Source organism: Colossoma macropomum, unplaced genomic scaffold (assembly GCF_904425465.1).
Source record: "Colossoma macropomum unplaced genomic scaffold, Colossoma_macropomum, whole genome shotgun sequence".
Classification (NCBI taxonomy): domain Eukaryota; kingdom Metazoa; phylum Chordata; class Actinopteri; order Characiformes; family Serrasalmidae; genus Colossoma; species Colossoma macropomum.
In genome coordinates, this window is record NW_023494788.1 from 24,432,509 (window position 1) to 24,576,687 (window position 144,179).

General features: G+C 40.7%; 5 protein-coding genes and 1 long non-coding RNA gene across 12 annotated transcripts; 3 read left to right on the forward strand and 3 right to left on the reverse strand.

Moving 5' to 3' along the window:
• Positions 1-4,746: 4,746 nt before the first annotated feature.
• On the forward strand, positions 4,747-14,865 carry rnf4 (ring finger protein 4). 3 transcript variants are annotated; one of them, XM_036568874.1, is made up of 9 exons: positions 4,747-4,810; positions 6,557-6,689; positions 8,009-8,197; positions 8,482-8,605; positions 10,076-10,152; positions 10,359-10,371; positions 11,161-11,284; positions 13,738-13,789; positions 13,896-14,865. In XM_036568874.1, exons 4-9 carry the CDS (start codon positions 8,551-8,553, stop codon positions 14,043-14,045), a joined length of 471 nt encoding a protein of 156 aa, XP_036424767.1. In that variant the 5' UTR covers positions 4,747-4,810; positions 6,557-6,689; positions 8,009-8,197; positions 8,482-8,550; the 3' UTR covers positions 14,046-14,865. The 3 variants fall into 3 exon arrangements, with proteins under 3 accessions (XP_036424767.1, XP_036424766.1, XP_036424765.1); XM_036568873.1 differs by lacking the exon at positions 8,009-8,197 and having other exon boundaries at positions 4,753-4,810; XM_036568872.1 differs by lacking the exon at positions 8,009-8,197 and having other exon boundaries at positions 4,753-4,810; positions 6,560-6,689; positions 13,896-14,071.
• A 1,035-nt stretch (positions 14,866-15,900) lies between these two features.
• Positions 15,901-17,359, forward strand: LOC118807076. Its single transcript, XR_005007162.1, has 2 exons — positions 15,901-16,283; positions 16,390-17,359. It is a non-coding gene; the product is annotated as an uncharacterized LOC118807076 (long non-coding RNA).
• A 3,442-nt stretch (positions 17,360-20,801) lies between these two features.
• fgfrl1a (fibroblast growth factor receptor like 1a) lies at positions 20,802-92,245 on the forward strand. 2 transcript variants are annotated; one of them, XM_036568875.1, is made up of 6 exons: positions 20,802-20,887; positions 52,719-52,991; positions 81,882-81,959; positions 86,002-86,286; positions 88,691-89,044; positions 90,787-92,245. In XM_036568875.1, exons 1-6 carry the CDS (start codon positions 20,824-20,826, stop codon positions 91,194-91,196), a joined length of 1,464 nt encoding a protein of 487 aa, XP_036424768.1. In that variant the 5' UTR covers positions 20,802-20,823; the 3' UTR covers positions 91,197-92,245. The 2 variants fall into 2 exon arrangements, with proteins under 2 accessions (XP_036424768.1, XP_036424769.1); XM_036568876.1 differs by lacking the exon at positions 86,002-86,286.
• Positions 92,246-111,192: 18,947 nt separating this feature from the next.
• LOC118806444 (probable E3 SUMO-protein ligase RNF212) lies at positions 111,193-121,539 on the reverse strand. Its single transcript, XM_036567867.1, has 13 exons — positions 121,431-121,539; positions 119,322-119,383; positions 118,321-118,395; positions 118,144-118,200; positions 117,959-118,017; positions 117,802-117,861; positions 117,518-117,576; positions 116,377-116,379; positions 114,412-114,481; positions 113,461-113,503; positions 113,176-113,239; positions 111,556-111,625; positions 111,193-111,458 (listed from the first exon to the last, which is right to left on the reverse strand). The coding sequence occupies exons 1-13, from the start codon at positions 121,537-121,539 to the stop codon at positions 111,308-111,310; spliced, it is 882 nt and encodes a 293-aa protein (XP_036423760.1). The 3' UTR covers positions 111,193-111,307.
• A 2,377-nt stretch (positions 121,540-123,916) lies between these two features.
• si:ch211-255i20.3 (transmembrane emp24 domain-containing protein 11) lies at positions 123,917-128,254 on the reverse strand. Of its 3 annotated transcripts, none has more exons than XM_036567871.1 (6): positions 128,128-128,254; positions 126,911-127,063; positions 126,596-126,687; positions 126,363-126,488; positions 124,989-125,135; positions 123,917-124,217 (listed from the first exon to the last, which is right to left on the reverse strand). In XM_036567871.1, the coding sequence occupies exons 2-6, from the start codon at positions 127,041-127,043 to the stop codon at positions 124,068-124,070; spliced, it is 648 nt and encodes a 215-aa protein (XP_036423764.1). In that variant the 5' UTR covers positions 127,044-127,063; positions 128,128-128,254; the 3' UTR covers positions 123,917-124,067. The 3 variants fall into 3 exon arrangements, with proteins under 3 accessions (XP_036423764.1, XP_036423765.1, XP_036423763.1); XM_036567872.1 differs by lacking the exon at positions 128,128-128,254 and adding an exon at positions 127,159-127,181; XM_036567870.1 differs by lacking the exon at positions 128,128-128,254 and having other exon boundaries at positions 126,911-127,151.
• A 2,255-nt stretch (positions 128,255-130,509) lies between these two features.
• Positions 130,510-137,897, reverse strand: spon2b (spondin 2b, extracellular matrix protein). 2 transcript variants are annotated; one of them, XM_036568879.1, is made up of 6 exons: positions 137,590-137,897; positions 136,185-136,415; positions 135,637-135,860; positions 134,374-134,565; positions 134,070-134,253; positions 130,510-131,351 (listed from the first exon to the last, which is right to left on the reverse strand). In XM_036568879.1, the coding sequence occupies exons 2-6, from the start codon at positions 136,408-136,410 to the stop codon at positions 131,173-131,175; spliced, it is 1,005 nt and encodes a 334-aa protein (XP_036424772.1). In that variant the 5' UTR covers positions 136,411-136,415; positions 137,590-137,897; the 3' UTR covers positions 130,510-131,172. The 2 variants fall into 2 exon arrangements, with proteins under 2 accessions (XP_036424772.1, XP_036424771.1); XM_036568878.1 differs by having other exon boundaries at positions 136,185-136,419; positions 137,590-137,881.
• Positions 137,898-144,179: the final 6,282 nt, after the last annotated feature.

Sequence of the window (144,179 nt, forward strand, 5' to 3'; positions counted from 1 at the left end):
AAGACGTGACGTAAATGTAACAAAAAACTTAACGCTTTTTTTTTTAAACATTGCGCCACTTTACCTGAAAATATGAACATACATCATCTAGAAGATGAAGAATATTTAAATCCTTCATTTCGTGTTTGGTTTCAACGCTGCTCCAGCAGTGTTTGGGTGCATCTCGTGACATCAATCATTTGATCTCACGCAGATTGAGAAATCCGATAGAAATCAGAGTACGAGTTTACATGCACTGAGAAATCTGATTACTGAGCTAAAATCCAGCTCTCTTTATCAGATGTCTTAATCGGATTTCTAGATCGGAGTGTGGTGATTTCATGATCATTTGAATAACGGGATAACTGCAGAAATCGATTATGATCTGATTATCGAGTGCATGTAAACACACTCACTGATTAAAGAATAAGGTATCAGATGTAGAATGCCACTCCACAGCCAGATGTATATGGACACCCCTTGTAATTAGAGGATTTGGCTAATCAGCCACACCCGTTTCTAATGTGTTGAAGTCAAGCAAAGAGCCATGCACTCTGTTCAAATGTCTAATCTAAATCGGTCTTCTCTGGACTTTAAGACAAGCAGACCTAACATTCACAGGGAAAGCAGTCTTCAGCAGACTTTGCAGAATCACTCTAAATTCATAGTGCAAGTCATTGTGAGAGTCTTCTTTCTTATTAGCACTCTTTAGAGGCCAGGAGACCCAACTATAAAGTTTAATGGAGGAGGAATAGTGATCTGAGGCTGTTCATCATGGTTTAGGCTCTTGGTTCCATTGAAGGGAAATCTTTATATTATACAGTGACATTCTAGAGAACCGTCACGGATGTAGATTCGGGTGTCCATATACTTCAGGCAGGCTTGTCCAGTTTTTCGAAAAAGCCCAGTCTGCGGGCTTTCTGTCCAACAAAGCATGAGCCCACCCTGATCGACTGTTTAATCATGTACAGTCAGGTGGATTGAAATGAAAATCTGCAGCCATACGGATACTTTGTGGATAAGATTGGACCGGAGGCCTGGCCACCCCACAGTTATACAAAGTGAGATAGTCAGCCTCAATCAGTAAAGCTGTCACAGGAAAAATGTTCCTTTCCTACTTATTCGGTGTAAATGTCTATACTGCGTTCAGACGAGTGAATGCTGGTCAAAACCATTAGTCTTGTTCATTTAGCTTAAAGAGGCAGCTATTGGACTTCTACATTATGGAAACACTTGATGTAGTTCAGTTATAACAGAAGTTTCGGGGGCACGAGCATGGCCGAAAGCCCTCCTTCCTCCAATCTAACGCCCTGTAAATTCACATCCTCACCTTCTGTTCCCATGATGAAGTGTTCACAATCCCCAAAGCCACCCCATCTCCCTGGCCTGGCCTGGCCTTCTAGCTACAGGCAGAAGCTGCCCAGAACTCCAGCCCAAGTTCTCAGAGTTCTCCCCCTCCCTCAATCAGTCTGCCTTCATACTACCACCACATGTTGAAGGCATGGTCTGACTCACAAAAAAGCACCTAAATAAATTTCCACATCAATATAGTGGAGTATTTATGTTTTGTTATACATCGTGCTGTGGATCACATGATTTTAACACACACACAGACACAATTTAGCAGTAGAAATAATGCAACGATCAATTTTAGCTGTTTTATTGTGATTAACCAGTTGATTAAAAAGTTGTTGTAGTAATCAAGGGCTAATATAAGCACAGCAGATCATAATTAACTGCTGTTTCATTTTGTTTTTTCCAAGTAATTTGCCACCCCACCAAAAATACTGGGTGTAACCTGGCCACCCCATTATAAACGTTCTGGCTACACCTCTGGATTGGACCTCACTGCTTTAGGTCATGTAGTGTGCATGCAAATGATTGAATAAGGGCTAAACTGGATTAGGGCATTTCCAATCCAGAAAGGAGTTACATGACAGTAATATTACTACAATCAAAGATTTCTCAAAGTACAGAAAATGGTGTTTCCTTTATAGCTGGTCAGCAATACTTAGATAAGTATAAGATCATATAAGATACTCAGCAATAGTTAGATAAACAAAACTGAATTTGCATTTTTTTTATTCTATTTCTCCACTAGCTGGCGCTCCTTCTATCACACAGTCTCATCTGGCATATCCTCCTCTTGGGCTTCTGGATATGGACAGCTGTGGTGTTGCTGGAATTCAAACTCACAACCTCCTGATGTTGGGATGAATTATCAGACAGCTGCACCACATGAGACGACGCCAGCCTTTATAGTTAAAACAACAAATATTCTCTCCAGTGTATTAAACATTTGTGGAAACAAAATCTGAGCTGTGTTCCTGAGTGGTGCAGTGGACTAAGCCGTCACCCCCACAGGAGGTTGTGAGTTTGAGCCCCAGCAGTGCCACAGCCATCCATAAGTACATACCCAAGAGGAAAAGATGTCAAGCAGGATTGTGTGAAAGAGTCCTGGCTGGTGGGGAAGTTGAGCATAAAAAAACAAGTTTATTTTATTTACTGACCTGAGATGCAGAACTTAAAAATTAAGAAAATTTTTGACTAAGAAGTTTGAGTTGTGTGAACTCTGGTGTCCTGAAGTTGAGTCAACTCAAGAAAAGCAATGTAATCAGTTACTGTATCATTTTGAGTTGAGCTGACCTCATTTTTAAATGTTTTTATGAAAATATTCATAGTCTGTAAATATTTCCAAGATACCAAGATACAGACAAAGAAGGTCTGAAGGTGAGACATCAAGATGAGGTTGTTAAGTCCTGTTGTGTCACAATCACTTGGCTATGGACCAACCAAAGTTCTGCATGTTCACATTAAGCATTAAGCAGCAGGAGTTCTGGAAAGTTCTTGATTACAGTGGGAGTGCACAGTGATTTCAGAGGACAGGCATGGCTCAAGTGGAGATGCATTTCCGTTCTGACAACTGAGATGAGAATATAGCAGTAGTCATTGTCTCTGTTGGACTGGAAGCAATATTTCTTGTTCCTCCCATGTTCATTGGACTGTGCAGTTATTTTCACTGGGGAGGAAGCCACCAGACTTTGCAAGATACAGCGCTGTATGAACAATCGCTGTTCTCTGTTCACTGAATCTAAGCAACAAGGTGGAAATCTGGGAGCGGGCCTTGGGGTGGAGTTCCCGCAGGCTGCCTTCACCGCACAGCAACCGTGAACTTCCAGGACTGGGGATGTCAGGTAAATGGCACATCTATGGAATATTAGTCCTTCCATCAGAGTCTTTTAATGAACCCTCTAGGCTAGTTTTTTTCATTTATACTAAGAATTAAAAACTATTAACATTTGACACAAATATAAACTTCATGTTCTTATATAAAGTACATTTTATTCCTCCCCTTCAATCTCTCTTCATTTCTAAGAGGCCTGCTGGAAGCTTTTGCAGTGCAGCTGCGTGGGAGGATAGATGATGAAGCCCAGTTGGGTGGAGTAAGCCGTATCTCATCCCGAGCATGGTGGAACATCACACTGCTGTTTCGCCATCAGGACATTCTGCATGAATGAGTCCTCCACAGGTTCCTCAGGGTTTATCACAGAGACATTCTACATTGTATTGTTTACCACAGGGACACAATACGTTGCAGTCCTGATCACTGGTCTTTTGCTCCACTGTGGGCCTTGTTTACTTCACCTCTCGGGGGGTGGACAGCCCCTAAAGGAAGGGACTAATGTTGAAAGAGGTCAGCTGAATAGGACAGATAAAGATAATGGAACTGAGGTTATAGTTGCTCATGGTGTTCCTGTAACAGTGATTGCATTCCAGCTCTGCAGAGACCCTAAAGAATCATGACTGGCAAGATTATTACTGTATATTGTTGTGAGACTTCACATGGCCAAAGAGGGAGAAAGGGAGAGGGTCTAGTCAATTTTGAACCTGATTTTTTGGAGAGTGGAATGACCTGATCTATTCTGGCATGTCCTCTGGTTTGCGGTTCAGGTTTAAGGGGTCTTGAGGGGACACGGCTAAGCCACTGACAAGTACATTATTAGCCCAATTACAATATAGGCCTACTGTAATTCTGCAGTCTCTGAATAGCATTCTAGTTGAGGAACAGGAGTGGCCAAAAATCACACAATGACCATACTCACCATCAACCTTATCATTTAGGCAGCTATTATTTATGCACTTGGAGCTTTTGCGAGAAGTTTGCATATAACAGTAGTGACACTGAAGTGGTGGTGGTGTGTTAGTGTGTGTTGTGCTGGTCTGAGTGGATCAGACACAGCAGTGCTGCTGGAGTTTTTGAACACCTCAGTGTCACTGCTGGACTGAGAACAGTCCACCAACCAAAAATATCCAGTCAGCAGTGTCCTGTGGGCAGCGTCCTGTGACCACTGATGAAGGACTAGAGGATGACCAACACAAACTGTGCAGCAGCAGATGAGCTATCGTCTCTGACTTTACATCTACAAGGTGGACTGACAAGGCAGGAGTGTCTAATAGAGTGGACAGTGAGTGGACACAGTGTTAAAAAACTCCAGCAGCACTGCTGTGTCTGATCCACTCAGACCAGCACAACACACACTAACACACCACCACGTCAGTGTTACTGCAGTGCCGAGAATGACCCACCACCCAAGTAATACCTGCTCTGTGAGGGTCCATGGGGGTCCTGACCGCTGAAGAACAGGGTAAAAGAGCGTAGGAACAAGGAGGTGGTCATAATGTTATGCCTGATCGGTGTAAATCCACTTATTCCTCCACAACAGTAAATGTCGCTGCTGAGTCGTTTATGCTCTCCTCTTAGTTCATGTTTTCCTTTGAAAAAGAGGCTCAGAGCTCTGGCTGGACTGACTTGGCTGGTCGAATTTCGAGAGTATGTAGACAAGCCTGTGTTATTATTTAACACTGTGGTGTTCAACGCTTTTTTCTGCCGTACTGTCTCGCTTGACCATATCGTCTGACCAACAGTATGTCAAAGGAAAAGTGGTACAAATGGTAAAAAACGGTGGAAAATAAAAAGATGCTAGGTTAGCTTGCTGGCTAGCTAGGTTAACTCCTTAGCTGAGTGCCCTGCTTTGTTCTGGATGTATTCGGCAGGCTAAGTTAGCCGAACTCGGCTTGAAAATAGCGTCTTAACGTGGTAACTACTTAGCACGACGTGTCATTAGTTCTCCGGCTGTACATTGCGGGTTAGTAGTAAGTTGAAGTCGATTATTTTCTAAATTTACCGAGGACCGAGTGTACTTAGCTGGGTTAGCTCAGCTAAGGTTACTTAACGTTGGTTAGCTCCGGGACCTGCTAGCTAAACAGCTAGCTAACGTCATTTAGTTGAGTTAGCTGGTTCCGCTATGATATCTCGCGACATGATACGAGTTATAAGTGTCATTTTTCAGCTTTGACTAATATCTACATCAGTGTGACAATACAGAAAGCTTGGCTAGCTGTTCTTTCGTTTACAGAACAGGAACCAGTCGCTAGCTGTCATTAGCTACAGGTTAGATCTGGACGTTTAGCTGTTGCGTTAGCTGGACGTTGAAGAAGTTCCTCCCTTTAGACTTCCACTTGAGTAAAAGTACAAAAGTGTGCCTTCAAATGGACTTAAGTATCGAAAGTGAAAGTACTAAAAGATTAATTATGGCTTTAATGTCCTGTTATCATTTTTGTAACAAGACTCTGCTTCTTTAACTCATTTTAGTTGTAAATACTCCAGTGTCTCTCTTGGTAAACAAATCTTTTTAATAGAATGTCATTATTTAGTCTGACGCTGATGTCCATTAACATTATCATAAGCACAAAACACTGAAGGCAATCAATTTCCATTAGGTAGAACTGAGTGGCTCTGAAATCACTTTTTTTGCAAAGATTTATTTGCAACTTAGTTACAAGTTTGTTGAATGAAAACTTTAAACTCAGGTAGTGGAGTAAAAAGTAAGATATTTGACTTTGAAATGTTGTGGAATGAAAGAGAAAAGTCGCCCAAAATGGAAATACTTCTGTAAAGTACAGATACACGAAAAAACTACTTAAGTACAGAAACGAATTACATTTACTTAGTTACTGTCCACCACTGGTGACGTCTGAGGAGTTTAATGTCTCTAAGTGCTCCCTCGCATAAAGTTATTACAGGACATGGTTATGAATGCACAGCCTGATGTCTGAAACACTGTTTTACGGTGATTTTTGGTCTTAAATGTATTCTACTTAATTTAAGACATTCATAGTGGAAGGATACAGGAAAGGTGTACTAAGGCAAGACGGTCCCCAAAGAAAGCTTTTTTTTTCTCAGATTGACAACTATTTTACTATCCGCACCATTAAAGGTAAAAATGACATGTAGGTTCACTGGTGGGTTTTGATAAAGAATAAACTGGCTATATTTCTGATGATGTAGACATTGGGACCCTTTGTTCCCATCATCACCACCACTGTAAAGATTTTATAAGAAATCTGAATTGGTACATTTGTCTACTTCACATCAAACCACTCTGAATGACTTTACTTACATCTTAAAAGCACTGAACTATCCAGAATTTTTGAAAAATGAATGGAATTACTTTAAGTCTGTGCCATGATGAATAGGGCTAGCTAAATATAAAGTCATTTCTTCTTGTGCTTCCAGCAGCTGTTGTTCGCACCCTGGGTTTGTTGGAGACGGTGAGAAGCTTGATCGGTGTGCTTGCCATCAATGTGTGCTTTCCATCCTACATGAGAGCTTCATTTTTCTAACCGCAGCACACAATATGAGTAACTTGGTGAGTAGTTTTATGCATTTATGCTCTGGAGCATAAAATGAGTGTCATTGATTTCGCATAAGAGCCCAAGTCTTTAGGCCAGAGTCCTGTACAGTTAGGTGTAACACACCTGCTAAACTGTATCATTAACACCAATAGGGTTCTTTTGCTGATCTTGAATAGTATGGAGTTTATACATGCTCACAGATCTCATAAACTGTGGAAAATCTGAATATAGTTCTCATTTTTTGAGAAATGAAGTCCTGTTCATCAAGTAATATCAATTTATAAAGGTTTTAAACCAGTGGTCAAGAGCCCTCCTCCTGGAGATCTACTTTCAAGCAGAGTTCAGTTTCAATCTGAGTCTAAAATGATGCCTCCTCCTTATCTAGCACTAATGTATCTGATGCTGCCCTCTAGTCCTGTCGGAAATATCGTATTTACGACATGAGCGCACATGAACGCCACCACAATGTAGTATTTATTAGTGGGAAACTGGGATTTTTCAGTGAGCCCTGAGTTTCCGAGTTGGGCACGTGTCAACGAAAGAGTAATCATAGCTGCTGATAAACTGGCTATATTTCAGTTACTAACCTCTTATTCTCCAGGGTATATTTTGGTTTTTCCATCTGAATTTACATGACCAAATCGGAAGGCAAATTATTCAGTAACTGCATGAAATAAATGTAAATTTTTTTTTTATTTTTAGTAAAAGCTCCCCTCAAATTAACAGAGTATTTTATGATCATGCACATAATGATTTATGCTTACAATTTACTGCTGAAAGCCAAAAATCTTAGACGCTCTGTGTATTATTTTATAAAAATAATTTTTACAGAGCAGATCACTGAAGAGACGCCATCTGTTTATAGTTTATAGCCCAGATTTGTGGAAAAATGGATCGACTTTCAGTAGAAAAAAAAATTGTGAGTTCAGCTTCTTTTATTATAAGGGTTTAGAATTACATCACCCATCTATTTGACTGGAAAGAAGACAGTTACAGCTCTCATACGACCCCCACCTTTCTGAATGTAGCTTATAAAATATGAAAGTTATGAAGAATATGACGAAGTGCGTTTTGGAACCACCGGTGGTCTCAAGGAGTTGAGGCGGTTAATCAGCCACATCCTTCACACTGCAGGCTGAAACCATCCACACATAGAAGTACAGATATAAGCACATGTTATGTGATAATCTAACTGCATAAAAACATTACTCTTCTCGTCAGCCTCTGTTCTTCACTCTGTTGCAGTAACACAAAATACACAGACTCTTTTTAATGACAGAAAAACAAAAGTAAACCAAAAATATTATCTCCAGTATATCTGTCTCATTTCCAGCCAAAACCACATGAACACAAATCAAGTCATACTTACGAGCTCCGAAGTCGTAAGTAGGAACATCCGAGGTGGACGTGAAGGCAGCATGATTCAGCCAATCAAGATCGACTGAAGTTGTTAATTACGTGGAGCAGGTGTGGCGGATTGGTTGGGATTACACCCTGCTGGAGGGCAGATCTGTAGGACCAGGTTTGGTGACCACTGTTCTAAACTTTAGAACTGAAAAATAATAATAATAATAATAAAAAACAGTCTGTAGATGTTTTCTTATGCTCTGTTCTCCCTAAAGCATATTGTCCTTTTTCGTGGTACACTTAATCACCAGCAGTGAACCAGGAGTGGTGGGTTCAGGAAAAACACAAGAAGGTGCAGTGAGATACTTGAGGACCAGCACCGGGAAATGCTACTCTCTCTCTCTCTCAGCTCACTTGAAATAAGACTAATGTTGTTTTTTTTATGGATCCTTTTCGTAGACGCAGAGGAAAAGACGGTCCAGTTCCACTTCGTGTTCCCGACGCAATAACAAAAGGACTAGGACTCAGATGTCTCAGACGATCATGGAAACCATTGATGTGATAGAAAGCGACAGACTAAGCAGTGAGTGGGTCTTGACCAGTTATGTTAAATCAACGTATGGCCGCTTTTCCACTATCGAGCTGAACGGTTCTCAGACTCTGGTTTCCATCTATTGTACTGCTAAATCAGAACCAGGAAATACTCAAGAAAACTACAAACGAATGGCTAACTGGTAACAGGCTAGGAGCAACATACATGCCACCCACCACAAACACGTTTGGTTCCGTCTGTCACTCCAGCTCCAGTCTCTCTCAGCTTTGTTCTCATCTTGTTTATCCTTTAAATAGGTGTTATTTGAGCACCTGCTAATGAAACGGCCTGTATTGCGGTGGGTATGACCCGTAGCCAGATAACTACATTAGCATCGCCTGGCAGGGTACAAATCAAAGCACCACAGAGCAATTCTGTTTATCTTTCTGCCACGTCAACACCAGTCATTCAAATTTGTGCTCTCAGATATGAGTCTTTATCCTCTAAACGGGTGTTTTTAAGCATCGGTTCCCTATAACCGAGCCCGTACTGCAGTGGGAGGAACCTTGCACGCGCGTTAGCTTAGCCTAGCAGGCTACAGCTTAAAACACTAACAGAACAGGTCTAATTTCAGCTTTCTGTCTCTCCAACACCGATCAGTCGACTTTGCTCTCGCTATTATAAGTTTTTATCATCTATACTTGTGATAGCAGAGCAGTTAGTCGAATCAAACCTGCACTGTGGTGTTCGGATCTCTTTAGCTAAGTTAGCTAAGAGAGAAAAGCTGGCTAGCATTAGTTTAGCTAAGAGGCTCCAGCTTCACCAGAGAAGAGGTTCATTTCAGCTTTCTGTCCCTCTAACATCAGCCACTCGACTTGGCTTCCTCAGATTTGAGTCATTCATCTAAATGTGTGTCAGTAAAGTTTTTGTTAGTCAGAATCAAATCTGTTCTGTGGTGAACAGCGCTGGCAGCATGTTAGCTAAGCTAACGCTAACCCTCTTCTCTCTTAGCTGGTTAGGCGGCGCATTTAACATTTAGAAATTGGTTTTAGATTGAAGCTTTGATGTTTATTGAATGATGAATTTAAAATCGTACAATGCTTTTATTTATTTGATCAAACTGAACTTATTTGAATGCTTTCGGGGTTGAAATAGCACAGAAGGATATTGTGGCTCAATACCAATATAAACGTAGAACCAATCAGCGAACAGCTGTGTCGTTCCATCATCCCACCAAACGGTTCTGTGGCCCCGTGTACGGTTAGCTAAATGTGCCAAACACTGTTTTAAGCGTTCCGCATCAAACTGTGTCCATGTGGAAATGCCACTGGAACAGTTACCCTCTGTACTCAGAACCGTTCTGCCCTGAAGTGGAAAAGAGGCCTATGAGTTCCCTGACATTTCAAATTTCATACTCACAAACTTCAGAGAGAAGAGCAAAATAAAGCATTAGGCATTTTGTCAATGTTCACTTTCCTTTTCCCTGTCGTTTTTTGCCTTTTCTGTCTTTCTTTTATGAAGGTGAAGAGGTAGTAGACTTAACCTGTGAAGGATCAGAGCCAGCTGTGGTTGACCTCACCAATAATGACTCTGTTGTGGTTAGTTCTTACTGTTTTTTTTAATCTCTACCAATTGAAAATAATTATGCTGACAGTTATTTTCTCTGACAAGAGAAGCCCCCTTTTCCTTCAGCACCCTTGGTTGTGTTGTACTTGATATTTTGGAAATTGTTTCATGTGTTTTACCCCCTTCTTTCTTTCTTATTTCCGGGCTAATTAATGTCTCATCGCTTTGTGGAAATCAGCTTGTGGAGGAAGGTAATTAATCACCTTGTCACTGTTTTAATGGCACGATATGTAGGACTTTTGTCACTCGCTGCTTTTTACCCTTTGCTAGTATAGGAAAAAGCCAGCATTAAACGGTAGTAGATGTCCAGTTGCTTTTAACATCAAAACCACCTCCTTGTTGCTACACTTACTGTCCATTTTATCAGCTCCACTGACCATATAGGTGCACTTTGTAGTTCTGCAATTACAGACTGTAGTCCATCTGTTTCTCTGTATACTTTGTTAGCCCCCTTTTACCCCCCTAAAGAGCAGGTATTATTTGGGACACTGAGGTGGTGGTGGTGTGTAAGTGTTTGTTGTGCTGGTGCAAGTGGATCAGACACAGCAGTGCTGCTTGAGATTTTAACACTCACTATCTACTCTGACACTGCTACCTTGTCAGTCCACCTTGTAGATGTAAGTCAGAGATGGTAGCTCATCTGCTGCACAGTTTGTTAGTCATTCTCCAGTCCTTCATCAGTGGTCAGAGGACGCTGCCCACAGGGTGACGGGGGGGCTAACAAAGTATGCAGAGAAACAGATGGACTACAGTCTGTAACTGTAGAACTACAAAGTGCTGGATTGTAAGTGAAGCTATTAAAATGGACAATGGGCCTCATTCACTAACTGTTCTTAAGAAAACACTTAGGAAGATATCAGTGAATGAGGCCCAATGAGTATAGAAAAGGAGGTGGTTTTAATGTGATGGTTGATCTGTATGTGCGTGTTTTTCCCATCTTTTGTAGAAATATTTAAAAGCTCTTTCATTGTTTTTCCTAGGTACACAGAGCAGACGTGCACAGGGCACAGAGAGTTACGTTTTGAGCAGTGATGAGGAGGAAGAGCCGAGTCTAAGTCTCAGTCCTGCTTTACTGTCGTCGCTACGTGCTAGTAGCAGAGCCAGGTAAACCTCTTGCGATATCGGGATGAAGTTACAAAGGTGTCTTCTGCTTCAGAATCACCTCTAATGCCTCAATAACATGATTTAGTAATAGATGTTTCTCCTCCTATGTACAGTGTCTGCCCAAAAGTTTGTAGACACTTGCTCGTCCAGCATTTCTTCTGAAATTAACGATAATAATGGCGAGTTTGTCCCCTTTTTGCTACGATAATGACTACTTGGGAGGCTTTGCACTAGCTGTTTGAACAGGGCTGTGAAGAGCATTACTAAAGTCAGGTACTGATGTTGGATGATCAGTTCTGGAACACCACTTCAGCTTCTCACAAAGCCGTTAAGTGGAGCTTCATGGAGAGTCTACAAGCTCTAGTCGAACCCCTGTGTCAGTAGTTCAGTGTGTCCCAATTCAGGGGCCGGATCCTATGAAGGCGTGTCCTTCGAAGGCTGCTTAGCCCGCGAAGGCTGAACCGAAATGAGACGGTCTGCTCTACAACATTAGATTTTCTGCTTGCGTCACAGCACTGCTGTTCCCACCCTCACTGTTGCGCCACAAAACACCGTTCTTGTCAAGTTCTTTAAAGATGGAGCTAGAAATTTGATTTTAATTGTTTATTTTTTTCATTTATTAGAGCTGGATATGCTTTACCGCCGGCTACTGATGAGATTTTTTTTTTTTTTTAACGTGTCATTAGCCATTCCCCTCAGTTTAAACCATGTTCTCGAATCCTCACCGGTACACAGTGAACCTCAGGATATGTTGGCTGGCGAAGGATGCACCTGTTGTTCCTTCGTTGCCATGGAAACGGACACATTTCTCTGCCGCATATGAAGCAGCCTTCAAAATGGGACAGTCTAGTCGCGCCACTGTGACGCAATCGGCCTTCAAACGCAGCCTCTGAAGGAGGCAGCCCCTGAACTGAGACACACGGACTGTGTTCACTGATAAGAGGTGTCTACCAACTTTGGGACACACAGCATAGCTTCTTGCCTTAACACTCATTGTAGTGGAGTTTGAGTATGCTGCATATAATTAGAGAAATCTAATTTAACTGATTGTCCAGTTACCCCATGCAGTCGAGAGTCCAAGTCTAGATTTTGCTTCGTACCCTTAGAACTGGAGTTGCTAAGCTAATGTTGCTAACAAACAGTTGAAGTCAATAGTCTCCCAAACTGTTTGCCTGAATAAATGCCCAAAACTTTGCTCGACCTGCTCAAACTGTGTCCCTGTCTTAATACAGGTCACAGAGACAAGTTGATGTAGTTTAGGACACAGTATGCCTCACTATGAACTATGGCAAAGGACATTTTAATGAAAGCCATCTTCATCCTTGTCTTCCTAAAGCTACATAAACCGATCAGGCATAACTTTATGACCACCTCCTTGTTTCTACGCTCATTGTCCATTTTATCAGCTCCACTTACTATATAGGTGCACTTTGTAGTTCTACAGTTACAGACTGTAGTCCATCTGTTTCTCTGCATGTTAGCCCCCTTTTACCCTGTTCTTCAGTGGTCAGGACCCCCATGGACCCTCACAGAGCAGGTAGTATTTTGGGGATCATCTCAGCACTGCGTGCACTGTACGTGTGTGTTGTGCTGGCACGAATGGATCAGACACAGCAGTGCTGCTGGAGTTTTTAAACACGTGTCCACTCACTGTCCACTCTATTAGACACTCCTATCTTGTCAGTCCACCTTGTAGATGTAAAGTCAGAGACGATAGCTCATCTGCTGCTGCACAGTTTGTGTTGGTCATCCTCTAGTCCCTCATCAGTGGTCACAGGACGCTGCCCACAGGACGCTGTTGGCTGGATATTTTTGGTTGGTGGACTATTCTCAGTCCAGCAGTGACACGGAGGTGTTTAAAAACTCCAGCAGCACTGCTGTGTCTGATCCACTCAGACCAGCGCAACACACACTAACACCACCACCACCACGTCAGTGTTACTGCAGTGCTGAGAATGACCCACCACCCAAATAGTACCTGCTCTGTGAGGGTCCATGGGGGTCCTGACCACTGAAGAACAGGGTAAAAGGGGGCTAACATGCAGAGAAACAGATGGACTACAGTCTGTAACTGTAGAACTACAAAGTGCACCTATATAGTAAGTGGAGCTGATAAAATGGACAATGAGCGTAGAAACAAGGAGGTGGTCATGTCATGCCTGATCGGTGTATATCATGAGAGGTTTTTATAAGTAAGTAAGCCCAACAAAAAATGGAGAAAAAATAACAATGCTTACTTTGAATTAATTTCTTTGAGGTATCGTCTGTAAATTGGACTTCGTACAGCTGTAGTTTCACAACACACCTCTGCACTCCAGCCTCCCACAGTTTGCATCCCACACTTGCATTGTTTTTCTTTTTTTGCCATTGCTTTTGTATTGTTCAGTTGACTCATGGTCAAAATGAAACCAGAACCCATGCCATGTCAATGATTGGTGTGCTGTCATTTACAGGTCTACACCAGGAGCTGTTAGCTGCCCTGTGTGCATGGATGCTTATGCAGAGGTAAAACTTATATATACTGCCTATGTGAGCTATATATTGTGTGAAGCTGCATTAGCCATATACAATGGTTGTCTATGCGCTGAACTCTTCACCAATCTTCCCATAGATCATCGAGAGTGGCCGACTCATGGTGTCCACCAAATGTGGCCACCTCTTCTGCAGTCAGTGCATCCGCGACTCCCTGGCCCGAGCTCACTCGTGTCCCACCTGCAGAAAGAAACTCACTCACAGGCAATATCACCCTATTTACATCTGACATGTCGAGGGAAGATGTACTTTAACTGACCTATGTGATCTGACCAGCGCACTTTCAGAACCCGTTTGTATGTCTCTGCCAAACTGCTTATTTAAAGGCTCTTGTGAAGCATCACCTGGACCTTGTAGTTTCATTGACTGTATTAGTGGTTTAATAGCTCAATGCCAACAAAAAAAAAATCCACCTTTTCAAGAAGAATAAGACTCCAGGAGCAAAAGGAGGCCATGTCCTTGCTGAAGGATTGTTTTTCACACAGTCCATATTTAAGCTGCACTTACATTTAGGCATTTGGTTATTCTGTTTAGAAATGGGTTCCTAATACGCTATCAAGAATTTTCTTCAGGAATCAAGAGACTATACTGAATTAGTTTTGGGAGGAAAGCAGGATACTGCTGAGTCTGCCCATGTCAGTTTACTACTCATGTCTAGCTGTCACATTTAGGGCTGGTTTTCCAGACATGGATTAGCCATGGTCTCGGGCTCAGATGCAGTGTCAGTGGTGAATCATTATTGAAAATTCTGGCTTAGGCTTAATCTGAGTCTGGGAAACTGGCCCAAAAGGGTTTAAAATTGGCCATAGATTGTGTGGTTTGGGGCTACATTCCTTTTTAGCTGTCTGAAAAAAACAATTGTGAGCTTTGTTATCCGCTTTTGTAATTGCAAAATGTAATAAATGCGGGTGCAGTTTGGTTTGTTCTTCCCTTTATCCATTAATTGTAAATATGTGTATGTATTTAATGTACAAAGGTTGAGTAAGTTAAGGTCTGTTCCAGTATAATGGTAAACTGAGCTTGTTTCAATAAAATTATGCTATGCTTAGTTGTTGTTGTTGATTAATTGTTGTGGAAAGCCATACAGGATCCTATCAAAGAAAAAGAAAGGCCAAATTAATTTGGAAGGCAGTCTAGTATTCTTGTAGCATTCATAAAACAGTTTTATAATTATTCTCTTGATAATTTGAAAGCAAAATATTGAATGCTGTCCAGCCCCTTTTAGGAAAATATGAAGTAAAAGAAATGTCAGGGTACCTATAGGGTGCTACAATGAATATACTGTGGTTAGTAAACACTGATCAGACATAACATTCTGACCACCTCCTTGTTTCTATACTCATTGTCCATTTTATCAGCTCCACTTACTATATAGGTGCACTTTGTAGTTCTACAGTTACAGACTGTAGTCCATCTGTTTCTCTGCATGTTAGCCCCCTTTTACCCTGTTCTTCAGTGGTCAGGACCCCCATGGACCCTCACAGAGCAGGTAGTATTTGGGTGGTGGATCATTCTCAGCACTGCAGTAACACTGACGTGTGTGTTGTGCTGGCACGAATGGATCAGACACAGCAGTGCTGCTGGAGTTTTTAAACACCCTCCACTCACTGTCCACTCTATTAGACACTCCTATCTTGTCAGTCCACCTTGTAGATGTAAAGTCAGAGACGATAGCTCATCTGCTGCTGCACAGTTTGTGTTGGTCATCCTCTAGTCCCTCATCAGTGGTCACAGGACGCTGCCCACAGGACGCTGTTGGCTGGATATTTTTGGTTGGTGGACTATTCTCAGTCCAGCAGTGACACGGAGGTGTTTAAAAACTCCAGCAGCACTGCTGTGTCTGATCCACTCAGACCAGCGCAACACACACTAACACCACCACCACCACGTCAGTGTTACTGCAGTGCTGAGAATGACCCACCACCCAAATAGTACCTGCTCTGTGAGGGTCCATGGGGGTCCTGACCACTGAAGAACAGGGTAAAAGGGGGCTAACAAAGTATGCAGAGAAACAGATGGACTACAGTCTGTAACTGTAGAACTACAAAGTGCACCTATATAGTAAGTGGAGCTGATAAAATGGACAATGAGCGTAGAAACAAGGAGGTGGTCATGTCATGCCTGATCGGTGTATATCATGAGAGGTTTTTATAAGTAAGTAAGCCCAACAAAAAATGGAGAAAAAATAACAATGCTTACTTTGAATTAATTTCTTTGAGGTATCGTCTGTAAATTGGACTTCGTACAGCTGTAGTTTCACAACACACCTCTGCACTCCAGCCTCCCACAGTTTGCATCCCACACTTGCATTGTTTTTCTTTTTTTGCCATTGCTTTTGTATTGTTCAGTTGACTCATGGTCAAAATGAAACCAGAACCCATGCCATGTCAATGATTGGTGTGCTGTCATTTCCAGGTCTACACCAGGAGCTGTTAGCTGCCCTGTGTGCATGGATGCTTATGCAGAGGTAAAACTTATATATACTGCCTATGTGAGCTATATATTGTGTGAAGCTGCATTAGCCATATACAATGGTTGTCTATGCGCTGAACTCTTCACCAATCTTCCCATAGATCATCGAGAGTGGCCGACTCATGGTGTCCACCAAATGTGGCCACCTCTTCTGCAGTCAGTGCATCCGCGACTCCCTGGCCCGAGCTCACTCGTGTCCCACCTGCAGAAAGAAACTCACTCACAGGCAATATCACCCTATTTACATCTGACATGTCGAGGGAAGATGTACTTTAACTGACCTATGTGATCTGACCAGCGCACTTTCAGAACCCGTTTGTATGTCTCTGCCAAACTGCTTATTTAAAGGCTCTTGTGAAGCATCACCTGGACCTTGTAGTTTCATTGACTGTATTAGTGGTTTAATAGCTCAATGCCAACAAAAAAAAAATCCACCTTTTCAAGAAGAATAAGACTCCAGGAGCAAAAGGAGGCCATGTCCTTGCTGAAGGATTGTTTTTCACACAGTCCATATTTAAGCTGCACTTACATTTAGGCATTTGGTTATTCTGTTTAGAAATGGGTTCCTAATACGCTATCAAGAATTTTCTTCAGGAATCAAGAGACTATACTGAATTAGTTTTGGGAGGAAAGCAGGATACTGCTGAGTCTGCCCATGTCAGTTTACTACTCATGTCTAGCTGTCACATTTAGGGCTGGTTTTCCAGACATGGATTAGCCATGGTCTCGGGCTCAGATGCAGTGTCAGTGGTGAATCACTATTGAAAATTCTTGCTTAGGCTTAATCTAAGTCTGGGAAACTGGCCCAAAAGGGTTTAAAATTGGCCATAGATTGTGTGGTTTGGGGCTACATTCCTTTTTAGCTGTCTGAAAAAAACAATTGTGAGCTTTGTTATCCGCTTTTGTAATTGCAAAATGTAATAAATGCGGGTGCAGTTTGGTTTGTTCTTCCCTTTATCCATTAATTGTAAATATGTGTATGTATTTAATGTACAAAGGTTGAGTAAGTTAAGGTCTGTTCCAGTATAATGGTAAACTGAGCTTGTTTCAATAAAATTATGCTATGCTTAGTTGTTGTTGTTGATTAATTGTTGTGGAAAGCCATACAGGATCCTATCAAAGAAAAAGAAAGGCCAAATTAATTTGGAAGGCAGTCTAGTATTCTTGTAGCATTCATAAAACAGTTTTATAATTATTCTTTTGATAATTTGAAAGCAAAATATTGAATGCTATCCAGCCCCTTTTAGGAAAATATGAAGTAAAAGAAATGTCAGGGTACCTATAGGGTGCTACAATGAATATACTGTGGTTAGTAAACACTGATCAGACATAACATTCTGACCACCTCCTTGTTTCTATACTCATTGTCCATTTTATCAGCTCCACTTACTATATAGGTGCACTTTGTAATTCTACAGTTACAGACTGTAGTCCATCTGTTTCTCTGCATACTTTGTTAGCCCCCTTTTACCCTGTTCTTCAGTGGTCAGGACCCCCATGGACCCTCACAGAGCAGGTATTGTTTGGGTGGTGGGTCATTCTCAGCACTGCAGTAAGACTGACGTGGTGGTGGTGTGTTAGTGTGTGTTGTGCTGGTCTGAGTGGATCAGACACAGCAGTGCTGCTGGAGTTTTTAAACACCTCAGTGTCACTGCTGGACTGAGAATAGTCCACCAACCAAAAATATCCAGCCAACAGCGTCCTTTGGGCAGCGTCCTGTGACCACTGATGAAGGACTAGAGGATGACCAACACAAACTGTGCAGCAGCAGATGAGCTATCGTCTCTGACTTTACATCTACAAGGTGGACTGACAAGGTAGGAGTGTCTAATAGAGTGGACAGTGAGTGGACACAGTGTTTTAAAACTCCAGCAGCACTGCTGTGTCTGATCCACTCAGACCAGCACAACACACACTAACACACCACCACCACGTCAGTCTTACTGCAGTGCCGAGAATGACCCACCACCCAAGTAATACCTGCTCTGTGACGGTCCATGGGGGTCCTGACCACTGAAGAACAGGGTAAAAGGGGGCTAACAAAGTATGCAGAGAAACAGATGGACTACAGTCTGTAACTGTAGAATTACAAAGTGCACCTATATAGTAAGTGGAGCTGATAAAATGGACAATGAGCGTAGAAACAAGGAGGTGGTCATAATGTTATGGCTGATCGGTGTAAATTCAAGCATGTTATGGATGTTTGTGTCGTTATTTAGGAGAACCGCTAGATGGCAGTATGTGTAAAAATAAGCACTGAGAAGTTGAGTCTTCAGTCATTGGTTGTCATGAGCGGAGCTGAACATGCTTCATCTTTTTTAGTGGATTTACTCAAATATCTTCTCGTTTTATGTAACTTTATCTAACTTTGAAGTACAGAGTTTAAAAAAGCAATGCATGTTTATTCAGACCGAATGTTTACATTAATGCTCTGCAGTTTAAGGGGAATTACAGCGACTTCTCAAAATTTCATTTAAATGTTGAGATATAAACGAAGTCATTCAGAGTGGTTTAATGTGAAACGGTTCATTGAGGAGATGCGCACTCGAATGTCTTTACAGTGGTGATGGGAACCAGACGTCGCAATGTTTATGATATACATACAGCCGCTTTATGGACTATCGAAATGGCCAGTGACCAGCATGCGTGACTTCTGAGTTATATATATAATGTGTGTGTGTGTGTGTGTGTGTGTGTGTATATATATATATATATATATATATCCTGAGGACCTCTCTGCCTTGAATGGATCCAGAAAACACAATGGCCTGTAAGCAATGTCTTTGTCTTTTTAAAGCAATGTACCTTCCTGTAAGGGGAGCTATTAGAGGCATTCGATTCAGACGTCTGGTTCCCATCACCACCACTGTGAACGATTCTTACCAGTTTCTCACATCAAAGCACTGTGAATTACTTTGTTTACATCGAAACCGTTTAATTAAGTAGAATAACTACTATAAAACAAATGGACGGTGTTCCCCTTTAATGTAACTGTGTAAAATTCTACAGAATATTAATTTGATTTTAATTAAAATGAATGTATGACCTCAGTGCTCATTCTGTGTACGTAGAATGGATGTTTTCTACATGTGAAGTAATAAAATGCACCCAGTTCTGATCATTTTTGGTGGGTAATGAGGAAGATAACCTGCAAATATTATTTTGTGTTAATGAACATCGACTTTTTGGACAATATTGCTTTATTTATTTACTTACTTACTTGACAAAGCATTTATGGCTCACTCAGCAGCTGTGCTTCACTGCTTCAGCCCAACAACCAAAACATCTGGCTTCATACATCGTCCTACTATTTCTAGCTGCCGCTGGTCATTTCCACGCACAAAGAAATGTGTATTATATGCAATACAGTGTATATACAGTGGACGCAATGCGGGCCGCAGCAGCGCGTATTTATGGCTGTTCTTATTGGCGATGCATCTGGATATCAACACAGTCTACTACTGAGGGGAACGCGTTTGTAAGAAAGCTGCGCTCTGATTGGTCAGAAGTTGGCCGAGGGGCGGGGCTGGTGTAGCGGAGTGTGCGGCGCTGCTGTTCGGCTAAATCCCGAGCTAACGGCGCGGCGCGGTGCGGGCGGCGAGTTTGAACAAACACCGCTAATTTCTACAGTCCTCCAGGTTGGGCGGAGTGCAGGCGCGATACCGAAGCTCTTACGAAGCCGTCCGAGGGAGGAATATCGACGAGTATTGCGCTGCGAGTGAACTGCGGGAGTCCGCAGGCTGCGGTCCGGTCCGGGGTGGACTGTCATCCACAGACTGGTTCATTTACTGTACCTCGATAACGTCCTCCGGAGAGCGAGCTGCACTGGGGGAAAGGGGCTGTTTACCACTCGACTAACACTGAAGGAGACCGTCCCGGTTCGTGTTGTGTGGATTATTATTATCATTTTTAGTCATTGGTCGGATTCCGGAGGCTGCTGTCAGTGTAAATAGGCTGAAGTTCACTCGTCTGGGGCTTTGGAGGATGTAAGCATGGTCGTTCTGTCAGTGGAGAAGAAATTCAGGATTTTTCTCAACTGTTGGTAAGTTAAGCCTGTGCTTTGTGGTCTTCTGCACAGTATTATTTCAGTATGATTTCACTTTATTGCTTTTATTTATTTAGAATAAGGAGCAATAATGAAGTTATACAGTGTTATACGGGCATATTTAGTGTATACAGGTAGACCAAATATGCTTATTAGGCTGTTTTTGTTGACTGAAAGGAAGAACCCCTTCCAGGCTGCTGAAACAGTGGAGAAACTGTTTTCATCCTCTCAGATGTTCAATATGTTGAATGATTAACAGCTTGTTTTATTGTTACTGGTTACAAGACTGTAATTTTGTTACAGATTTCCTCAGTGCCTTGACCTTCCTCCAAGGGAAAAGTGTGTTAGAAATTATGAAATTGAGCTATAACTGGTCTTATGTTTACCCTCTATTAACAAGAGTTCAAGCTTTCTTTACTTACCGAGGACTTGTTTCTGGTTTCCCCTACAGATTCGAGCAGCAGAGGCCTTTTCTGTATTTTAAAGAATCATGGAACTTATATGGATTGTTTTTGTCCTTTTTGACATCATTTTCGTGACGGACTGTGCTCGGGGTGAGTAGAAGAGCTGTTTTTGTGTTAAGTGTCTGGGCTAATAAATGGTGAATAGAGTAGCTGGAGACAAAACAGGCCAAGGCGTCGCTGCCAAAATCTATTACACAACATATCGTAACTTAACACACAGTCTTTTTTAAAATTCATAAAACATGACTGCATTTAATTTAACCCTTTGGCCAAATTTTAGCACATGTCTGTCTGCATAGTGGGACTTTCAACCTCAGATCTCAATGCTTATTGTGCGGCTTTTCAGGTGGAGTTGTTGTAGGACGACTTGGGTCAAATTAGTTCGGATTACCACAATGCAATGAGAATTTCTTCAAATTCACTTCACATAAATGTCATTGTTGTGTGCCTGTGGACAGAAAATAGGCCAGGACTCAAACGTGAGCAGTTAGTTTTGCATTGAAGTGAATACCTGCAGCGTTTTGTGCAATGTTTAGTCTGTTTTTTAAGTCTGAAATTGCCTCATTTTAGCAACATATAAGTCACTTTTCTGTTACCAACCACTTAAATTGGTTCTGGGGGCTTGAAAAGGACCCTTAGACCTCAAAGGATAAACATATACAGCAGAGAGACGTTTTGTTTCCCGAGTCTCCTTCATCCCAGCCAGTGTGCTGCATTTGAAATTCAACCGGCCCACAACCCTTGAACCTTTCTCTTGAGTTCAGGACCAGGTTTGGAGCGTGAGACCTCTAAAAGCCTGTCCTCTGGCTTTGTTTCGCTGAATGCGATCCTCTCGCATTAGCCGCTCTCCGGCCTTCCTCTTTCTCGGCCCCCCGAAATGAGCCGCTGTTTTCCATTGAATGCAGCGGCTGAATGCAGGCCCAGGCCGCTGATGGGGGAGCAGATAGCACAGCTCACTGACTCCACTCCATCAGGGCTGCAGGTGAAGCGTGAGCTAGTGGAGTCTCCCTTTTGCCCTTAGCATACGCCTCAGACTCAACAGCCTGTCGCCGAGACTAGCAGAGGAAGGATGGTTGGTGGGTGGGAGGGTGGAGGGGTTGGTTTTGGGGAGGGGAGGTGGGGGAGGGAGTCACAGGAAAGGGCGGAAGAGAAGAGAGCGGCATCCGAGCAGAAGATTGCATCTGCCAGGGGGGCCCCGGAACAATGTGGCATTCACGGTCACATAGCCGCGGCCTTCACCGAGACGCTTAGCCTAAAGTAAACAAAAATGCCGCAAGCAATGCGATTAGATTAAGCAATTATGTTTGTTTGCGGCCATGCGGGGCTGCAGGTTTCCAGGCTTGTAAATCAGTGGCGGCGACTTGCTGCCTCGATTGTATCAGGACACGTACCCGTGGGCCAGTTTGATATGTTACACTTGATAGGGAGAAAGAAAAAAAAAGGGGGGAAACGAGACAAAAGTCTGTCTGTTTATCACTCCAAAGCCTGGCCAAATGGCGGTCATGTTACCCTGGGAATCAGATATTAAGAGAGCGCAGTCTCTTGCGTTCCGGAGTCGAGAGATTCAGCGAGCGAGTAGCTTGGCTCCCCTTCGCCCTTTCATTGGATGCTGCAGTTTCATAATGGACCTTGTTGCTTGGTAGCACCAATGTTGTCAGCTGTTTACTTGCATTTGTCAAAGTCTCAAACAAGGGATCTTAGAAGGAGATATTTATGGATCCACTGCTGTCTCCCTAAAAAGGCTACGACTCTGATTAAGCATGACTGTTTGAAGATAAGCTGAACTTAGAAGATCGTGGAGTAAAAAAGGTGCCACAACAGGTTCTTTTAGTGAAGCCGTAGAACAGTGGGTGTCCAAAGTCCGGCCCCAGGGCCAAATGCAGCCCACAGACAGATTTTAACCTGCCCCTGTTTCTGAAAACTGACGATTTAGGTGAGATGGATAATGTCTGATCACAGCAAATTCAGTAGTTCAGTAAATATTAACCCTTTAAGGTTGAACAAAAACACGGCTACACTGTGTTTATTTGATATGTGAAGAACATTAACTGACAAAGCCAAAAATGTATAGTTTTTTGTTTAGTTTGTCTCACCAATTATATTTTTCAACAAGTAAACATGTGAATAGGAATATGATTAATACATTAGACATGTTGTATTAATTTGTTACTTTTAGACGATTTAATTATTTGTTACAAGCGCTTCTTGATCCTAACTGTTCTCACTGAACAATCCAACAATAAAAGAAGCCTCATGCATCTTTTATGCAGTGATAGGAAACACGGCAGCTCACAGAAAGCTCAGATTCTATGCGCTGATATTTTGAAAACTTAATATTTTGAATCACTTTGTCAATAACATGTTGGCCCTCAGGACTTTTAACACAGTACAATCTGGCCCTCTTTGAAAAAGGTTTGGACACCCCCGCCATAGAAGAAGCACTTTCGGTTCCCTAAAGAACTACGCTTAAGAAGGAGATGTGTGAAAGGGACGGACCTTTAAAAGGTTTAAAGAACCTTCGCATGCACTCTTAAAAGTGAAAGGGGTTCTCCAAGGGTTGTTTAGTAAAGCCATTGTTTATATTCAGTGGTTCTTTTAGTCACAGAACCATGACAACACAAAGATTTGAAGGTTTAAATGGTTCTTCTCCACGATAGACAACCTGTGCTTTCAAGAAACCTTTAAGAAAGTCTTATTGGTTGCACTAAAAATGGTTCTGTTATTGTTACAAGTCGCAGAACCTTTCTTTGGTACTACATAGACTCTTTTGAAATTACTAAGAGTGTGATCTAAAGGTTCTATATCAATTTAAGTACTCTTCCCAGAACCATTATCGTGTGCAGGTTCTTCAAACTTCAGAAAGGCTCTTTATGCTCATACATTTCTCATTTACATAAATAGTTCTCCAAAGAATCATCCATTGAATTTTTTTTCCTCTTTTTAAGGAACCAAAAGTGGTTCTTCTATAGCATTATGCACCACAGTGTCACATTAATGAGTTACAAAGTTACAAAGAGTATGTTTTATGTAAATACAATTAGGAGAACTTTCTAAGAATTACTGATGTAAATATGCTGATGTAAGCCATTGCTTGGAAGAAGACATTAAAATTAGTCACTACTGTATATGCATGATGTTTTGTGTGTATTACATTATCCATCACTTACTGTACTTGCACCTGAACTGGCCAGCAGTTAATCAGAAAATTCCTCCATCACGTCTGTAGCAGTTTTGGCTTAAATCATTCACCAGACTTGGCAGCCCGGCGAGTCGGGACTGCAAATAGCCATCATCAGCCCAAATAGGTGACTTTATTGCAAAGTGCTGTACTGAGGATTGATTGAGTCGTTACTCTTCGGTCTCCGCTACATAGGGACTGCAGATGACTAATATTTTCCGTTTGCTTGCGGAAGTGTGGTTAGCATGCGGCTGCCAGAGAGGCACACGGAATCGTTCGGCTTACGCAACGCTTCCGGGCCTGAGCATCTTCAAGCGGACGATTTAGAGTCTGACTCCATCCACTGGCCGTTCCAGCTCGTGTGATTGCCGTGTTTTCCTGTGTGCTGTGTTTATGAAAAGCCAAGTAAGTCACTTCTGGCCCTGTAGCCAAAGTTTAACAGTCCCACATGGAATTTGAGCAATTTGTTCACATAATAATAAACTGAGTGTGTTTTTTTTAAGAAGCAAAGTTTGCAGAGCATGAATGGATGTCATTGTTTGTAAGATGCTGAAAAAATGTGCTGGGAAAAAAGAGCGCTCTAAGCATATACATGGACAGAGATTTGGGACAGTATTGGTTATTTATTCACAATAACTTCAGCTTTAGAAAGTTTAATTGACTTCAGAAAGTTTCATGTAAAACAATTTGTGCCAGTTGTTCACTGTTAAAATCGATGTTCAGTGGGATTTCAAAAAAGAGCGATTGTTGTAAATAAGATGAGTGAAGAATCGTTTTGAAGTTAAAAGGACCTTGAAAAAAGATGATTCTTCAAGGGTTCTTTGGTAAAGGCAATGGTTCTGTCTAAAACCATGAGGTCTGTGTAGAACCACTTCGTCCTTAATGGTTCTTTGGTGAAATGGTTCTTCTGATTGTTGGAGAATGTGTTGTATTTCGCTGCTGTATTTCGCTCCATTTTTGTCAATTTAACGTTTTTCAGTTTTTGACATCTGAAAATGCCTGTTGCTCTTTACATTGTGTGTAAATTTCATGAAGAATGGACCTAAAGAAACGGCCCAAAATCACTTGGAGAGACGTCTGGTTCCTTTGACTTACATTAAAAGTGAAGCATGTTTTTTCCTTCTCCTGTAAAGTTACCATTTTGGAGATACGAGGTTTTGCTCCGACAGCAGCGATATGGTTTTACATATAATCTTATTGAAAATGGTTCTGTATAGCACCTGAAAGGGTTCTGCTATTGTGACGATGTCAGGCGTTTAACAATAGAAAACCCCTTTTTGGTGCTATATAGAACCATTTTTAACAGGGTTCTTTACAGAACCATGTACAACACATTCTAAATCAAATCTGAAGAGCCATTTCACATTCGGTGCATTCAGTGATGTAGAGGTCTGGACTCTGGGGTTCTGAGGTCACCAGGCTGGTCCTCTCAGTAATGGCTTTTCAGCAGCTACACATCCTTTCAGACCTATAGAGTTTCAGATCTGAAGCAAGTGAGGAGCTTGATTTTCTCCTCTTCTTTGAAGATGAAAGTACTGTTTATTTGATGGTGACTGACCGTTTTGGTGGTCTGCCAGGTCTTGCACAGTTGTTTTCCAGTTGCAGAGTATTTTTCTTTAATGTTTAATCATTTTTTTGAGCTCCAGTTTTGGAACCTCCTGTTTTTTTTCCCTTTCACTTCCGCCTTCCTTACGCAAGGGGATTATCTTACATCTAATCTCCTCAGAAATGTCTCCTGAAAAATAAACGGCTTCTACTTAATGGCTGTTATGACTGAAAATTCAGCAAGCGGAGGGCGGTCTCTCTCTTCTGCACCGTATTCTAGAACACGCTGTGTGTCCGTGGGACATTGGAGCACAAGCTAAAGTGTTTGGAGGCGCCTGCTGTTTTGTTTATACTGACGTCGACCACCCTTGCAGCGCGAGATATTCCTGGAGATGTGGATCACAGGCTCAGCAGATCACACAATCAGAAGTGTCCTCCTAAAATAAATAACCGCCTTTTACAACACGCTCAAATATGACGAACGGAATGACCAGGAATGTAAATGAAATTCCAGGATTTGAAAGCGCAAACGAGTAAAAGTTTAACAGAGATGTAGACATTTGTTCACCCCAACCCCCCCACCCCACCCCACCCCCAACTTTCTCACTTTCTCCTCCCTCGTCCTCTCTCCTCCCCCTCTCCCTCTTTCTTTCACGGTTTATCACCGGGGGAAGTTAATTTACCATGTTTAAGAAACATGGTGTCACAGTCGGTAGCCCCCATTTATCCCCGGAGCTTTACTTTAAGGAGCCGAGGAGTGTCAAAACATCCTTTACCTTTTAGCTTCTTCCACTACTGGCCAGTTACAGTAAGGAGAGGAGGCGCCTCAGCTGTTAATGTTATAAACCATTGAGGCTCGCCAGTAATGATTAAAGAGAGATTTGTAGCTATGAACTCTGGAGCGCAACTCACTAGTAATGATTAAATAGACGTTTTAGAATATTTAACATATCCCAATTTGCATTTTAGTTGAATGTGTTGGTGTAAAAGAGGGAAAAAAGTTTAAAAAGAAACAGATTAGTTGAGAAAAAGTGGCTTTTAAGGGCCTTTACCAACATTTTCATTCATCACTTTATTTATATGAGTCATTTATATGATTCATTTCCCAACCTTTGTTTATCTCTTTGAATTAAACAGGCTGTTCTTACTGTGCCTTTAAGACTGATATATGTAAATAAGCTCTGCTCTGATTGGCTGTCTGTGTTCTGATTGGCAGTCAATGCTGAAACACTCCTTATAACTTCACTGCGAATGGGAGGAGCTAAACTGCTTTAAGATGAGTAGGCAGATATATGTAAATGTGTTGACATCACAAAAAGCCAAGTTGCAGTTTTTGCAAACTCGTTTTCTTATATAGCTGTAGGCAAAAGTTTACGCGCCCCTTGTCAAATTACGTCTGTAGAGTCTCTACATGAAAATAAGTACAGATCCTGTATAAAGAACACTTTTAATGCACATGTATTTGCTGATTTTAACATATTTTAACTTATTTTAAAATAAGCGAAATAGGTCATTTAACCAGGAGTGTTCCAGTTTTTGGAGAGTAAATAGTACATTTTGAAAGTTCAAAATTGGGAAAATTCAGTTTTCCATGATGTAGAACTTTCCAAATAAGTTTTGGTGTTAATTCATGAAATATAATCAAAGAAACATTTAGTTACATTTCAAAGTATGTCGAAGAAATGTGGCTGTTAATTGGAGGAAAGCACTGAGAAAATCACCACCTTATAATTTAAATGACCGCTATGAAGCATCAAGATCCCTCCGGGTGGATGGGAAGCTGTGACACAGCTGTGAAACTTTGGCTGCAGCGAGGAAGGTAATTGGAGGAATTGTTAACGTGGACCCAAATAAGAAGTTATTGTGAAGGCAAATGGTGTTTACACAGGGGCCGTGTTTGTGTCACCTACTCTCATTAGCAGTAGACTGCGAGTGGCATTCTTCTGTAATGAGGTGGAAAAGGGCTTGCAGATGTAAATCTCACTCGCCACACTAAGGTATGAATGTCCCTATGAAGTCCTATGTGAGCGAGTGACTGCAGATGACCCAGAAAGGACTGTGGATATAATAATAACCCCTTAAATCCTGCTGACTCTTCAGCAGGTCCAGACTTTGGCCCAATCCCATTTTTTCTTTTTACCCCTACCCCTGTTTCTGAGTGTCACCCTAACTCCTTGGAGCTGAGTTACAAAGGGTTGTGGTTGAAATCTTGCCCTGCAAAATGGGACCCTCAAATAAAAAAAATAAAAAAAAACATTACTTCATTAACAGCTACTAGCGCTGCTCTGTAGGCCACCCTGCCAGTCTGCAGTGACAGCAGAGGAGGGTAAAGTTCAGCTCCTCACTGCTGGGCTTTAGTTACATTTAGGGAATCATATGATCTTCAAAGAGGGGGGCAATTATTTATTATCACCCACCCCTAATTCTTCAGTGATGTGAAGCTGAAGTCAGATATTCACCAGCTTCTTGTTCGAATTTTCCCGTTCCACCTTAAATGGAGCAGCAGTTACATTCTGGCGCTTCAGGCGTCAGCACTGCTGGACTATTTAAGGTGGAACGGGAAAGTTAGAAAACTAGCTACCGAGACATTAGCATGCTATTAATGCTATTAACGAAAAAAACGACCATAATACACTGAAACGACGTTAAACTAAGATAATACAGTGGTTATCGTAATTTTTTAACGGAGACAATTCTTACATTTGTGGGTTTCTTTGGTCTCTTGTTCAGCCGTCTTGCCGGTTTTTCTTTTTTTTCCTCATATCACTGTTTGGAGTCCCTGAAAAGCCTCCTTTTGGAGGGCCATGTAACCCCAACACTTCGCCCTCCCCCTCTATCTCAACAAAAATTGGGACACCCTACCCCTAGACGTGAACGTACAAAACAGAGGGCTAAGGGCTGAGTGGTGGGGGCGAGGGGTGAAATGGGATTGGGCCTTTCATTCTTATAACTCTTATAACATAAACAACAACACTTTTATTCCATCATTTCCAGGAAATGAACCCTTGAATAAGAGTGTCGTAACTGAAAAACAAGCCTTAGGATGCACGCGAGAGGAACTTTAGAGTTAATTAGCCATTAAAAGTAAACCTGAGATCTGAGGCGATAGAAGGAGAGCCATATGGTGGCTCTTTTGATGGTTGATGGTGGTCTCACAATCCCTCGATTCTTTGTAAGGATGAAGAGTTCCTCTGCTGGCCTTGGTGCCTTGTGGTGCCTAGATGCTGGTACAGGATCGTGTTGCTCTGTGGGGGAGGTGTCCTCTCCACTGGGAGTGTAAAAGGAAGGAAAACAGGCTGATTCGAATTGGGGGTGGTTGTAAAAATATTTAGCTGAAAGTGTGACGGGGAGCTTGGGTGCAATGCTCCAATAGTGGAGAGCATGTGAACTGCTAAGATGGTGATTTCTTGCAGGTTGAAACCCAAAAAGTAATCCATCACATGCTGGCTCAACAGTTTTTAACACTCGGAAGTCTGGAGTCATTTTCGCTGATGTACTGTTTATATGCTATTACACAGTAACAGGACTAATTATGTAGTTAATTACATAAGCAGTCACATTTACATTTGATTTTCATTCTGTTTTGATGGGTTAGTGTCTGTATTTCTCACATGTTTCCTTTTATTTCCATGTCAGCAAATGATAAACAGAAGGAAAATAAGACTGTAGGCACTAAATTAGCATATCAGCATATTAAAGCGGTACTAAAACCGCTCATCTTCTGCTTGCATCAGTTGCAAATGATTAAAAAGTTTAGATTCAACCATTTCGAACAGATTTCTCCACCTGTCTCAGTGAGCTATGAGTAAAAAATACTAATTGGGACTATTACTAATGACAGCATTTGGGGCATAACAACTGCCTGCTTAGACAGTATTCTGAGTAGGGCTGCAACTAACGATTATTTTTATTGTCGATTAATCTGTTGATTATTTTCTCGATTAATCGATTAGTTGTTTGGTCTATAAAATGGTGAAAAGTGTTGATCAGTGTTTTCCAAAGCCCAAGATACTGTCCTCAAATATCTTTCATTTTGTCCACTCCCCAAAGATATTCAGTTTGGTTCCCCAAAGAGTGAAGAATCCACAAAATATTCAAATTAAGAAGCAGGAATCAGAGAATATTTTTCTTTTTTTTTGTCTCTTAAATAAATAACTTGAACCGATTAATCAATCACCAAATTAGTCGGCGATTCATTTGATAGTCGACAACTAATCGATTAATCGTTGCAGCTCTAATTCTGAGGCAGGAAGGCACCCAGTCATGTCCCAGTCGAGTGCTTATATAAAACTCTGCCTCCTGCGGTTTCTCCTTTTGCCTGTTTTTGAAGACTTCATCCTTCGCTGCCTTACATTTCCCATAATCCTGTATACCAGTGCTTTGCAGTGAGGAGAAAAGAGGCAGAAGATACAAGCACTGGCACCAATATATGTCCCCAAATAAGTTACTTATGGCCGTTCTAACGAAAGATCAGTTTACCTTTCATCTTGTATACAAAACTTGCTTTAAAAAAGTGTGCCTGTGTTTGGTTGTGTAAACTGTACTTTTAATATAATAGTAATATAATAATCACTGCCATTTTTCTTTTACTTCAGTTTATGTCTAATAAAATATTCAACTTTGTGGTTTTTGATAACTGTTGCAGAGGGAATTAGTTATTCACACCTCAGCCTGAGCTGGTTGTCTAGACTTACTTAACTAGAACTAGGCTGGTCAGCTAGCTAACAGGCTAAAAGATAGCAAACATGCTAAACAACTCCATCATTAATATCACAGGCTTGAATTAAAGTACTCAATATGATTCACTGAAAAACAGCAGTATAAAAGTCTAAAGAATGTCACCTGAGTGGCTCACGCGCTTCAAATGTCCGTCAAAAGGGTCAAATCCAGGCTGAATCCCAAACGGCTCTGTACTCTGTAGCAGTGCGCTGTGTAATATTAAGTTTAGAAGTTCTAGCTTCTGCTGTCAGATGCACTGCTTGTCGATTATGAATGTGGATGAATCCCAAATGACCATTTTTTAGCGATATTTTGCTCTGTTGGGCTGCAGGAGTCAGTATTTAAACTCATACGTAGTGCACTATGTAGGGAGCAGGGAGCCGTTTGAGATTCAGCTCCAGCGTGAGAAAAGTGGCGTGGTGACCAAAAATACTTATAAACTGAAATTATTTGCATTAAACATATCATATGTTCACTGTTATATGAAAAAAGTTGTAAAAAAATCATGAAATGTCTGCAGTTTACAGTGATTGGCGACCGAACGTTCTTCTCCTCATTCAGCGGTCAGTGGCTGCTTATGATGCCGTACTCTAAAGGAACTACATTTCTTGGCTGAATACTTCTTTATGTTGATTATTATTAATAACAACTTAAATAATTATCTAGAACGTTGTGTATTTTAATATATTTTATGTTGGCCGCTGTTTTATAAAAGCAATAAGCCACTCAAGGCAGTGCGTTACTGCGATTTGGGAAGGGTGTTCTTTGCCTAAAACTCCCTTAAACGTGATAAAACCACAGTAACGCACTCCCTCGAGTGGCTTACTGCTTTATTCTAAGGGTCAGACTCGAGGTTGGGTTTCCTAAACAAGCCTAGTCCTGGACTGCACGACGTTCTGAATGAAGATTCTCTATGCTTAAGTCCTGTCTGGGAAACTGACCCTATATCCCATCTGACCATCCCTCAGCGAGCGTAGAATACACACAGTCCTCCAGCTCTAAGTCACATGATGTCTTTTCTTCCCATCTATAGCTGTCGAGAATCGTACAGCAGTCTCTCAGCACATTGACTCTTAGTCACAAATATTCCCCTCCCTCACTCATTCACCCAGTCACTCACTCTCCCTCTCTGGTGTACAGCAATGCCTGTTGAGCCCTGATGCGTCAAAGGCTCATTGTTGTGGCCTGGTGGTCTGTGTTTGGCCAGTTCTCTGCCGAAAAGGGCAGAGGTCAGAGGAGAGAACCAGAGAGTGGGCCAGGTTAGGTCACATGCCTGACCCCTCACCAGTGGTCTTACAATAACATGTCAGTCCTCCCCTGGTGTGCCCGCTTGTGCATCCAGTCTCAGAGCACTTTTCTTTCTCTTTCTTTCGTTCAATATCCCCTGTTCAGGTTTGCCGTTCTCTCGCTCCTCCCGCGCCCCCGCTTCCCCAGCTGTTCTTTTGGGCGCGTTACAAATGAGATGTTGAAAAGCAATCCTCTGACTGGAGACAGCCTCTCTTGTTTTCTTTGGGATTTGGCATGTCAGTTTGTGTTGGGGCCTGCTCCCTTCCAGCAGCTGTGTATATGTCATGTGTTGGGGGGGGGGTGCTCGGCGGCTCCCTCGACGGGAAAGAGAGAGAGAGGGAGAAAGAATGCCACGCCAGCCTCAAACAAAACAAGGCATGCACATGATTGATAGCCCGCACCTCTTACGCTCGCTTCCCCCTCGTCGCCCTCTCCGCTGACACGCAGATGCGGTCTGTTCATGAAAGGTTTTTTTTCTCCCTTCGGATGGACCTTCGACCGTTTTGACTCCCAGGCTTTTGAGCTATGTGACACAGCCTAGATATCTGCTAGTGCCTCCTTTAGCATCTGCTGTATGTGATCTGTCAGTCCCAAATTATGAGGACCTCAGCATGTGTCAGAGATGGCAGCGTTCAGAGCGCCGCAACACTCAGGGCTGCATTTCTTTGCACAGCAGAGTTTGGACTGTTTTGTACTGGACAGTTTCAGGTCCCCCCACGCAGAGGTTTGTCTGTACTAAGGTCTGTTCACATCAAGGCTGAATAGGTGTGTGAAATAGAACACACATATCGCTGCTTTCGGAACAAAACCTGTATGTCCATTTTTCAGTTTTTGACACAATGTGAAAATGCCTGTTGCCCTTTACATTATATGTAAGTTTAATGATGAATGGACCAAAAGAAACGGCCCAAAATGACACGGGAGAAAAGTCTGGTTCCATTGACTTACATTAAAAGTAAAGCATGTTTTTTCCTTCTCCTGTAAAGTTACCATTTTGGAGATACAAGGTTTTGTTCCGACAGCAGCGATATATTAATGCCATCTTTCACATCGAGTCAGAAACTGAACTGCAACACTGCATAATGCTGTGTTCACAAGGACACTTGAGCATTTGTGAAAAGCACGTCTTGCCATTGATTTCAACGAGTGCAGTGCGCTATCCAACAACATTTACCAGCCAGATAGTACCAACCAGAAATTACGCTCTGTTGGTTATGTACTCTGACGTTCTCGTGCATCAGCCAGTGGGAGATGTGTGGGGTGGGGCTTCAGTCAGTCATGTTGATTTTAAACTAAACATTTTAAACAATCAAGAGCTGTAAAATCCAGCTGTAAAGGTTCAGTACAACAGCAACCAGTTTGAATAAAACTAACACCCTTTATTTTTTTGCTTTATTCTAAGAAAAAAAACAGTAGATTTTCCCAAAAAAGCTTTCACATTGTTCCTGCCTACATTGATTTGTCCCCACAACAAACCAGTAAAGTGTATCAATGCATTTTTTGACAGATATCAAAAAGTTAACACAGCCTAATGATTGCAGCGCTGTACGGATGCGTTAAAAATCAGACTGACATCAGATGTCTGATGTCATGTTTGCGGTCCAAGCAGATGATGCTGACAGAACAGCTCATCTTGCTTTGTGGCAGAGCACATAAGCTTCTAACATGCTGAATATAAAAATGCGGCAGTTAAAGAAACTATCTTAGTACAACAAACAGCTGATTGATGCCTTTTTTTGTTTACCTAGGTATCCTAGGCTTCACATTACAAGCCTCATTGCTCAAATCAGATTTTTTGCTCAAATCCGATCTCTCTGACATGATGGTTCACACTCGTTTAGGTAAGTGATTCAAATCTGTCATTAATGTGACGAACCGGCGTCCTGAAATGACCCTCATGAGCGCATCCTACTCAGTAACGTCACGTGAATGAATCACGTTCATCATCAGCACAAACTAACGAGCAGAACGAGCTTCGCTGAGAAGATAATTAACTCTGATCAGCTCTCAGCTTCATTATTAGAGCGAGACGAAGGAGAAAAAGGTGAGATGAGCTGCTTTTCCACCGTTTACAGGCTTTAACTTCTGTTCGGCACCACATATGAAAGTGGCTCAGGTCGGATTTGAAAAGATCAGATTTGCGTGTCCACACAGCCCTGAAAACATCAGATCCGATTCACATTAGGGCACGTCAACCTGGTAATGTGAACGTAGCCATAGTCTGTTCATAGTCTGTCTGGTATTTTTGCAGAAGGGGGTGTACTTAGTGTACAACTACGTTCACATTACCAGGTTTGAAGCTGCACAAATCCGATTTTTTGCCCTAATGTTATTCAGATCTGATGTTTTCAGGCTGTGTGGACACACAAACCTGAGCCACTTTCATATGCGGTCATAGATCGGATACGTATCTGATTCGCATGCGGGTCATACTTACCTAAACAAGTATGAACCATCGTGCCAGAGAGATCGGATCTGAGCCAAAAATCGGATTTGAGCAACGATGTAATGTGTAGCCTTTCATTTGCAGTGGAATCCAGTTTTCCGTCCCTCTCCATCTTCTCAGAGCGTTTGAAAAAAAATGCATTTGGACTTGATGTGAAGGTTCCACTATGTTAAAAACTACTATGTTAAAAAAGAAAAAAACCTGTACTTCCTTTAAATAGGCCTCTACACTGACATCGCCAGAAAGAGCTTGTGCAAAAATTCTCGAACAGTATTTGAGACAGCTTTGCCCCTTTTACATACATCATAGTTTCCATCTCAATAAAACGTTTTGTGGTTGCACAGGCATGCGCTGCACCTCTTTAAGAGGTGTTGCAGCTCCTCGTAGAATGTAATGATGCTGTGTAACGGGCTGGATACTCATTTAAGGTTAGATGCTCGTGCCTGTCTGTGGGAAACAGAAACCAAAGCTGTCGGTTCCAAAGTTTTACACCATGCAAACAGAACCCGTGCGATGGAGTTTGCCCTCTCGGCTATTTGCAAATGTGTTTTTAGGTCCTTTGGGAATGTAACCTACTGCCCCTGATAATACTGAGCTGTCTTTTTGTCCCTTGAACATCATGATGTATCTGTCCTCTGCTGGCATATCCTTTTCAAGGTTAAAGGATCTCCATGCCTCCCCAGACGACGTGCATAGCATGTTGTTGATGGACACTAAGTGTCTGGTGGAGGGTTCCACTTCGTTGCAAAACAGCGGTTTGGGGCAGCTTTGCTCGGCGGTCAGTGTTGTTTTTTTGATTGTTAACATCAAACCACCTGTTAGTGATTGTTTTCATGTGTTCGCTGCTTTAATCCCATTCATCATCAACTCTGTTCTTGTTTTCTTTTTTTATTCCGGACTTGGGAATTGAATTTATTTTATTATTATTCAGTAATGGTAATGTTGTGGTGTGGCGTGGTAAGCTAAAGCTTGACTGTCAGTGGCTTTTCAGTTTTTCATCTGTCGTAGAATTGAAAAGCATAGCCAGCTGTTGAGGTCGGAACCCAGCAGTTGGAATGTGTAAAGCGTGTGAGAGTTGTGGGAGTGGTTTGGGCCCTTGGGAATCTGAAACGATGGCAAGTACGACTGTGAGAGCTGCAGAGTTCTGGCACTCGGACAGCTTTACCACTCCTCGAACACGGAGCTTAGACTTTGGCCATGGGAAACGCACACTACACAAATGGTATCCGCGAAAAAAAAAGCTGTAGGGTCCCCCATACCAGCCAGCGTTATGGTGGGCTGTTCTACAATGAACATGCTTGCACCTGTGTGAGTCTTCATCTGCTGCTGGCTGTAATGTGTCTCTCATCCCCATGAACGATTGAGCCCGATAAAATTACTTGCATGGGGATGTGAGGTGGGCTCTCTGCGAACACGTGTGGGTGTCATTTACCGGCCTCACATCCATTGTCCACTGGAGGTCCGACGGCTCTTTACTGTTTGTTTGCAAAGCTCGACTGCTCTGCTTCACTCTCAGCAACTCCAAAGCATTTGTTTTGCATTCTCTGACCTTAAACCCCCTTTTTTTCCTTCTTATACTTGTCTCACTCTCACTGAGCAGCTTCTTTGAATACCAAGAATATTTTGAATGTGACTAAAATGATATTTTTATGGCACAACAATTCCATTCTCTTATGAGGCTGCTTCTAAATATACGTGGGGCTTGGAAAGCTGATTCCTGCCCTGCTCCCGCGGGCTTGATCATTTTATTTTGAGAGGGAAGGGAGGTGAGAAAAAAGTGGCTGGCGGGGGCGGAACAGCTAGTGAAAGAGTGACCCTCACGTGACGGCCACAGAGAGGAAAATAACTGTGAGGCAGACGACAGATCAGCGCCGTGCGAGGGGCAAAATTCGGCGTGCACTGACAGGTACAAGTGCCACGACGACGGATTCATTTGAGACTATCTTCCAGGATTGCAGGCCACGTGAGTGGCGCGACCGTCAATGGACACTTTGTAGGGTCTGGCCCGGCTTTCAGGTCAGGGGTATTCTTCTGCTGTGGCGCCACAATGAATGCGGGACCAAACCACTTTACGGGGACAAGTTGAGGGGGGGGTGGGAGTAGGGAGGAGGGGTGGGGTGGCACAGTCAAGCTCTGTGGAAGTGCTACGTTTGTAATTTAATACGGGTACCTCATGTGGAAACCTAGGGCCGTGAATCGTTACCGTAGAAACATACACTGTGTAATCGCACCACTTTGGAATATTTGGTTTCCTTTTTTTATTTGCAAAATAAAACTTGTACAGTTTGCGTTAAGGACATATGTAAGCCTGTGGCTGGCAGGCAGCCCAAGGGTCAAACCAGCATTGCTTTACCCACAGCTGCCATTTTTTGATTGCAGGAGCTTACGGTATTATTCCCAGCACCTTTTCTTTGACTAGCCCAATACATACGGCTATAGGTCTCTCTTCTCACGTCACGATCAATGTTATATCTCGGTATTGGGTGTCTGTTTCTTTTCACATACTCATGTTAGATGGATGTCTGGAGAGGCTTTAGTCTCCGGCAGTTGCCGGCCAGGCATGTGGACTAAACCTTTTCTGACAGAGACCTGCGCAGAGCAAATTGAGTTAGTCATGGCTGAGGCACGGTGTGGAATGTGGGAGGTTGATGGAACGTTGGAGGAGTGGGGTAAAGCCAGGAGAAGGAGAGAAGTGAGACTTCAGCAGAGGGCAGGTGCCAGCCGAAGGTTGTAAGAGAGTGGAGCTGCAAATCATTTCTCCAGCCTAGCCAATAGGCCCTTTTCACAAGAAAGCGGAAGTGCGTGAACGCTGGCTAAAACGACTTCCGCTATTCGGATAGTTACAAACCTCAAAAATGCAGGCGTTTGTATCACTTCAGCCAAGACAGAAAGGTGTGTCACTTTATCTTTGTCCTAGCTGCAAAGATTGAAATTTGAGGATGTGTCCAGAACTGCTGGAGAACACCAAACACACAACAATGCGGGAGTCCAGACTAAAGGATATAAATGATGTGTGGAAAGATTCCTTCGCAGCTATCAGAGCACAATAACGTCAGCTAAGTTATCATTTATAGAGTGATAAATTAATAGTTAGGTCAAAATAACTATAACCAGAGCGCTAAATAAGCAAAATTAGCTGGTGATATTGAAACAGCTCGCTAACAAAAAGTTAGTTAAAGCGGCGAAAAACTGTGCTGTGGTCCGTAGTGCCACTGTAGACATTTTTCATTTTTGCATTTATAATCACTCCAGCTGGTTTCCTGATACATTAAATCTGCAACGAGAAACTGTCAAACACTAAAATGATGCGAGGCTGAAGTCAGCTTCTTGTTCGAATTTTCCCGTTCCACCTTAAATGGTGCAGCAGTTTACGCTCTGGCGGCTCAGACACCATTTAAGGTGGAACCTCCGGCACCGGTGAACGAACATCTACTCTCCGGCGAGCACTCGCTCTCTCAGTCGCTGGTCATTTTTGTAAGAAAGGGAGAAAACTGTTCCTCTGAAAGCGGCTGCAGCAGCAACTTTACAGCTCAAACTGCATTCAGTGTGGCGTTGGTCAGCAGTGGTGAAGCGCAGACACAGAGGTTTATTCCTTTATTAACTGCACAAACTCGTTTTCCTCTGCTCATCGTCAGCTGACAAACCACTGAAACTGAGATCCTCTTCTCATCTGTTTTTGCTTCAAGCTCTAGCATTTGAGTGAGCTGTACACACTCAACTCATCACTGTTGCTATTGTAATTGCTTTAGCGGAAGCAGCGTCACCCTGCAACGACTACTTCCGGCAGAAAAAATGCAGAAATGTGGAAAGGGCCTATCGTGTAGGCCTGTGACAGTCATGAAATTTTCACTGACATTCGAGTAATTGTGATTAACAGTTTATTTATTATTGTATAAAACTATTAACCTCTTATCCTCCAGGGTGTATTTCGGTTTGTCCGTCTGAATTTACATGACCAAAACGTAAGGCAGATTATTCAGTAACTGCATGAAATAAATGTACATTTTTACTTTATTTATTTCTTTATTTTTTGTAAAATCTCCCCTCAAATACCAGCACAACAAAAAACCCGCTTATATAACACGTATAACAAGTGGTTGCTTCCTCACTGTAGTTTTAATATTACAAACTCTGTATACACAGTAATCTTCATCATTACCGTAATAGCCTCTCTGTTTTCCTTGACTTGTAAAAATACCAGCTTTTTTCCACTGTGACCTTGAATAACACAAACTCTGTTGTATCTCCTCAAGAAATCGTGCCAAACACAAACTGTGTTTATCTCAAGGTTGTTAGTAAAGAGCAGATAAACCACTGCTGTATAAGCTGCCCAGGCCTTCCACTTAACCTGTGTTTGAGTTCTGCAGGACAAATGTAGCGAGCCTGGTAATCAAATATTGACAGTTGATTACAAGACAGAGCTATTGCAGGTGCTGGCCACCTATCAGGAGTGGAGGTACTGCCCTGTGTGTGCCAGATAGGGCCAAAGAGGAGCGTGGTCGGTCAAACCTGCCCTAGGGTTTATCAGTGCACTGGAGGCAGCTGCGGTTAAACATTAGCTATAGAGATATGACCTGTAATAGGCGCTGCAAGCTGTTTCCTCTTCCTCAGAGTTTTTTGTTTTTTATACAGATTTCATCTGCAGTTGTCCGTCTCTTGCCCACTTGAATTGCAGTGATTTTGGAATTTGTGTGCAATAACATACACCGATCAGGCATAACATTCTGACCACCTCCTTGTTTCTGCGCTCATTGTCCATTTTATCAGCTCCACTTACTATATAGGTGCACTTTGTAGTTCTACAGTTACAGACTGTAGTCCATCTGTTTCTCTGCATACTATGTTAGCCCCCTTTTACCCTGTTCTTCAGTGGTCAGGACCCCCATGGACCCTCACTATTTGGGTGGTGGATCATTCTCAGCACTGCAGTAACACTGACGTGGTGGTGGTGTGTAAGTGTGTGTTGTGCTGGTACGAGTGGATCAGACACAGCAGTGCTCCTGGAGTTTTTAAACACTGTGTCCACTCACTGTCCACTCTATTAGACACTCCTACCTTGTCAGTCCACCTTGTAGATGTAAAGTCAGAGACAATAGCTCATCTGCTGCTGCACAGTTTGTGTTGATCATCCTCTAGTCCTTCATCAGTGGTCACAGGACGCTGCCCACAGGACGCTGTTGCCTGGATATTTTTGGTTGGTGGACTATTCTCAGTCCAGCAGTGAGACTGAGGTGTTTAAAAACTCCAGCAGCACTGCTGTGTCTGATCCACTCAGACCAGCACAACACACACTAACACACCACCACCACGTCAGTGTTACTGCAGTGCTGAGAATGATCCACCACCCAAATAGTGAGGGTCCATGGGGGTCCTGACCACTGAAGAACAGGGTAAAAGGGGGCTAACATAGTATGCAGAGAAACAGATGGACTACAGTCTGTAACTGTAGAACTACAAACTGCACCTATATAGTAAGTGGAGCTGATAAAATGGACAATGAGCGTAGAAACAAGGAGGTGGTCATAATGTTATGCCTGATCGATGTATAACGTCAACTTTTTACTCTTTTTGAACTCTTGAAACTCTTGTCACCAGTTGTTTTTTTTGCCGTTTACCCCAGTCCTCACCTTGCCCCTTTGTCAAAACCTCAAGCCTTAATTTTAGACCAAAGCCACATGTTTCGCAACCATAGAATGTTGTTTTTGGATGCGCCATGCTGTACCGATAAACTCATGTAATTCATCATCTTGCTGACATTAACGCTGATGTTTTTTTCCCATCAAGTTGTCAGCCTGATATTATGAGGTCCCGACCATCTCATACCAGCGAGAGTTTAGGAAGCCGCCAGTGGTCTTGCGGAAAGGCCCCAAGCGTAAATGCTGAGGAACAGTGTGTCGTCTGTGGTACAGTGGGCGACCATTTATAGCCCTCTGTTTTCCCCTGCTTTGTCATACGCTGAGGATGAAGGGGGGGCCGTGGAGGTCTTATATACTCATGCCCCACATTCTCTGCCTGTGCGAGCTGTTTGTCTGAGCTGCAGAGTCGAATTAGCCCCTCTGGCCTGCCAAAGAGCACACATGCGCACATGTTTTACTGACTGGGTATATTTGCATGATACAGAACTGTGTTTCCTTTGCAATGGGATACGGTCCGCATACTGCCCAAACAAAGTCCCTTTGTCAGTTTGCTTTCATTTTTTTTTTTCTTGGGCGAGTAGCTGAGGACTTAATGGTTTTAGACACTGGCCAGACAGGCTAGAACACCGGAATTTCTACTACCCGGTCAAAAACGTTACTAACCCAGTTACACCACTCTTCATCTCTGACAACATTATCATTGAGTCAGCCCAGGGCTAACATGGCTCCTGGTCTAGGTCATTTTTATCTCACCCCTGTGAAACATAAAGCCCCCACAGCAGCCACGTGTAATTGAAGTTGTGGCCTTTAACACAGTTCGCCAGTGTGCAATAAGAAGCTCGCCTTTCCGTCGGGTTTCCATCGCTGGTCGCAGCCTTGGGAATTCTCTGCTCCCACTGTATTTTTTCAAGCTCTCCTTTCACTTCCAATACATCTGGATAATTGTCATCCAGGCCCAAGTTTTCATCCATTGAGTTCCCATAAAAGTCTTTATAACCTCTGCAAGTATGTTGTCCATTAAAAACTCCTCCAGGTTCTTGGCTTGCCGGCTAAAAAAAACAACGCCTTTGAAACTTGTCTCTTTCATTGCTTTATGGCACTCTGTTTTCCAGACTTTATTGCTGCGTTTCGTTTTTTAATTCACGCTCATGCTGAACAGACAGGTGCTACTCAAGACGGCTGTGGTCAGGGTTAATTTGGAAGGACAGACCATTCTTTGTTTCCAGTGAACCTACAGGTTTATGTATTTCAGAATGGCGACTGTCTGGACTAAGTCAGGTCACTTGGCTTAAATGATGTTAGGCCTAGTCTTTCATTTTCTGACGTGTCTCATTACTCGAACACATAGCAGAGCCTTTTTCCCTCTCAGATCTGTTCAGTCTACAGTGGATACTGGGCTGTTCGCTTCTTTGAATCGGTGCTATTGATTCAGTAAAATATATGAATATAAATTCTCACAAATAATTGGGCTTTAACATCAGCTAAACATCTCCCATCAGGGTTAAAACCAACCCCGGCTCTGATAAAGATTCATTGAAATTTGACAAAATGTCCACTGTTCTCATGTATCAGTACTCAAAGATAACAGGTTAAGATTTTTTTGTTCTCTGCAGGCTTTGTGTTGAATGTTTTATCAACCACAAAAGATGAATGTATTTAACTTTGTCATCCTATCCATAACATTTATGCCTGCGGCTCAATAAGCATGAGGATATCGTCCATGGTAATGTCTAAATGTAAACAACAATTGGCTTGGGATATACCAGTTATAGGAAAGATCTTTTATTGATAGAGAACCTTTGTGTTGTATTAAAGGTTTTAACTTTTTGTTAATAAAGTTCTTTAGACTCTCATGATTCATTTACCAAATGGTTCTTTACAGAATCATCCACTAAAAGGTTCTTTAGGGGATTAAAAAGGGTTCGTCTGTGGTTTTCAAGGCTGGTCCTGGAGTAAAAGTTGTTGATCCTGCAGCCAAATCTTTTTCAGTAGGGTGGCCAGTTTGGACCTAGTGATTATATTGAGGTGGCAAACTACTAAGGAAGAAATAAAGGAGCAGTTAATATCATATATCTGTCCATAGACTCTCAGGAAAAAAGATACAAAAGCATCACTGGGGTGGTACCAAAAAGTACTTTTAGTACTGTATTCCATTGAAATTATATTTGCATTGACCCCACCAACCCTGTCTTGTCTGCAGCCTTTTCGTTGTATTGTTCTGTTTTAAAACATTAGTTTAAACTGTATAAGTATGTATTTTTTTACACTGATTTACTTGATGAACAAAAAAAAATCTGCATGTACTTTTTTTCAGAGAGCGTATTGCTGCTGTCGGAAAAAAAAACCTTGTATCTCCTTTTTTGTCATTTTTCAGTTTTTCAGATAATTTGAAAAGCCTGTTGCTCTTTACATTGTGTGTAAACTTCATGAATAATGGACCAAAAGAAACAGCCCAGAATGACTTGGAAAAAAGTCTGGTTCCATTGACTTGCATTAAAAGTGAAGTATGTTTTTTCCTCCTCCTGTAAAGTTACCATTTTGGAGATACGAGGTTTTCCTTCAATGATAGCAATATTAGCATATAAGCCTGCATAATTGAAATAACTTAAAAGTGACATATTGAAATTACTGCACATAGGAGAATCTGTATGTTATTTTTCAGATGATTAAATGTTACATCAAAACAATCATTGCATAAAAAAGTAAACTGATAGACAAACATCTGTTGATGTACTATTTTTTTTATGTGGAAAGCAAATTCAGTGCATCCCTGTTTTCAGGACACTACATTAAAAAACTTTACATTAAAAAAATTAATGGCTACTTAATTAGTCTGCCCTGTTGGGTCTTATTACAGGGAAGCTAGCCAGACAGCGTAGCTTCATGGTGTAAAGTTATGAGAGCATTATCTTTGGCTGGGTGACAGGCTAACTTAGTGTAGCATTAGCATGAAATTATACTCAGCAATGGATTGACCTCAGATGGAATCTGGCCCGGATCCTTGAACACACATATGTATTCAACTGTAAAAATTAAGCCTACTTGACAAACAACTATTTCTTATTATATTTTGATAGTTAAAGGACCTATATCATGGAAAATCATGTATTTTTTTAATAAAAGGGTTTGATTTAGTATGTAAACACAATTAGAGTTTCTCTCTCCCAGTTCATACTGTCCATATATAGAAAGTATGCTGCAAAAACAGCTTGTTTTGAATTACTGAGTTGCATTTTTGAAAATCACAGAATTTACGACTTTTTTTTTCGACTTCTCTACATCATAAACACGGTGGCTGTTCTTTACATTACGTCAAAATTTAATGATGAATGGACCAACAGAAATGCTTCAAATTCACTGTAAACTTTACCTCTTTGCACTAATTCGCAATAAAACTAAAGAACATTTACAAGAACGATGCATGTTTTTCTTCGGGCAACGATGATACATTTTTGGCCCAACAAATAAAAACTTAAGATCCCAATCAACAACTAAATTGTTCTCTCCTGAATCGAGTCCAGTTTCCCACAAGAGTGGGCCTCTAAATACAGCACGAGTGGGTGACTCCAGCATGCCAGGGTAAAAAAATGTTTAAGGTAATGGAAAAAGGAGAAATGACAGGTAAAATCTGATGAAAATGGAAGGTGAGAATGTGGGAGAACCTGAACATGAAATTTGAACCTGACCCAAACCCAACACAAACTGACCAGTGGTGAATGGGGTAGAGCAGGGCTGACCGAAGTGCGGCCGACGGGCCAAACGCATCCGTTACATTTTTGCTGTGTTTGCTTTAATTCCTCACATTTAAACAAACAAAAAGTCAGGAGTGCAGATGTGAATCTGTCGGCAGAGAATATGCAAATGTAATTCATTACATACTTATATAATTCATTTTGTAATTATATTAAAAAAAACAGTAGCAAAAAATGTAAGTAATAACTCAGAAATCTGAGTGTTAATTCTGTTGTTCCATGTTTATCTGTCACTTTTAAACGACTCCACCAAACAATTTGAAAAGACCATGAAATTTGGACCAGAAGCTAGGTCCGCCTATTCTGCCACATTAGCTCCACCCACTCACATTAAAAGTTATAGGTAGCGTTTTAGCCCAGACTGCTTTTTGAATGAGGCACAGCCAATCAGAATGGAGCTTATTTAGCTTTTAAGTCTGAAAGGCAACAAAAATAGCCTGTTTAATTGTAAGGGGTAAAGAGAGGTTGGAAAACAGTCATATAAAAAGTCATTATGACTGTTTTCGACACATAATATCACACAGATATCATAAGTAAACCAACCCCAGTGTAAAAAAAAAAAAGTACAAGAAAAATGTAGACCTTTTAACTCATCTTGCCAGGGTTTTTCTTTGGAGTCACTCAAAAGAACCTATTTTGGCACCTTTTTTTTTTTTTTACTGACCTTTGGCTTTGGAATTGGATTGGAATTGGTGTAGTGAATGAATTAGCATTGCTCTTCCAGGGAGCACAGAAGTTATTGCAAATAAAAGATCCCATAATGAGTCCAGGTGTGACTTAGAATTGGAAACGTAGGGCTGTCGATTAGGTGTCTCTTGCCTTTGTGTGCTGCCTTAAACCCGATTCCACTCAGCTCAGCCCCACAGTGAAAGTGCACTCATGATGCTGGAATCAGTATTAGCATGCTTTCTGCATGGCATGCGCTGCTTGTGGTTCGGAAAAGATTTGACCTTCCACTTTTTAAGGTATGCACACTCTGCGATTTTGGAATAACAAAGCAGTGACTCTGCTGCTCGGTTTCCTGCAAAGCTGTAGGAAGATGTGAAGATATGTTCACTTCCAAAGAACAACAAACTCTTGCAACAGCCACTAGCTAGTATTTGTTTTCACAGAGGTCTTTGCCGCATTTAGAGACCCGAGCATGTGCCACATTTGCAGCCAGACGCATGTTTGAGAAGCTGCTCGAAGGCAAATATGGAACAGAATTCAATGCAGCACAATAGTGTCTGCATACTTTACCAATCACCACCTCTAGTAAGAGCTGTACGTTCTTTAGCTTTAACATAAATACAAACAGAATTGGTTTCGAAAATCAGAGTCAGAGTGCAGGTTAACGCTCCCGATCGCTCCCAATTCGGTGCACACCAACCCCACCCAATCCCCCCGCCACTCGGGGAGGTGAAGCAACGGGAACTTTAAAGACTTTGTGGAATCTGCTGACTGGTCGGCGTGGCAACATGATCCGCTCAGCGCCCAACACCCTACTGGCTTCAGCTCCTGAGATTCCCAGAAGAGTGTGCCTCCATGGAGGCCATGGCAAGAGCAGTGGCAGCGAGAGCCACGAGCCAAACCTCACTTTTCCCACCACTCAGCCCCCTTCATTACACAAACCACCCTCTCAATCACTGCCAGCCTGTGCGCGTTCGCTCCGCAGAACGCTGCAGTTTGTCCGTCAGCTCCTCGCATGTCATGAGTGCTTCTGTTTGTTGATTCTAAATGTGCAGTTTGTGCAGCAAAATGAAAAGTTCTATTTATAAAACTGCTGTTCTGCTGTCAGATTGTATTACTTTTATTTTCTATTTTGTAAGCAAACACACTGGGTTGTGAAACTATGACACTGGTTCATTTTAGAGTCCACACACTGAGAAATAAAGGTAGTAAACTGTCTCTGGGTCAGTTCCCTTCTTATCACTTGGGTGGTTCCCTCAAGGGTACATCTCAGTACCTTTAGTCAGGGAACATAACTGAACCATAATCCATTAAAATGATATGTTCTAAGCTGTACCGACTCCACACACCCCGTCTCGTCTCCAGGCCTTTTATTTTATTGCTCTGTTTTAAAACGTTCGGTTATGAAAAGGTACAAATACAAACTTTTCACCTGGACAAACTTATGTAAGGTGCACAATTGGACCTTAAAACCACTGTTGTACCTTTGAGGGAACATTTGCATTGTCTGTACCTTGATTTACCTGCACAGAACCTTTATTTCTAAGTGATTCTCCCAGAATGTCATGCTGAAACAAAAAGAAGTTTCTGAAAACAAGCAACTCATTAATTCCACGGAGGAGTCAAGGACCATGCCTGAATTTCAGCTTCTAATGTAAACAAAGCCGGCCCCCAGCCGCAGGGTAGTGTTAACTGTCATGCTTTAGCAATTGGTAGCAATTGACCTATTGACAGCAGGGGAAATGAGTGCTCTTTACCTGTCTGGATGAATGGAGTGCGGTCTGTGTACATGGAATGTAGTCATCACTCTGACCTGTCACCCCAGGCAATGACAGAAACACCGGGAAGAGGAGAGTAAGCGAGAGAGAGAGTGGCACTCGAGTATTGCTTTGCTAGATAGAGCTGGAGAGAGAGCACCTTCCATGCCACACTGTTGGATATTGTGATGAGCTTACAGTTGTCAGAAGTACTCAAGACGCCTATATCATCATTTGGTTTTTTAGAATGACTACAATTTTTATGTATTACGGAAATTGTGCTTTACTATATTCTAAGGTAGAAACTTTCATTATACACTTTCATTATTTCATTGCATTATGACTTATAATTGAATACTCCTACTGAATGAGTCCAATGGAACAGTAGTAAACTAGAAATCTTTCACCTAATCCCCCATTTTACTGAGACACTAATCAAAATGCTTACATGTTCAGGCCAGATATCTGCAAAGCTACGTCTGGAAGGCCACGACCCAACATACCTGTCTCAAAATTTCATTATCATTCTGAGTGATATTGTTTGGAAAACTTAAATATTGAGTTGAATTAATCAAAATGTCAATGAGAAAGATTGTGGATAAACTCCTGAGCCAAAAAAAAGGGCCAAGCCAAAAATATAATGGTTTTTACTGATGGTTTTGGGCTGAGCAGAGTCCAGATTCCAACCCTATAGAGAATATTTGGTTTTCCAACTACTCTTCTTTCTGTAAAATATCGTCTGCAAATTTACACACAAAACTTCAAGATTTGAGGAAATCCAAGGGAAAAGCTCTCTCATATTAAGTTGCTTTATATATTTGTTTCATGGTTTGTTGTTACAAACTTTTAAGACCACTAAAAACTTGGTCTTGGTCCATTTTTCAGGAGTGAACATGAAAACTACAGTAAAACATCATGTCCACGCAATACTGCAAGTCATATTGTAAAGCCTAAGATATCATTTACGTATACATCTTTATGCATTAATATTACACACACAGGCTAAAAAAGGTCTGGCTTGATGTTTAGATGTTGACTTCAAAATCAACGTAATACAATATATGATAACATGAAGATATGATGATATAGTAGATTATTCACCTACATCCTCTGAAGCCACGTCCTTCACTTCACAGAGGTCTCTTTGAATACTTTTCAGGGAAATGGTTTGAAGTACGTAACGCACCCTCCTTCTGTGTCTTGTGTGCAATTACACATTTCCACCAGAGAGGTCTCCAAATTGAGGAAAAAGTGGCCCAAATCTGATTTTCTCACCAAATCTGATTTTTTTTTGTTTGGCTGTTCACGATATCTTTTAAATGTGATCTGTATACAACATCAGTCTGAACAGACCAGCTCCTAAACCCGCATGTGCAAAAGAACAGAGCTTCACGCTGCTTCACGCAGCTCATCCAGAGGTAAACAATCACGACCGCCAACGAACGCCAGTCACTCCCGGAGGGTTCAGCGTCATCTTCGCCAGCCTCACAGGAGCCATCATGAAGTTCCAATGGTTGACAGCTGGGCTCATCACCCAGAATGTGTTGGAGCTCGCCGTAAAAAGGGCTCGGTCACTTCGCGTCCTCAGATTCTTTAAACTTTGCCCTCAGACTTGTAACTAGCTCCGTTCTCCTACGGCCGCGTTCGGACATTTCTCTCTAAATCTCTCCGAACGTGGAGGGGTTTTGGAAACGTCAGCCTAAATGTTTATGAGTCTCAGCAGCGTGAAATTATGACGAATGTCGAGTTGGATTGATGTAAAAGTCTCATGAATTCCGATCTGGCTGTTCAGACTGAGTCGCATTGCTGCAGATCGGATACGTATCGGATTTCAGTGCCACATAAGAAAGCGTCTCAAATCGGAATTGAAAATGTGAGATTCAGTGTGTTTTTGCCGTTCACACTGACACACAGATTTGGGCCACTTTTCCCTGCTGTGTGAAAAAAGCCTTACATTGAAGCTTTAAGCTATTATATAGAAGAATATGGAACAAACAACATAAAAGATGTCCAACAAAATACGAACCTGAATGAAAGAAAGGAATGAGACACTAATGTTTTTCCCACTTTATCATACCAAATGCATCACTTTGAGTGTCGTTTATTTACCCAAGTCATTCCTGCTGTTTGTTTTAACTTTCCTGATGGATGCAAATGAATGTTTAGGTTGGAAAGTAATAAATAAACAAGACATAAATTACATTCATAGTGTCCCAAGACTTCTTTTGTGTATTGTGTATTGACCAAAAACGTCGATTGCGGAAAGGCAGAATAATGATCATTTTGACAATAATAATACCTTATTCTTTATACATAATAATACATGGGCTGCGAATTCTGAACTCCACAGACAAAATGGTTACGGTTCACTGTGCTGAAGCAATCATTTTCATGTTTCAGAAGTGCTGTATGGGTTCATTTTTGTGTGGCAGATTCATAGATGTCTCAATTCCTCCATAAACAATAACTGGTCCCCCTCATTGTAATGACCAGTTTTGTTCTCCAGTGCAGTGTATTTATTTGAAATAGAGTCTTTGCGGTTGTATTAAACACACATTACATCCTCTAGAACTGTTGCAGCATTGACCCTGTCCGACACCGTCTGTACGAAAGGCTCCATTCTCGAGAGGGAAAGCTCCACGCTTGCCTTGGTGGTCTGTTTGGGATGCGGCATGTAGCTGTTGGCCCAGGGCATCTCACGGTGGCAACATGAGCCATCCCACAAAACCTCTCTTTCCAGCACTTCCCGAGGGAGACCCACACTCAGTCTTGTATATTTTTTAGGAGACTTTTTGTTTTTCGTCCGCCTCACGTTGGCATCTCTCCATCTTTGGCCCACTTCGGTAAACAATTTGGAGTATCCGGAGCTCGAGGAACAGGGTGTTTCTGATGCAGCTAGTTGCTCGAACCTGCCAGGGCCTGAAGTGCGCCTGTATTTATGGCTTGTGGAAATTCTCAGGACAAAGCAATTGGATGGGCATTAAGGAAACAATCATACTGGGAAACGGGAAGGTGATTCGCCCCCGCTGACTTGCGCATTTCAACTTTCAGTTTGTACAGGGCTGTAGATGCAAGCGAGTGCATGTAATTCCAGCCCCATTGTGTCAGCCTGGGAAATCATAGCTGGGATTCAAGGCCAAGCCAGCTGGTCGGACATGGTATCATAAATCATAAAAACTGGAATTCGTTTACACTTCTTGTTTACATTTTTGCCTGGCTGCATACCATCCCTCAAAACGGGATTAATCCAGCTTAATTGCTTCTACTTGAACATGATACTTCAAGCGTGTAACCTCAGCCATACGCGCTGTGATGTTTTGGCATGTCATGTCAAAAAGAGTTGAGTAGTTGTGGATTAATCTCGTTCACCAAAAACAGTGAGTTGCCCTGCGTCTATTAAGTTACGTGCCTAAAACAAAGTATAAATAAGAAGCTGTTGTTATTACTCTTTCTTTTGCGTATTTGGGCCCAGTCAGGTTTGCGTTGGCACTGGCGTTGCGACCGTGCCAAGCAGCACAAGTTTTCCCGAACGGATGACTGCGAGACTGAGGAAGTTGAAGCAGGGTGAAGGTTATCCTTCTTCGTCACCGGCCTCTTCCTGGAGGTGGAAAAAACTGGCACTTTCTCAGCTCAGACCAGCTTAAAGAAAAGTATAATCAAAGGCATTCGTGCGTTCCGGAATCTCTCCTGCTCTCCCGATTTCGCCAACGAAAATATTTTTCGCTGGCCTTCCTTAAGACCAAAGGGCCCTATCTCGCTGGCTCAAGGCTAGATACTGACTCTTAAGGGAAAACTCTCGTTACAGCAATCACAGATATTGCTCTTAAGGGCTTCAGAGAAGGTTGCTGGCAGAGAGCGCTCCATTTTGGTCCCTGGTCAAGAGTTAAAAGGGTGCCTTTGGTGGAATGCTACTTGCATTGGCCTCATGCTGAATCCTGGCCTTTCTTTTTTCCTGTCATTAGTGGACATTCCAGGCATGCATGTTTGGCTACCTTAAGCCAGCAGGCCGTAAAAGGCAAAGGGAGATATGGGAGGCTGCAGCTTTAAGGCAGATCCCCAGTGTGCAGGGCCGAATGGAAAGGGCCACCTGCTTATGGTATTGCGCTGTGGCGCAGTCATCTGCAGCAGAGGGGAATGTGTTTAGGTTAAATGGACAAAACAGACCGCCTTTAAAAGAGTCAGCCCCCTCCCTGCTTAACCTTAATTCCTTCTCCACATTTGCGCTCTCACAGACACTCCTGCACGTTTATAAGGACGCACAGCGTTTCTGTGGTTTCGGGGTTTGAATCTTATTTGTCTGGTCCCCCTCTACACCCATTGTTTCACTTGATTTACCTTGGCACTGTAAAAATCCTCATCCTGTCTCAAACACTTTGTCATTTCTGTCTCACATTCCATTTGTGGAGAAAGAAAAGATATTTAGCCAGCTCTCCAGCACACTCAGCTCCAAAATGTTGCGCACTGGTTTGTCCATTAACTGCCAAACAGAACCGAGAGCAGCTCGTGAAAGTGTGGGGCCTTTGTTTTCGCCTGTGAACCTCTGATCTGTGAAACGCACCATGCTGTCAGCCCCCAGGCCCCAGCACGGAGGAGAAGCCTTTGGGCCTGACCCACAGGCCTCTCCCGAACAGAAGGCCGGGAGCAGGACGCTCGTAAATCTGCCCAAAGAGTGGGCGTATGGCCTTCCAGGGAAAATGAGATTTCAATCTGTGAGAGCAGCTCACCGGGAAGGTTTTACTTGAGGTTTACGTCTGATGAGAAAGCCATTTGCAGAGAGAGAGAAGGAGAGAGAGAGAGAGAGAGAGAGAGAGAGAGGAAAGGAGAGGGACTGTGGCCGATTCCTGCCTGTGACTAATTTCTTTTTCACACTTGGAGCCGCCATCTGTCAAAATGTCAGCTACCCACTTCCTCCTGTGAGAAACGGTAGTGGGGTGTTGTCAGGCTTGATACCTGTAGCAGCACCTTCCTTATGTCACCACAAGTCCCGCAGTCTTTTCTCCTTGTTGGCAGTGGTTGTGTTTAGGTTCTGGAGGTTGATGTCAGTAATTTTGAGCGCCGTTGATGGCACGTTGCTTGAGATGACAGTATTTATGCCCTTTTGCAGTTTAGATTCAGGGCCAGATGTACATACAAGTGCACTCGCAGCCCAAATCGTGCCTCGGTGCGACTCGTGCCCTCGTCTAACCACTGTGTCTGCTGCTGTTGTTAAAGCAAGTCTCTCAGCAACACATCTTTTGAGATCCTAGCTTAAATTTAAATGTAGGTCTGGTTTAACCCCTTTCACAGTAGCCGTAAATAGTCATTTCTGCCTGTTTTGGACGTTGCTTAGCTGAACTATGCACTGTTTTCTTTAATGTTAATGAAATACATTTTGATAAACATATGTATTATTTATGAAACCGAATTAACTGGATTTTCACCATTATATACTTACAATATTATTTATTGGTGTTACACAATTTTTTATATCAACAAAGCTGCAGTAATGCTATCCATTTTATTTCTGCTCACCTTTCTTCGTAGAGTGGAGTGTGTTGTTTTCACAGCATGAGGTTTTCACTCCTCTCGTTCGTCCCTCGTTGCTCACTAGCAGCTCAACACAGAGAGAAATGTTTTATTTGCTCATATTATTTAAAAATATGCAAGCCGATTTCCATTCCTCTGGCGAAATGACCACTAATAGGCCTGCAGAAAGAGATTAAAGGTGGAGAGAAAAATACTATGCTAAACAAGCCACAGCAATTTGCTAAAACTGTATTAATTCAAGCATAATATCTACTGAACGTGTAGTACCTTCACCTATTTTTCGCTTGATCCTCCCACGTTTTATGCAGCCGTCCTTCAAATGCATATGCATGAACTGTTTAGGCAACAACGGTGCATTTAGGCTTTATACAGCTGATGTGCACATGATGGATGGGGAAGAATGGGTCTGATTGAAATTGCGCTTGAAATTGGCACAGAAGGTTTAGTACATTGGGCCCTCAGTGTTGACAACTATCATTAAAATAAAATCAGCATTGTTTTGCTTTTTCTCACATTTGATGGTTTCCTAAGTTTTCAAGTCAATATCATCCTGTGTTTTCCAGTTCTTTATATTCTCTGTTTAATTTGTTGAAATAGATTTGGGAACTATTACGTGTGTGATATGGGTCTGGCGAAAAGATCAAACATTCTTCCTAGCCCATTAATCCCAGTGATGTCTGCAATTATGCACCGAAGGCGCATAACAAAATCTTCCAAATGAAGGCTTGCATGCAAATCACGGCCTCAGTCAAAATCTTGCCCTGCGAGGCTTTCCAGACCCTTTTCGTGGCAGTGAGATGGATCCAATCTGACTTGCGTAAGCAGCCTTTAAAAGCGAGCGCGGACAGTATTCACAGGTTTTGACCTTTGGAACTTTGGAGGAGCCACCAGCCGGGGAGTGCCGAAACAATGCCGCCAGGGCCGACGCGGTAGCGCAGCAAGCCAGGCAGACATGGCTGGCTGACAAGGGACTGTGGTTACAATTTCCCTGCAGACATAAACAGTGACACTATCAATTTCCTGCCTCCAGTCTCTTAACAGGGAGTGAGCAAGGCTGTGCGTGGGCTGGGGGAAGCCTCTCTCCGCTGAGCTGGGCCAAGGCTGCTTAAAGCTAAGCTTAGCCTGAAACCTTGAAGTGCTGCTGCCTCAGTTCGCTGTGTGCATAAGGCTAAATTTCATGTGTTCAAATAGGAAAACAAGCAGGGACTTTGAAACTGTAGACCTGGATCTTTATGTTAAACCGCATCATTGACATTCTCACTTTAGTCATCTGTCAAAAATGACATAAAAGGGCTTTTATAGGCCGCATTGTTTTCAGAACAGAAACAAATCAGCTGGTGCCATTTATCAGAAACGGTCAATGTAGAGAATAATAAACGTTTGAAATAACTTCAATATTTCCACAGGTCCTCCACGTGTTTCGGCGAAGGTAGCCCACCGGCAGGCGGTGCGGATTGGACGCACCATGAAGCTCCAGTGTCCTGTCGAAGGTGACCCACCACCCCTCATCATGTGGACCAAAGATGGACGCAACATCCACAGCGGCTGGATGCGCTTCAGGGTCCTCCAGAACGCTCTACGCATCAAAGAGGTGGAGGCTGATGATGCCGGTACTTTTATCTGCAAAGCCACTAATGGCTTTGGCAGCGTCAACATCAACTACACCCTCATTGTAATCGGTGAGTCTTCTTATAGCATATATGCGTGAGTAGTTAGTGACGTTCTTTAGATGCATCTGCATAAACAGTGCATTGAAGTTGCACAACCCTTATCTGCTGTGTTAAATAATGAATTATACAATTATTAAACACCACTGAACATGACGATACAATACAGCATAGGTTCTTGAGCAGTGGGATCAGCGTAGTACGTGCTCTCCTGCTTTTATTCATGCCAAAATCTGACTTCTAGTATAAATGCATGAGTGTGAAGTGCTATTTTTTTGGGTGATTTTATTGTCCTTACCTAAAACAAAGCTTTCACTTATGGAAGTTTGTTGTCACTCATTAGAGAGTAGAGAAGAAAAACCTGGCAGTTTCTGGCAATAAAATGTAAACAACAAATATTGAGCTGAAAGTATGACTTTTTAAATCACAGTAATGACTTTCTCAAAATTGTTATGTTGAAATAATTATGTCAAAATAATTATTTTCTCAAAATTTCTGCAAATAATGACAAAATAAGAGCTTATTTTTTTATGATTTTGGGTTAGTGCCTCAAAATAAAGGCTTAGTTGCTCAAATATTTGACTTATTATCTTAAGATTTCAAATTATTCAGACAAAATTTAGAGATGCTGGGTCAAAATAATACATTTAAGAAAATAAGTAAATAAATTTGGTAGTTTCTGGCAACAAAATGTCAACATTTCTATGTATTATGTTTAGAGTATGACTTTAAATCAGTAATGACTGTCAAAATATGTCAAAATATTTATTTTCTCAACATCTCTGCATAATAGCTTATTTTGTAAAGGTTTTGGGTTAGTGCCTCCAAATAAAGCCTTATTTTCTCAAATATTTGACTTATTATGTCAAGATTTTGAATTATTCAGACGAAATTTAGACATGCTGTGTTGAAATAATACGTTTAAGAAAAGAAGTAAATAAATTTCAAGAATGCAAGTCCAAATTTTGGGAAAATAACTTACTATTATTTAAGAAGTCAAGTTAAAAGGGTGTTTTTCTTCTTCTCTGTCTGGTAGAAGTGGTCTTCCCTTGTCTGCAACTAATTTTGAACTAAAATTTAAGTAAACTGTCACCCCCCAAGCCCCCCCTCCCCCCCTTTCACTCACAGTCAGGCACCAGTGCACTAGAGTAGCCCACTGTATTTCATAATCTAAACAACATTTTGATCTCAAGCATAAGCGCATATTTATAGATGCGGGCAAATAAATTTATTTCAAAAACCAAACGTCCTGAAGACGCTTCAGGAAGACGATTCCTCATGAAGCAGCTTGAGAGAGTGCCACGAGTGTTCAAACCTGCACCAAGGCTTTATTTTAAAGTTGTAAAGTGGTTTTCACTGTTAGTATAACATGTGGTGACCAGTAAAAATAAGGAAAGCCTTTTTATAAGTGAGTCCAAATGTTTCTTTACTTTGCTTTTACACCCCGAACGTCTCAGCTGATTGTGCTTGTATGTAAGACTTGCTTTTAGGAAAAAAATTAAATATGCTTATTCAGCAGATCTGAAGGCCTGTAGTTTCTCACATAAAGCGTCTTTTCATCCTTCAAAATGGGATCGATTAACATTAGAAACCCTCATCCGCTTCTCTCTAATCATTATGGGTGGTTTGAGGGGCTTTGCTCAGGTGTGACATCCACTGGACGTGGCTTTCTCCGCTGTGGGCAGAAGCGAAGAGTGCCGCATGAGCACGTTGGCTGACTGCCCAATTAATCAGGGCCTAATTTGGCTAGGTTCCCTGCAGAGATCTGACCGCTCGCGCCGGGGGAGGGGTGCTGGGCAAGTCTTGTGATCCCATGAGCCCCCTCTCACAAATCTTGAGGACGTGAACCCTGATCCCTGATCAGAGGGCTTTGAATTAGACTGCAGGTTTTAAAGCCTTGAGCCTTTGTGTTGTAGCCGAGGCCGTTTTTCAGACCTCTTTAATAGCCGGCAAATTAAAAACAAATAAACAAAGGATAGAGTCAAAGTGTAATAATTCGGAACTGTGTTGTGATTACTGATATCTCCTGGCCTGACCCGTCTCTAATTTGAGGGCTGAAAATGAAAAAAAGGGATAAATTGGGACAAAGAAATGTCCGCCGAAAACTGTGCCAAGTCTAAATGGATACCCGCACTGTGCCTCTTTCAGGGTCAGTTTTATATTAGCCGGACTGAGTTAATTATCCTTTTATTTTCTTCTCAAATGAGCCCCGTGTAATACAAGACAAAGAGACTGAATTAAGAGGATTGAGCACATCCTCAGTAGTGAATAGACTGTTTGTGTTGTGCCGTACAGTAGGTCATTAGCAGTCTTGGCCTCCGTATGTGTGCGTTCCTTTGCACAGAGCAGAGTGCTGACCATTTAAAAGTACCCTCTGTGGAAATATGTATTGTACAGTCCCCCCAGAGAAGCTTTTAGCCTCAGTTTAGAAACTTTTTTCCGCCACATTCTGCATTATGTCCATTCCACTGCACTTTTTACATGTGGCAGAACAAGAGGCATTTTCGGGTAATGAGTCAATTCAATTGCAGTTCTGTTCCCAACGACCATCTATTAAGGCACAAAGCTTTTTTTTTTATTTTGACAGGAACCGATTCAAAGGAAGGAAGCCAAAAGAAGATAACAATCACGAACACTCTGGAATCAAAGCGTGCAATGTATGAGACCATTTAAATTAGCTGAGAAAATTCTGTAGGCTATAGCTGAAACCAGCAGTTTTAAAGAATCTAGCGTGGCTCAGTCACTTCCACCAAACTGTGGAATCCACAACCAAATAGAGGTGGAATCTGCAGCAGAATAGAGGTGCAAATTGGTAGCTGTTAACATCTTTACAGAGCGAGGTATCCTATCATCTTGCAACCCCTGTATCAAAAAAAAAGAACCAAAAAAAAAAATTCATATATATATATATATATATATATATATATATCGATCAGGCATAACATTATGACCACCTCCTGTAGTCCATCTGTTTCTCTGCATACTTTGTCAGCCCCCTTTTACCCTGTTCTTCAGTGGTCAGGACCCCCAAGGATCCTCACAGAGCAGGTACTATTTGCGTGGTAGATCATTCTCAGCACTGCAGTAACACTGACGTGGTGGTGGTGTGTTAGTGTGTGTTGTGCTGGTCTGAGTGGATCAGACACAGCAGTGCTGCTGGAGTTTTTAAACACTGTGTCCACTCACTGTCCACTCTATTAGACACTTCTACCTGGTCAGTCCACCTTGTAGATGTAAATTCAGAGACGATAGCTCATCTGCTGCCGCACAGTTTGTGTTGGTCATCCTCTAGTCCTTCATCAGTGGTTATATGACGCTGCCCACAGGACGCTGTTGGCTGGATATTTTTGGTTGGTGGACTATTCTCAGTCCAGCAGCGACACTGAGGTGTTTAAAAACTCCAGCAGCACTGCTGTGTCTGATATATATCATGCATATCGTGAAACCCTCAATGTATATTCAGCTTAAAAAATCAAGATTAATGGTCATTTTTAAAAAGAAGCAACAGAAATTGTGTCCATGATCTGTAGTCACCATATGCCCATGTGCTGTGTGCACACAAACCATATTTCAGCGCAACACTTGTTGTCTAAATGACTGCTTGCTGCGTTGTTAATTTTTATAGTAGGTCATACTATGTCCTAAACTACTTTCACAAGTCTTTCTGACCTTAATGAAAACCAGAATGTGGTTTGAGGGGACGTTTGTATCTACAGAAAAAAGTTTGACTTCTGACTTCTAGTGTTTGTTAGCTGTTTTAGCGCAGTAGCTCCAGTTTGAAATTAAAGAAGCAAATTTTGGACAGTAAACATGTCTTGCCTAATCGACTATCTGGAGGAGTGGAAATTGTATAGGTTTAATTTTTTTCAAAGCATAACCTTAAGAAATTCTTTATCAGCCTCTTTGACCACCATGTCCAAAGCATTATAAGAACATTTTTAGACGCTTACATTGTCAACTCTCAGACAAGCGCGAGGTGAAGAAAAACAGGAGATGAAGAAAAACAGGAACAGCACTCATTCTTAGAATTGTTCTTGGGGGAAATGGTAAGAAAGTAATTAAGAAAATCCTGAAGGGGTTTTCAAAGGAATAGCAAGTCTTGGGGTAAAAAAAAAGACTTTTTTTTATTATTATTCTGGCCTCAAGTTACTGAAGCTTGTAACATTGAATCAGGTGCATTTGTGCAGGGAATTCACTAAACTTTACTAGACTAAAGCCCTCCAAGACACTCCTGCCTTAAACTTGGATAAGGCTGCAAGAATGTAGAGAGGCATGCATCATTTGAGGCTTTTAATCGGCCCCCTGAACGCCCCTAATGGATCTGAGATTTTGGGGGGCAGCTGCCATGATGACCTCAGTCCAAGCAGCTGCACCCGCTGGGTTGGGGCGCCCAAGTTGTGCCAGCGAGGCTTTGATGAGCCGCCACTGTCTTTGCCATGCCGGTTAGTCAGGGTCCTTGAACTCTGTCTTGTTCCCTAATCTCTTTGTTGGCTCGTTTTCTTTGTGCGTAACTCAAGCCTGTCCAGATGAGCCGCAGTGGACTGTGGGTATGTGTTTGTGGGAAGCTGTTGTTGTAGAATCAGGATTGTTTTGTAAATCGCTGCTGTCGGAGCAAAACCTCGCATCTCCAAAATGGTAACTTTACAGGAGAAGGAAAAAACATACTTCACTTTTAATGTAAGTCAGTGGAACCAGACGTCTTTCCAAGTCATTTTGGGCCGTTTCTTTTGGTCCATTCTTCATGAAATTTACACACAATGCAAAGAGATACAAGCATTTTCAAATTATGTCAAAAACTGAAAAATGACAAAAAATGGAGATGCAAGGTTTTCTTCCGACAGCAGTGATATATAAAGGAAAAACTGCCAATTGATAATGTTGCTGCCATAATGGTGCATCCAGAACATATGTGTGTGTGTGTGTGTGTGTGTGTGTGTGTGTGTGTGTGTGTGTGTGTGTGTGGCTGAGGGGGATCAGTTTTTGAAAATAATGAAAGTTATTTCATAACTACAAAAGTTAAAGGGTTTGTTTATGTTTTATTATTATTTTTGTATGACACGCCCACCGTGGCATTTCTGAAAGCTGTATATAGAAACACAACAAGTAATCAAAAGTAAAGTGTTTCCACATTTTCTGCTATTGACTCACTTGTGAGTGATTGCGAGTGATGAACCGTGAACAGTGGAAATTGATCCGTGCCTTCCTCCCGGTCTGTGTGTGGTCTCAATAATTAGTTCAGAGCCCACCTGAACCTCTGCCTTTTGTTGTTTAATATTTGCAGGTTCTCGCTCGCCTAAGAACATCAACACCTTTTTCTTATTACGCACGCGTCTCCCTGCCAGTGCCTCTCTCCCAAAACCACACTTTCATTCGGATAAATATTTTCACAGTTTTCCTTTTCCACTTTATTATATTTGATCGCACAAAAGCCCCTCTGTTCGCGTCTGCACAGAAGCCAGGCCCGGCGATGCACAATGACACTCCTTCGTACGAGGAAGAAAACTGAAGCAGTCCTGCATTCCTGGGAGTGTTTTCATTTGTTGTTATTGAGCTGGTTAGTTTGCTTTACCGCCTCTCGTCTTCCTCACCTCTTTTGAAAGCACCAGCGGGAGAACGATGACTTTTAATGCAACGTCCAGAACCAGAAAATTCACTTTTGCCACCAGCTTCAAATATTTTGGACTCTAATTTGTCACAATCATCCTATTATAAAGCCGAGGTCAGCTTTTTTTATTTATTTATTTTTGTAAACAATTTTTTATTTTCAATCTAAACAGAAACAAAATGTACAATGACAACACAGATACAAACAAAAGCTTTCCCCCCTGAACTCCTTCCCTCCACCCCCACCCTCCCATCCACCCACCCCCACTTGGAAAACCGACACAACACAATTAACACAGAAACAAAAGATAAACACCATAAATCTACAATATAAGTCTACAATAGCTTAGTATATGCGTCCATGTACGTAGACACATGCACTTGTATGCATGCATACCCTTGCTAACACATTTAAAAAAATAATAATAATAATAATAATTTGTGCTGAACTTAAGAGTGAAAACAAAGAGATTAATCTGCTGTCCTGTCTTTGCATGCATTACAGTATGAGTACTCTACATCCCTAATTTACCATTTTCAAACCCTTGCATTAAGTAATTCACTAATATTACTAGCCAGATTTTCCCATATTTGGATTGTTGAAGCCTTAGCATTGTGAATTCTAGCAGCAGAAAGCTCCATCATAACTTTATTATGAAAATAAAATAACCACTTTCTACTACACAACATATGAGGGGGCATCCAACGCTGAACTGTCAGTTTTTTTGCTGCGGTCAAACCAGCAAACATCATTTTCCGCTGTTTCTCGTTGAGCTGTAGCTGTGAATCGTCATTAAGAAGCTAAAAAACTGGGAACGTCCGAGTTCAGCTTTTTAAATATTGGCAGCCCGCTGATCGAGAGCCTAATCCAGGCATAATCCCCAGCTTCCGAACATTTTGAGGGCCACTCATCACTTAGATTAACCTCAGTCCAACCTCCCCCCCACTTGGACACAAAACCTGCGTCTCAATGCTGGAACTGCCTGTGTAGTCCATCCTGTGTTCTGTGGCTATGTGATCGGTGGCCCCAGGGAGGACTGGAGACTTGTGTTGATAGGACTCATTAGTAGCTTTGCCCTTCCTCGATCCAGATGGGAAAGACATTAGCATCCATCCATCAGTGGCAGCCCTGGCTCTGGGAACCACTGGTTCCCCTTATAGGTCTTAAACTATACCCCTGCTCGCTGTCTTCCAAGCCTGCTCTGTTTCTTTTCCCTCCCTCGCTCCCTACAGTTACTCATTGACTGCTATCGCCGCATCCGTTGACAGATTTATTTTCCCCCGTTCTGCCAAAGTATCCTTATTTGTTTACTGATGCCTGTATCCGGCATTCATATATTTTTACGGCCTGGTTATTCAGGCTGACTGGTGAACTGGTGGGGGGGGCTAAGGTTTGTTAAGGAAACTCTGCGTCAGTGGCGAAACTAATGAGAGGAAAGGTAGCCTTGAGAGGGGCCAGCGGAAGCAGTGGGTCATTATACAATGTGTGCTGAAAAAAAAGGAAAGAAGGGAGATTGTATTCTGCGCAGCAGTAACGATTCAGGCTGCGTTCGTCGGTCCTCGCCAGCACAAACTGACTACCGAGAGAAAAAAAAACAAAACAACGCAAACGAGATAAGATTTACTGTTCACTTGTGAAGGCGGCGCAGACGTGAGTTGAAGTGATTGCGGAATTGAGACATGTAGGAAGCTACAGGGAAGTGCCTGGTGATTTATAGTGATTTGTGGAGCTTGCTCGGGCCTTAGAAGCTGCTTCTCGGCCAACATCTGGTAGTGATCTTGAACCAGGAACATTGGAGCTTGAAATATCTAGTGATCTGTATGCAGGGTTTCCCTTTGGACTTTGAGGCCCTTAGGTGGTCAGGCTGGCAGTTTTTAAGCTGCATTTGCCTTAGAAAAGAACAGTATTGCAGAGCAACCTCTTGTTTTTTGTTCTATTTTGTCCATCGATTATCACAGAAAATGTTTGGGTCACCTTTGTGTAGATCTGTATATGTATATTAGGTTAAAAATATGGTTCTTGTCTGTCTTCGCAAGATTCTTTTTAGGCTAGACACTTGATAAAGAATGATAAGGGGTGATAGCCTTGGATGCTCTGAATTCTGATCTTGTCAGCTCCGTGGCTGTGGGCTTTATCAGTGGTTCCTTTCCTCAGTGGATATCTCTTTCTGCTTTCTTGGCTGTGGTGAAGCCTACATGATTAGCAGGCCGCGGCCGGGGCGAGGGTGAGGGTGTACAGTGCACCCGCTTTCCTGTTCTTTCTTCTGCATTCAAACTCAAATACATAGCTGTTTACTGAAGGCCCTGTAAGATGTAAACATGAAAAAAAAGGGCTCGTGTGTCTGCAGGAATAGTTTACAACGAATTTGTTTTGATCCTGGAGATGTCCATCTCATATCCACCTGATACTTCCGTTCAGATGCTCTTGAATGATTGATGAACTCTTAGGAGTTTGTGAATATTAGAAACTGGTCAGTGTGATGGACTGTTATCAAGAAAGACTGTGAAGGTTTTTCTCCAAATAAGATGTTCGACGATGTCATTGCAAATTAGTGGAGTTTTTGGGGAAAATGATTAGTTAAACTATAGGTCAGTAAACATGTTTTGCTTGCTTATACAGGGAGATTCACTCGAAAGAGGCCCTGAATATTCTGTAATAACTCTTGCTAGGATGAAGCAATCTGAACGAAACAACGTGCAATGTGCTCCTCAGCTTCGACCAAGCCGGGACGCCCCTGCGTCAGAGCGCTGAGGTAGGCGACGGACAGCTGTCGCGACGTTTAACCTCCGTTTGCTACTTCTGGGTGCATACCCCCGTACCCCTTCATGTGTCTGGCAGAAAACGGAGATCACTTTCTGCATCGCATGTAATGCAATCGATTACACATACGTCAAGGTATGTAGCGTATTTTTTGGTTTTGATTGCTTCATCCTAACGGGAGCTACAACAGAATATTCGGGGCCTCTTTCAAGTGAATCTCCCTGTACTTTTGACTTACATTGTATGGCCTGTAAGAACGTACAGTGAATGCACAGCTTTTTAAGGTTGCCAGTTCCGCCCTGACCGCTCAACAGGGTTCATCCACGCAGAAGGATCGTGTTTTGCAGTGTCCATCGGTGGAATCGCTCGAGAGGAGAACTTAAAAGAAAGCTGTCTTTCTGCACCGCTGGGTAGGTGAACGTGATGAGAATGAGAAAGTGGGCCTGCACTTTGCCTAATCTCTCCTCTTCATGCACTCCATGACACAAGTGTCAGATTCCACAGCTGTCTTGAGGCAGGACCTAAGAAAACAGATCGCATGGCTGGCCCAATCTCGTGACCTTCGCAGGCTCCCTCTGAAATTTCCTATTAGATATTAAATGAGATTCAAAGACCCCGGCAGGAACTCGGGTTTCTGCCGTTTAATTGAGAAATCTGGGGTCTCATCCCCAAGGCGAACCCGGAGGACAGTTCATGGATATGGAACAGCAGGACCGATCAGATCAGAGGGATTAAATTCCAGGGACACTGCAATGAGATCGCAAGCTCGAGTTACGCACAGCTTGTCTTAATTGCTGAAAAATTTGAGTGACTCGTTTTTTACGCCACTCTTTTTTTTTACGCTGCTCTTTCTTAAGTGTTATACATCTGCAGCGGGAAACAAAACACTACCTTTATTTCAGGAAAAAAAAGGCTAATACTGTTGGTATAAGGGTTGAATAACTATACAGGAGGTCGATAGCGAGGGAATTGGGAAGAACAGAGGAAATGGGCGTAAAGACGAATGCAGAGCCCCCCCGCCTGCCTCCCTTTCATGTGCTAACCAGCCTATTGTGGCGGGCTCCTCGGTAGATTTGTCTTCACTTGTACTTCGCTCAGCTTCAATAGTCATGTGTCCACTGGCCTGCCAGGCATCACGGCCTGTCAGGGGCTGAGTGACACGCTTGGTGAAGCAAGGCCAAGATGGATCAGGCCCTTAGAATAGGAACCAGGAAAGGGACAGAACGGAGAATACCCTTTTTACTTTTCGTCTTTGTTGCTGCTTTCTTTACCAGCTCTGTTCTTTCTGGATGTAAGGACGTTTTGAGCTTTCCTGAAAGGCCCGGCTTTGCTCAGCTCTGGCTGAGGGCAGAGGGAGGGAAAGAGAAAGAAAAAGAAAGAGAGGCTTATGATAGAAAAGCAGGAAGAATCCGATTGACCTTCAAAATTTATAAGAGTATGAATTTACGATAAAGGCTGCTATTGAGTTACGAGTTGAGCGTTTTTACAGCGCAGTACTGAATCTCCTTTTCTTTGATACTGGCTCACCGGGCGGATCTTATCATAAATAAACACGTATAACCTTTCAAACTTCCGAAATACGCTGCACACAAACATCGGGGGAAGAGATTAACACTCATTTGTGCCCAAAAGCGCTTCGTCCAGAGCACTCGTGTATCCTGTTCCTTGTATTCATCACCACTGAATCAACATTTCATTCGTCATTTGTGAGTCAGGATAAACTTGGGACTTGGGTACGAACCAGACTTTTCTTTTTTCCCCATCAAACAACCACCACCTCAAACCAAACAGATCCTCCCTCGCTTGCATTGTTAGTGACCGGCCTCCTCCGGAAACGGGCCGAGGAAATGAAGATGCCATTTTAAACACACAATAATGTAAACATGGCGCTCGTTCCTCTTACAGGTGGGGGTAAGCTTGGGTTTCAAAGGCTCTGGCAGAGGGAGCCACTCAAAGATCCGGAAAAGGGGGGAAAAACTCAAACAAAGCGCCGAAGCAGCTAGGCCGGGGTGAAGGCATAAGGACGGGGATTACGTTTCACGCCTGCCTGTTTATGGAGGCTGTGTGGAGTGGGGGGGTGATGTGAGGAGGGGGGGCTCAAGGCCCCAACAGAACCCATATCGCAGTTCTGCATCGTTTCACCCTCGGAGAAAGACAGCGGCTAGAAGGAGAAGAGAAAGGAGGCACATTCCGATCCCCGGAGCCGGGAATTCGCAAAACGCGCCTTGACTAGGTGTGTCAGATATGATTCATGTAGGAGAGGGAGAGGAGAGGTGAAGAGATAGTGCTGAAAATGAACAGGAATGAGTTTCCTTTGAGTGGAAATGAAGGGACTGGATGGAGATGATTCATCTTTAGCGCAAAGATGGAAAGAACCATGACGTGCAAAGCAGGACAAGCCAAGAGATTTCAAAATTAGATCATTCATTCTATTTTATGTGCCCTACACAAATATGCTAAATATTTATTTTTTCTCTTTTATGGAACACAAACAGAAAAGCAATCTTAACAGGCATGCTTGACAAGATTGCTTTTGGAAAAAGCTTTAAGTGTTTTGCTAATGCATCTTCAAACAATGATGTCTGTTTGGCTTTTATAGTCGCCCTGCTGTTTGCAGAAAATCTTCCCCGCTGGTCAAAAGCCTTTATTAATTTGTAATGCTTGTAAGGCTTAACCCTTTCCTTACATTGAAGTGTCTGGCCATTTGTACAGTCCACACAGAGATCTGGACTTACCAGTAGGAGCATGACTGTAACATGGAGTTCGGGTTCCAACATTTTATAAGTTGTTATGCCACGGAAATGTTTTTCTTGAGTCGATTAGTGGATTTATGTCCTGCCTAGTTCAGACGAATGAGGAAAAAATGCCTGATAGGCGCACGGCGTTCTCCTCATTTCACGGGTTCTATCAGTGGCTTTAGGGCTCTTTGTTGTTTTTCCCCAGGCTGTCTTTAAGTTTTGCTGCAGCCTGTGGAGGTATTTGGGCACTGAAATGGGCATGCTGGAGTCTTAGGCACACTCAAGTGAAGTTTGTGGTGGTGAACATGCCTTTTTTGACCAGTGCAGCCCTCAAAGTCCGGTTTTCAGGCATTTGATTTTCAGGAGTTGGGATAGTAATAGCGGGCAATGGCAATATGGCCAAAACTGTGTATCGTGGTTTAATTAAAATTGATCAAGTAAACCCATTAAATCCTTAAGTACATCTGTTTTTGTAGGTTAACGCTGGTTATTATTCTTTCCCTTCAATTTTTAATAAGAAAAAAAATCTAAAATAGAAAATCTAAAATATTTTTATATTAAAAAACAGTAAAAACAAAACTGAACAATATATAGATCAACATATGGCAGTATTGCTCTCTAACACTACCCCACGTGGGCCGAGTGAAAACAGTTTCCAGGCACCTGAATGTAAGTGCTGCACCATTTAAGGTGGAATGGGAAATTCGAAAAAAAAGACAGCGTTAGCTTTGTCGAATTCCTCAAGTCGTTTCTTATGTGCGTTCCACTCACTCGTGCCTCGGCCCGTCAGTCACAGCTTGACTTTGGAAAATATTACAGTCATTCACGCTTCAGTACCGACTGGTCTGTGGCTTGTTTTGATGCAGCTGACCAAGTTAGGCTGCTTCTTATGCGGTACAAGAGGAAACGGAAGCACAGCAGTCTGTCTAGTGTCCATGTTACGTTAAGGCTAACCCCAAACAACCGGCCTTTTTTTTATGTCCGCTGCCTCAAAAACAAAGTGGACTCGGACGCAACGGACCAGACAGCAGGAGCCGATCTGTGGTCTGATGCATTTTTCATTTCCAGTCAAAACATGACGGAAACTGACTGAACCACTCAGCTAAACAGGATAACGTTAAGGTGGTTTGCACTGTTTCTAAGTCACGTTATCTGCACTTAATCGTGGCTTTGCGGTTTAACGGTTATGGCAAAACTCATACTTGAGGAAGAATTTCAACCAGTGTACTGAATTAATTGTAATACCTCTCACTACTTATGAACAGTATAATTTGTTGTTGCATGAAAGGGACAAGAAGAAGCTTTGAAGCCTCCCTCTTCATCTCTTTCTTCATTGTCCCAAATGCATGGTTGCAACAACATCTGCATCTCCATGAGACAAGAACTCAAAAGGCCCTCTTCAGCCTAAAGCTTCCATGCATTAAAACTAGGACTTGACCATTCTCATAGACCTTAGGCCGCTCTCTCCCCCCCAGCCTTGGACACTTAAACAACGTGGGACAAGAGATGAGGGGACTGGCAAAGGAATGAGGATTTTGCCGAGGCTGAAAAGCATAGGGGTATTTGTCCCTGATTAGTGGCCAAAGAAGGGAGAACATTTTTGCGCTGAAAAGAAAGCTTATAGCTCATTATAAGCTGGCCGGGATTAAGCTTGTTCCTCCATTGTTCCCTGAGGAGGTACTAGGGGCCAGCACAGAGGGAGGCGCCTCTCTCTCTTTTGAGTCCCGCATCTCCACACCTACCCTGAATTTCCACCCTTTTAAAGATGTATAATGGCTTTCTCTTGGCTTGCAGTGGGTGACCAGCACAGCGGAGGAATCCTCTCTCATTAGAACCACTTTTTGTTCGGCTCTCCTTCGCCGTCCTTTGTGAGGCTGGTTGCTGATTATCAGGCCCTGCCCGCACAGCGGAGCGACCTCTAAGAAAGCAAACAAGTGGAGTGTGGTCGGAGAGAAAAGATGCGCCAATTAGTTCAGATGTGTTTGAGGAGAGGGTGCAGCCTCGGCGCAGGGCGGCTTTGAAGTCTCGCAGTGCTTTGTTCCGCAGGCCTCTCTGCTACAAGGAGTGCACTGCTTTTTTTTTTTCCGTTGCTGGTTTGTTGCAGTGTTTGTTCCTTTAGAAAGGTCTTGAATGATGCGGGAGCTTTGATCATAAATTAGAGTAAAGGAAGAACTGTTTGCATTTTGTTAGCTACTCACACTGTTACTGGAAATCACTGAAGCAGTCTCTTTCACTACTATTCATACTTCGAAAAGTTGTAAAAGTTAGACGCTCTTGAAGTCACTTCACAGCACAGCAGTCATAGATTTAGATATTAGAGTTTTAAGCCTCAGATTGAAGTGCTGTGCAGTAGAAAATGTTTCTCATGGCCTTTAAACCAAGTCACTGATTTGTCTTTGTTCCTAAAAATGATAAAAAAGAAAGAAAACTGAAATTACATTTTCAGTACAACCTAAGTACCTTAATACTCTGCTTTGAATTGAGTGGGATCCCCAGCTTTTTCACTCAGAATGGTAAAAGTGTTTATTTTTTCAAGGCATATTATTGACTTTCTGCTGGACTCATGGCTCAGATTGAAGCTTACGGACATTACCCTAAGTGCTGTCCCAACCAATGTAAAAAAAAAGACAGTTTTCCAGCAAACGTAGTAGTTTCTCATCTCTAAGGCTGGGTTTTGTTAAATACTTTTCAATATCAGTACCAAAACAGATACCTTGATTTTGATACTGATACCCGTATGATACTTTTTTCGATACAACCACCAACTAGCCTGCTCCATGGTAGCTACTATAACTGTAGAGAAAAAATAAAAATAAACACAGGTCTCTCATTTAACTGCTTAGTTGCTACAACAACTGACAGCAAACTATTAAAGTGCCAGAGTAAAAGTACCTCTTACATACCAGAATACCGTCTGTTACAGCATGAGGCGTAGGGTGAATGTCTGAAGGTTGCCATTTGTTTTGCATTTATTCTGCATTATTCAGCTTTGTTTTCTTTACTATGGTTCATTGCTTACCGAGCTCGCTATAGATAGGTCGTCGTAGCCTATAGGAACAAGCATAGCTCAGCTCTAAGCTTCCACAAACAGTCAAGCAGGGAAATGCTGTATTTACATATTAACATAAAAAAACGATGTCATGTCTTTGTAGAGTTGGTTTAAAAGTGACTGCAGCTGTTTAAATGTTGCAATGGTGAAAGCAGTCGCCAAAACCTGTTACATCTGTAAACTGGAATAATTAGGCTGTCATTTTGATAAAAGTTGGTCAGTGTTCTTTAAGTATGGATGACCGCCATGACATGCTAAGAAAAGCATATTCTCGGCTTCCGAGTGGCTTAAACGTATCTAAGCATTGATTGAGTTGGATGCCCAGAGATGGCACAGCCATCCGTGGCCAGGAGTGTGAGATCAACATGATATGATGGGGAGAACTCGCTAGTATGGAGGAGCTTTTCTGCAAAATTCAGATCACGCCCTCTCATTATCATATGAACGAAGAAATACAGAATTAAATAAATGAAGTAATGAAAATATAAATAAATAAATGAATTAGTGAAAAAAAGAAAATATGATTAAATAAATAAATAAATAAAAATATAGATACGGAAAAAATATAAAAATGAACAAAGGCATTATTAAAATAATAATAATAATACAGAAATAAATAAATTGAGAAATATATAATTGCAGAAAAAGGAAATGTATGTATAATTACAATCAAAGTAAGCAATATATGTTTTATTTGGTTATTTTTGAACTATTATTTATTGATTAATTTTACTTGATTTAATTTTTTAATTTTATTTATTTTTCATTTTGGCAGATCGGGTCCTCATAGCTAGTGAGTGGGACAATTAGGGGACTAATAAGGGGGGAAATTGGGTAAAAATAGTAATTAAAAAAAAAGAAACAAACAAATTGAATATCATAACAAAATCATAATAACAGTTAAGTATCATCATGTTGCCCATCTCTATGCAGCACATTGGGGATCACCCTGTATTATTAGAACATGGTTCCTGCTCGGTACCATTAAGGTACTGAATTTTGATACTCAGCCCAACTCATCACCGTGTAAGTTGTGTAACATCATATGTGCATCATTCTGTACCAGATTTCTAACAGTATTTTTTCTGAATAATGTGTGAAATGTGAAAAGGATGTATGTCTCTCGTTTCTAAATGTATTGTAAAACTTGACTTGGGGCCAATTTTAGGCCAAGTTTCAGTTTTAAAAAGTTAATTTGATTTAATTGATACTGTCATAAAATCATCAACATTCAAGAACAGTAGTTCCCTTCCTTTATCCACCAATGAAACTGTTAACACATTTAAAAAATTAAGCTATGCGTTTGAATAATCGTTGGGTAGAAAATAGTTTTCCACACACTTTCTGATTGCGGTAAGTCCATAACTAACACGATGACATGGTTTATTTACAGAATTCCTGAAGTGTGTTTTTAACAAAAAGAGGCTTGTAAGTTAAGATTTACTGCTATGTGGATTGAAGCCAGTGTAGCCGACATTTCCCCTTTTTTTCCAAGGTGTGCTTTGATGTGGTCTTAAAACCTCCCACTTTGTATTCTGTTCGATGTAAGTAAGTGTGACTTCTGAAGAACTTACAGTAGAAGTGTGCCAGCAGCGAGGTGGAGGTGGTGTTGGGTGGGTGCGTGATTCAGGAGTGTGAGTAAGACTTTGGACATGTGTTGTTGATTGTCAGGCATAAGGTGAGTTGCTTTGAATTGGCACTAGCTCTCAACTCTTCTCTCAACTGGGTCTGTCATCCTCAGCGGGGAAGAGGTGCCTTAGCAGAGCAATGATGAAAATATGTGTTGATGGACTGTCGCTGGACAACACCAGCTGCAAAAGCTGCTCTAAATGTTCCCCTGAACATTTCAAACCATTCTGCGTTTTCATGGTTGTGACCTGGATACGCAAATTACATTTTTAGTGTTTTTACCGTCGATTAATTTTTGGAGTAGCTCATGCTCCTAGCAGAGTACTCAAAAATAGTCCCTAGGCCACAACCTATGAATCACGAACTTGTGCTTGCCAAAATCTGTAATTGGTTTCCAGCAGTGTAAATGAGCAGAAATCAGAAGATTTAGTAAAGGATCTCTACATTGTGACCATAAAACATTGCGACATAGCTCATTTTTCAAATTGACACAACAAGTTCCTTAAAAAATGAACAACCTGCTGCTAGAAACAGAGTTGCATAACCATAAGGTAATAAAAATAAGATGTGTTATGTTAATTTATTAATGTTCCACAGTTTAATGGAGCATTTAACAGTGCAAAAGTACAATATCTTAGTAAAAGATATCATCGCCGTCCAAAGAAGACCATGCATCTCCATTTTTGTCATTTCAACACACCAGCTGTCCTTTACATTGTGTGAAAATTTTGTGATGAATGGACCAATAGAAATGCTCTAAACTCACTTGGACTAAAACCTCTTTACATTAACTTGCATTGAAAGGTGAGAGTGTTTTTGCGCTCTCCTGTAAAGTTACTATTTTGGAGATTCTTTGGACAGAGACGATATGTTTTATTGTGCCCCAATCTGTTGCTGTAGACACATTTATAGCATGTTGGCCCCAAATAAATACACTAGCCTCATTCTAACACACTAGTCACAGTGCAATACGGTATAATAGGATACAGTTCAAAACAATAAGATTACATTGCATTGTTACACTCTTTTAGTGAAAATATATGACAAAAGCATGGCACTGACTATGGCACTGACAAAAGCATGTTTTACATTTTTTTCATTATTGCTTGAAATAGCTCATTGAAACAGATGGAGAACTTTACTGTAGACTGTAAACACGTTTGCATTTATTAGTAAAAGATGAGAAATTATTAAAATCAAATCAAAGGTTGCGCATGTTGTTTTTGCCAAGATTTTATCATGGCTTCATTCCTCTGGAGCAGAGGTGTCAAACTCAACCACTAAAAGGTCCAGAGTAAAAAATCTCAACACATCTCTGAGCCAGAGAACATCTATGTTTTATTTCATTTTTAATTAACGTTGTGCCATAAACCGAACTGATCACTGTATACTGAAAACATGCAAAAACGTCAGCAGTAAAATATAAGCACTTATAGCAGACCTTAAAATAGTACATAAATACTTAAAATATTCAAGATTTAAATGTCTTTTAAACCTACCTATTTGCTTGAACTAGACACCTGGCATCCTTTCTTAGCTGCAAGTTCTTTAAGACTTAGGCTCAATTTCTATATTGTTTATATAGTGTTTATATTTGCTGACCTGCTGTTAGTTGTTTGGTGATATGACTGGTTTTACATTGCATTGTTACACTCTTTTAGTGAAAATATATGTTTTATATGTAGTATTTGACAGTATCAGATCCAGAGTTTCTTCAGTCATGGATTTTGTAATCGATAGTGGGTATGATGCTAGTTATGACACCAATAAGTAATAAGTAATATCAACACTTCAGTTTAGCTTCCAGATTCAAAGACCCCTGGAATACAGTATAGCAGTAAATCGCTGTTGTCGGAAGAAAACCTTGTATCTCCGAAATGGTAACTTTACAGTGGAAGGAAAAAACTTACTTTACTTTTAATGTAAGTCAATGGAACCAGGCTTTTTTCCCAAGTCATTTTGGGTCATTTCTTTTGGTCCATTCATTATGAAATTTACATACAGTGTAAAGGGTAATCAGTATTTTCAAATTATGTCAAAAACCGAAAAGTATCAAAAATGGAGATACGTGGTTTTCTTAGGACAACAGCGAAATGATACTTTGATATGGTGTGTTATGCCCCAGCCAAGGCTTTGCTGCATCGAGTTGGCCTTTGTTAATGCAGTAATAGCTCTCGTTGTAGGATTGCTTCAGCTAAATGCTTAGTTTCTTTTTTACCTGAATGTATTTTCGTCAGCAAGTAACCCATACCCCAAGTCTTACGCCATTTAAGGAGCCTTTTTATTCCTAAACAATTTGGGTGGAACAGACGCAAGTTCAAAGTGCGGAGGGTGGAGGTGTCCGTTTCAAAGGAGCTCAGTGCGATCAATATGTGAGATATGTTAATTCGGTAAAGCTCCGTCCTGTCCTTGATGTTTCCTAGAGTTACAGGCAGGCAGCTGGGACAGACGGGGCGAAGGGGAGGGGGTCAGTTGAAGCGAGCGTACAGGGTCCAGCTCTGAACCCTTCCAAACATACTCCAAGTCTCCTCCTGCGTCCTCTGGCAAACACGTTTGGGTCTTCGGACACTAAAGTGTTCTGCCCCAACATTGCTGGGCACAGATGACTCCAGGGGTGAGATTTGGAGTGCCAGCTATTAACCCTTTGAAGTTATCACCGGCACTGACAAAAGCATGTTTTACATTTTTTTCATTATTGCTTGAAATAGCTCATTGAAACAGGTGGAGAACTTTACTGTAGACTGTAAACACATTTGCATTTATTAGTAAAAGATGAGAAATTATTAAAATCAAATCAAAGGTTGCGCATGTTGTTTTTGCCAAGATTTTATCATGGCTTCATTCCTCTGGAGCAGAGGTGTCAAACTCAACCACTAAAAGGGCCATAGTAAAAAATCTCAACACATCTCTGAGCCAGAGAACATCTATGTTTTATTTCATTTTTAATCAACGTTGTGCCATAAACCGAACTGATCACTGTAATTGAAAACATGCGAAAAAACGTCAGCGGTAAAATATAAGCACTTATAGCAGACCTTAAAATAGTACATAAATACTTAAAATATTCAAGATGTAAATGTCCCCAGTTGCTCTGTCTTTTACACCTACCTATTTGCTTGAACTAGACACCTGGCATCCTTTCTTAGCTGCAAGTTCTTTAAGACTTGGGCTCAATTTCTATATTGTTTATATAGTGTTTATATTTGCTGACCTGCTGTTAGTTGTTTGGTGATATGACTGGTTTGGCATTGCGTAGAACTGTGTAACGGAGTCGGAGCACATTACGTTGCATTGTGTCGTTTTTCAGTTTTTGACATAATCTGAAAATGCCTGTTGCTCTTTACATTGTGTGTAAATTCCGTGATGAATGGACCAAAAGAAACGACCCAGAATGACTTGGAAAAACGTCTGGTTCCACTGACTTACATTAAAAGGAAAGTAGGTTCTTTCCTTTTACTGTAAAGTTACCATTTAGGAGATACAAGGTTTCTTCTTCCAACAGCAACATGTATGTATGTATACAGTGGAGTCCCGAGACCAGTCTGAGACCACATAGAGAAATATATATATAAATATAAATAAATCTAAAATATAAATCTCATGGGAAAAATATGAAAAAATAATGATCAGCAAACTCACAAAAGCCACAGCAAAGTGGATGGAAAGCTCTGATTCCCCTCAAAAGCCTCCACTGTAACAAGAATCCGTGATTTTTATCATGATGTTTTGGAATTATTGATAATAATAAATACATTCTGATTAAGCTTATTTTGTCATTTTATCCTGTGAATGTCGTCTTATTGTGTCAGAGTAGTCACCGGTGTCGTCCACAAGATCAGTTCACCGTGAGACGCGATGAACTCTCCTTTGAATTGGAGTTGATGTGGGCCTACTGTGCACACACCACCCATCCTAAACTGGCAGTGCTTGTGGAACTGGGGCCCACATAGCTTTTGTTCAGCAGCCCATATATATATAACCATCTTAAGAAATACCTTCGCATTCATATTTCGGCACGTATAAAGGAAGTGCGAACATGATGTAAAGCAGCCGCCAAGCACAGGCATGAGGGAAATGTGCTTTCCAACTGGTGCTGCGTGCCTGGGTTTGAGAAGAGGGAACCAATTGGGGACTTTTACTGCGGGTATGTGCAGAACATGATATTTAACTCATGGAGCGTAAACCTCTAAAATATATCAAAGTCGACATTTACTGCCCAATTTCCACATGTCCGCCTACTTTTCTGTTAAAACTGTCTTTAACTGTATTTGGTAATGGAGACATATGAAAACAGAAGATTGTTTAAAGGAGGGAAAAGATAAAGAGACGTCATGGTGCCAAAGAGAGTCAAGTGAAGACGGGTAATGACATAATACAACCCAAATGTTTAGTGAAACTCCAAATAAAAGGAAGTCTTCCTGTAACATTTGATCCTGTCTTGCCTTTTCACGTTTCACTTCAGGGTGTGCTCATGTCTCCGCACGCAGCATTGCCCCCTAGTGATAACATGTCGTTGCTTTCTCAAGCACTGCTTTGGCACAGCAGCATGTGGTTCCCCATTACTCTCAGAGGGCTTTTAAGGAGCAACAAATGTCTTAGAGAGGTCACCTTCCTGTCTTTGGGCTGTGTTTAGACATCGTGGTGAAATACTTAGATCATATGTGTTGTTCTTATTACATGCTCTGTCTGTATGTGATCATTTGCTGGGAGGACTAGTCAGAGCACTATATATATATAATAAAAATATATAATAATAAATAATCGCTGTTGTCGGAGGAAAACCCTGAAACTCCAAAATACAGGAGCAGGAAAAAACATACTTTACTTTTAATGTAAGTCAATGGAACCAGACTTTTTTCCAAGTTTCCAAGTCTAAACTAATGTTTGTTACAATTATTGTTTAATTAGTCCATTGTAATTTTGATTAATCAGAAGAAATGCAGTTATTAGATTCTCAGTAATTACCAGGATAAGCGGCTTAGCTTGTGTGTGTGTGTGTGTGTGTGTGTGTGTGTGTGTGTGTGTGTGTGTGTGCGTGTGCGTGTATGTGTGTGTATTCTTGTATTGCTATACTTGTGAAGACCCCATGTCCTAAGTATGACAGGACCACATGAAATTTTTGACCAGCAAAATGTCCTCACTTGAGCATGTGTTGTTTTTACCACAATTATTTTTTTTTTATTTGAAAACTAAAAGAGCAGAAAAATTACCTTTTAGATACTGAGGTTAAGGTCAGGTTAGGTTTAGGTGTAGTATTATTTAGCTGCACTTACACAAAAATCAGTAGAGATCGATGGACGTACTCATATGTACAGCAAGACAAACGTGTGTGTGTGTGTGTGTGTGTGTGTGTGTGTTGCATATAAATTAATGATTTTCTAAAATATAGTCACATATTTACCATTATACACACTTTTACAAACATTTACATCAAAAACAACAACTGCATAGCAACAGATCTTGAAAAAGCTGTTGCTCTTAAAAAAAATGTTATTTCAATCAGTGGAAAAAATAAGTGAACAAATTATTTTCCATCTAATGTTAAATCATTTTAATGCTAAATTGTTTCTGTGTGGTTGGTAACAAACAGCCCAGTTGTCAGCCACGTTAGACTCAAAATAGAAGCTCACCAGAGCAAAACAACACTGATCACACACAAGGCCAGCACTTTCAAAAACAAAAAACATGGAAACTGGAATTTTAAGAATCTAAAAAGTTCATTTTTTATAAGGACCTAATGCTACGGCAGGGAAAACTCTGAAAAACAGCGTTTTCAAAACATAATTGTGGTAACAGAATAGCACGGTGTAGTCATGTGGTTTAGACAAGCGATTGTGAACTCATGCCTTCAGCCAACACTGTTTCTTTTTCTATTCACTAAATTGAGCTAGCTGAAAAGCAGACAATGCCTGACTTGAATTTTTGCCGTGGTTTTTTACTCACCATGCTGAGCTTCTGCCATGAGCGCATTGTGTTTCTTTAATATGCTTACGTATGACGGTCATGCTCAGTTCAATTGTAAAGATGTAAACTAATTCATACAGACTGGTTTAATGTGAAGTTGTTCATAGTAGAGAAACTTACAGACTCAGACTTCAGTAAATTTCAGGTGATGGGAACCAGGGATTGTGATGTCTACAGTGCAAATATAGCCATTTTATTTATTCTCCAAAATGACCAGAGAACCTACACGAGTACTCCTTTGCAACACAGTGCAGGTGTCTGTCTGCCATTAACAGACTTTTAGGCCAAAACTATCATAAAAACAGTGTCTCAGGCATCAGGTGGTGCATTCATAAGCATTTCATGTAATAGCTTTCTGTGAGGGAGCTTTCAGAGGCATTAAACGCTTTAGACGTCTGGTTCCCATCACCACCACTGTGAACAATTTGGATTCAATAAGTTTCTCTTGAACTGAGCTTTTCATGCCAAACCACTCTAAATGACTTTGTTTACATCTGAATGATTTATCTACGCAGACATTTTGGAAAAATCAGTGGAATTCCTCTTTAAAGTGAACTGTTTCCATATTTTTGATTTATGGGTTGTGTTTGGGATTTATGGGGTGTGACTCTGCAGTGCAGTCTCTGCTATGGGTATTTTCTTTTACTTAGGTGATATAAAACATAGTTAAGCCAGCTGATCAGTAGGAAGACTTGTTGCCAGCTGTGTTTCCTTCTCAGCATTATTAATTTTGTTGATTGCATTCATATTACATACTGTAACATTGGAGTGGGCAGCTGTGAATATACGTACTACGTTACAGTCAGTGTTTCATAGCATCTGTGGCTTCAAACTCTGGAATAAAAATCAGAAGTAAAGCCTTTGTTTGTGGGTATTGTACACTAGTGATTCATGGTCATTTCAGCCTTCTAAATTGGACGTTTTTGAAGTGTCCTCAATTTTCTCGAAAGAAAAACCACTGGGCACTCTCAAAGCTCTCAAACCAGCTCTCTGGATTTGTTGTGCAGAGGGCAGTTGGTGTCTGAACTGCCTGCTCCCTCAGCGCTGCTGCTGGCCTTTTGCAGGATGAGGTAGCCCAACGCTTTATCCCTCACAGGTGGCCACAATTACCACCGATGGCATGCGATCAAACCACTGCCAGCATGAGGGACAGAACTTTGCTCACGCATGAAGACTTAAAGACCGAACAAAGATGTTCACACACAACACTCACAGACAACAGTGCGTTCAGTTAGCCCCCCGATTGCAGAGTAATCGTAGGAATCTGTGTTCAGTAGCTTGGGATCTGTATGTGTGCACTCTGTTGCCAGTCTTCACTTCCTTAAAAGGGTTTTTCCAGCATGCTCTTTATATTTGAGAGAGGCAAGGAGGTCAACAGACCATGACAGGTTATGGCATTAAGCCTCATCCTTTCAGCTCTGAGATTCACCCTTGTAACGTTTTACAGGGAATTTCAGCAGTTTTTCAACATTTTTGCATAATTCAATCAATGAAACTAAGTCGTTCAGACTGTTTTGACGTGAAATGGCACATTGTATTGAAACTTATCGTCAGTGGTGCTGATAGGAGCCAGGAGTCGCAATGTGTGCAATACAAATATAGCCATTTTATTTACAGTCCGGAATGAGTTTTTATATGTAATGTTGGTAATGATAAAATACTATTAAATCTCAAAAAAGAAATGCTTTACAAAGCCAAATATTTAGGCCAAGTCCTTCTCAAGACTGTAATAAACAATATCGCAAGCATCAGGCAACATATTCATAGCCATTTCGTGTGATAGCTTACTGTAAGGTAGCTTCTAGAGGCGTTAAACTCTCTGGATGTTTGGTTCCTATAATCACTACTATACAAACTTCTGGAACAGATCGTTTCACATCAAACCACTGTGAATGATTTTGTTTACAGCTTAATGATTGCATTATGCAGAAAAAATCTGAAATTTCCTATTAAAGAGTAACGACACCTGCCTAGTTTCAGATACACTGTTTGGACAGAAGTATTGGGACACCTACACATTACAACTACGGGAGCTTTTATGACTCCCATTCTAAATCCATAGGCATTAATATGGAGTTGGTCCCCCTTTCCAGCTATAACAGCTTCCACTCTTCTGGGAAGCTTTCTACAGGATTTTGGAGTGTGTCTGTGGAAATTTTGGCCCATTCATCCAGAAGAGCATTTGTGAGGTCAGACACTGATGTTGGATGAGAGGTCCTGGTTCGTAATCTCCGTTCTAGTTCATCCCAAAGGTGTTTGATGGGGTTGAGGTCAGGGCTCTGTGAGGGCCAGTCATGTTTCTCCCCACCACACTCACCCAGTCAGGCCTTTATGGACCTTGCTTTGTGCACTGGGGCTCAGTCATGCTGGAACAGAAAAGGTTCTTCCCCAAACTGTTCCCACAAAGTTGGAAGCACAGACTTGTCCAAAAGGTCTTGGTCTGCTGAGTCATTAAGATTTCCCTTCACTGGAACTAAGGGTTCTAGACCAACCCCTGAAAACAACCCCATATCATCATCCCTCCTCCACCAAACTTTACACATGGCACAGTGCAGTCAGGCAGATAACGTTCTCCTGGCATTCGCCAAACCCAGATTCGTCCATCAGACTGACAGACAGAGAAACGTGATTTGTAAGTCATGGAAACCCATTTCGTGAGGCTCCTAATGTGCAGTTCTTTTGCTGATGTTTCTTCCAGAGGGAATTTGGAACTCTTTAGTCAGTGATTCAACAGAGGATAGACACCGTGAGCTTCGGCACTCTGCGGCCCAACTCTGTGAGTTTGCCTGGTCTACCGCTTCGTGGCTGAGCTGTTGTTGCTCCTATACGCTTCCATTTCACAATAGTAGCACTTACAGTTGGCAGGGGCAGATCTAGCAGGCCAGAAATTTCACACATTAACTTGTGGTAGAGGTGGCATTCTAAAGTCACTAAGCTCATCATGACCTGTTCTACTGCCAGCGTCTGTCTATTGAGACTGCATGCCTGTGTGCTTAATTTAATGGCTGAAACACCTGAACTCAATAATTAGGAGGGGTGTCCCAGTACCTCTGTTCATATAGTGTAACTCCAGCAGTTCAACTTTGAAAAATGCTCAAAAGTGGGAAGGACCTCTTTGGACCGTTTATTCCCATATCATGGAAAACCGAATTTTTTCATGCTTTTTTTTTAAGTGTTCAGTATAGTTCATAAATAATTGTAAAGTTTACATAAACCCCACATATTCAGCCTACGCAATCTAGCCCTGCCCATTCATGATGACGTTTCAGTCCAGATTGCTTTTTGCATTATTCACAATACAGGGCAGCCAATCAGAACAAAGCTCATTTACCTATATCAGTCTTCAAGTTACAGAGCTAACCTTTTAAAAAAAATTAATTACAAAGGCCATATTAGTTTGAAATTGATTTTATAACGAATTGGATTAATTGACATCATGGAGTGTGGTTTAGTGGCCCTGGTGGAAATAATGTCACTTCGTCTGTTTCTTTCTTTCTATACTTTTTAAAGACAAAAGACAGACTGTAATTCCTTGGGAGAGGCAGCCCAAGTCCTCAGTGACTTTTCCAAATCCCAGCATGAGTTCTGCTGGTATTCTTCATTTATAAAAGCCTGAGGCAGAACACGGCATAGGCCGTAGTCATCATCTTCTCCCTCTGTGATGGTAATCCTTAAAAGAGAAAAGGAAACACTTAATACAGGGTCAGTCCAGAGCAAGGCTCTGCTAAAGCTGTCTTGTGCTCCGCAGCCAGAGTATGGAATCATGCAGAGGATAGAGACAGACTGTCAAAGGATTGTGCCAAAGCACGAGAGACTATAGGTAATCACACTGCCTCAGAGTCGATGTGGAAGGAAGGAGTCATAGTCAGAGTCTCTGTGGTTAGTTGAAGGATGATGTCAGTAACCTTTTGTGCCTTTCAGAAACTCCCCTGGTGCTATATCATTCATTTCTATCTACATTTGTGAGTGGTCACGGCCTTGGTCCCAAGTAATTAAGGTCACACTGAGGTAAGCATGAAAAGGAAACGGTTGTTTTGAGAATTACCCGTGGAGCTTGGGGTTGGATTAGCGCTTTAGCAAGTCTGAGGAGTGAAAAACACATCAAGTCTTTCCGTGCACGCCACGCCCCTCCTACAGCTGTTCCAAGTTCACGTCATTGGCAAAGTTCAAGAGAGAAACGTCGCGACCTTGTGTCAGAGCTGGTTGAATGAATTAGGAAAGGAGTCGTGACTTCTCTTCAGAACTGAGGCAGTGAGGTGCGCGTTGATATTTGGCCTCACTCACTTTTATCATGTTGTGAAATGTCATTTCCTATTAGGCTAACGCAGGCAGTGTCCTTCTAGCTTCAAATGTGCGAGTGTCTCAAAGACACATTTGTGCCTTTGAACATAAATACTCCTGACAGACAGTTAATCTGTCAACTTTTCAGCGTTATGGGTTGTCGGGTATGACTGTAGTCAGTCTTCGCTGTGACCACGACTCATAAATTTTCACTATTTAAAGCTGGCTGTTAATACGAGGCTGTGTAGCACCAGGATCAGTAATGATTTCCATAAGCCACACGGCGGGATTCACTTAGTCAAAGCCAAGCTAACGGCTATCGGTTCTCCTCTTGTGGCCTCTCAAAATATGGATGATGTGAAAAACACTCTGCCTTGTTTTTCATTGTGGATTTGACCAAGACGTGGAAGATGACAGCATAATAATTAGCATGTTGCCTTCCAGATGCCCTGTTTTGTTTTTCTTGCTTGTGTTCCAGCTAAGGTGGGAGCGAGGACACAGCTTCAACAGCATTACTGAAGTAATAATTTGGATCTTAAGCCGGCGCTGGAGGTCACAGGCTGAACGAGCGAGGGCCATAAATCTCTGACACCAGGGGGGTTTTTTGCTAGCCCCTGACAGACTCTGCGCAGCCAAATTGGACGTTTCATACTCGAAGAGGGACATGCCTCGTTGGCCTCAGCCAAAACCCACAGAGACTGCTGGCATGGCAGGCCTGCTAGCAGAGGAGGGCACCCGCTCTTCAGCTCACTGAGAGCCCGTTAGCGTTACAAAAAGTCTGACGGACACAATCCTGGAGAAAAGCAGGCACGGGATTCAGGTTTCCTGTGGAACAAGGCCCGACTTCTTTAGCCGTCTCCATGGCAGACGTGAAAGCAAACACACGCCGGGGTTATCCAAACAGCTCCATCACACCGACCCTGGCTCAGAGTGGGTGAGCTCGGCCGGCCCGGTAGATGTGTGAAATGTAGCGCTCTGTGGTGTCCTTAATGAAAGGGAAACAGAAGTTTGTTTCGTTTAGAAACCTGACGACCCTCGCGCCTCGAAGCCCTGTTGACTTTCCATGAATCAAACCTAGCTTTTGTTCGGGAGACCATCGATGCGTCACCGCAGCGGAGCACGTCAGTGTTTTACGAGCTTGCACAAGAATATATATGTTGTTGCAACTTTTGAAAAATTGGCTCGTGATCTGACCGAGGGCCCAAACTGCTGTTTTGGCCTCGAGGAGCCGTTTTATGAATGATACTGAACATGCATACTACGCGCTGCTTCGGGCAGGAATCCATTGTTAGTGGTCCAATGAAAATTTCGGCATAATTGTTCCAATGAGTATAAAAACCAAAAGCGAACAAAAGAGCTATGTGAACCGGCGACTTGTGCTTGGTGGGGCTCAGCAAATGTTGGGGTGGGGAGGTGGGAGTGCGGTGGGGCGGAGGGAAGGAACAGGGCTTTTTTGGAGCGGAGTAATAAAGCCGTTAGCCCCGGCGGCCAGCTCTTTTCTCTGCCCAGGCTGGAGCCGCTCCTGCAGGAGTGTTAAACTGTGTACACCCTCAGATCAAACCGGCCTGCCGACAGGTTCAAAGAGCTGACAGCTCTGAAAATGCCAGTCATGTGGTGAACGGATGAGCGGGAAGGAGGGCGGGTGGGGGGATGGGGGGGTGTGTAACCGGAGCAGAAGGCCCCCGAATTTCCACTCCCGCTTTTTACCCTTCAGCCCTCCCTGTTCGCCTCTTGAAGCTCACCCTTAGGAATTGAGCAAGTCCTGCGCAGAATAGGGCTCTGTTCAAACCTTTCAGTTGCACACAGTCTAATCACAGTCTTTATGTTCTTTGCTTTCATTGCATTTGACTTGAATGATTGCGCATTCAAACAGCCTTTTTTTTAAAGAGAGAGAGAAAGAGAGCAGTAAAAAGGGGATTTTCAGTAAAAGATGACTTCCTCCTGGAGTAGTTCCATGCAGTGATGCTAACAAGTTAGAATCAGCCTTGTGTTGCTTATTTACCTACTTAAATGGCCCATGTCTTGCATAATACTTCAATTTTATGGTTTTGCCTGAGTGCCTTTACGCCTGGGGACATTTTTTTTGTACCAAAAATGGTCTTAATTAATTCATACATGACCTTTTCCGACCTCTTCCTTATCCCCGTCCTCTATATCCCTTCAAATTAAACAGGATTCTGATTGGCTGCCCTGTTTTGTTCAGTCCAGGCTGAAACGCTCCGTATAGCTTTAGCCTGAATGGGAGGAACTAAACTGGTGCAGGCTGATGTCCGTAAATGTGATGGTTTGTGTGACATCACAAAAACTAAATACATTTAAAACAGCTTAGTTTCCATATAAGGACTCTATGGGCAGTGAAATGAGCACATTTTGAGGCTTTTATGATGTTTCTAAACTACATCAACCCTTATTGATTTAACACAGGTAACACAGGTTTCCTTGAAATGGGCCCTTGAAAATGTATTGCGTAGTTTGGTTATAAATTACTGATGTAACTTCTCAGCATTTCACGTAGCAACATTTGTAATGCAAACGTTCTCCAGAGTGACACTGGAGCCCATTTAGTCTATAAATCTACACAAATCGTACACGTTTTTCCGCAAATGATGAGTGTTGCAGTCTTGTTTGGCACCCGCCGCAGCTGTAGATCATTCCCAATCTCGGAATGTTGTGTCAGCCAAAGTACCGCTGTCCACTACTGTATCATGTCTTCAGTGACTTATCCCGAGCCAGGTTTATGTTTTCGTTGTCAGCGCCGAAGGTTGAACGTGCTTCAGCGCAGAAGCGCATATATCGGAATGACTGAAATGCAAAGATCCGCTTTGATATGCAAGCTTCAAAGACTTATATTTTCTTCCTGTCTCCTCTCGCCGCAGATGACTCGAGCTCAGGGAGGGATGGTGCCGGAGCAGCGGGAGATGCAGAGTACTCCACTGGCCTGCCGGGAAAACTGGGTAAGGTGCTAGAGTTCTCTGAACTCCCTTTGATCTGCTTCAGTCCTGTTAGCCTTAATTGCTCCTCAGGAAGAAGAAGGAATTCTGTGCCGCATCTGCCAGAGTGTTTCATAAGCCGCTCGCAGTTGTCTGCCATGACTCAAGGTTGTGCATCGGTTTTCAATTGTAAAACAGAATGGAGTTTGCTTCAAATATGAATAGAAATGTGTTTTTGTTTGGCAAAAAAAAAGTTTAATAAACTACATAATTTCCTCTTACTCTGCTTTCTCTTGCTCTCCTTCCTCTGACATGTTTAGTGCCTAATATTTGCTGCTTTAGTTTTGCCCTGGAGGCTAATTCACATTGCCAAACTGCACGCCTGGTTCATCATACGTTTGCTCCAAACCATGAGTTCTTAAGGAATCTCAAATAGATTTGATTATGTAGTTTCTGACGCTGTATGCTGGTGGGTCTCACCCTGGTCCTGGAGACCCCATGTTGTGCACATTTTACTGTTTTTCCTGCTTCGACACACCTGACTCAACTAATGGGCTAATTAACAAGCCCCTCTTGAGTTGAAATAGCTGTGTTAGTATAGGAAAAACACTAAAATGTGCAGAGCAGGGGACCAGGATTAAGACCCCAGGACTATTGTCGAGAACCATTGCTGCATGCCGTACTATTTTCTAGAAAAATGGACAAAATTATGTTGCGTAGCTAAAAATAGTGGTGGCAGCTATCTTTTTTTCCAAACTATCACTTGAAGTGACCTTAGTTCTTCCCCATGCAGTAACTATAAGAATAGGTTGAATTAGTTGTATGGAAGAAAGCAGAGGTGGCATAGCAGTATCAGTGGGACAGATCATGGTCACAAGCATCTTCGGAGACCCCAACCTCCCCCACCGATCCCCACTCTCTGACCAAAATAATGCAAACAAATATCGATCTGAAAATAACTAATAAATAACTCGTATGTTTAGGCAGCAGGGTATGGGCTGAGGGAACTGTATTTCATTTATTCATTTCATTACATATTCAAGGGCTATTCGGTCATCTGATTTTTGCACTGGCCATGGACTGTCCCCAGTCTTTTAGCTGCATCAGGGCCCTGGTAGTAAGAGCCCCTTGGTAGTAAGAGGCCCCTGTGGTACTGGCCCCACTGGCCCCGTCTGTAGCCTGTCCTCGAAAGGGTATTAGTATTGGCCGATATCAGCAGAAAATGCGGGATTGAATATTAGAGGGGAGTAAAGAATGAATCGAATACAATCCTGTAACAAATCTGTCCTGAAAGAGCACTCGCACTGTGTGATGTGATGTTGTTAGCTATGCATTTTTTCATGTGCGGTAGTAGAGTGAGTAGTTTGAGTATAATAGCCTACTTTTAGTTGCTCATCTACATAGAAGTGAGGTGCATTGATGAAACATAACTAATTTTAACGCTTAGTAGATTTTAAAGTAAAAAATCCAAGCAACGTAACTGCATTGGCCAATACTGAAGATTTCGCTATTGGTATCAGTGAACAGGATCTAGACATCTTTCGAAGAAAGGGCTGCAAAAATGAGCCATTCAAAGTACAAAATAGAATAAATGTGTGCCTCATTATTTTCCAATAAAACCTTGGTCTGAAAACTTGCTCTAAGTGGCTTCACTTCCTGGGACAGAGACAGGTAATGGGGCCTGTAGTCTCCTTTGGCTGGTGGCTCCGCTGCTCTGCTTGTTCTGCTCTGTGCTGGTATCACACGCTTCTCCAACTATAGACCTCAGTGTTTGCTTTGGTAATTGCGTTTGACAAGCCAAAGAGCAGGCTATTTAAGTGTAGCGTGAGGGGGGAAGCATTCCATTCCCCTTTGACAGCTGCCATCTGATTTGATATCACGGCAGTGCTGTTAGCGGCCACCGAACGCCACGGCCTGACTCTGCGGCGGTCAGCGTAAGCCTGCCCTGCTTATTTTTGCACAGCGAGGTGTAGGCTAGCCCTGAGGCTCCTCTGTTAGGGTGAAGCTCTCAGCAGCACAGATGTGAGAGACAGGCAGAGTTCACTATTGTGTTTTCTTTCCTGCTGTTTGTTCGGACTCCGCTGCGAGTGTAAACAGCCAGCAAGGAACGGGCGGCGTAAAACTTCAGAGCAGCTGCTGTTTGTTTTGTCAAATTGCCCTCATGTGGTGGCGCTTTGCTTCAGTAAAACGGCCTCCACAAGGGCTCCTCGTCAGCCCTTCTGTAGCTTATTTTCACTGTAATATTATCAATGTTGTGGAAAATATACAGTATCTACACAGAGTCCATAAACCTGGATCAGCGCTCATGTTTTGATGCCCCAACTCACTTATACTGACTTTTTCTGCTGAAGTGGTTTTGGGCAAAACTCCTTATTAGCAAATTATAGATAGATCTAATGGTCAATCAGCCTAATTTGAAATGTTTAGTGTTAGATTTCTTGCATTCTTTAATTAAGAGACTACAAACTTAAACAAGATGGTTCTTCAAGGGTTCTTTAGTAAAGAAAATGGGTCTTTATAGAACCATGAACACTCATAGGTCCCTTGGCATGATTAAATGCTTCTTTGCATTGTGAAAGGGTTCTTCAGATTGATGAAGAATGTGTTGTATATGGTTCTATATGGTACCTTTTTTGAAAAGGGCTCTATACAGAACCAAAAAGGGTTCTTTCATTGTTACAAGCTTGACTCTTTTTGGTTCTAAATCTTTTCAAAAAGGTTCCATATAGAACCATACACAGCACATTCCTCCATCAATCTGAAGAACCCTGTCACAATGCAAAGAATCAATTAATCATGCCAAGGTTCTATCTTCATAGAACCTCTTTTTTTACTAAAGAACCCTTTAAGAACCAACATTTTTAAGAGTGTAGATTACAATAAGAATGCTTAATAAACTTGCTAGAGTCAAGTCACAATCACCAGCCTTTGTCTTTGCTGTTATATTTTAGATTATGTTTTATTCCTAAATCTGTGGCTCTCAGACTGGCCCTTTAGGGCCCCCCAGAAGGTTGGCATCTTTGAGTTGGGAACTGTGCTAGAGCAAGAATGTGGACCATCTTGTAGATATCAAGTCACTATATATATATATATATATTTTTTTTTTTTTATATAAGAAAAGGAAACATTAAAAAATGTACAAAACTGTGCAGAAGTCAAAGACCACTCTATTTAATTTACAGTCAAGACAGGCAAGGTTTTAAGCATCTGATAAAAATTTTAAATCTGTGTATCTGAGCAGTTTATTTGTTTATTTGCTCAGAGAAAACACTAATGCATTAAAACACATATACATTGAAACACATATACATTAAAACAGCATATACATTAACACACATAATACAGTTGTTTTTATGTATATTCAATGCATTCATTCATGGCAGCCTGGTAATTCCTGCAGTCATCATTCAGTACCTGGTTAATCAGTACTGTATTATTGTTGAATCATGTGCGCTAGTGATGAAACTTTGTTCTTCAAACTAGCTCACAACAACCACTTTCTTTTTCACAACAAATTCTTGTTACGTTTTACTGTATTTATTCTAATGATAGGTTATTGCCAATATAAATATATATCATATATCAATATATCATATTGCCAAGATAAATAGTAGACAGTATAAACAATGTTTTTAGGTGCCTAGACTTTTGCACATGACTGTATATTTAAGAGAGAATTACACAGAAGCCTCAACAACTAAATCTAATAGCATTTTTTTCAGTTTTTTTTGTCTCCACCCTTTGTTTTCATGGCGGCTTTCATTCTTTTCAGCAGACCTGCTTTGAGTTTTTCAACGAGATCTGTAGGGATATTTTTCCACAGCTTTAAAGTTCAGTTGTGGACACTGGTTGCATTTTCCAGTTCTAGTTTTGGTGTTCTGGTGCAACTTTCTTCTATTTCCTTTTCTCAGTGAGGCTTCTTGACAGCGACACGTCCTTTCAGACCCACAGCGCTGAGTCGTCTTCTCACAGTGGAAGGATGGACAGAAACACCTGTGAATTTTTTCAGATCTGACGCAAAAGTGGAGCTTGATTTTCTCCTCTCTCCTCTCTTCCTTTACCATAGTGCGTCCCCGGTTCACCCAGCCAGCTAAGATGAGGAAGCGGGTGATAGCTCGGCCCGTGGGCAGCTCGGTCAGGCTGAAGTGTACGGCCAGCGGGAATCCCAGGCCCGACATTGTGTGGCTAAAGGACAGCAGGCCCCTCACGCCTGAGGAAGTTGGCGAGGGCCGCAAGAAGAAGTGGACCCTGAGCCTGAAGAACCTCACCCCAGAGCACAGCGGCAAATACACCTGCCACGTGTCCAACCGGGCCGGGGAGATCAACGCCACCTACAAAGTGGAAGTCATCCGTGAGTCACCCGGTTCTTCCCCGTGTTCTCGTCTCGGAATGTGTCAGAGCCAATTCGTCAGCCTAATAGATCTGGGCAGGGAGAAGGTGTCTGGTTAATGTGGAGCTTGTATATGTATCTGCTTTTCATTTGTTCGTTTGGCCTCAGAACAAAGGGGTTTTTAAAGACCAGACTGAGTTCAGAACAGGTTGATGTTTTCTGTTGTTAACCCTTTGAAGTTGAGTTATTACGCTGGGGTTGCTGTATTATTGAAGTGTTTTTACATCTTTACATGAAAAATTACGTAGTTCCATAAAGAATGATGTTTACATTCTACATCAACAGGTTCACGTCTGCCTTTCTGACCTTGTTCTTTTTGACAACATGTGGTAATAATATAAAAGAGAAGTTTACATTTTTAAGTAATACTACGGTTTATATTTGTAGAATATCAGTAGTTGAAATAAATACATATTAAATTTGGTTAATTGTATTGAGGTAGTTGTTTGGATTTAGATATTATTTTAGCAGTTAATTATGCTGTTTAGTGGTAACTCTGTCAAGGCCTGACCGACAACTTTGTTACTATAGAGTGGTTAGTCTGGTTCAGTGTGCAGTGGTGTGACAGGGTTATTGTTTGGTGGTGAGTTCAGGAAAGAGCTGCAAAGAAAGATTCTATCCATCTCATTTGCCATCTGCTGTAGATTAAGTCCCAGCTGTGCCTGCTGACTTTACAAACATATGTTTCCACAAACCCGAAGGCCGAGCAAGGGGGAGGTGAAACAAACTCCCTCTTGCTCGAGCCAAATGTGGTACTTCTTTCTTCGCAGAGATTAGCCAAGCTACCTTTAGGATGAAAAATGAAAAAATGCATCCATGGCCAGGAGTCCAAGAGAGCGTAATTGGCCTTGCTTTCTCTGGGTGGGTTGGATGGCTCTCCTTCTCTCCCCATCACTCAGCACAATGCTAGCCAATGCAGGCGTCTGTTAACTAATGTAACCGAATGAGCAGTTATCGTTCTCTCGTGCGTGTTGAGCTTTTCAGTGACGTTGCATTAGTGGTGAGAAGATGCAATGGTGCTTAACAGTCTTGGAGGAAGCATGTGCTGCACTTTGCCCCTCAGCTTGGCAGCACTGTGTGACAGGGGTGACCTAGCTAGTAGATTTGGCAGTGACTAAATTGGGGAGAAAATTGAATAAAAAAAACCCCAAAAAATAGAAAAAAAAAGATGAACATCTGACAATTCTTTTTTTCTGCCTAGGGCGACTTGATATATCAGGAGCTGATATTTTTCACATAATTTGCACATAATTGCTTAAAAAATGTCTCAGTGTCAAACGGATGTTTAGATTTGACCAACACAGTGTGATCCAAAAAGATTCATCCGATTTCAAAATGATTTATTTCACTTGTAAATCATTACAGATCAAAGCAGTAAACTGTAAATGGTTTAAATGAGCATAAAGTTTATTATGTAATTTTACAAGTGCTCAGTATGAACCTCCTCCAGCTGTACGGACAACATCAACGCATCAACAATTCATCCCATACTCCATTGAGCATGTCGGGTGTCGCTGCACTCACGGCTCTTTCAGTGCAATTTCGGAGATCATCCAGTGTTGTGGAACCAATGACGAACACTCTGAGCTGTTGGAGGTTCACTGACAAAAATCATGCTGCACAGTTCTGACGGATTCACTCTTATTGAAGTGGAGGGGTCGCATCTCCTCGCAGACTGAAGGGAGCCAGTCAGAAACGCTATGACCCCCTCTTTCGGTTGGATTGTGATTGGTTCCTAGGTGCCTCATGGCTGTAAAAATATGGCACTTTGATATCGGATTCATTTTTTTTAATCACCCTGTATTTCAAACCGATACTTGATGATGTATTTGTTGAACTCCGGGAGAGCAGAATATTTGGGCCTCTGTGCTAAAATGTCTGCATTTCACTCATTTTACTGTATTACTAACCGTTATTTTGTAATACTAGTCCAGATAGATGTGGTCCTATTTCCTACATTTTATAAATGTTAATGTATGCATCAGCAGATATATACATGAAATATAGCGGCACCCTCAGTTCCCATATCGGTGCATCCCTACTAACCATACTTACCATTGTAAATCATTCTGAATATGAACATCTGCTAAATAATATCATCTGTGAACAATAATGTAAAGGTTTTCAATGTTATCATGTCTCATGGCTCCATTTGGCATTTCAACCCGTGGAGCGCTCTCTGTACTTAATATATGTAGATATTGGACAAAAAAGTTAAATTATCATTATTTATGATAATGATATGATATCATTATGATATCATTATTTTTGTCATCATTATCAGCTCAGAAATTCCATGTCAGTGCAGCTCTATTTAATACCAGTTCAAGGTTTAGTTATTAACTAATCTCTCTATTTTTTACAGAGCGCACAAACTCAAAGCCGATCTTGACCGGAACCCATCCTGTGAACACGACAGTAGACTACGGTGGCACCACGTCCTTCCAGTGCAAAGTGCGCAGCGACGTCAAGCCTGTTATTCAGTGGCTCAAGAGAGTAGAGCCTGGAGATGAGAACAAGTACAACTCAACTATCGAGGTGGGAGACCACCACTTTGTTGTGCTGCCCACTGGAGAGGTGTGGTCTCGTCCAGACGGCTCTTACTTGAACAAGCTGCTCATCACCCGGGCCAAGGAGGAAGACGCCGGCATGTACATATGCCTGGGGGCCAACACCATGGGCTACAGCTTCCGCAGCGCCTTTCTCACTGTGCTGCCAGGTCAGTATCACTGATAGGGTCCAGTCACAGTTTTATAAGCATCTTTCTGGCTTTTTGTCACCTAAATGTCTTCAAAACAATTTATATGTCTAGAGTTACTGTCAGTACATTAGAGTCTGCGTTTCCAACTTTTTTCTGTGTGAATTCAAAGACACGACAAAAGGTTAAAGCACTTTCCACTCCATTAAACAACACTGTGTATAATAACTTCATCAAATTCAAATCATAATAAAATACTTCTCCTACCAAAAAAATAAAATGTGCATAGTTTTTTGGGATTTGGGATTTTGGGATTATAAATTATGTTTTTGGTTCTTTGGTGTGAGGTCACTAATAGGTGGACCACGGTCCGAGTCCGGACCCAGACGCTGTCCTGTGCGGACCTAGACCTATAACCGATGAACTATGGAGAATTCTTTCTTTCGATGGGGTGGTTCTAGCCTTTATGGTAGCTATAGCGGCCCAGGAAACTCACAGACCAATCGCATGCGTTGGAAATATCACGTGGCACTACTCAGCCAATCAGATCTGTGCATTACGATGCGCACTGAGACTCCAGTGAGTGTCGCACACACAGGGGAGGGACGAGGCGAGAAACAGCAGTCAGAGAGGAAAGTGAGTCAGAGGGAAGTTATTTCACATGTCGTGCTCTAAAAAGAAAAAACTGATAATAAATGTTGTTGAAATATCACAGAATTGTATTTTATGTGATTTGATATTCAGTTGTTGACTGTATAAGATGTTGATATACCTACTAGGCTACTTCAGTAAACAGTATATGGCACTGAATCATAATGCAAGTTAGACATTATGATGTTCTGGACCGTCGCTTGAGGATATTTTCTCTAACTGGACCTTATTGAATTTTAATTAAAGACCCCTGCCATAGAAGAACCACCTTTGGTTACCTATAAAGTAGAGGTGCCAAAACTTTTTGTCTTGGGTCAATGTTTGTAGTGAGTTGAGGGCTGAAAAGACATAACACACAAATGTACAATATACAGTATACAAAAAAGGTACATTGTTTTAAATGTTACATTATAAAAATGTATTTTACATTTCCTGCAAAAATATTTTTGAAAAATTTAAAGGGAAAATAAGAGTTTAATCAGCTACAGTTATATGCAAAAGTCTGCGCACCCCTGGTCAGACTACGTTTTGTTGATTTTCGAGGTGAAAGTAAGTTGACATAACCACTACAGAGAACACACTTCTGCACATTTTAATGAAATTAAATAAAAAAAAAACATGACCAGTCGAAAAGTTACAGCAAATTTATTATTTCTGCAAAGCTTTTTTCCAAAATTAGACTAAAACTAGAACTGTGACTAAAGTTTGCAGAGAAATGCCATTTTTGAGTTTGTTCTCTGCTTATTTTCACTTACAAAATCAACAAAACATATAATTTGACAGGACATTTATACTGTTTCATATGACTGTATATATACTATGTAAATATGTTTGCTCTCTCATTGGTTGAGGGTCTGGGGTTAGGCTAACTTTCTGGCAAGCCAAATCAAACGTCCTCGTTTAAGATGTTTGAGTGTGAAGAATCTTTTTAAGTTTAAAGAAACTTCACATAATGTAAAGGGTCCACACCAATTTTCTTCCCTAAAACTGTTATAGAACTTTATTTTTTAGCATGTAACAAATCTGTAAAATATCAATATCTACACATTATCAGACCATGATGACTCCTGTCCCTCTGGACTCACTGTTTTACAAACCCTTTTCCATTTCAGACAACAAACCACACTTCCCCCCGATCCCTGCCGTGTCTTCTCCTGGGCTTCCTTGGCCTGTGATCATTGGCATCCCGGCTGGAGTGGTCTTCATCCTGGGCACTATACTGCTGTGGTTCTGCCAGTCTAAAAAGCACTGTTCCTCCGGGGCCATGGTCTCAGCTCAGGCTCTCCCCAACGGCCACCGACAGCCCCCTAGAGAGCGGCCACTGCCGGGAGCCGACAAGGACTGCATGGCCTCTATGACCTATGAGGAGTACCTGACCCAGCAGCAGCAGCAACAGCAGCTCCTTCTGACCCAGGGTGCCCCCAAAGTCTATCCAAAGATCTTCACAGACATCCACACGCACACCCACTCGCACGTGGACGGGAAAGTTCATCAGCACCAACACATCCACTACCAATGTTAGCCTCAGTCCTCATGGCCAGTCTGCACTTGGTTCCATCCCACCACAGTGATCCCGCCAGTCGTAGTTTCTCTTTGCAACGTTTGGATCTGCAGAATAACCGACTTTGAGCCAAAATAAGCGCTTGGACCAAGCTGTGTCACTCTTACATGTTTCTGAAGTCACTGCCTGGAGAAAGCACACGTATAAAACATTTTGAGCCAAGCTGCTTCCTACTAAACTGTCTTCCATACTGGATATCAGGATGATACTACCACAAGGTGGAAATGAGGCACGGCAATGGAATACAAGGACGAAATATGAGCCGAGAGTAGAACAGATAATGCAAAAACAAAAAATGAACACAATTTTTTTTTTCAGTTTTTCAAGTTTGGACGATCCACATATGCACACAGATAATGAAAATGAATGTACTGTCTCATTTTCCTCACAATACATTGTGAGCATTGAGCTCTGCCTTTTTTAGCTACACCAACCACCACCTCTCAGTTTAGTCAGCTTCGATGCTCACTGACCGAAGTTTGTGGATGGGGCCAAAAAGGATCAGTTTTACTTAGCACCAAATTTCAGTGAAATGTATTTGTATTACTGCACGCTAATCAGAATTACCTGCTTGTGTAGGTGTTTGCAGGTATGCAGGAGTTTTCGTTGAGTCTACATTATGCCCAAATTTGATTTCCCGGGGCAGTCTTTGAAGCTAGATGATTGCATGAGGACCTATATGTACATGTTGTTCTTGCAAATATTGCAAGCATTTTTTTTGGTCTGCTGGAATTGATGTCAATGGGACTGTCATCTTCGGTACACAAGCTGTCACATCAGTCATTTACAAACCTAGCAGCGTATTTAAGTATATCTCTTTTCCACTTAATGGAAATAAAGTAAACAGAAGTGCCTACTGTTCAGATAGTACTGTCACTAAGTTTATGGGTAACATACACCGATCAGGCATAACATTATGCCCACCTTTTATCAGCTCCACTTACTATATAGGTGCATATAGAGTGGATCAGACACAGAGTTGGAGTTTTTAAACACCTCAGTGTCACTGCTGGACTGAGAATAGTCCACCAACTAAAAACATCCAGCCAACAGCGTCCTGTGGGCAGCGTCCTGTGACCACTGATGAAGGACCAGAGGATGACCAACACAAACTGTGCAGCAGCAGATGAGCTATCGTCTCTGACTTTACATCTACAAGGTGGACTGACAAGGTAGGAGTGTCCAATAGAGTGGATAGTGAGTGGACACAGTGTTTAAAAACTCCAGCAGCACTGCTGTGTCTGATCCACTCGTACCAGCACAACACACACTAACACACCACCACCACGTCAGTGTTACTGCAGCGCTGAGAATGATCCACCACGCAAATAGTGAGGGTCTATGGGGGTCCTGACCACTGAAGAACAGGGTAAAGGGGGGCTAACAAAGTATGCAGAGAAACAGATGGACTACAGTCTGTAACTGTAGAACTACAAAGTGCACCTATATAGTAAGTGGAGCTGATAAAATGGACAATGAGCGTAGAAACAAGGAGGTGGTCATAATGTTATGCCTGATCGGTGTATTTTGGTGATGTTGGATATTAAAAGTTCTGAAAAGGAATACTCGGAATGTTCTGAGGTACCACAGGCACGAATTCCTGCTTTCGCTCAGGTGGCCCTTTTCTTTCTATCTTCTTTTGACATATTTGTATTATCATGACCACTATATGGAGACTGTGTAAAATGCCTTTGACTGCTCAAGTAATGGCAGCCCAGATTTAAAATGGGAGTTGGAGCTTAAAAATCTGATTGAAACACAAAATCCTTCCACACTACAAAGTGTGAAAAAACAAAAAAAATGCCGGCCCGGGTTTCTTTCCTGTGTTTACCCGAACGGTCGCAGTAATGGGTAAGTGCTGAACAGACTGCAGAGCTTAGAATCCATAGGAATGCACTTAAGCCCACAGATTTGTTTTCACTCATGAGAACGTTTAGGACGACGGTCCCTGTCATTGTAGTCAGTAACCCAAAGTGAAAATCTTGTCCAACTTAGCAGTTCAACAAGTGTAGTTTATTTATTGGCTAGCAATGTTTTTCTTACCTTGAATTGGGCATTATGTCAATGTTTTGAACCAAAAAAACAGATCAGTTATGTTTTATTTTCTTTTGTAGCTGCAATGTAAGCTATGTAGCATATATCAAGTGTAAAATATTTATATGTGCTGTTAAAAAATACAAAAAGTTAGTAATTAGTTATCTTTGTATGGACAATCTTGTACAGTCTGGCCTCTTTTTATGTTTATTTGTTGTCACATTGAAACATTTAAAATCATTTTATCATTGCCAATAAAATGATGAGAAATATTTGTTTATGAGTGACACGATTTGCTTGCATATATTTTATTTTGTCATATTATTCTAACAGTACGCTATTATGAATGTCACCGGTAGTGCAATTTATTTTCACTTACATTTGTACAAACAATGAAAAGTGATTCTGGCAAATTGGAACATTTTAACATTTAACATTGTATAACACTTAACAAAACCTTTCTGCTTCTCTTTACATCACTTTGTTCACTCAATGCATAATCCAACCCTAGAAAGCCTTCTAACATACATATAATCAATGTTGTAGCAAAACGTTTTATGATTTCTCTTAAAATTTTCAGCCTGTCAAAATGTCATGATGATTGGGCCAATAGAAATGGTCCAAAATCACATTAAAATCTGGTTAACTTTAACTTCTACTTAAGTTTTAGTTCTTTTTGGAGATACGAGGTTTTGTTATATATGTATATATAACACACTGAAAATCTGGTACTAAACAATAGAAAGTTTTAGAATCTTGAACATTTTAAAACAAAGAAAAGTTATTTGAATACCTGAAATTCTGCACTATTTCTATTCAAATCAAATCCTTTTTTTTAGTCTTACTCCCTCCGTTAAAACCCATGTTCCACCGACTCGCAGGATTTGTACTGATCAGAGGCTTTAGCACACACTTGTGGGGTCCATGCCAGATCGAGCACACACTCTCATTAAGCCTAGAGGGAAACAGCAAATACTAAGAAAATTCTGAAATTTCTGTAAACATTGAAAGATTCAACTTTTCACTCAAATTATGTTGATGAAAACATTTTCATTACATTAGAAAGGAAAGCAAAATGGAAGCATTTTCATTTTCAGAGATCTCAGACTTTTGGACCTCACTGCATGTGAATACATATATATATATATATATATGTATATATATGTCGCTGCTGTTGGAAGAAAACCTTGTTCCTCCATTTTTGTCAATTTTTGTCATTTAAAAATGCCTGTTTCCCTTTACACTGTGTGTATGTGTGTAAATTTCATGATGAATGGACCAAAAGAAACGGCCCAAAATTACTTGGAAGTCTGAGTCTGGTTCCTTTGACTTACATTAAAAGTTAAGTAGTTTTTTTCATTCTAAAGTTACCATTTTGGAGATACAAGGTTTTCTGCCAACAACAGTGACACAAACAAATATAGCAGCACGATATATGTATATATATATTATATATATATATATATATATATATATATATATATATATCGTCCTGTGCCGCTAAAAACAAGGCAAAAAGTGGTACAGTTGGGTTACAGTTACAGTGGGTTTTGAATTTTAATATCCACTTTTCTCGTGGTGATATACAGTACTGTGCAAAAGTCTTGAGAGGCAACTGAGAAACGTATGTTTGAAAATCTATTTAACTGGGCAGTGAGCATTTATTTGCTCAGAAACAGACTAATATTAGAATACATGCAAACATTAATCAGCACAATAAGTGGTGAGTTTTTGTATGTTACCATTTCCCAAACCTTTTCTTGGAAGCCCCGTTTTACTTGCATCGCATCCAATACAATGACATCCATGCTTCGTTAAATTAACTCAGGTGTGCTGCTGTTGGAACCGTACAAACCCACATGACGGGGCTGCGGGCGTCGAGGAGAAAACTGGAACCAAACTTTGTTCTTTTAACCAGCTAAGAAGATTCTAGCTAAAAACTATTCTTACTAAAAACTTATTCTAATACCATCAAAACTACCTTAATGTCCAGATAAATAGTTGTAAACAACATGTTTAAGTGGCTAAGACTTTTGCACAGTACTGCATCAAAATACAAAGGAAAAAGGTACGTATGCTGAAGTTTGGTCACCCCTGGTCAAACTGCTTAAATATGGCATTTCTGCACATTTTTGTGCACAATTTCTATTTATTTGCTAAATTTAACCTGTTGGAAAAAATAAAACATAACTTTCTGAATGTGCCAAAGCTTTTGCACAGGCCATATTTTATGTATCATTTCCAATATGTTAAACACAACAAATGTTATTTTATTTTCACTAAGCAATCATTTGGTCATTTGGTCATTTGACCAATTCACTAATCTTTTGCATACTTGGGTTTATATATAAACTTCTAAACCCAGATTCTAACTAATTAGCTGTATTATAAGTATTATAATTAATATTATTGGTAATAAATAAAAAAAAAATCTGGAAAGTAAATGCGACCTAACAGCTGAATGGATTTCATACGCATTTTGTTGTTTTAAACCGAGCGACCGTTCGTGTACCGACGGGAGAGCGTCTTCACTGAGACGTAGCGAAACGGAAATTCTATGCGTCTGTGAAGGCAACACCTGGGAATACCTGCCTGTTCCTTTCAAAGAATGAACCCTCTGTTTGCGTTTCTCCTTCTTTCAAACGCTCATAATGGTCCATTCCGCAACAAAGCCGCCGTTTGAAAGGCCAGAAAAAGTAAAAACAACCCCCTCTCTCTGCTGTAATGAGCACGAGCAGTTCCTCTTAAATGTTTACCTTGCTTACAGAAAAGGGAGGGATGCAGGAACGGAGGAGGAGAAAGAAAGAGAGGGCGAACGAGAGAAAGAGAAGAAGGGAGGGAGGGAAGAATCTGCGAGATGGGAGCGGAGCCAAGGCCTTTAAAGTCTGCCACAGAACCGTGACAAAAGCAGCCTAATCTCGGTGTTGTCTTTCGGCCTTTCTTTACACATCCTGCCAAGCTGCCTGAGAGGAAAGGAATCTCTCTGCAGCCCCGCTGACATCACTCAAGCATGGGATGGAATAGGGTCATCAAAGGCATCCGCATGCGGGACATCTGCGCGAGTGTGCGAGCGAGAGCGTGCAAGTGCGTCTGCCATCCAGCCCTCTACCTGTTCCTCTCCGTCCCGTCCCAGGACCACCCCAGAGGACAGGAGACGCTCATAAAGTCATGATGTTCTGTCTGGAGGAACGGCTGCTGTTTTGGAAGGTACAGCTTCAGCCAAAAGTTTGGACACATCTGACTGAATGTATGTTTTTTGTAATCTGAAAGCAAAAAGGGGGGGGGTTTAATTTTTCCCCAAACATAGACAGTCTGTCAAGCAGTGGTGGACGAAGTACACAAACCATGTACTTGAGTTAAGGTAGAGACACCCAAGGTAAAATATTACTCCAGTAAAAGTAGAAGTTCCTCCATTTAGACTTCCACTTGAGTAAAAGTACAAAAGTATTCACCTTCAAATGTACTTAAGTATCAAAAGTGAAAGTACTAAAAGATTAATTAAGGCTTTAATGTCCTGTTATCATTTTTGTAATGAGACTTTTGCTTTATTAACTCATTTTAGGTGAAAATGCTCCAGTGTCTCTCTTGGTAAACCAGTCTTTTAATAGAGTCATTAATTAGTGACGCTGATGTCTATTAAAATTATCATAAGAACGAAACACTGAAGGCAAACAGTTTCCATCAGGTAGAACTGAGTGGCTCTAAAATAACTTTTTACAAACAAGCAAAGTTTCAGTTTCAGATTTATTTGCAACTTAGTTACAAGTTTAAAACTTTAGTTTTAAAGTTTAATAAAAACTTTAAACTCAGATTCACAAATGAGTTTCCTTTACTAAACTGCATCTGTAGGTCTCTGTTCATAAACATAAACTAGCAAAAACAAATTTACTATAAAATGAAATAGTGTTTGTATAAATTCAGAAAAAAGACACGTCAGTCACAACTGCATGTGTACATATTTCTATATTGTGGTCTATTTACACAAAGTTAGGTTAGTTCATCATTTATGTTGAATAGACTCTCCCAAAATTATACGCTGCTGTAAATTTTGTTTTTTCCATCTGAATTTACATGACCAAATCGTAAGGCAAATTATTCAGTAACCGCATGAAATGAATATAAATTTTTATTTAATTTATTTATTTTTTTAGAAACGCTCCCCTCAAATTAATAGAACATGTGTTTATGATCATACACATGTTGCTATATGCTTACAATTTACTTCTGAAAGCCAAAAATCTCTGTATTATTTTATCAAAATAATTTTTACAGAGCAGATCACTGAAGAGACGCCATCTGTTTATAGTTTATAGCCCAGATTTGTGGAAAAATGGATCGACTTACAGTAGAAAAAAAAATTGTGAGTTCAGCTTCTTTTATTATAAGGGTTTAAAATTACATCACCCATCTATTTGACTGGAAAGAAGACAGTTACACCCCTCATACGGCCCCCACCTTTAGAATGCAGCTTACAAAATATGAAAGTTATGAAGAATATGACGAAGTCGGTTTTGGAACCACCGGTGGTCTCAATGAGTTGAAGAGGTTAAAGCTTTTGTTCAGCCTGTATTAAATTATTGTTTTATTGTTCTTACTGTAGCATTTATTACACTTTTTTCCTGATCAAAATGAACAAAGTATTAATTCATTTTCATTTTGCATACATAGTAAAATGATTGGGGTGGGGTGGGGTGGGGTGGGGTGGGGTAGGTGGGAGGCCCCACAAAGTTAGAAGAAACCCAAATGTTCAGAAACAGCTTTTCAAATGTTTTTAAAGGAATGTTTGATTCTCCAGCAGCCACCCGGTCATTCTCTCAATCAGCTTCCTCAAGAATCAAACGTAGAAGATTGTTTAACACTTATGGTCACTTTAATATTCCTTCATAGTTTTGATGTACAATTCAGTTCAATTCAATGGACCAATCCCATTTCACCCCTCACCCTTACCACTTAGCCTTTATCCCACCGTTTTGTGTGTTCACTCCTAGGGTTAGGGTGTCCCAATTCTTGTTGAGATAGAGGGGTAGGGTGAAGTGTTGGGGCTACATGACCCTCCAAATGGAGGTTTTTCAGAGACACACCAAACAGAGTGATATGAGAAAAAAAGAAAAAACGGCAAGATGGCTGAACAAGAGACCAAAGATATGGACAAATGTGAGAATTTTCTCTGTTAAAAAATTACAATAATCATTGTATTGTCTTAGTTTAATGCTGTTTCAGTGTATTATGGTCTGTTTCTTCATAACAAGCATTAAAAATATCGCTAGTAGTGCTGTCTAGTTTTCCTGTTCCACCTTAAAAGGTGCAGCGGTTACATTCTTGCGCTTCAGACATCACAAATGCTGTACCATTTAAGGTGGAACGGGAAAATTCAAAGAAGAAGCTGTGAATATCTGACTTCAGCTTCATATCACTGAAGAATTAGGGGTGGGCGATAATAAATAACTGCCCCTCTCTTTGAAGGCGTATGATTCCCTAAATGTAACTAAAGCCCAGCAGTGAGGAGCTGAACTTTACCCTCCTCTGCTGTCACTGCAGACTGGCAGGGTCGCCTACAGAGCAGCGCGAGTAGCTGTTAATGAAGTAATGCTCTTTTTATTTGAGGGTCCCATTTTGTAGGGAAGATTTCAACCACTACCCCTTGTAAACTCAGCTCCAAGGGGCAAGGTGACACTCGAAAACAAGGGGGAGGGGTAAAAAGAAGAAATGGGATTGGGCCAATGTGTGCTTGTCCAAGCTGTAAGTAAACAAACCAGGGGTGACCAAGGCAAGAGCAGGAGGAAGAAACCTTGAAAGGAACCAAGAATCAAGAGGGGAACCCATCCTCCTCTGGTAGACATTTTATGACTAAACAATAGCAAAATGAATAAGAATGAATGTACACACAATTAATATAAAATAGTGAGTAATAGTGAGATCTTCACGATTATTCTAAAATAGGTTAACTTTTAAAAATAAGGGAAACCCTTCCTGAGTAAATGTCTCCAAATTTTTGGTCGGTACTATAAAGGGTGAGGATGAGCTGGACGGCCTTTTTGGCAGATCACTCTTCGTCAGCGCACTGACACAAACCAGAGCTTTACAGGAATACGGAGGAAACACTGCTATTGCAGTCAACAGGTGGCAGAACACGTTGCTTGCATTAAACGTGGCCTTCTGAGAGCGTCCTCTTAGTTTGGCTTATTTCCTGTAATTACTCAAAGGACTGCAGGTCGAGGCCACATATATTGTCTTTCGCTTGCGTAATTGCACATCATTAATTGATGGCAGCTGTTGCTAAAACGCATACAGTGGACTGGACGATATGGGACCAATTACTACCTCTGTTGACAAGTTTTGTTAGAAGGCCAAATCTAGAGATAGAGCAGGCTTAGTTACTGAAGAGGCAACACAGAAACACTAAGCAAGTCCAAGCAGTGTGTGGCTCTTCAGATTTTCAGGTCTATTTTTCACGTAGTTGAACTCTATAACCTACATTGCAGTGTATAAGTAAAAATGAGTGTATATCGCCACTGTCATGCAAAAACCTTGTATCTTCACTTTTGTCATTTTCCCTTTTTTGCATGATTTAAAAGCTCCAGTTACCCTTTTGCATCATGTTAAAATTTTACAATAAAAGGACCAACAGAAATGGCCCAAAATTACTTGGGAAAAAAGTCTGCAAGTTAAGAATATTTTTTTTCTCCCGTAAAGTTACCATTTTGGAGGTTTTGTCCCAACACTGACGATATTCCTTAGAGTGTATATCTACTGTCATAACACCAACAATTCAAATACTGACTGTTGGCATATACACACTGATCAGGCATAACATTATGACCACCTCCTTGTTTCTGCGCTCATTGTCCATTTTATCAGCTCCACTTACTATATAGGTGCACTTTGTAGTTCTACAGTTACAGACTGTAGTCCATCTGTTTCTCTGATACTTTGTTAGCCCCTTTTTACCCTGTTCTTCAGTGGTCAGGACCCCCATGGACCCTCACAGAGCAGGTACTATTTGAGTGGTGGATCATTCTCAGCACTGCAGTAACACTGACGTGGTGGTGGTGTGTTAGTGTGTGTTGTGCTGCTGCGAGTGGATCAGACACAGCAGTGCTGCTGGAGTTTTTAAACACTGTGTCCACTCTATTAGACAGAAGCACTGCTGCGTCTGATCCACTCGTACCAGCACAACACACACTAACACACCACCACCACCACGTCAGTGTTACTGCAGTGCTGAGAATGATACACCACTCAAATAGTACCTGCTCTGTGAGGGTCCGTGGGGGTCCTGACCACTGAAGAACAGGGTAAAAGGGGGCTAACAAAGTATGCAGAGAAACAGATGGATATGATGTTATGCCTGATCTGTGTATGTAGTCATTTTGATCGAAGTGGTCTTGTCGGCCACTGTATGCATGCTAAAATTACAGCATTACGTTGTGAACGTACCATGCAAGGTACAAGCTGCTAAACATTTTCATAGCCTTTTTTTTGTCCATCTTTACAAGAACTGCTATTAATTCTTCAAGGAACAAAATGATCAATATATAATTTGGCTGACAATATCTGACATATCTGATATTGAGAGCCCCAGGAAAACCATTGCTAATGCGCTAATTATTAGCAACTGTTTTGCTCACAGCAGTTCTCTTGATAATAATTTTGTGTTATAATAAGTTATAATAAGTTTTGTGTTATAATAAGTTATTCTGTAATTGTGTAATACAGTAATGTAAAGCTTCTGCACTTCTTCAGGAGGTCAAGCCCAAAAAATAAGTCTTTTGTGTGAAAAGAACTAATGAAATAAAGGAAAAAAAGGGAATTACCAGAAATTAGTACTAAGAACTCTGTGTAGCTCCCAATGCTACAATATTTATATTACTTGAGTGAGTTTCAATGGTTTATCTGAGTTTTAAAATATAAAATTATACTATATTATATGATTGGTTAGTGGATTTTTTGCCCCTTACAATCCATATCGGTGTGTTTTAATCGTCCAGGCCCTACATTGACTTTACTATACTTATTTTGCCACATGAGCACTTCCCTGTCACTGCACGCTTGGAATAATTTATACTTCTAATGAAAGCAGCTCCACATGGTCACCCTGAGAAAGAGTTACCCCGACTCCTCTGAGCTTTTCTGACAGGAAAAACAAAAACATCAATGCAACACTGAGTGGAAAAAAGGAGAGAGACGAAGTCATACCTGTTTGTGAATAAGTGATTCAAGATGTTGCGGTCAGAACTCTGGGGTGTAAGTCATTTCATTACCATCAGCCGCACAAAGACTCGCTCTGTTTTTGTAAAAGAGAGAGCTGAATAATGACTTCTGGAGCTGCTTTCTTTATCTCTCAGAGGTGGCACATCTCATTTGTAGGCCCTGAGGCTGTACAAGGGGAAGGAGGCCTGATTTAGATTTTTTTCCCTGCCCACATGACACAATGACAGCTAGCCTGAGGCCTAAAGTTCCCCTCTCGATGGACCCAGCACAGGAAATTACCCCAAATCCCTGCAAAAGCTCCACAGTTCATGCACATTTCACATGTACAATAGCGTCTGTTCACACCTTGTCCCTTTCACAATGTTTCGATGAACCAGACACGCTACCACGCTGGCTGCTGGTCGCTGTGGGCAACAACGGAAACAAACGTGCAATGACTGCGAGTTACCTGTTCGGGCAAATCGCAACAAGTTTACAGCGATGATAATCGCTTTTCATTCACATGCATCCATTATCTGTCATGTACTGCAAAGAGCATGAAGACCTGAGCGGCACGCACGCACACATGTTTGTATTCCTACACTATATGTCCAAAAGTATCCAGACACCCTTTCTTTACAGTGCACCCGTCACTGAAACATGCGCACACACAGCTTGTATCATCTCCATAGAAAAGCACTGCCAACAGAATGGGACGTGCAGTCACCCTGCCCAGTGCCAAGCACTGGCTTGAGTGGTATAAAGCTGCCCAGCACTGGGCTGTGGAGCAGAGGAACTGGGTTCTCTGGAGTGATGGAGCTCCATCCGACACCTCTGGGTTGAACTGGGACTGTGCTCATATTCTAGAACTAAACATCCAACATCAGCCTCACTAATGCTCTTGTGGCTGAATGCAATCAAATCCTCACAGCAATGTTCCACCATCCAGTGTAAAGCATTCCCAGAAAAGTACAGGCTGTTACTGCAGCACCATGTTGACAGACTCCTTGTCAATACCACTGATTTCAGAAGAAATGATAGATGAGCAGATGTCTACAAACTTTTGGACACATTGTGTGGCATTGCCATTGATGTCTATGACCCTAGTTAAACAATGGTACAGCCGCACCTAACCCAACCCTAAGCCTAACCCTAGGAACCAAAAGACATTTGGGCTTTTATTCTTTTAAACCATTGATTTAAGAAAAATCAAATGTCCCCTGCTTTTTTGAATTAAGAGAATATGTAAATATTGTTCAGGCTTCAAAAGGTACCGTTCACAGACCGTCCATACAGACCACACACGGAAACTGAGCTACAAAAACAGCCTGTGATTTGTTTTCGTGATGTCATGAAAACCAACTCATTTACATACACACCGATCCAATTATGACCACCTCCTTGTTTCTACACTCATTGTCCATTTTATCAGCTCCACTTACTATATAGGTGCACTTTGTAGTTCTACAGTTACAGACTGTAGTCCATCTGTTTCTCTGCATACTTTGTTAGCCCCCTTTTACCCTGTTCTTCAGTGGTCAGGACCCCCATGGACCCTCACAGAGCAGGTACTATTTGGGTGGTGGATCATTCTCAGCACTGCAGTAACACTGACGTGGTGGTGGTGTGTTGGTGTGTGTTGTGCTGGCATGAGTGGATCAGACACAGCAGTGCTGCTGGAGTTTTTAAACACCTCAGTCTCACTGCTGGATTGAGAATAGTCCACCAACCAAAAATATCCAGCCAACAGCGTCCTGTGGGCAGTATCCTGTCACCACTGATGAAGGACTAGAGGATGACCAACACAAACTGTGCGGCAGCAGATGAGCTATTGGCTCTGACTTTACATCTACGAGGTGGACTGACAAGGTAGGAGTGTCTAATAGAGTGGACAGTGAGTGGACACAGTGTTTAAAATCTCCAGCAGCACTGCTGTGTCTGATCCACTCAGACCAGCACAACACACACTACCACCACGTCAGTGTTACTGCAGTGCTGAGAATGATCCACCACCCAAATAGTACCTGCTCTGTGAGGGTCCATGGGGGTCCTGACCACTGAAGAACAGGGTAAAAGGGGGCGAACAAAGTATGCAGAGAAACAGATGGACTACAGTCTGAAACTGTAGAACTACAAAGTGCACCTATATAGTAAGTGGAGCTGATAAAATGGACAATGAGCGTAGAAACAAGGAGGTGGTCATAATGTTATGCCTGATCGGTATACCTATTCAGCCTACAGCAGTCTAGCTCCACCCATTCATGCTGAAGTTATAAGGAATGGTTCAGTCCTGCCTGCTTTTTAAATGAGACATAATAAAAGAAAAAAAATCTGAACAGAGGTCATTTATATATCTGTCTTAAACAGAGGTCAGAAGATGGTCATATAATCATGATTTATGACTGTTACTGGTATAAAATCAAGTCTGGCCTGTTTGGACTCAGCGTGGGGATCTTTATCTTTATCCATCGGTTTCATATTAGCGTGATTAGATTCTTCCACAGATTGTTCGCCAAGATTACCTAGCTTTCCACGCTGCAGCGGTCAGATTACCAAGGTCATTCACAAGGTCACGCGGTTACCTGTCACACGTAGCGCACGTCTTAAGCTTTTTACATTGGATATATAACCAACCAACACAGAGCTAGTGAGCTGCCTGTAGATGATTTAGACCAATCAAAAGCAAGCAAACACTCATAGGCTGTGACATCACAAACACAGCTAACTGGCAGTCTGGCAGAGTCTGTCCTGGTTGTCTAACGCCAGAAAAAGAGGATGTGGTGGTCCTATTGGCCAAAATAACAGACCTGAGCGTCAAATTTGGAGAAAATAATCGCAATTCAAATCAAGTCACAATATTGATCAAATAAATCTATATACACAGATATTTCAGCCCTACTGCATGTAATTATTACGGCTCTTTTAACCCCTTAAACGGTCAGAGCCCACCGATGGATCCAAACTTTTATTACACACTTCTATGACCCAAGATTAGCTCAACCAGTTTGCACTGAAGCCCCTGTAGTAATGGATTGATAAGCCTTAGTATGTAATAAGCCTGAGATTTTAAAGGGTTAAACGACACACATACGAGTAACAAAGTAACGTCATTCTTATTAAGAAAGCATTAAGTAATGCCTTACATTACTTCACATTACTGTAACACGTTACTTTGTACTGCAGTACTCCTTACACGGCCCACAAAGAGCTAAATACAGGCACACATACACTCTTACTCAGATAAGGACTCTAACAGGTGGAACAGAAGCTACAGTAGACCCATCAAACTCACTGCGTTATTTATGATGTACTGCATCTAATCAATAGTATTTTAAACCAGTCTAAATGATCATCCACTAGATAACTATGTTCTAATACCAGTGTTTGGGTGATTCCGTGCCATAACTCAATGAAGCCTGACATTTTGTTTCCTAATGTTATTTTTGGCTCAGGCGTCCGTCTCCATTTGATCGGTCTACTCGCGCTCGGCCAAGACTTACTTACATCCAAATACCGACTCAATTACCTTCAGTTTACCCAACCAGGGCGCAAATAACTCACAATCGCTCTCATTTCCAACTTGAATTGAATTCTCTGATCTCGAGCGTGAAGTACAGAACTGCCAGAGCATTTGACTTAAAATATTATTGTGATTATGGCAAGATGTTGAGGCTTTCATGCAGCGCAGAGGAAGCCGTGTGTGTGTCTTTGGTGATTCATGGCCTGAGCGTTAGCGTTTGAAGTGGTTATGGATGCCATGTTTGCTTTCATATTATTTTGAAAATGTTGCTCTGTTGTGGTTCTTGAGCTGCTTTTCCTTCTTTGCTTTCTGTAGCTGTCAGTGCGTCTGATGTGGTCATGTCTGATTCTTATTTTCTGTTGTCTGTGCATTAAGACGGACTTTCGTAAAACCTGGTTTTCCTGCTACCTGTCGTATTGTGTTTTCTCCAGTATGAATTCCTAGAACTTCGCTTGTAATTCCCTGGATAAAGCAAATTAAACATGCTGACAGCTTTGAAAGTGATTTGACATAATTCAGCTCTTCAGATGCAAACAAAGTCATTCAGAGTGGTTTGAGTCGAGGTGGTTCATTGTAGAGAAACTTGCCCACACACATTTCTTTACAGTGGTGGTGATAGGAACCAGGAGTCATGATGTCTACAACACAGATATAGCCATTTTATTTAATATCCAGAACCACCAGTGAACCCATGTGTGGTTTACATATCGCTGCTGTTGAAAGAAAACCTTGTATCTTGTCATTTTTGTTGTTTTTTCAGTTTTTGACATTATTTTAAAATGCCTGTTGCCCTTTATATTATGTGTAAATTTCATGGTGAATGGACCAAAAGAAACGGCCCAGCACACATTTTTTTTTCAAGTTTTGAAATTTAATAATCAGGTCTGTTTTATGCAAGAAAAGTGAACTGAATATATATTTTTTTGATTGCTCTCATAACACGTGCAGTAGAGGGTTAAACTTTCCGATTGGGAACATAATCAGATACAAGCGTTTAAATGGCTATTATTCTACTGTTTAACTGATTATTTATAGGACTACCCTCCTCGTTCAATCGGATAGAAATTGTATTCCGAATGGCCTCAGTCGGACTAGTCTATTCTGACTGAGGTGCATACATGGGCGTATTCTATTCCGACTGAGCTATTAGTCGGATTATTAACGGATTATTAGACTGCATGTAAACATGGCTAATGAGAAATCCATGAAAACCAGTGATTACTGCTAGAAGCCTATCATGATGACCTGTCAGTACAAATACATAAAAAAAAAAATCAAGACTGAATAGTTCTAGGTAAAGCTTCCATGCACCACCGTTCTAGGGTGAGTAGGGCATGCAGGTGAGGCCTTCTGCTACAGGAGGACGGTGAATGGGAGAACATCACAGACTATTTTGTTCTATGCCTTGTTTGTTGTATATCGCTGCTGTCGGAAGAAAACCTCACATCTCCAAAATAACACCATTACAGGAGAAAGAAAAAACATACTTTACTTTCAATATAAGTCAATGGAACCAGACTTTTTTCCAAGTCATTTCGGGCTGTTTCTTTTGGTCCATTCATCATAAAAGTTACACAAAATAAAGGAATTTTATAACTATGTCAAAATTGAAAAACAACAAAAATGGAGAGACGAGGTTTTGTTCCGACAGCGGCGATAAGGACAGCTGTTTGTTTACTCTTATATGGCATCAGACTCAAGATTTTGGGCCTTCTGGCTTCCGAAGCTCCAGTCATTCAGAGTCTACCTCTCACTTTCAATCTGCTTCACCTTGACTCTGTTAAGAACAGCTATATCCTAATAGTGGAATTACTCGATTGCATGTCTTTTAATGAACCGCATAATGTATCCTGTACATCTGTACAACACAATTAAGCCATTGTTCAATCTCCTCCACTGCCTGAGCGAACTTCATAAGCCAAACATATGTAACCTTGCATTCAATTACGGCCATTTGGGCGGCTCGTCAAGCTGTAGTTAGCCACGTGTAACTTAATGCCGGGCCATGTCTTCTTGATTTGTAGCAGTGCCATTAAACGCACTGGGCCGCCATGCCAACTTTTGAGAAGGCATTTTGTTTCTGTCAGCCTTTTGGATTAAGTTGCCTATTCTGGGCCCATTCAGATGTATATAATATTGACTGCTTGAGATTTGTGTTATTTAAATCTACAGTTTGAAGTCCAAAGCCAGAGGCAGCGGAGAGGTGAACCCATACCAACACAATGGGCCCGTCTTTCTGCATATGGACAGCTAATGAGCACCAGGTGTGTGTGTGTGCATGCCCATACCTCAGCTATATGCATTAGTACATGCTCAGCTCTTCCTCTACCTCCCTCTAGAGGTTTCTGAATGCAAATGATCAGCTTGTTGCATCGTTAAGAATTACTTTTCATCATAGGAAAAGAAAGATGCTCATATTCCATGTGCTTTGGAGTGTCGTTATGGTAGGGCCTGATCTGCAGAAGTTTCTAAAGTGCTTCAGGTTTCAGTTTCAGGCTGCTTTCCCTGATCGCCAGGTTCCAGCAGGATTTTGTGAGTTTCCTTTGCATTCCATCGAGGTGAGCAGCCTGGAAATTTAACTGCCTGCAAAGAGTTCGTTTTTTTTTTTTCCCCCTGTTGTAGTAATTGTGGGAAGTGATTATTGTACATACACACTCTCTCCTACTCACTCACACACACACACTGCCCCACACTGAAGTATACCACCACGTCAGGGGAAAACAGCAACCAGATGTGCCATTACTAGAGCAAACCTTACGTACCAAGAGGTAAGACAGAAAGACATTGTTAAGCAGAGAGTGAAAGCATTTGTAATACACTGTGATGAAAAAGATGTCAAAATCCTCCTACAGCATCATCTTCAATTTCGAAAAGAAATGATTTTGGTTGTTTAATCCCTTATCCCAGCAACCTGGCTGCCCACCAAACGTGTCACCATCAGATATACACTACTTAAAGTTTTCATCTTGGATTGATCTGAGAAATCAAGCTCCACTCTTGCTTTTCTGTCCATCCTTCCACTGTGGGAAGACAACTCAAAACTGTCGGTCTGAAAGGATGGGCTGCTGTCAAGAAACTGTTACTGAGAAAAGGAAATAGACAGAAAAAAAAGAAGAAATCAAACAAAGAAGCCACTGGTGTTTCCAGAGCAATGAACTGGCCACCCCAGAGTCCAGACCTCAGCATCACTGAACATGTTCAGGACTGCTTCAGTCACGAGAAGACCATTAAATCTTTCTACGCTGTCATCTTCAAGCCTTAAGAGGGATGCTTTCAGTTGTTTGATCCCTTGATACTTTTTCCTAACTGAACCTACTACAGTTTGCTAGGAAAGAACCAAGAAACAGACTGTATGTATGTATCTCAATGTAGTAATAGCACAACCCATGTTGTCATTGTAATGAAAACAGCACAAATTGTGTTCATGAATATTTGAGCATCATAATCATCACAGATACAGTATTCATACAATTTAGCAAATCAACTGGAGCTCTATATCACGTGTCAGGTCCTCACGGGCCGTAACACTGCAGACTTCAGCACACTGGCTCATTTAACACACCTGATTCAGCGCATCAGCTAATTAGCAAAGTCTTCATCAACTGAACTCAGAGTGTTAGATGAGGGTAGGCGCTGATATCCACAGCAATTTGGCCCAGAAGGTCCCCAGTTTGACATACCTACTCTATATACATTACTGAATTTTCTATTTTTATATATATACACACACACACACACATATACACATACACACATGCACACACACACACACATCAGGAGAAAACCTTGTATCTCCATTTTCGGTTTTTGACATAATTTGAAAATGTCTGTTGCCCTTTACATTGTGTGTAAATTTCATGAAGAATGGACCAAAAGAAACGGCCCAAAATCACTTGAAAAAATGTCTGGTTTCACTGACTTACATTTAAAGTAAAGTATGTCTTTTCCTTCTGTTAAGTTACCATTTTGGAAATGAGTTTTTGCAAAAAAACAGTTATTATATACATACACACACATATATATATACACATACATACATAATATATATATATATATATATATATATATACATATACATATGTATATATATATATATATATATATATATATATACACAAAAAAAAAAACGTTTGCATTAACGTTGTGTTCACGTTTCCTCATAAAGTCTAATAACGATAACATAAACCAAAACAATGTTATGTTCCACAAGTAAACAGAAAAAAGGGAATGGTTTGATGTACTGCAGTAATAAAATAAGATTGCAAAATTCAATATTTTGTAAAATAAATTTGTTTAAATATTCTGCTCTAAAATACTTGGTCCAACAGCAGTATAATGATTATGAAAAGAAGAGCTGGGGAAAAGTCTAAATTTATCTTCAAAAATGACTGTTGTGGTAATGATAATGCAGTAACTGTGTTTTTGCGAACAAAAATAAAGTTGAAAACAGTGAGACTGAACAGGAATGTTTAGTTTTATTAAAGTTCTTAGAAAAGTTCCAAGAATAAATATCTTGGTAAGATGAATGCAGTTAGAAGAAAACAGGTTTGGTTCCCGACTTCTCACTGCACTCCAGTCGTTGCATGCATTTGTTCAATTCCATCAGCAGCAGCTGATTCAAGTACTGATTTGCTGAACTAGGTACTGGATGGTAACCGTGAATACTGCACTTCCTCAAGCAGTGGGTTAGAAATGATTAAACTTACCAGTGCATACAAAATCATCATTTTTGTTTATTTGCATTTATTCTACTTGAACAAATAAATGCTTACCGCTTAGATATATTGCCTTACATATATTTTTCTCACATGTCCAACACACTTGCACAGTACTGTATATGTAAGTTTGTAAATGTAATAAGACTTTTTAAGCCTAAACCTCGATTTAACTCCAAACTTGACCTAAGCAACCAAAAAGAAATGGCTTTCCCGTTTCAGTTTGAAAAAAATTACACATCTAACTTGGTAAAAAGCGCTTTAGAAAGCCAGGATTGTATTGTTGGCTCAGATATTGTACCTCAGCCTTTGGTTTCCTACAAAACAAGAACACATCTCGCACACTCCTATACATCCTTGTTCTTTTGTCCAGTGACAATGGTTGTGCGGCTGGCTCTTCGAACGTTCCCTTTGCTGTAGAATACAAAGCAGAGTATTGAGTTGGCCTAAAAAGCTATTTCCTGAAGCAATCCCGGTGCACTTATTACCAATGGAAAACTAGCAGGGCTAAATAAGTTCCAGTACCTTGAAATGTCAAACGCCTCCAGGTACCCCACGGTACTTTGTATTGTCTCGAAAACAATCCCCATAAAAATAATGGCTGCATACAGTACAGCACTTGAGCGCCTGCCATCCCACTGTGTAAATCTTAAGAGCAGTTGTGACAGCCAGAACAGCGCACGGTAAGGAGAGACTTTCATGCCTCGAGGGTGTGGAGAGATCAAACGCAAAAAAAAAAAAGACTGTGGAGGTTGTTCTAATATGTCATATCTGCCATGTTACACAAGCCATTTAGAGCAATGGTACAATTACATTTAGCATGTCTCTCCACGCGGTGGTTTGATTCATTTAGGCTGAACATGCCTTACAGGGACAGGTTGGATTGGGTTGCTGAGGTGACTCATTTTGGCTTGAAGTTCGTTTCTTACGTCCTTCCATATCTCCAGCCTAATTTCACCAACCCAAGGGCCTTTTTTTTCTCCAACTTGGCTCAAATGAATTACACTTTGCCCATTTTTCAGCTGTTGTAATTAGATGCACGAAAGAAAAAAAAAGAATTCATATTGATTTGATTAGACAACAGTGTCTCCAGCTTCTTGGAAACATACATTAAAAGCAGAGAAGCTTGTCCAAAATGTCTTAGAATCACTTTAATAAGTCATACACCATGCTGTCTATGTGTAACCAGTTTCAAACTATTCAGTGATACGGTATTTATGACTTTGGGGAATAAAACGCGTACTGCCGAAGCAGATTCACAGGTGCAGCTGACACACAGTGAATCACGGTACAGCACATAAAAATTAACATTCACAGCTAGGCCTGTGATTGATTACTGCAAATACGGAGACATTTATGGACATAAGCACAACACAGAGGGGCTATTATTTCATACCCCAAAGCGCTAGTTAATCTGGAAGTACTGCGGCATCAGCAGAGGGTAAATTACAAATGGCTACAGTCGTTCAGAATAAGCATAAATACGCATATTTTTGCTCTTGCATACGGCCAACTTGCTGTGTTTCCAGGGCAGCTTCGTACTGAAGCCATTCGAAAATAGGCCGCTTGTTCTATAGTGACTGGTGATATTTTAAGATGGATGTTATGATATGTCATGGCGGAGGTCCCAGAGAGGACGTGGAGGGGTATTTGTAAGCTGGGGCCAGTTTAAATACGGGCGATTCCCACGGAGACTCTCTGCGGTAAAGCGCACTATTGGACGAGGACAGCATGGGCTCCTTCAGACTACTGGAGAATTCTCTACTGCAGGCAGGAACAGAGGAGATATGCTTCAATGCTGCTTTATGTACACATATCTCAGTTATGTTCTTATGATATAACAAGTGGGCAAATAAAATACCTGACAGTGGCACTTCGCACTGAGTGGCTACCCATAGAGCTCTGGCTTGCTGCTCTGTGAGGAACTGTACCTAATAACAGACAACATGTACTGTACATTGGCCTACATATTTGTTGGAGTGAGGGAGAGCAGAGCACAACCGAATACATTGTGTTTTTTATGCTAAAGTATGTGAGCAAGATTAATACATATTCTATTCAAAACGACCGACACGTCTTCAACAAATGAAAAAGTAAACTTTGTTTTGAGCTCCTACCATCTGTGAACAACTCAACCAAATGCAATGCCTGATAAATTTGTGCCGACACATTTAATTCAATACAGTTTTTCTACATTGTTTGGACTAAACAAGTTTTTCAATTTGAAACCATAAAAATATTATTGTTATAAACAGGATTAGTGAAAAACACTGGCAAAATGATTCTTGCCCATAAAGTAGAACAGCAAATACCAGCATGATAAAATGTATTTGCATGACATTTATAGTACGTTTATTTATGTGACGGATTAGTTTAAAAAATGAGCTGTCTTGAATTTATATGGGAGGAATTTGGGTTAGCTTAGTTTCTACTGGTGTAAAACCAAACCGATCATGTGGGGGCTGGACTTTGGCCTGGCTAGCTCTTACTAAGTGTTGTTTATATGCTTCAAAAATGGTGCTACATTTCAGTTACCAAGAAGGTGAAACAAAACCAATATATGTGTAAATTCTTCACACAAAAACAGTCTTAATTGGCGAACCTCAAGAAATGTCTGCTAAATTGCTGTGAAAATTCACCACTGATGACACTAAACGAATATGAAAGAAAATCCATGTATCTATTAGGGCTGAACGATTTGGGGAAAATATCTAATTGTGATTTTTTTCCAACTTATATTGCGATTATTTTTATGAATTGAGATTCAGGCTTGATTTCTTTGGCCAAGAAGACCAGAATATCCAGCTTTTTTGGCTGAACCCCTGAATGGCCAAACTGCCAGTAAGTCGTGGTTGTGATGTCACAACACATGGAGGTTTGGTTGCCTCTGACTGGTCTATTTAATCTACAGGCATTTCACAAGCTCTGTGTTATTAGGTTCAATTTCCACTCTGAAAACTTAAGACAACATTTTTCACAATGTACAAACCTAAAAAGATGGTTCTTCAAGGGTTCTTTAATATATATAGAACCATGAACACTCTAAGATCCATTTGCATGCTTATAGTGTTCTTTGCATGGAGGTGTTTGTATGCGGTTCTATATAGCACCAAAAAGGTTCTTCTACTGTTACAAGCTTTGACACCATAACAATCGCAGAACCCATTTTGGTGCTATATAGACCCATATACAACACTTTTTCCATCAATCTGAAGAACAATCTCATCATGCATAGAACCCTCTAAGCATGCAAATGGATCTTAGAGTGTTCATGGTTCTGCATAGAATGACTGTCTTTACTAAAGAACCAACCTTTTCCTTGAGGAACCATCTTTTTTAAGAGTGTAGGCTACAAAAAAATTGCTGCTCTTGTGATTTGAAAATTGCACTCTCTTCAATTGCGATTTAAAAACGATTAATCTTTCAGCCCCAGTATCTATGCATAAGAAAGAAATGAAAAACTTGACCTCTGTTCACTAACCTATCCGGCCATCTTGTGGAGGGCTGATGACACAAAGTCTTGACACGCTTCCAGAAATTTCAGGCTGTAAGTGACAGAAAAAAAATTAACACATTGGCTATTAATGGGTTACTTGATTGTGGCAACACATAAGACCTACTAATGATAATCCACTAAGAGGTAGGCTGACTAATAATGTACAAATACTCTGGAAATGTAGATAAACAATGACGACATGGTTCATTCACAGTGACTAAAAATAAACGCCTTCGACTTAATCAGATTAAAACTGAAGCGTAAACTTACTTTACGGGAAAACCCCCTGCTGTCAACCTCCATGTTTTCAGTCCTAATAAAGAATAATCACATAGCTGTCACAGGTGATTGGGAGTGGTTGCACAGCACAAACAGTTCAGGCCACTTCATCACTTCTTGTGTTTTTCCTTGCTGTTCACAACCGATATCAAAAACGATTCGGCAGTGCCCCCTAGCTGGTTCACTGTTATATCAAACTAAAATCGAATGGGATCCTTCGTCAAATCACAGTCTGCGCAAGTTACTCTTTATCATTATCACGTGACATGACAGTAGGCGGTGTGTCAAAGCAGCCAAGCCAGACATCTAAAAGCCATCCAGACCATTATACCATCATCCCTGCTCCACTGTAGCTCTGTGGTGGGCGCCTACTCCATAAGAGCTAAGCTTATCCAAACAACTATAGACTAATCACGGACTATGATGAATGGAGGCAGGATACGCCGAGTTTACATGGACAGGATCACCTTTCTGCCTCGCAGCGCAGAACTGTTGTGATAGCAGCTCTGGAGCAGAAGGCTCTACAGCGAGACAGAGGAAAGCACTGGAGACAACCCCCATTCTCTATGCTAATGCTAAAGCAAACAATGTGCCACAGTCCCCATATGTCAACCATTTACGGTCATTCAGCCCAAGCGGACTGGGGCTAGGGGAATGTAGAGGGGGGCGACTGTTGACTATTTGGGGAACACATTACAACACGTAACATTTAACGACACTGATTCCATTTTGAAGGCAAGAACAAATATTCTTAGAATTGTAAATGATCCAGTTTGTTTCTAAATTTAAGCAGGGAGGTTGTCTTTTATAATAGCTGCCCTATCTTTTTATGAGGATAACATCACAGCAAAAAAGAAAAAAACATACACAATAAAAGACTGCATAGTAAAAGAGTTCATGCACAAAAAAAGTATGAATAAGGATACAGATCATGGTACTCACAGGCTTGAGGTGGATAAATGGTGGGACAGAGAAACTGGAGAGGAATAGGGGATTTTCACCCCTGAGGACACTTGTGTAGATGGAGTGGAAAAGATCAATTAATAAAAAAAAATTATCTATTAGTCAAGGCTTGATTTACTAAATAACTATACAAAAGTTTTTCTGTCAAATGGCTACAATGTCATCAATGACTCAGCAGCTCCCTCTTCTGTTATACATATATTACTCCTACTCTAATTATTGCAGAGAATAATGCTGAATCTTGCAAGCCTTCACTTTCTTTTACTCCGTATTTTCAGTCTGACATTCTACAGGTAACAAAGTGCTTCTCTTGACACTTTTTAGCAAGACCTGTCAGACCTGATAAGCTACAGGAGGCCCTTCACTCTCCTACTCCTCCACAACTCATCAGAACACAGTGATCATCAGAAGACTGTTTTTATGGTTTCTGATCCAGTACTACTAAAATGTTTTAAGAAAGTAAAGACCATAGTGTGTATATACACTACCATGGGGTATTCTAGTATTCAGGCAATTTTGTTTTTGTTATTTGATATGGCTCCAGTGCATATATCCACTTCCAATTCACACAAAGTGCATTTTGACTTTGTACTCATTAATATAAAACACACATACATACATACATATATATGTTTATATACATATATATCAGTGAGTGCGTTTACATGCACTCAATAATCCAATAACTGCAGAAAATCAGATTTTGTCAGTAATCCAAACAAAGTGTTTACATGCAGTTGAGTGATCACATAATGGGGAAACTCCAGGTCTACATGAGTCAGGCAGTAATCAGATTTCTGCTTTGCAACCAGCCGATAAACTCACAGAAGACGACGTGACAAACGTAACGTAAAACTAAAACTTCATGGCTTTTGTTTAAACATTGCGCCACTTGAAAATATGAACATACATCATCTAGGAGATGAAGAATATTTAAATCCTATATTTCGTGTTTGGTTTCAGTGCCGCTCCAAAAGTGCTTAGTTGCGTCTCGTGGCAACGTTGCTCGCTTGTTTTTGGTACTGTCCTCTGTTCCGCACATGTGGATACTGAGAAATCCGAAAGAAATCAGAGTACGAGTTTACATGCACCAAGAAATCTGACTACTGAGCTAAAATCCAGCTCTCTTTACTGGATTTCTTAATCGGATTTCTAGATCGGAGTATAGTGTTTACATGACAATTTCAATAAACGGATAACGGCAGAAATTTGATTATGATCGGATTATTGAGTGCATGTAAATGCTTTTCATGAGCAGTCACTCAAAGAGTCAGGCTGACGACCTGAGAAACGACCTGAAAGCAGCAGGAACAGAAGTTACGCAGAGAACAATAAGCAAAGGACGACACTGCAGTTATCTCTGTTCTTACACGCTATGAAAAAGAGATGCACATCTAAAATTTGCACACAAGCGTTCAGACAAATCAAAAACAGAACTCTGGCAATAGTTCTGCTCTGTCTAGAGTAAGAACAGTTGTATGTGTGATCCTAAGAACACAATACCAACAGTGAAATATAAAGGTGGGAGCATCCTGATGTGGGGCTTCTTCTCTGGAAACAGTCCTGGGGAATTACACTGCCAGCCAACCTCCTGACTTTCATTTTGAAATTTATGGAGAACTTGGAAATTGCAAGTCCATCAGAGGAACTCTCGCAATCTTGGGGAACTGAAGACGGTTTTCCAAGTGGAATGGGCCAAAACTGAGCCACAGTGCTGCAAAATGTGAACAGCTTTCTTCTTATCATAAACATTTTAAGCTGTAACTGCCCACAGTGATTTTGCAGTACTAATGTATTAACGTTATTAATGTGCAAAGATTCTTTAAGGGTTCTGGATTAAAGGCATTGGTTCTATATAGAACCATGAGTCCTACATTCTTAAAAAGATGGTTCTTCAAGAGTTCTTAGTAAAGACAATAATCAATAAGGTTCTTCTATTGTTACAAGCTTGAAATTATAACAACAGCAGAATCCTCTTCGGTGCTATACAGAACCACATACAATTTTCTATCAATCTGAAGAACCATTTCACCATGCAAAGAACCATTTAAGCATGCAAACGGTTCTTTGGGTGTTCATGGTTTTATACAGAACCAATGTCTTTACTAAAGAACCCCTGAAGAACCACATCTTTTAAGAGTGTATGTAGAGCCCTTTGCATGTGTAACCTCTTTTGCTCGTGGGTATATTTTGGTTTGTCCATCTGAATTTACATGACCAAAGCATAAGGCAAATCATTCAGTAACTGCATGAAATAAATGTCAATTTTTATTTTATTTATTTATTTTTATTTAAGTTCCCCTCAAATTAACAGAACATGTGTTTTATGATCACACATATTGCTACATCCTTACAGTTCACTGCTGAAAGCCAAAAATCTTAGACGCTCTTTGTATTTTTTTATTAAAATAATTTTTACAGAGCAGATCACTGAAGAGACGCCATCTGTTTATAGTTTATAGCCCAGATTTGTGGAAAAATGGGTCGACTTTCAGTAGAAAAAAAAATGGTCTTTTATTATAAGGGTTTAAAATTACATCACCCATCTATTTGACTGGAAAGAAGACAGTTACAGCTCTCATATGACTCCCACCTTTAGAATGCAGCTTATGAAATATGAAAGTTATGAAGATTATGACAGAGTGCGTTTAGGAACCACCAGTGGTCTCAAGAAGTTTAAAAGGTTAAATGGTTCTTTGCATGGTGAAACGGTTCTTTAGACTGATGGAGAATGTGCTGTATATGGTTCTACACAGAACCTTTTTGAAAACAGAACTAAAATGGGTTCTGCTATTGTTACAATGTCAAACTTGTGACAATAGAAGAACTGTTTTTGGTGCTACATAGAACCATTTTTTAAAACGTTCCGTATAGAACCGTATACAACATGTTCTCCACCACCCATCAATTTCATTGTCTAAAATATCTTTGTCTATACTTATGAACACACTGTTTTTATTGATATCTGAGTACAAACTGAAAATGCATTGTGTGTAAATCTGAAGTGGACAGATGCACTGAAAGTACGTTAAATAAGAGCAAAGAAAATGTTCTGAATACTTTCCCCTCACTGTACGACCTTTACCTGGTTTGAAATTAGCCGATGCATGAACATCCCTGTTAGACTGTGAGGCCAATCTGGAACTGGCGAAGAAGTGCAAGTTACAAAAGCACATGCTGTGAGGAGGTTTGTGTTCTCTGAAAGCTTTTCTGCAAAATTATGCAACTCAAATGATCACTTTATTCCTGTATGAATGAACTGCAAATCAAAACCTCTAGTAAACTACTATAACCTCAAATAAACCATTTTTCTCCCACAATATTAGTACAAGTATCTAAGTTCTCTAACTATCATTATGTTGAAAATACCTTTGATGCTGAAGAGTTATTTCCAACTTTGATATGTAGGCATTCTGCTCTGTAATTTTTCTACACAAAATCAATAGGCAAAACATTTAAATAGGAAACAGTGCATAATTTCATGAAATTCATTCCGAAGTCATGAAACGTCTTGTGAAAATCTTACTTTGACATTTGTTGCATCTCTTCTTGCATTTTGATCACAGTCTCCTTCATTTTTTCACTCTATGAAAGAAAAAGGAATTTTCTGACATACTTCTAATTTATAACACATATAATAATATGTAATAATATAATTTATAAGCAAAACATACATATTACAATGATTTGGCTCATGAAAGTGACTCTTGCCTTTTGTTGATAGTGGTTTAGTAACCTTTTCTGGTGTCTTGCCTGGAACTGGAAGACCTAAACAGGGGGAACAATGTGTTTTATTTAAAATAGTAACTGTTATTGGGTCAGACTGTGAGTATTACAGTGGAAAGACTTCAGGTTAAACAGGCATATCATAACCACTATAAACATCACCTTGTTAATCTCTGAGAGGTACTTGGCTGCAATTATGTTGATATCCGAGAAGAGTGCCTTGACCTCTGAGCTGCTCTAAAAAATGAGACATACACCGATCAGGCATAACATTATGGCCACCTCCTTGTTTCTACACTCATTGTCCATTTTATCAGCTCCACTTACTATATAGGTGCACTTTGTAGTTCTACAGTTACAGACTGTAGTCCATCTGTTTCTCTGATACTTTGTTAGCCCCCTTTTACCCTGTTCTTCAGTGGTCAGGACCCCCATGGACCCTCACAGAGCAGGTACTATTTGGGTGGTGGATCATTCTCAGCACTGCAGTAACACTGACGTGGTGGTGGTGTGTTAGTGTGTGTTGTGCTGGTGTGAGTGGATCAGACACAGCAGTGCTGCTGGAGTTTTTAAACACTGTGTCCACTCACTGTCCACTCTATTGGACACTCCTACCTTGTCAGTCCACCTTGTAGATGTAAAGTGAGAGACGATAGCTCATCTGCTGCTGCACAGTTTGTGTTGGTCATCCTCTAGTCCTTCATCAGTGGTCACAGGACGCTGCCCACAGGACGCTGTTGGCTGGATGTTTTTGGTTGGTGGACTATTCTCAGTCCAGCAGTGACACTGAGGTGTTTTAAAAACTCCAGCAGCACTGCTGTGTCTGATCCACTCAGACCAGCGCAACACACACTAACACACCACCACCACGTCAGTGTTACTGCAGTGCTGAGAATGATCCACCACCCAAATAGTACCTGCTCTGTGAGGGTCCATGGGGGTCCTGACCACTGAAGAACAAGGTAAAAGGGGGCTAACAAAGTATCAGAGAAACAGATGGACTACAGTCTGTAACTGTAGAACTACAAAGTGCACCTATATAGTAAGTGGAGCTGATAAAATGGACAATGAGCGTAGAAACAAGGAGTATAAAAAGCTTTATCATATGTTGTAGCCTTAAGTGTGATAAATCAACAAGAATTAAAACGTCTGATGCCTCTTACTTTGTCTGAGAGTGGAGACAGTTGGCATTTTGCTTTGCAGATCAGACACTCGCCTTCTTTTCCTAAAAGTTATGCCCAACCAAACAACACAAGGAGGCCATTTAGTGACACTCTGTAAACATACATAACGACCACTAGATGGCGGAATATTCTAACATTTGATGAGCTCCCATTCCATAAAAAAGGAAGATAGATTTTTCCATGAATGTAAGCTCTAATCTTATAAAGCAAATATGCAGCTAAAGTCATGTGGAACGTAAACACACAAACTTATTTGATAAAACTCAGATTTATGCCCAAAACCAAAAACACGTGAACCGAGAACAAGGTGTGATCATTCATATCCAGAATTTGTCCAATGGTACATTGCATAAAGTTCTGTGTACAAGTCTTGGGTACACACTTAAAGGTTCTTCAAAGGTTCTGGGTTAAAGGCATTGGTTCTATTTAGAAACATGAGTCCTACACTCTTAATAAGATGGTTCTTCAAGGGTTCTTAGTAAAGACAGTGGTCCTATAATGGTTCAATAAGGTTCTTCTATTGTTACAAGCTTTAAATCGTAACAATAGCAGAATCCTTTTCGGTGCTATACAGAACCATACACAACACATTTTCTATCAATCAGAACCTTTTTGAAAACAGAACTAAAAAGGGTTCTGCTACTGTTACAATGTCAAACTTGTGACAATAGAAGAACTCTTTTCGGTGCTATATAGAACCATATACAATGCATTTTCTATCAATCTGAAGAACCATTTCACCATGCAAAGAACCATTTAAGCATGCCAACGGTTCTTTGGGTGCTCATGGTTCTATATAGAACCACTGTCTTTACTAAAGAACCCCTGAAGAGCTCTCTCTTTTAAGAGTGCATGCAGAGCCATTTGCACGTTTAAATGGTTCTTTGCATGGTGAAATGGTTCTTTAGATTGATGGAGAATGTGTTGTATATGGTTCTACACAGAACCTTTGTAAAAATAGAACTAAAAAGTGTTCTGCTATTGTTACAATGTCAAACTTGTGACAATAGAAGAACTCTTTTTAGTGCTATAGAGAACCATTTTTAGGTACAGAACCATTTACAACATGTTCTCCATCAATCTGAAGAATGATATCACCAGGCAAAGAACCATTTAAGCATGAAATGGTTCAATATAGAACCAGTGCCTCTACTAAAGCACCCTTGAAGATTTAGGTGTGTAACCATAAAAACGTTTCACAACTACTGATCTTACTAGTTAGATGTTTTCACATGTAAAACATTACATAACATTAAAATAATAAACATAAAACAGTACAAAGGAAAAAGAATGTCTCAAAAAAGCAATTAATATTTTGGTCTGAAGTACAGTTAGAAGAACAGGTTTGGTTCTGGAGGTTTGGTTCTCCATGCACTCCAACCATTTCATGGATTTGTTACATCTTGCACATCTGGACACTCCACACCTAGACACTTTATTTCAGTACCAATATATGCACATATTTATTCAGTATTGTCATTATATGCTGTTACTGCACTGCCTTTTTTATCTCAGGTTATAGATCTTATTGCAGATTTTTGTATATTTCTATTTGAATATATGCCTGTAGATAGGTTTTTTGCATTTATTCCTTTTTTTATATTGTTTCACCCTTATTATTATTACTGTCCTGTGTTGCGTGACTGCTACTGGCTGCTAAATTTCCTTCGGGATCAATAAAGTTTCTATCTATCTATCCATCCATCCATCCATCCATCTTAAACTCCATCAACAACACACTTAATTTAGTTTAATGAAGAATTAGATTAAAATATGTTTTCTAAACAACCCATCAACACTCACTGGCTAGATAACCAGCTTTACATTTCTTTTTAAGACGTATTAGGCCATGGACCGGTGTCCAGTCTTATCTGCGAAGGGCCAGGGTGGTCAAACCACACTGATTTCACTTGTTTGAAGACCGAGACCAACTAATTAAACAAGCAGAATCAGATGTGCTCCTGCTTGTTTGGACTGAAACCCTGCAGACACGCCTGGCCTAAAACATTTGCACAGTGCTGAATAAGCCAAGTTGACCTCTGGAAAAAGAAAAGCAAAAAGCAAAACAAACCAACAACAAAAAAATACCTTTTTGGAAGCACACGTTGCAGATGATATGACCACAATTTGTCACGGCCAGTTGGCGGTCAGGTCCTGGAGACTTAAAGCACGAGTTACAGCATATCCAACTGGACATATTCTGTGTGGTTTTAGACGTTTTACAAAACAGGGTAAGAGTTCAGTCTGAAGACAATAAACTAGACAATAAACACTGCCTGAAGACTGAAGCTTATTCTGACAGTTAAAGGTGCACACAAAGCACAGTATGATAATATTTTCTTGGTAAACGGATAAATGGAAAATAAGTACATATTCTTAAGGCCTAATACTTTAGCTAACGTTATCTAGTTAGCCAAAAAGCCTCAACTCACCCACGTCGTCCCACAAGCAGCAAGTAAAAGGTGGAAAGCTAATTTTTTAGCTAGTTAGCCTCCTCCGCTCTGGCTGTGGGCTGTTAGCTTAGCCAGCCGGCTAGCTCGTGGTTTATGAAGACGAGGAAATTCGCTGAATAATGGCTGAATAAAGTGTTTAAACAACTCTCAGAAACAGCGTAAATATGCCGGCTGTCTGTTCTGCAGATTTAGGCAGTTGTTGATTTGTTTATCTTTCGGCTACTTCTGCAAACTAGCAGGGCTGCGCTAGTTATCGTTAGTTATCGCGAGAGGGCGCTGCTTCGATTTTCTTCGTAGCGACGTTGGCTGCTATTTAGCGATGCGCGGGAAAGCAGACTAACTGTCCAGTACGTAGATACATACCTAGATGACGCGTTGGGTCCCGTCAGGCACGTCAACGGCGCCGCCATTTTAGGGAGGTCAACATCGCTGCGGGACTGCATTCAGTACCATTACAGAGCGGCAGTTTAAGAAAGATACTGTCCAAAATTACACTATTTCAGGAATATTGCTCTCAGAAAACGGGATAGGATTATATAACGGAGGGAACGCAGCGATCCACACTCATGTTTGTGTGATGCGTATTGTTTGTGTGGTGTTTATGTGTATATATGGCCGTGTGGTTGGTGAGGCACAGAGAACCTGTTGATGTGATTGTTTTTCCTCTGGTTTTATATTAAGCTTATTTCATTTAGTAGTCCATTCAGGGGGTCTTAACTTTATTTAGAAGTTATGTATTTACAGTGATGGTTAAAGCTTTGTAGCTGGGTAAATTATAGCATTCCTTCATCAGTGTAGATATTTTAATAGATTAACGTTGGCACCTTACACGGATATAAAGTTAGCTTCTTGTTTGAATTTCCAACTTTCCGCTTTTCCCATTCCACCTTAACCTAAATGGTGCAGCTTCAGGCACCAGAGAGCGACTGCTGCACCATTTAAGGCGGAACAGGAAAACTTGAACAAGAAGCTGGCGAATAAGAGAGCCAACTTCAACTTCGTCCCTCTCACTGTGTTTTGGGGGGTTTACTTTCTTTTCTATGTGAATTAATATTAGAAGTGATTCGCACATTGGTCGATTTGCTGATGTGTATGTGATTATGTTTCTACCGGAACTCGCGCTAAAGTCGGTTTTTAACGTCAGGTGCAGACTGAATACTTTCCTGCTGGTCCGGACGGCTAATCATCACGATCAGTTATTAAAGTAATAAAAGCTACTGAGAACAGTCAGTGCAGTCTAGATTAATCTATGAGGATTATAACAAAACAAACGTGGTGAAAACCGGTTGAGTAATAAGGAAGTTGTGGCTGATTTAATCCTGAGACTCTTCGTCTCTCAGTACAAGTGATTTTGTTCACAAGCGGATCTTGACCTCTCCAACATGGCGGACGCGCAGACCTCAGATAGAAAACAACAGACAACGCGGCACTGGGTATGTATATCTATGGCCCAGTAGGGGATAAAGGGGAATTCCACCATTTTTTAAAATTTCTGGAAAACTTTGTTTACTGAGATGTAAACAAAGTCATTCAAAGAGGTTTGACGTGAAATGGCTTATCGTAAAGAAACCTACAGACTCACATTTCTCTACAGTGGTGGTGATAGGAACCAGGGGTCACCTTGACTAAAACACAAATATAGACATTTTCTTTGCTATCCAAAGCCACAGTGAACCTACATGTGCCTGCTGAGTTATATGTAATGCTAATGATGGCAAAATAGTAATAAACTGTAAATAATTCTTCTTTGGGGTCAAAATAAGACTATATAATGCCCTGCATGTACCCCTCTGCCATCAATGGATTAAAATAAATTGATTCAAATACATTTTAAGCCACAACCTTATCACAAAACCATCATAAAACAATGTGTTAGACATCAGGCAGTGTATAGCAATTCATGGAATAACCTTCTGTGAGGGAGCTTTCAGAGGTGGACGTCTGGTTCCTATCACCACCACTGTGAACAATAATGACTCTAAGTTTCTCTATAACGGAGCATTTTACACCGAACCACTCTGAATGACTTTGAGTGCATCTGAACCATTTAATTATGAAGAATGTTTGAAAAATCTGTGAAGATCCTCTTTAAAGCTGAGGTACAAAATCGGACAACTTATGAACAGTAACAGCACTTTATTATATCAGTCAAGTAATACATCAAAACATAATTATACACATATTTATTAGTGTAACAAGGCTGACTAACTTGAAGTTGGTAATATCAGGTAGGCTAATATGCTCATTTTACATGACATGTTAGCTTGAGTTATTATACCAATTTCTTTTCAATTAGAAAGTTTTTCAAGCTTCTCATTTGCCAGACTCCAACGGTGAGCAGTATCAAGGTCTGTATAATTGCCCACCACAAAACGTTTCCATTTGTTTCTTCACTCATCTGACGAAAGGTTTCCTCACGATCCTGCAAGTAACAGCACAATAAACTGTTACAAATTGCACTTAAATACTCAATAATTACTTAAAGCTGAACCAGTTTCTCAAAATTTTGCATTATTAAATGGTAAGGATGTAAACAAAGTCATTCAGAGTGGTTTGGTGTGAAACAGTGTCAGAATTGTTCACGGTGGTGGTGATAGGAACCAGACGTCCACCTATAAAAGCTCCCTCACAGGAAGTTATTACACGAAATGGTTAGGAATTCTCATCCTGATGTCTGAGGCATTATTTTATGATAGTTTTGTGATGAAGTTTTGGCCTAAAACGTATTGTAATCAATTTATTTTAATCTATTTATGGTGGAGGGATACATCAAGATTGTTCTCAGGCAAATAGTCCCCAAAGATTTTTTTTTCAGATTTACTCAGATTTACCACTATTTTACCATCTTCATCATTACATATGAAACTTAGAAGGTACATTTAGGTTCACTGGTGGTTTTGGATAGTAAATACAATGGCTATATTTGTGTTGTAGATATGGTGACCTCTGGTTCCTATCACCACCACTATAAAGTCTCTAACTTTCTCTACAAATGATCTATTGCATATCTCACCACTGTGAATGACTTTGCTTATATCTCTAAAACTGAATTATGCAGACATTTTGAAAAATCGGTGGAATTGCCCTTTAAAGACAGTACACTTTTGTAAAACATGGTCAGAAGTACACTCATTTTTGTCTGAGGTCAAGCAAGTAATTCCTAAACGCTTTCTGGTTTGAACTGATTCCTCACCCTCTGGAAGTCTTGCTGCTTGCTAATGTATTGGATCTGGTCAATGAGGTGCCTTATTTTGTATTCCATTGTCTTGACTGTGTCTTTTGCCTTTTCAGCGCTGGGATCAATCACATGCTCTCCCATCTGGACATCCATGTGCACCTTCTGCACATCAGGAGTAAAGGTAACGTGTTTTGTTACTGTGCCGATGCATTGGCTGATCATGTAGATTCAGAATTGAAATGGAACGTTACATCAGTGCTTTAACAGAAAGGGAACTAGTTCAAACTGAAGTCTGACATTTGAAAGTTTCAGTCATTTGTTCAGTACACAGAATATCACAGGGGCAAGTGCAAGCATTTCAAAGGAACTCGTCCTGCAAGGCAAATAGCTTCAGTGTTTTAATTAAAAATCAGGAATTATGTCATGAATTCAAACACATCCTGTTTAAAATTAACCCTTGTGTGGTGTTGATGTTGTTGTTACTCAGTGGGTCTGACAGACCGTATTATTGTTTTTTTTTTTTTAAATCAATACAGTCATAACAATTTATGTAAAAATGCCAGATGTTTAAAATATCACAAGTGGTCAGCGTAGCGTTCTCCTTTAGCAGCTGTAGCCAGTCAGCAGCCTGTCCATGTTGTCCACCCTCACACACACACACACACACACATATACAAACACATACACACACACACTGCTGTTGTTGGAAGAAAACCTCGTATCTGCAAAATGGTAACTTTACAGGAGAAGGAAAAAACCTACTTTACGTTTTAATGTAAGTCAATGGAACCAGACTTTTTACCAAGTCATTTTGGGTCGTTTCTTTTAGTCCATTCCTCATGAAATTTACACACAATGTAAAGAGCAACAGGCATTTTTAATTTATGTCAAAAACTGAAAAACAACAAAAATGGAGATGCAAGGTTTTCTTCCGACAGCAGCGATATACAAACACATACATACACAGACACACACACACTAACAGCAGGCCATGTAGGAGGGAGAACAGAGTGAAGGACACAGCACCTCCACACTTTTATTCCCTGCAGGTTCACCCAACACCACATGTGTAATGTAAATGGGTTATTTTATATGTTCTTCACAGAAAATGAACAAAGGCCAAGAATCTAAGGTTGAAATAATAATAAATATTAAAAGAAAAAGTATTTTTTTCTTTTTGGTAAACATTCAAAACGGGTCCCACAGACCCCAACACCACACAAGGGTTAACAAAAAAGACGCTTAAGAATTAAAAATGTCCACCTTTGCATTTAAACACACTCTGGTTCATAACATCCATAGGCAAACTCTCCATGACAGACTTTAATAAATAAGTCATTTATGTATAATCCACCTTAAATTATAAGCCCTTATAAGGCCTTAACTCACCAGCCGTTCGCCTGCAAACACGGAGAATCTGGTAGAGTTTGATTTCGCGCAGATGAAATGCTGACCAGAAGCATGAGATGTGAAAGTAAATTTTCCATATCTACCAAAACGTTTCATCAGCAGTACCTGCGTACAATAGAAGACGTTCAATGGTTCTTGTATGCGGTCAGGTAGCGGAAATGATTCTAAAGTGTACACTGTGTAATTAATATGGTGTGATCTGTTTCTCCAACCTCATGGTTAGGGTCTTTGACAGTGACAGTTAAGCCAAGGTGTGGAGTGTTGTCTTGCTTTTTTTCATCCCAGTGCTCTAAAAAGAAATAACCTGAAGGGAAGAGAAAACTCAGTAGCTTTTGTTTTACCACCGTCATTAGGTAGCTTCATAATGAATGTGAACAATTTTAATGCTACATTTACGTTGCTTATACTGTAAATAGATGCAACCTTAAACATTTACAGCAACATTCTAGTCTGAGCATACAACTAAATTACAGAATATCTAAAATAGGTAGAACTGGTAGATATTGAACGTAGCATGCTTGCTTCACCTGTGACAAGAGTGTCCTCTGGAATCTCCTCAATGATGCACTTTTCCTTCTGTTGCACCAAATCAAAGTACATTGCAGATGCCAGACTCCCAAAGCATGCAATCAAGAGGTAAGTCCAGCGTGAATTCATCATGATAACTTGAGATATAATGTCTAAAGTGAAAAGGATACAAAACAAGAATGCAGTGAAATGGTCAAGATGGAGATCTGTGGGAGCTGTAGGTGAGTTCAGCGTGTGAAATGTCCACCTGTGATTTTTTTGTGTGTTTCTCTGTGCTCAAACAAACTTGAGAGAAAAGAGAGCGATAAGACTACAGCAAGGGCTCAACTGCGTTGATAAAGAAACCTAAATAGTTAACCTATTAGTTGTTCTGCCTCATAAAGGCCCCTGTGTAACTTGCTGACTGCTAGGCGAATTACACTTTTGTTTCAGTGATGAGTTATAGAATGATGATATATATGATAACAAAAAACCTGAAGTTTTTAGTGGTGATTGCTGATCAGGAATCAGTGAAATTGACTAGACGCAGATAGAAGCTATTAAATAAACAATTTGGCAAAAATTCAACTTTATCAAATTTGCTTCTTATCCAAAATGTAGTCAAATGGCCAATGTATGTTTGGTTCTTTAGCTTGGGCTAATGCAGCTAGTTTATAATGCTCTATATGGTTTATAATGCTCTTTCTCTTGTTGCTTAAGAATCGCCTACTTTAACAGGAAATGGTTGTTTTTTTCTTGTTTGTTTCTTTATTTTTTCCCCAATTTTCTCCCCAATGTAAAAGTATCCAGTTCCACCCACTAATTAGGACCCCCAATCACCTGATACCACCAGTGCTAGGAGGGCGAAAGCTAACAAATACCTGCGCTGGCCAGCATTGCACTGGGTGATGGGGGGGAGACAGGGGGCCATGCTACACGCCCAGAGAGAGCGAGGTCAATTGTGTTGTCCTGGGCTCCCAGCCACGGACGGCCATAGCATCACCAGGGATCAAACCCTCGATCTCCTGATAATGTTCGTTCTGCCACTTGGGAGCCCAGGAAAGGGGTCGTTTGACTCACTTACAAAATAACCAACTGCACTGTTGTTTCTGAGTGATGTATAGAGGTGGGCTATTCCCAAAATGGGCCTACAGCAAAACAAACTTAGTATGCGCTGGCAAACATGAGGAAATTTCGCTTGCTAACTTCTAAATGACTCAAAGAAACTGTTACATACCTTTTAAAGATGTAATGTTGTGAATGTTTTTCAGTCCAGCAACTATCCAACCAATCCTTGCTCCTAAGGAGTCATCACAGAACAGGTATTGTACAGATTTAGACAGTGCATGGATATGCAGACAGCCAATCAGAGTGCAGCTGACAAATTTCCGATAATTGTGACCAGCTTTGCATCCATACCTCAGTAGGTGGAGCATCTGAGGCTGGGATCAGTGTTGGCTAATGCTCTCTGACACAGGTGGTGGTGATTTAATGGCAAAAAAACCTGAGTACTCAAACACCATTCAAGTTTAGAATCACTTGCCATTTGCTGTTGTTTTATATTCATTAATAACTTATAAAAAAAATTAAATAGAATAACTAGACACCAAAAGGCATTTGTAGATGTTTTACTCATTATTTCAAGTATTCCTGGCAACAATAAGAAATGATTAAAGTTTCTGTCAAGCTGTCTAGCTCGAAATTTGGCCTCCGTTATTGACACACAAAGCATTGTAAATGTTTATTATAACTTTATTCTTGTTGTGAGATTTACCAGTCATTTTAGTAACCTACAGCTCATTATTCTAGACACACACAACAGTGATTGTCTTCTCATTTTCAGATTCTCAGTTTCCTTCTAATTGTTTGAAACCTGTGAAGGCTCACACAGCTAGCATATTAGAATCATTTTATACAATTAACTGTAATCAGACGGGGTTTATTTTGTTAAATTCCAAACTTTTGAATGATAGTGTTTCAATTTTTTAAGCTAATCCTCTAAAATAAGGTTCAGCTGTAGCTGTTAATTTACACAATTATAAAAAATGACACACTTACATAAAAGCTACCAAATGATTGGCTGTTAATAATTACCTTAGCAAATAAAGAGACCGAGCTCAAATCTCCATAATTACAATTTATCCTCAATATTTTGTGACGATGAAAAGAACATGAAAACCTGCAAATTATATCCAGACAGCAATGCTAGTAATAGTTTTCAGATGACTTTCTTGTGGCTTTAAGCAGACATCAAACAGCAGACTGTTTCGAGGTTTAGTCGATGTTAGTCATGCACATTACTGTGTAGGGCTGCAACAATGAATCAATATTATCGATAACATTGATAATAAAAAATTGTGCCAAGAAATCACGTTTTCGATTAGTTGGCTTGACAACTTTTGTGTGTCTCATTTACATCCTATGACAGAGGGAAATACAGATGCATACTTTACTTTTACATTATTTACAAAAAGACATAGCTCCTATAAACTCTTCTGAAAGGTGCAGGAATAATAAAGGAGCAACACAAACAAATCTTACGTGGCAGTCCAAGACAGGCTGCTTTAAATTAAATACTTTTATGTGTGATTCATAACATCATGTAAGGAAATGTTATATTACAGATCACTCAGGAACAGTCCAGTCATCAGCCTGTCAGATACAGAGACCTAAACCCTGCTCTTCACACAGAAAACGGCAGTGATCATGTGAACAACGTTGTTGTTTTAAAATATATGCGTTTTTCATTAATCCAAATACTCAAAATAGAATCTGGAAAACTTTGGTGACCTAAAGCTCTGTTTTCATATGGACAGGAGGCTAAAACCTGGAGAAAACACTAAAAAGCATCTGAGCTAATCTTTTTGCATAAGCGTACAAGCAGCCCTGATGACTCTAAGTCTTTCTAAGTCTTTTTAGATGATGTAAAAGTGAAGTTTTGTCATAGAAAATCTGTTGCTGTGATATTGATAAGAGGCACTTTTGAAAATATGAATTAGAACTTAAAACGGGTGTTTTATGGAAGAATAATACCTGTATTTTAACACCTTAAATGGCCAGGGCCTACTTTTATTACAAACTTCTATAACCTAAGAATATCTCAGTCAGTTTGCACTGATGTCCCTGTAGTTACCGAATAATAAGCCTTGGTTTGTAATAAGCCTGGGATTTTGAAGCGTTAATTTGCTGAATGAAATATTTTTGCCAGACTAATAACTGCAGGTTTTTGTTTCCCAATTAACTGATTAATGGAAGTTGTAATGGATCAACTAATCGATTATGAAAATAGCCGTTAGTCGTCGCCCTATTACAGTGTCTGTATTAGCGGTTTGTTGCGAACATCAATGACAAGTAATACAGATGCATTTATAACATTTCATTGCCGTGCTATGCTAAAGTTTTTGGGGAATGCACAAATAGCATCATGTTCAATTAATTAGTTATTATTCATTCATTTTATTTTAAGTAAAAATAGATGTGATATTTGGGGTATAAACCTCCTTTGCTTGTTAGCTCTATAAACCTCGATCACAAAACATGTTTTGTCTTTTGAGGTAATTTGTGTAAACTACATTTTTTGCCAACAAAACAAACAACAAAAAAATCAACAACACCCATGTTGACAGGAAACAGTTTATTTGTTCATATTTACAGCTTATATGTACAATGTATTGCAATTAATGTACAAGCATTAACGACACATACAGCACATTATAGACAAGAACTATTTTGCCCTAATGCCTTTATTTGAGTTAGTTACTTGATTTGATACTGGACTGTGTCTGGTCAGTCATTCATCAGGGCAGCAGTTCATAGCAACCTTTGCTACTTTCCATAGCATTGGTAAGAAAGGAAAGGCATAGCCTAGCTGACGCTGCTTTCTTACAGTACATTATACTGGAGGACATTTATTGCACTATGGAGTAAACAGTGCAGGCTCTCGTGCCAGTCTCTCTTTTTTTCTTAGAGGTATTTTTTTTTTATGGGAACCACTTTCAAAAGTCTTTTTGGGCATGTTATTTTTGGCTTTAGTATGCCACTTATTATGTAGTTCTTTTGATCTTATTGGCTTCCCCACATGAGCCACCAGTCCTCGCCCTAACTAGTCTTTATGGAATGCTTTAGTCAGTTTGGAAATATCGGTATGGAGATTACCGCTAACAGTCGTCATATTATGGAATTGTGATGACATTAAAGCCTTCTTTTCCGTCTGTAGTCCAAGCCACATTGCGCTCTGCATAACGCTGAGGGGGCAAATTGTTAGATCTCATTTAGAAGGTCCTCACACGCAGTTGTCAGGGACACAGGCTTTCTCCTCCTCCAGCGGAGGGCAGGCAGCACCGTTGTTAGCAGGCTGTAAATGAATGTATCGGGTCCGATGTCTCACTCCCTTCTCACCGCACTGACCTTTGCACAGACCCCAAGGTGACCAGACGGACACCTCACAGTCAAGAGGAGTATCTGAGGACAAACACAATGGCAGCGTTACAAAAATGTGTGGGAGGAGTGTGGGAATGTACCGATATCGAGCTAAATCGTGACTCATAAAGTATGACTAAGCCGCCCAGCTCTCTGGGGTAATTTGTTAAAGAAGTCTACCATGCACCCACTGGATGCCACCAAAGTCAGTGACACCACTCAGCATCTTAGTGTTACTGTATTATATTAAACCCAGACTGAGATCGCAAATCCAAAGTGGGTGATGGGGCTTTAAATTGACACAGAGAGAGGCAGTCAGTCTAAACAGACAATTGCTATTCATCTGTTACCTCAGCTAACATTATTAGCCTGGTCACACTGTAACTGCCAGACGTTTGTGTTGGTTTACCCGCAACTGGTAAATGTATCATATGATCAGTATGTATATTTGTATGCAGAGGTTTTAACACCTCTGGTGAAATAACATGGTTTGATTTTCTAAGTGAAAATAACTGAAGCCCTTAAATTGCCAGGAGCCACAGGTTGGTCCAGATTGTTACTAAACACTTCTATAAACTAAGAGTAAGTTTGCACAAACTTTTGCATATGACTGTATAAACACATGGGTGGACCAGTGCTAACTTGGAGAACAATCTCTGGTATCAGACAATGTTGTGGTTGGTAAATTTATAAACTTGGGTAACTTTTTACCACTTGCAATTATGACTGTCAGCCATTCAAGTACAGGTTCTTTATGGCACATGCCATAAATTCACAGGTTAACGAGGACTGTCTGAAAACTATGAAGAAGTTCTAAAAATCTCTATTTCACTGTGACTATGGCTACGGTAGTGGTAATTTACTGGAATATAAATGAAAGTATAAATAAAGAAAATGATTTATACAATAGTAAATACATAGTATATTTCATCTTGTACTTTTTAGTAAAAACAGTGATGAGCGATTAAGCTGGGCCTACACTACATGATTTTTAGCCTGATTATAACCCCAGTTTTCCTCTTCAGAAGCATCGGGCAGTTCAGATGATCTGGTAGTGTGAAAAGGGAAACAAATCAATCTTTAGCCTTCCAATCTAGCTCTGGATTGACCAGCGCCCTTCTGGCGTAGCTCAACCCATGTTTCTGGCAACAGTCAATGAAACAGTCAGGAGAGAGAAAATAGGGCGAAGACCTGTTTATGCACGCTGCATGTTTAGCAGACCGCAGAGACAGAGGAGCTGCTTGTTGAACTCGCAAATAAGAACCTTTATAATGTTTATATTGGATGGATCCAGACCTCAAAGTCAGCTGCCACTTCATAATAAATATATTTAGTCTATTGTGTAGTCTTTCTAAACGTCGCTGCTGCTGGAAGAAAACCTTGTATCTCCATTTTTGTCGTTTTTCAGTTTTTGACAATCTGAAAATGCCTGTTGCTCTTTATATTGTGTGTAAATTTCATGAAGAATGGACCAAAAGAAATGACCCAAAATGACTTGAAAAGATGTCTGGTTCCATTGACTTACATTAAAAGTAAAGTAGGTTTTTTCTTCTCCTGTAAAGTTACCATTTTGGAGATACGAGGTTTTCTTCCCACAACAACGACTTCCTTTTCTTAACTAAACAGATAAACTGGCAGAGGATAGAGGATAGATTTCAGGCATCTTCGAGGATCTTCAATATGAGAACATTACATAATTTGCATAGCAAAGAAGATAATTTGCTAATCAAAAATCCTTTTTAGATGAATTTGAAATTTTAATTTTTCAAACTTTCGTTGCTGCATTTGTGACGCCATGTTCATCCAAACTGTGAATTGTTTAAAAGGCAAAAGAAATTTTTATGTAATGTATCATGGTAGAGAGTGACTGCTGTCTTAGCTGGATATAGGTAGAATAAAACAAAATCCTATAGGACATTATGTACAGGTATGTATGTCCTGCAATACATGTGACGCCATAGAAAGATTTTGCGGAGGAGCATAAAATTTCTGATTTGCCACCCAAAATGAGCAATATGATGGATCAGCCTTGGATGTTGTTAATGAGCCAAAATGCTTGAATGGAGAAAATGTGTTTATGTAACCAAAGCCAGATTGCGTCCTTCTCTAGATGAGGTTTACCACTGAAAAACATGTTAATTATTTGCAGTCTGCACTTGCTAATTATAATTTACTCTTAATGTCTCCCATATGATATGGAAACATAAATAATTATTAATATCATTCCTATTGAGCTTGACTGGAAATCCTCTTTCTGTAGACCCACCCAGAAGTCGTGACCTTGTAAAATGTTAATCTCTATCACAGATTCAGTCTTTTTTGTACAAGTAGGAAAGCAGAAGGATGGAACATGGAACGGAAAGGATGGCTGGAGTTGACATCGCATTTTGTTTCCATGACAAACACTTCCTGACTGCTGAGTGGCAGAAAAGCTCCAAATGGGCTGGCCCCCATCAGCTTGTTTGGGATTTGTTGTTTAGGTCACCATGGGGATGGATGAAAAGGTTTGCTGACACAGTTTGCTACAAGCCTACAATAGATTTGCTTAACACAAATTCTCATGAAGTATCTTCGTTTGCCTTTAAAGCTCTGTATAATTTAGTATAGAGATATCAATGCTGTCTGCTAAAAGCTCCCTTTGTCTCCAAAGTACAGTCTATTAAAAGTACAGTTGTGTTTTGAGGATTTGTTGGTTTGAGCTGCACAACACTTTTGTGAATTGATTGGTGCAAAATGGTTTTGTAATATTTCAGAACTTACTTATGAGAGACTCTTCTATTTCGTTGCCGGTGGGGATCTGGTTGGACTGCGTTGGCTCAATGGGCAGATTAAAGATCTGCTTGTTCTTGATCTTGGTGAGCGTGACCTTGGCTATTGGGGGCAGATGCTTCAGTCGAGGATAGAAGAAAGAGTTAGCTGGGTGGCTTGGAAACGATGACGTAATCTGAGAAAAACAAGAGAAACCGGAGTGATTCATGTTCCCTGATCATGGATACGAGACTGTAAATATTGAGACTGTCAATGAAATAGTCAACTCAGATGTTCATGGTCAGGGATGTTTTACCGGCGTGATTTTGTCCTGGGGAATGGTCTCAAAGTTGGGTGAAGAAAAAGTGAAGCCACTGTCTGTGCCAGCATCATAAGGAAACAGGTCAAGGCTTATGTTTTCTTTCCAATGGTCTCCTTCGCACAGATTTAGACTGTCTACGCCGACAAACCAGTCAGGGCTGGGCACAATCCGCATAATAAAGGACAACTGCAAAATGAGCACAGTGTTAGCGTTCTGTTGAGTTTGCAGTCTATATGTAACTTGCAATTGCATGTGGCTGTTGTGAGTTGGCACTTGGACTTTTTCCTCATAGGTTTTTCTTGGAAAGGTTTATTATTCATAATGAGTAGGTTCTCTTTAATTGTGTATTTACTTTATACAGAATGCCCTGAGGAATAATGCAGTATATGTTCTGCATTTGTTTTAAAATAGTGCTTTGGACACTTTGGCTTACCAAGTATAGTAATGCTATTTATTGCACCTATAATATTATAGTAAATGCTAGTTTCAAAAATCATCTTATAATAAATTATACATTACAAAGCATAACTTGTAACATAAATTATGTCTTTTATTTTTTAAAAAACACTAAACTACCCTTTAAAAAAGATGGTTCTTCAAGGGTTCTTTGCTCAAGAAAATGCTTATATATAGAAACATGAACACTCAAAGAACCCTTTGCAGGATTAAAGGGTTCTTTGCATCAGATTGATGGAGAATGTGCTGTAGATGGTTCTATACAGCACCAAAAAGGGTTCTTCTATTGTTTTAATGTCAGGTTTGTAACAGTAGAAGAAAATGGTTCTATATGGAAACATGAACACTTAAAGAACCCTTTGCAGGATTAAAGGATTCTCTGCATCAGATTGATGGAGAATGTGCTATAGATGGTTCTATATAGCACCAAAAAGGGTTCTTCTATTGTTTTAACATCAAGATTGTAACAATAGAAGAACGCTTTTTGGTGCTATATAGAACCCTTTTCAGAAAGGTTCTATATAGAACCGCCTACAGCATATTCTCCATCAGTCTGAGAAGCCATTTCACAGTGCAAAGAGCCCTGTAGTCATGCAAAGAGTTCTTTGAGTGTTCATGGTTCTAAATAGAACCATTTTCTTTACTAAAGAACCCTTGAAGAACCATCATTTTTAAGCGTGTAGGTTTGATGATCCTGTTACAGTTTGTCAGAATTGAAATATGTGCTGTCCACCGGTGTAAATATGACCCACAATAGGAAAAAAGGATTATTCTGAATGTGGCATCGAGTACTGAACTTACAAAAGAGTGTCTTGCATAGACCTCAAACTCTGTGGTCGTCTGGCCTGTCCCTCCAAGCACAGCTGGTGTAGAGAAGAGGCCATATACACTCTGGATGCGCTCTCCAGCTGCCTCCACCTCCTTAATCAGAGTCCAAGCCTCTCCTTTCTCCGAGAACTCTCTCACCCCGTTACTGGCGTATTCGTTCTTTTGCCAGATGTGATAGTCTGAGCTGTGCGTTACCCCTACAGAGTGAGTGTTAGATTTAGATTTTTGTCGCACTAATACGTAAAACTTCGCAGCGTATGACAGTAAATGCGATGTAAATATGATCAGCTGCAATGCTAAGGCTATGCAATGTTAACTGTTCGTTAAATGCAGGAAAAACAAAGAGTCGGTAGCTTATATGATATCTTTTTGCTTCTTTTTATTGTGGCCTAATTCTTAGTACTTTAGTTTGTTAGTACTTTAAATACTTAGTACCTTAAAAGTTTGCCAATGATCAAAAGCTAATCAAGCTACCTTTAGGCGAAATCACTTAGTCATGTCTGTCAGAGCTTTCTACTCACCAATAAGCGGAGACCACTGAGCAGGGGGCCTGTAAACAGGGTACTGCTTGGGGAAAGCAGTCTGGCTCCACTTGCCTGTAAATGTCAAGCTGTACTTGGCTGTGGACGTTGCCGAGCAAACGGAGTCCACGCTCACAGGCATGGCACTGATTCCACTCAGCAGGGTCAGTATTAGGGTGCACCACTGCAGTGCATGGCTCTGACTTACGGATTCCATCTTCTCCATGCTGGCTGTCTGAGAATATAGCACGGAAATAATGAACTTGTTATTGGCTACCAAAATGTGGACACGTGTCATGTCTTTATGACTGACATTGAAACTCTGAGGTGTGTCTTAAAACGTCGAGGCGACAAGTCCAAACATGTGGAGAAGCAGTGAAAAGTCTGGATTTTAAATAGCCATGTGACATATTTACTAATGAGAATGGAATGTGGGTCTGCTTAACTAGTCGCCAGACTTTGGCATGAGATGCACTGGTATTAATTGATTGTTATGCTAAATTATAGGGAAAAGAAACTATAGAAATTGATTGTGCCTCATGCATAGGTTTCTCCCATGTGTGATACCTACATTCAGCACACTTTCTGATCACAAAGGATTTGCCATGTAGAAATTTTATGCTCTGCCTTAAATAATAAAGAAGATCTGAGAACACCCAGTGATGTGCAATAACACCATTATAAACTTTCTTCAAAATTCAATCGAGATGTAAACAGAGTCATTTAGGGTGGTTTAATGTGATTCAGGGTGATTTGATGACTCAGATTTCTTTACAGAGGTGGTGATAGGAACCAGAGTTTGTGATGTCTACATCACAAATATTACTATTTTATTTATTATAAAATATATGACCAGTAAACCTACATGTGTCTTCTGAGTTTTATATATAAAGTTTAAAATGTAAAATATTATTTTGTCTTGTAATGCCCCGCATTCACCTCTCCACCATGAATTAATAAAAAAATATATATTTAAGCCCAAAAAATTGTGTCAAACCTATCGTAAAACAATGTCTCCGGCATTATTCATAACCATTTTGTGTGAATAATTTATGTGCTGGAGCTTTCAGAGGCTTCAGACGTCTGGTTCCTATCACCACCACTGTGAACAATTCTGGGTTTGCAAGAATGGAGCGTTTCCAATCAATCCTGAAACACTTTGTTTACATCTTAATGATTTAATTGTGCAGAAATATTGGGAAAAAAGTTAAAAGAACATTTTTATGCATGTACTGTAGACATTTGTCTTCTCTCTCTAACCCAGATAACACATCTTGCACACATCTGTGGCATCTGCAGTAGTGCAACATCCTGAATAAATTTGTTAGGTTCACCAAGTTTTGTGATGAAAAAAGGAAATATTGTCACACCATATTTGATTAAATAGAGCATGAATGTTACTTACAGGGTTTGCAGAGACAGATGAGCTTGAGTGGAGTGGAGGTCACCTATGCCTGGGCTGTCTAAGAGAGACTGCGAGACCCGAACGCTCTTTCCAGCTATTTATTCCTTTGCACGGTCCCCACAGTCTAACAATATCAATAACCTCCTGACCCCTCCCAGCAACGAGCTCTCCATACTCCATATTACGATTCCGTATAGGATTCGTCCATGAGCAAGCATCTCGGTTTAGGCAAGTAGGTCATAGTTGGAATCAAGAGACACATTTTTTTTTCCCCTCCCCCCCACCTCCCTGGCAAAACTCTTCAGGGAAACCGTGGATGTAGAGCTTAGTAGTAGTCTTTTTCTGAAGTGAGATGGAGAGTGAGAAGGGTGGGGTGTGGCGGTTTTGAGTGGGGAAACAGACTTGGCTGCCGCCTCCGCGGTGTTAGAGGCACCCGGCACCCCCGCTAACCCTTAAGCTAACCGATCCCGCATGCAGCGCATAATTGCTTCCACATGCTCACGTTTTGTCTCCCCAACCTTTTTCCAAACTCTCTCAGTTTTTCTGACACTTAATTTGCAGCGAGAGGTTTGTGTGTGTTTTTAAGATAGCAGCGTCCAGTTCCTCTTCTTTTCTGGACATGCCTTTAGTATCTGTTTCTTGTGAGTCATTTTGGAGATCGGCATTGCAATGTGTTGGACATATGGTTTGGTGTCACTCTGAGGTCACCTCGTGTCAGCCATCTTTCATTATTCATTTAAAGTGTGTCACATGTCACTGCATGTGGTCAGTGTGGGGCTACTGCAAAACGTTGAGATCAAATACAGAACAGAGGGGCTGCGTCTGCATCTGCAACAGGAGGGAAGCAGTAAATACCTGACGCTGCAAAGGCACCCTGATGAAATGTAGATTGCACAAATGCCCTTTTTTAATAGGAGTCTAGTCGGTAGTTTGTCTGACTCGCCTGACTGTAAACATCCTGAATTGTGCTGTTTTGGAAACTGAGTCACCTCAGATCAGCCCTAACCTATACTTAATAACTGCCTTTTCTATTCTGGACAACAGCATTAGGTGTTGAGATATTGTACCTCTTCATTTTTCATTTTTATTCAATTCTGCCTGAAAAAGGCACAAAAAGGCCTTTATGTTGTCGTCAGGACAGAAAATAAACTCTTAAAATAAAGGTTTCTAAATTGCTCTTGGTTTGGTATGGAGCCCCCTGGTGACATCCTGTATAAATAAAAATAATGCATGGCCACGACTTAGTAAACCGTGGGAACGAGATCCTAATGCGTGACCACGACTTCGTAAGGCGTGGGAATGAGACGATTTAGTCGTGGCCACGACTTAGTAAGCCGTGGGAACAAGATCACGGCTTATTAAGTTGTGGCCACGCATTAGGATCTCGTTCCCACGCTTTACTACGTCGTGGCCACGCATTATTTTTATTTATACGGGATGTCACCAGCGGGGCTACGTAGTTTAGACATATTTTTCCAGGGGAAACTCAAACTTGGTGTAGAACTTTACATTATGTGCAGTTTTTTTTACTTCAAAAAGTTTTTTTAACACTTTTCTAAAGTTTAAAAAAATTCACATAATATAAAGAACAATTTGGAAACTTTAACAAGTTTCTACACACTTGTGTAGCTCATATACAAAAATGGTTCTTTGAAGAACCTTTTATTAAAATGTTCTGTAGGGAATCAAAAATTGTTTGTGTATGACGTTGCTACCAATAATTCACGACACCTTTCTTTTCTCAGGGTGTAGCTACTTTATAGCAGGTCCTTTACTTTATGTGGAGTTTTTTAAACTTCAAAAAGTTTATAAAACTTTTTTAAGGTTTAAAAAAATCCACATAAAGTATGTTTCACACCAAGTTAAAGTTTCCCCTAGAAAAATACGTCCAAACCAAGAACAATTTAGAAACTTTAAAAAGCTTCTTCACACTTGCACATCTCATCCTCTCATAAATTGCTCGTCTGTGACCCACTTGACACCTTTCTTTTTAAGGGTGTAGCTACTTTCCAAGCCTCAAGTTCTAGTATTGCCTGGATCCATGAAACCACTGCTGTGATATCACACAGTATGTCCATCATTATTTGTCTGGCTAATTAAAGCCACAGGTTATGGTTGAATTATGATTTGGTTGATTATGATATGATTGAAATATGATTTACTGCAGTCATGACAGACACATTCTTCATCAGCAATCATTATTCATAAATGTATTAAAATAGGTAGCATTGCTTTGTTGTGGCTGCTGAACACTTAGCCAGCTTGCTGAAATAACTTGCTGTAGGGGCTGATTTGAGGCCTAGACTGTCTGGGCAGATGTAAAGGTTTGTGTGGAGATTTCTGCCATCAGACAAGTGGTGGGAGCAATTGCAACCAACTATGTCTCTAAGATATTTAGGTTTACAGTAAAATTTTCCTGTAACACGTGGAACATAAGACGTTTGGTGCCAACATTGTTTCCTTACTTACTCACCAAACTTGCCAAAACATATCCTGCCAACTTGGAATATTTGAAGTTGCTAGCATACTTTTGTTTGGATAAATCCTGTTGAGGCTTTGTTTATTCCCATGGTGCCCAAAACACAGCACAGAGAGAGATACAGATATGTGCAAAAGTTTGGGTACCCCTGGCCAATTTACATTTTTGTTAGTTTTTAAAGTGAAAAGAACGCCAACTGTGAAACTACTTTTAAAAACATTTTTTCTGCAAATGTTAATGGTTACAGTTACTTTAACTTTGATTAACCTAACAAATAGAAAAAAAAACAGTGATTGTGGCATATACGAGGAAACTTTTTTGGCAGATATCATAGCTTTCAAATGCTTATAGTCAGCTAAAAGTCGTTTTGTTGTTGTTTTTGGAATTTTTACCCACTTTTCCTTTCAGAACACTTTCAGTTTGGCAGCATTCCTGGGCCACCTTGCCTACAAGTTTAAGATGGACCCATAGATTTTCAATGATGTTCAAGTTAGCACAATGTCCTGTTGTAGAAGACAGTTTTCAGTCTGAATTTCTTGACTGACTGTTTTACATTTGCTTCCAGAATTTGCTGATATTTTTTGGAATCCATTCTTCCATTTACCTGTGCAATGTTTCCTTTGCCACACAACCACAAAATATACTAGATTCAGCCCATGCTGAACAGTTATCAAGGTGTTATTTTCATCAACCTACCTTTGAGTTCCATTTTAACTTCATCAGTCCAAAGCACTTATCAAAATGCCTGTTTTGCATACTTTAGACGCTGACTTGTGTGATGAGGTCTCAGGAAAGGTCTTCTTCAGATGACTTTTCCTTGCAGATTATGTTTGTGCAAGCAACTGTGCACAGTAGAATGGTGCACCACCACTTCCTGCAGATCTTTTACTGCCATATGGGGGTTTTGCTTTGCCTTTCTGGCCAGCATAAGAGCAGTTCATCCAGATTTTGATCTTCCAGTTCATGCCCTGACTTCCACAGTTCCATATTTCTCAATGACGTTTGACAAAGTCGAAAGTGCTTAGAAATGCTTTGTTAGCCTTCCTCTGCTTTCTAGACATTGGTTAGCTTCATTCATTTAGTTTTAGAGCAAAGTTTAGCGCATGAATTCCTAATGACAGTTCTTGACCTGCCTAACCAGTCTTAACGGGACAATTAAGGCCTAGTAAAGTAATAAAGTTCTGAGGCTTTACAAATAGAAGGGAGTCCAAACTTTTGCCACAATTACTATTTTATTTTTAAAATATAAAGTAAGTGTCAGAGTTGATATTTACTTTTCACTTCAAAAATCAACAAAATATGTAATTTGGCCAAACGTTTGCATGCAACTGTAGGCCTGATTCATTCAAAACTCCTTTAAAGCATCTATATTAGTATCCAGTCCTGCAGACCAAGCCCCAGTCTGGGCAAAGCCTCAGCTTGAGCAGAAGAAGACCAGGTTTGTGTGAATTTTAGCCAGCAAGCTAGCTCACATTACTTTCAGATCAGTAAAACAAACTTTTATCTAAAACAAACTTTTTCATAACCTGGCTTTTACCTAACATTTAAGTTTATTTACCATTGTTAGATAACTTGGAGCTTGCTAGCCAGTTACTAACTACTGCCCAAGCTGCACCTTCTTCCACCCACGCTGAAGCTTTGCCCAACCTCATGCTTGGCTTGCAGAGCTGCAGCTAGATGTTGTTCAAGCATCCTTCAACTTATGGCACTGAATGCTTGATTTGATTAGGAATGCATGAATGTTTGATATGTATCTCCACTGTTTCATGTAGACCATGACCAGTAATCTGGGAAAAATCAACATATCTTTTGGCTCTGTCCACCCCACAAAATTGTCAACAGCCCAGACACACCCTAACACTTGTTTACTTCCCTTTCAGTGAGAATGTGGCGAGTTAATCTGTTTTTGAGACTCTCCAGCCTCGAAACACAAATGCCTGTGACAATTATGTGAATAACCTAAAAGTCAAAACAATTTCAGACAAATAATTCAGATCATAGTTTTAATGCAAAGCTGATGGCCTGTTTATGCAAGTAGGAATGCATATTAGATAGAACTGAACAAAATTTTAACCAGTATAATATTTTGCAATTATATTGCTGTATATCGCTGCTGTCGGAACAAAACCTTGTATCTCCTGTTTTGTTGTTTTTCAGTTTTTGACATAATTTGAAAATGCCTGTTGCCCTTCACATTGTATAAATGTCATGATGAATGGACAAACAGAACCAGCCAAAAATGACTTGGAAAAACTTCTGGTTCCATTGACTTACATTAAAAGTAAAGTAAGTTTTTTCTTTCTACTATAAAGTTACCATTTTGGAGATACAAGGTTTTTTTCTGACAGCAGTGATATATAATATGCCTTGCACTGGTCAACTTTAGTATAACATTGTTAAACCTCCGTTATTGTTGTTTGCACTGATCATAATTTTGGTTTGTGAAAAAAAAGGAAATTACAGTACTGACCTGTGGTTTTACAGTCAGTTTTATTCAGTAAAATTACATTATACTGCCCTGTAATTTTACTGTATAAAACTAGCTGTAAAATTACACAGCGATCACAAAATGTTTCACAGTGTTCACATGACATGTTTTCATAATTCCTTATTAAAACACGTCAGTTTGATGATTATTTGATTAGATTAGATTTGATTACTCATACGCAACTTGAGGGGGAGGTATTAACTGGAACAAACATACCTATTATGGGTGTTTACACCCAGCTTCACACTAATTTAAGCTAAATTAATAGGAAAGTGCCATTCCAACATTCCAGTAGACAGCACACATGGTTAACGTTTGTTCCATAAGTGGAACAAAAACTAAAACTTGCTGATCAAAAAACTTGTACCTCTGTGGAACCTTACATTCTTTCGTCTAGTAACTTTCTTTAAATGCATTCACCTCAACAGAATCACTCCTTTAAAAGTAAAATGCTATTAATATTATACATTAGTAATATTGATGTAGAAATATTAACTGTATAAATAATAATAACAATAACAACAACAATAATAATAATTATTATTATTCTTTTTTTTTCTTTCTTTTTTAATAATCCCAAATGTATTTTTTGATTTGTGGTGGTGCTGAATTGCATATTACAACCATCTGTGATGCCAACAGTTAAGAAACCCCATACACACTTCAAAGCCTTATTAAGATGCAGTACTGCACAAAAGAGAGAGAGCACCCTTCATTTATTCAGTTATTCCCAATCGAAATGGCCATTAAGTACAAGCTATTCAGTACAAGTTACTTTTCAGCATCAGGAAAAAAAGCAGAAAACATATCTTTAGCATAACTAAATACAATATAAAATGTTTGATGTGCACTTTATTGCCATTCAGGTTTGATGACTTAAATGTTGAGTCTTGTAATCTTTTTCTGTTAGCATGCTTTCTTTAGAGTGTAGAGCAATGCAGCGCTTGGTGGTTAAACAGATAAAGCCGTGCTGCAGCCTTTCATGCGTGGAACTTCTGGGCTTCTCTCATTTAAGCCCTCCATCTTTGAATGGTGGATACATCAAAATAAATGAAAACAAACTGATACAAAGCCTACTATTGTTATTAATAGTTGAATAATAACAATAATGGGCTACAGTAACAGTAAAAGAAAGGTACAGTAACAGCAGGCTGACTTCATGTGGTCAGCTTTAGCCTTTATCTTGTTATTATTCTAACAAGAAACAATTTATAGGCTGTAAATGACCATTTCAAGAACTACTGAACTATAGAAAGAACACAATTAGCTTATATGACATAGCAGCAGGCTTCAGTATGGTGTTACCACATAACCTGCAGTGCTGAAAGAGGTTATTGGAGAAAAGAGGTGCAGATATTGATGAAGAGGATCCACGCTCTGTAATTTAGGAGAAGTTCTTTAGTCAGTATTTGTGGCCCTTTTTTCTGGATACATACTCAAAAGCTGTGCTGGTCAGCTTTTCAAAGAAATCTGCAGGGATATTTTACTGGCTTCTTGTAAACACCTTAAAAGTTCAGTATTAGAAGTTGGTTGCATTCTCTTTTTTTTCTCTCCCCTCTTTGGAGGACCAATTTTTTCTTTATTATTGTTACTACAAATTTCTTTTAGTATATACTGTCATCG

Bases quoted from the DNA above. Each gene is read 5' to 3' on its own strand.
- si:ch211-255i20.3 (XM_036567871.1), bottom strand. From the start codon at position 127,043: ATGATGAATTCACGCTGGACTTACCTCTTGATTGCATGCTTTGGGAGT. The intron at 126,688-126,910 runs GTGAAGCAAGCA...TCTTCCCTTCAG, and splicing joins AGAGGACACTCTTGTCACAG to GTTATTTCTTTTTAGAGCAC. The intron at 125,136-126,362 runs GTGAGTTAAGGC...CCTGATGTGCAG, and splicing joins TGTTTGCAGGCGAACGGCTG to AAGGTGCACATGGATGTCCA.
- fgfrl1a (XM_036568875.1), top strand. From the start codon at position 20,824: ATGGAACTTATATGGATTGTTTTTGTCCTTTTTGACATCATTTTCGTG. The intron at 20,888-52,718 runs GTGAGTAGAAGA...ATATTTCCACAG, and splicing joins CGTGACGGACTGTGCTCGGG to GTCCTCCACGTGTTTCGGCG. The intron at 81,960-86,001 runs GTAAGGTGCTAG...CCTTTACCATAG, and splicing joins TGGCCTGCCGGGAAAACTGG to TGCGTCCCCGGTTCACCCAG.
- LOC118806444 (XM_036567867.1), bottom strand. From the start codon at position 121,539: ATGTCCAGTTGGATATGCTGTAACTCGTGCTTTAAGTCTCCAGGACCT. The intron at 119,384-121,430 runs GTATTTTTTTGT...CATAACTTTTAG, and splicing joins CAACGTGTGCTTCCAAAAAG to GAAAAGAAGGCGAGTGTCTG. The intron at 118,396-119,321 runs GTAAGAGGCATC...CTCATTTTTTAG, and splicing joins TGTCTCCACTCTCAGACAAA to AGCAGCTCAGAGGTCAAGGC.
- rnf4 (XM_036568873.1), top strand. The intron at 8,606-10,075 runs GTGAGTGGGTCT...TCTTTTATGAAG, and splicing joins AGAAAGCGACAGACTAAGCA to GTGAAGAGGTAGTAGACTTA. The intron at 11,285-13,737 runs GTAAACCTCTTG...TGTCATTTACAG, and splicing joins CGTGCTAGTAGCAGAGCCAG to GTCTACACCAGGAGCTGTTA.
- spon2b (XM_036568879.1), bottom strand. From the start codon at position 136,410: ATGGAGAAGATGGAATCCGTAAGTCAGAGCCATGCACTGCAGTGGTGC. The intron at 135,861-136,184 runs GTGAGTAGAAAG...CTCACTCTGTAG, and splicing joins TCAGTGGTCTCCGCTTATTG to GGGTAACGCACAGCTCAGAC. The intron at 131,352-134,069 runs GTAAGTTCTGAA...GTTTGTCCTCAG, and splicing joins AATAGAAGAGTCTCTCATAA to ATACTCCTCTTGACTGTGAG.